Source organism: Phoenix dactylifera, chromosome 8 (assembly GCF_009389715.1).
Source record: "Phoenix dactylifera cultivar Barhee BC4 chromosome 8, palm_55x_up_171113_PBpolish2nd_filt_p, whole genome shotgun sequence".
Lineage (NCBI taxonomy): Eukaryota > Viridiplantae > Streptophyta > Magnoliopsida > Arecales > Arecaceae > Phoenix > Phoenix dactylifera.
Window position 1 is genome coordinate 28,341,266 of NC_052399.1, and position 107,193 is coordinate 28,448,458.

A 107,193-nucleotide genomic window follows, 5' to 3' on the forward strand; every position below is an offset into this window, starting at 1 on the left:
GCATGGATGTAGATTCTAGTGGACCTTTATTCCCAAGTGAAGCTTCTGTATCACTCTTGTTCTAAATTTCAAAGAACCATGCAACATCTATAACATGGTACAAATAGATGTATAAAGAAGGGGCACTCTCTTCTCTTTCTCAAACAAAAACAAATGAAACATAAATATTTGGACTTTTATTAAAAATTATCCTTTAGATTTAACTTCTGCTTGATTTTCTTGCTTCCAATCGATTCATATTTGTTTACCATGCTTATGTTTCATAACAAAAATCCTATACTATTATGTTTCTAATTAGTGTGATACTTTTGTTTAGAAGAGAATAAAAGTATTATCCTGTGCGATTAGATATGTGCAGGGTGAACCTATTTAATTTCATTTAGATATTATATAAGTATTTCAAATATTTTAGAATTATTATTGTATATGACCATCTCAAGAAACTTACCGTTGTCAATTTTTCATCATTAAGTTCAACACAATTAAAATTTTAATTATTTTTCTTTCAATATGTATATCAGAATGTATATTCATACCGATATATATAAATATCCTCCTAAATATCAAATTTGGCATGAATATCCTTTTAAAATTAATATTTGCATGTATACCTTCGTAAAATACTTGTTTTGCTATTCTACCCTTTTTTTAATCTTTATTTTTGCATATATATCCATGCCATCTAATGCTGTTAAAAAATTAACGATTTCAAGTTAAAATGACTAAAATATCTTTAATGGGTAGATGTACAAAAAGAAATATTTATAAGACGATCACGATGGAGGATAAAAAAATAATTTCAATTTTTTAATTTTTAATTAAAATAAATATAGTTTTTATTAATGATGTTAAAAAAATTGTTTATAAAAGCAGTATTTTTATGAGGTACATAAATAAATAATAATTCGAAGGGGTATTATTTAGAAAGATATTTATGCAAGAAAGACCTTAAATAACATATATTATCAGGTCATATTGGGCCGGGACTGGGTTATAAAAATGCGGCTCAGGAGTCAGATCCGGATTCATTAAAGATCTTCCCTCTCGCCTTCTCTTCTTACCAACCATTTCCTCTTCCCCAGCTCCTCTATCTATTTCAAGAAGAGCCATCGGAGAGAAAGGGAAAGAGAAGGGAAGCCATGGGAGTGCCGGCGTTCTATAGGTGGCTTGCGGACCGCTACCCTCTCGCGGTGGCGGACGTGATCGAGGAGGAGCCGGGAGTTGCCGCCGATGGCCTCCCCCTTGCGGTGGATCCCTCCAGACCTAACCCTAACGGCGTCGAATTCGACAATCTCTACCTAGACATGAACGGCATCATCCATCCCTGCTTCCACCCCGAAGGCCGGGTACGAACTTCCTCTCTTCGTGTTCCAATCGCTCTTTCTTGACCGATTTTTGCAAGATCGTGACTACGAATTTGAGGGTATCCATCAAGAAACGAATTTGAGTTGGGTATTGATGCTTTGTGTTCATTCGGCCGTTCTTTGATTGATGATAGATCAGGAAAAAATAAGAAATATGTTACAAGTGGTAAACCAGAGCGCCACATTACAACAAATTTACAACAAATTACGAAGTTTTCCTAAACCCGGTTGAAACCCAACGCCTTTACTGATTATGCTCCAAACTTGAGACGTTTTCAAGACTAACGTGGTGAGTATTAGATTTTTGGAATTTATAACTTTGTGTTCTTGGGGTTGTTCTTGTTCGACTATAGATAAAGAATCTCCTTCTTCTGTCTCCCGATCTCTTCTTGTTCGACTATAGATAAAGAATCTCCTTCTCCCGTCTCCCGTTCTCTTCTCCTTTACCGGTTTTGCTTCGGATGTGAGAACTTTTGCCAGACTAAGGCCGAGAGTAGATTTTTTTTTTTTCCTGTTTTTTTGTTTTGCTCTTTGGGTTGGTCGATAGATAGAATTCTAGCAGATGAGGGTTCTTGATTTTCATCTATTTCAATTTTCGTTTCCTGTGTCGTTGACTACCCATATATTGGTCGGCGATCAACTTCAAGCGCGCATCGAAATTGTTAAGTTTATTTTCTTGACCCAGACCCAATCGGCCGGTCTAGATAACTTGGTCAGATTGAGCCGAATTGGGTCAGGTCACGGGCTGTCTCAACCAATTTCCAGATCTACATACGGTACAGGGAACAAAGACTTATAAAATTGACCCCAAATGGCTGGGGCATGTTTGTTATTTGGGAACAATGCAGCCAAGTGCATAGATTTGGAATTCAGAAAAAAAACACAAGAAACTTGACAAATGTTTGGAAATGATTTGATATAAATCAAAAAGTATTGATATGTCTAGATATTTATTCATATAGAAACAAGAGTTGGAGTAATAAGAACAATATAAGGTAGCGATAACACTACTATTAACAACAATAGTTACTACCATTAGTTTGCAGCCTATGAGTGTTTCTTGAATACAGCATGTGTATTCGTAATTAAGTTGCAAAATTTGCGAATCAGTGAATGATTCTTGAATAATTTATAATTGTCTCATCAAACTTCAGTTAAGGAACAAAATTCATCAATAATTTAATACATTTTCATTAATTTGAAAAAGAATTGTTACCTGTAAGCTGATGATTGCAGTTATCAACTGAATCTATAGCAGAAATTCTGTAGATATGGTCAACTTTTATGGGCCAAACCCAATTTTTGGAACTAATTCAGTCAGGCTAAGTGATTCTGATCTATGCCTACATGTCACCTTGCTTTCAACTTAACATTTCATATTTAGTTCGTTCCAATTGTCAAGCTGTGTTATCGTGTCTGGCTCCAATATGTTGGATACATATCCAAAACGGATATGCATCAGATACTTGGATACTTATCTTTTTTTTCCCTTTGCTTTTATGGATAGGTGGATAATTTGAGTATTTCTGTCATGAGTTCAACACACCATAATAATGTTGGAAGTGACCTGTTTCATTTTTGGAGATTGATCAAGAATGAGGATATTAAGATAACTTTGCAAAATATCCTTTTCTTGTACCTCTGGGCAAATTAGGAAGTTTGAAAGACACATATAGTGAAAGACCTTAACCTCTAATATCTTCTAATATTTTCTTCTATACAGTATTAAAAAAAATAAATATATAGTTTATTTTTTTTTCATATCCTGTATCCCCCTTTTTTTGTGTTGTTGAATCAGACACATGTACATGTGTCCAACTATATGATTGTTGTGCTTGTCCTACTCACAATGCTATATATGCCATTTAAATATTTTCTGTTTAACTTTCTTAGTCAGTATTTTTTTATCGATTTTATTTATTAAAGTAACTATTATAGCATGCTCTAAACAAGTTATGTGGGAATTGAAAAGAGATTAGAAATTTATGAGAGCAAATACTTGTTCAAAACCAAAGAGCATCTGCTGTGCCTAAACTCCACTCTCATTATATGTGTTTTGGCATGGATACACAAGAAACTATGGTCAATATGCTTGGAATCTTGAATGTAATAAAATGTGTCAATGCTATCAGTCTTTTTCTTACCTTTTTTTCTTTTTGTGACCCTTTAGTTCATTTCATTTCATAGTTTGATATGCTATTTTGACTGGGTTTCAACTAACAACCATCCTCCACCATTTTGATTTGGGTTCTGGACTCGTAATAGTGATATGCAAACCTTTCAAAGCGAGTTATACTAAAGTTAATATCAGTGTTTGAACAATGATGGTTGTTCTTTTTGATGCAGCCTTCACCTGCCACTTATGATGATGTATTTAGGTCTATATTTGCCTACATTGACCATCTATTTGGGCTAATTCGCCCAAGAAAGCTGCTGTACATGGCAATAGGTGAGCTGTTCTGATTTTATGACATGCGAACATTTGAATTAAGTTGTTTTATATTTTGAATGAACTGGCTTAACATACTAACTTTTTTTAGGTTTGCAGATGGTGTTGCTCCCAGGGCTAAAATGAATCAACAGCGCTCTCGGCGTTTTAGAGCTGCAAAAGATGCAGCTGAGGCAGTAAGCATATGCATATCATTTTCCAGGTTATTATAATAGTAGATATTATATCATCTATTTGTTCAAGTACCTATATTTCAACATTTCTCAGGCTGCTGAAGAGGAAAGATTGAGAAAAGAGTCTGAGGCTGAACGAAGGAATTTGTCTGCCCAGGGAAAGCCTGAAACATCTGACTCAAATGTTATCACTCCAGGGACTCAGTTTATGGCTGTGCTCTCAGTTGTGCTTCAGTATTATATAAAATTAAGACTGAACCGGACTTCTGGCTGGCAATATATTAAGGTCTGCATATGATCGGTATCAAGTAGATGATGTCTGTGTTAGGATCCTATTGGTTCCTTACTCAGCTGTGTAATCATTGCTTGTTTTACTTCCTTAAAATTGCTTTGGTTTTCAGGATACTTCTCTCTCTAAATGTATTCATGGAGCATTGCATTGGATAATTATTTGAAGGTTATACTCTCTGATGCGAATGTTCCTGGTGAGGGAGAACACAAAATCATGTCCTACATCCGGTTACAGCGTAATCTGCCTGGTTATGATCCAAACACACGCCATTGTCTATATGGATTGGTGAGTTTGGAACTTTTAACTCTTATTAAATTTTTGGACTCTATTCTTTCTAAAGTTCTATATTCTGTTCTCTTGATGCCTAGTGGATCTGTTATGTGCAGGATGCAGATCTGATTATGCTGTCTTTGGCTACTCATGAGGTTCACTTCTCAATTTTAAGAGAGGTTTCTAGATTTCTTTCCCTCATGTTTATGCCTACAGTTACACTCTTTAGGTATTCATGTCTGGTTCATTTATACTAAGAGGAAAAAAAAGTTTCCACGCGTTATGACTGTAAACATCGGATACACACCAGAAACTTGATGCAGATGGGCATTTGTTTGTTCATTTGAGCATATGTGGTGCTCTGTTCATGGATCTCAGGGTCCAGCTGTATTTTATTAATGTTGCAGTATGAATTTACTTCTGGTTTGTACCTGCAACTGTTGCTTATAAGTTAAGGTTTTGTCTGAAGAACTCTTAAACTGAACATGCAGGTGATCCTGATGCCTGGACAACAGGAGAAATGCTTTCTCTGTGGTAAAATTGGGCATTTTGCAGCTGATTGTAGAGGTAATGCTGATAAACAAATTTCTGAGTTGCAGGCTATGAATGACACCCCAATTCACAAAAAGAAATATCAGGTTCAGTTCAGAATCTACAAATGGTTTTTTGATATGTTATCTTAGACACTGCATGTTCCTTCTCTTGCTCTTTTATGTAGTTTAATATCAACATTTATTGGATACGTTATATGCCTATCCTTAATCATTTGTTCTCTGCAGTTCCTTAATATCTGGGTTTTGCGAGAGTACTTGGAGAATGACTTGCAAATTCCTGATTCTCCTTTTGAGATAAACTTTGAGCGGCTTGTGGATGATTTTGTCTTTCTATGTTTCTTTGTGGGAAATGATTTTCTCCCACATATGCCTACTTTGGAAATCCGTGAGGTTTGTGGTAGGCCTAATTTCAAATTTTAGTCAATATGTTAACAACATTCAAGCATTAGAAGCCGGGTTTCATTTCAAATCATCAGCATCTTTTTTTTCGTTTTCAATTTTGGGTACTTAAAAAGGTGTTCGAATGATCTACAATTTAGACTTTTTTCAGTCGTTTTGTGTACTTGTGCTAAAAGTGCTTTTTATTTTTCAGGGTGCAATTCATCTGCTAATGTTTGTTTATAGAAGAGAGTTTAGAGCTATGGGTGGATATCTCACACATGCAGGGGAGGTAATTATATTATACTTAGATTTTGTTGAGCTAAATGCTAGAAGTTTTTAGTTGCTGTAGCAAGGGAGGATTGTATCTGGTGTGTGAAGAATGATTTTCTTAAGATGCTGCACCATTGTAGATGCATTCTTTTTCTTTTCTTGAGCATTTGTTTTCTTCTTTGTATATTTAGATTATCAGTAGATATCTTAGTTGATGTGGAACATATTCGAGTATTACATTGGAATTCTTGCAATTCTTTGACTTGATTAAATCAATACCTCCACAAGTTCAACATATTGATGATCAGGGCATAGTCTGGGTATCATAAAACCGTATCTAGAAGAACCAACCCATTGATCCAAATGGTGCCAAGTTGCCTCTTCACCTGCCAAATGTTCTAACTAATTGCTAATTGTAAAACTAGTAGTGTTCTTAACTGTTGATAACCTCTATACTGCTTGACCGTATTGGGCCTGTCTTTTGCCATCCTCCACACTGAATGAAGGGTTGCTATGAGGTTTAGACTTTGTTTTTTGACCTGGCTTAAGTTAAGGGGGCCCATGATTGCACCCGTGCTTCTTGTGTCTTGTTGGACGCTCTACTTTTTCATGTCATGCTCCAGGGAGGTTTTCTGATGTGGGTTTTTGTCTTTCTAGTTCAAGGCATGCCTTTTCTGGTGGGCTCCTCATAGAGGTAACCTACGAAAGAAAAAGAGAATGAATGAGAAACATTTTATGGGTTGGTACCTATTCTAGACTAATATAAATAATTAGATGATGATATGCACCAGGTTGGGGTTTCGGGGAAGGAAATGGGCAAAGATATCAACTCTCCTTGCTCCAAATTAAACCCCCCCCCCCCCCCCCCCCCCCTAAGGTATTTGACGACAATAATTTTCTATGCTGAAAGAAGATGAGATGGGTGCAGACTAAACAATCAAAATTAAATGAGATGAATTAAGAGGAATTGAGACGAGAGAGCAAAAGATGGAAAACTTCAATGTCGATGAAAACCACCCGAGGTCTTCTAGAAGGGATAATCAACACCAAGTTCAACTTCTTTATCATAGCGCAAAGGAATGAGAATGGTGGACGAAGGAGGATGGTAGGTGGTGAGAAGGTGTATGGATAAAAGGTGGGTGTTCATGAATGGAGCATGGACGGGAAGAGAGGTTTTGGGTGGAGAAAAATGTTAGGTGACACTAAGGTAGTTTTCCTACTTATAGATGAGAATTAATGGGCTTAAAGTGGAAGAAGAGAGCAACATAGATAAGTATGGACACGAGAAAATGGTATGTGGAGCCAGCTCAAAATGGATTTTTAATTTGTTACCATGCATTTGATGTATGAAAGGAAAAAAAATTCTAATTCTTTGTGCAACTATATGCAGTTATTCAAACAAACACACTTAAAAAATACATCAGTTCACATATTTCGAATTTTCATTTTCTTTGTAAAGAGGAAAGTTTCATACTAACACACAAAAGTGATGCATTAATACATACAGAAAATATGCACTGATTTAAAAGATTTTGTATTTTTGTATGAAAGGAAATATTTTGATCCTACATAGCAAAATGTGCGTTAATTTAAAAGATTAATTCTAAAGTTTGGGAAAGCAAGGAATTTTCCAAATGAACACACGGTGATGAGCGTTAACATGAACTGATGAATGACAGTTATGCACCTACTCAGATTTTGACTTTTTTATTAAATTTTAAAATGGAAACATCTGAATTAATGCATTATAAATGTGTGCCTATTTGAATAGAAGCATAAAAATGTTCACTGACTTGAAAATAAGGATTTTCACAAAAAATGATAATACTAGTTTAAAATGGCCATTCCAAATAATGATCATCCTTCTAGACAAGGTTGCAAAAGTAAAAAGCACCCTTAAGGTGACAAGACCCCCATATTGCCTGTGGCACTATGCACCAAAAAGGCTCTTTTTTTGAAGAAAACACGGTGCTTTGGTGAAAACTCAATAATTTTATTAAAAATAAATAATATTTGTATCTAAGACAATACAAGCGTCATAAGATTAATTTTTCAGGTCCGAACATCCTAAATCATGATCATCACAACTTTCAGAACACCAAATCAAAATACCACTCCTTGTAGCATGTTTTTAAACAAAATTCAGCAAAAACAAACCACTGGACATCCTAAATATTTTCAAAGTTCAAACATGACGGCAGAATACTGCTTCCTGAAATATATTTCATGTTTCTTTAACAACACTAACACAAAAGAGTAAAGCAGTAAACATTCTAGAATACACCTTTATTTGTAAGGGTTGCAGTAAACCAAAATCAACATCAATATGAAGCTAACAGATCTCTAAAAAAAGGACAAGAAGAATAGTGCTAGACACAGAAGAGGCGCTCATTCAAATGCCTGCCTCACCTTGTGCCTGGAGTGCCTTTGACAACACTGCTTATAGACACCCAGATATTTTTGCAGTGGCCAAAATGGGTGTCTACAGAGGTTATCATGTTAAGTTTGAGAAATGAAAGTTAAAAAAATTACATGTTTAAAGTTCTGAGGTAAAAAGGGCTAGTAATAATGAGTTTATCTGTGAATGCTAAGTAAATAACATGAAACTTGAAGGAAGTTGAGTATCCTTACATTCTTATCATTTGAAGAATGAACATGATAGCTGAGGAAACTATTTTCCTTTCTCTGTTTTTATGTTCTTTTCTTTGCTGTTTCCATATGATTTTTAAAATTCACTTTTTTTCGGTTTAGTCATATGAGCAATTCTTAGGCTGAATATATGTCCTTTTTCAGTGAGCAATAATATTTTGTTTGGAGGCCTGTATACTTGTCCTCATGCTATTCATTGTTTTTGCTGTCTATGTTACCCAGACCTTTGGACACAGTCCAACATACCAGTGCCCGACAGTTAACAAGGACATTGATATGACACTTGGATGTGGCTCCATAAGAGGAAATTGTTAGATGCTGAAAGGATCTAACTCTTAGACATGCATCCACACACCCGCAACTGACATATTAACCCAAGTCATTCTGAGTACAGTTAACTACGTCTACCGTATGATTCTATTTTTTCCAGACGTTGTGAATCACGTGGTTGATAACTGAAAGAAGCAACAGTATCTTCTCGCTACATTGGAAAAACATTTTGTTGCCCTTGTATTGAGTACTGACATGTTAATTCAATTTTGATGTGTTCCTTCTAATGTCATTTTTCTTTAATACTTCTTATTCTTAGCTTGGTATCTGCAGACAGCAAGATGATCAAAGTGACTTGGCTTCTGCTTTAATGTCCTTTTTTTTAAACACAAGATGTTTCTATGTGTTTAGGTTTCATTGGACCGAGTTGAACATTTTATCCAGTCAGTAGCAGTTTATGAAGAGCAAATTTTTAAGAAGCGCACTCGTATTCAACAGGTGATTGACCATCCCTATGCTAGTCTTGTATGGCTTTGTTCTCGTCAGGTTATACATATAATAGTGGTTACTATTTCTTAAACAAGTAGCAACAATGCATTAGAATCTATGTGTAACTGATAAAATCTCTTAAATTATTGATAATTTGATATGAATACAAGGAGCAATAGCTATAGTGGCGAAAGATGACTATGAGTAATGCAGTGGAGATATAGGTTAAAATGCCTGGCAAATTGTTTGAGTGCAACATTTAGGAGTCTGAATAAGATGTGGAATCTGATGAAAGATTGTATTAGCAATGTAGCTGGAGAATTTTTTCGAGACTCAAGACATATATAGTTCTGGTTGATTTGTGCTATAAGAGTAGCAGCAATAAGGTTAGCAGCAATCTAGGATTACCAATCGGTCTGCCTTAGCTTGTGAAATTTTACTAAAATATTTTATTAGACATGATGATTTTCATGCTGTCAAACTTATTAAGGCTGTAAAGGTCAAGAAAAAATTGTATGATATTGCTGTCTTGGTTATTTTTAGAATCATTGCATTCAGGAAAGAATGGTCAAATTTAGCAAAATAAGTCAAAGAATATGAAGATCGTGAAGGTTAAATAAGGCTTCATCAACTTTCATCCCTCAAAAGGTTGTTAGAATGAAACCAGAGATCAATTTTCAGTGTCAAAATATTGCCATTTCACTTACATGATCAATCAGTTTCTGATCACGCTTCTACTTCAGCAAGGATTCTCCATGGGCATCAAATTTTGGGTTTAATAGTTTTTTTAATAGTTTATGGATTTGTTTTTAGTAGTTATAAGGATAAAGTAGTAATTTGTTGATTTAGGAATAACTTGTGAGTTAATCGTAGATTGACTCAGCAGACTTTTTAAGGGCTTCAATTTTGTGTTTCTGTTTGACTGGTTTAGAGAATTATCGGAGCTGTCCTCCTGTCCAGTTTTATGCTTGGTAGCATGGCGCAGCAAATGACACACCTTGCCATGTTGAACGAAAATAGTCAAATGACCATTGTAAGGAGCAAAGGCAAGCTGGAAATAAATGCAAGGGTCAAAATGTAACAGATCCATTGTACCCTTCCAGTATAATGTTTACCCAACTTTTGGGTCCCTGAAAATTGAAGCACCTAAATGGCATATATATAGTACTTCATTAATTTTGTTGATTAGTGTTGATTCTCTTTCTCCTCAAGATTGGAATTTTATATTCTCTCCACATTTTGAAGTATTGAAAGCGCTACACTGTTGAGCAATTTTTCTTCAATTTTGACGCCAAAGTAGGACATCAATTGTGAGCAATCAATGATTTAAATATTGAGGTACATATTTGTTCTAGTTACGGGCCAATATTAACTGCACTGAATTCTAAAGATTCTGTTTTTCCAAGTTCTTATCACCTTCCTCCTTTTTCTTCATCATCAGTGTGGATCCATTGGATTTCAATCTCATCAAATTGGGAATAAATCTTTTCAGTTTTATTTTTGTTTTTTTTATAGTTTCTTTCAAGTATAAGAACTTGTCATTCTTACGAGCCCCTTTTGTACCAGACTACATCTACATAAACTTCACTTTCAATATCTACCATTTTAAAACAAAATTCGTTCTTTGGTTCTATGGAACTTGCCTTTCCATTACTAAAATTATTTGTAAATTTGGTACACATGCTCCCAAAACAACAATAGTTTGGGCTGCATATATGCATCATTTTAGTGGGGATTGAAGCCTATGTGATATGGGCATAGCAGTATTCTTAGGTATATAACGCATTACCAATTCTTTGGCGGCACTAGTTAATATTGGATGATTGTACTGGGCTAGCTACTCTGTTAATTTAGCATGAATCAGAATTATTACATCGATTTTCTGACCTTTTTTTGGACTTGTTTTCCTGATCTAGGGTATCATGTTGTTCAAATGCCAATACATGTTCTCTACAAAAATAGAATGCCAATATATATTCCTAGTTCTATTCAACTTGTGTATTCCTTCATTTTTAGGCTATATGAAATTATGCCCTTGCATGGTTCGCATGATTTAGTTGCTTTCAAAATCCACTCTTTAATTTCTCTTTACAAAATCCAGGAGGATAAAATTCCAATCGAAGTTGATGGAGATCAATTTAAGATTCATTTCTTTATGAATTTACTAAAAGATCCCAGTTAAATGTATAATATCTGACCTTATTTTTTTTTTTACTTTTGTGGTTCTTTTTGGTTATCTCTTGTGTAAATTCTTTTCATGTTGATATTTGGATCGGATCAAATAAAATTCCTCTGTGTATTCATGCTTTCAGAAACTTACCTCTTATCATCATATTTCGGCATAGTTATAGTATTCTAACTGACTCGTTGAAATTTATTTTCGTTACTTATTATCACATTCTGATTAATGGCTCTCAGGCAATTAAAAATAATGAAGAGCAGAAGCTTAAGTTGAAGGGAGAGAATCTTGAGGATCCTCTGTTTGCATCTCCAGACAAGGTATCTCTTTTTGTGATTTTTGTGAAGGTGGTGAGAAATATCTGTGAAAACTATAGTTGAACTGTTTGCTTCTGAAACTAGTTTAGTTTGTATGATCTGTTTTTTTTTTTTTAATGAAACTGAAGAAATGCTATATGCAATATTCAGTTTGCAGTACTGGAATTGATTAGAGATCTGCAGCATTTTCTTAGTAGTAAGGTTAATTTTTTCGAATCTTTTGCAACAAATGTTATGCATCCAAATGACCGTGGATGTTCACTGCTGTAAGCTTTGATATTCCAGACAAAAGGCACCAGAATAAACCATATTGATCAAGAAATGTGGAACCGTTCCAAACCATCCGGTTTGGAGTGTACTGAGTTGTGCCGACGGCGGACCGGGATGGTTCCGGCTTTCAAAACGGTAAACCGGTGGGTGGGGGGAGAGGGAGAAGGAAAGAGAGGAAAAGAGAGAGAGAGAAGGGGGAGGAAGGGAGAGGGAGGGAGGGCTGCCGGAGGCCTCTAGAGGGCCCCTGAAGGGCCGAAGCAGGGGCTCCGCCCTTCGGACCCCTGTTTTGTTCGAAATAGGGGTCCGTTCGGGCTCTTTTTTATTTTTGAAATTTTTAAGTAAAGTCGCTGCCAACTTTACTTAAAATTTGGGCCTCTTTTTTTATTTTTAAAATTTTAAGTGAGGTTGGCACCGGCTTCACTTAAAATTTTCAAAATAAAAAAGGGCCCCGATGGACCTTTGTTTCAAACAAAATAGGGGTCTGGAGGGCGGAGCCCCTGCTCCAGCCCTCCAGCGCCTCTCCCTTCCTCTCCCCCTCTCTCTCTTTTCCTCTCTCCTGTTCTTCCTCGCTCTCTTGCCCTCTGATGTGTTGGTATGGGCCTGGCATGGAACAACACCAAGAGCGGCCCAATGTATTTGGGGGCCTAAGGCTATTTTGTCTTTGAGGCCTTCTCTGCAGTGGGCCGGCCTAAGGCGAACTCACAGGGAGGCCTTTTTTCTTTCTATTTTTTCTTTGAGGCCTTTTCTGCGGTGGGTCTTCTTTAGGTCGGGGCCTTAGGTGACCGCCTAAGTCGCCAAAGGATTAGGCCGGCCCTGAACAGCACGGGGCAATACCGAACCGTGCCGTCGGCCGACCGGTACAGGCTGCAGTACCGGCACAACAGACCTTGATATTGATGAAATAAAATGTTAATTATAATCTAGTTACTTGGCTCTCACATACCTAAAAATTAGTTGCAGTCTTTCTAGTTTGCTAGTGGCATATGATCCATTCTATCATTTTTTTGTTCTATCATTTCCTACCCAAGTGAAGATTTGTGATGTCCTAAAATCAATCAGTTCATGGCTCTGCCGTATGAACACCTGGCTGGGCAGGTGCAGCTGAATTTCTTTTATTCAGCATGCTGTTATTTGATCCATTGTTAGAATGAAATGAGTTTAAAATGTGAATGTATGATAATTTCATTTAAGAATTGCAGTTTACATTGTTGGTTTTTAATTCATTTCTGAAGTAAAACCTGTTATTTATTATCTTCTGAAAAGCAGGTCTGAACACATCCTGCTTCTGCCTCAGATGCATTGGCATCTTGTGTCTTTGTTTCTTCAGTCTTTCTTTATTGTCTGGAAATGTATGCTACAGATTTTAACTAATTCATTGCCATGTCTGGCCTGCTTTTTCTCCCGCCTGTGTGATAATTGCCATTGGACCTGAGCAAAACCTGCTTGGCCTGCCTGGCCCGGCTCAGCATGCTTTTTTTTTTTTCAGGCTGGAGCTAAGGTTTTAGGCCTGACGGGCCTGCCCAAGTCTAAAAATTTAGGTCCAATTTGAAATCAGGCTTGGTATTTTTTAAGCTGGCCCAAACCTAATTATATATATATTGTATATAATATATTATATTTATATTATTTGCTTCTACCTTTTATCCTATTTTAGAATTCAAAATTTAGAAGAAGGAAAGGGGGATCAGGAGAACTTAAATTCCCTCAGCCTACCTTTCTTTCTCCCCATGTCTCTTCTACTTGCTGCCACTGCTTGTCAGTCCATCGGCTCCACCCAGCCTTCTCTCTCTCTCTCCCCCCTCCCTCCCTCCCCACACACACCCAACAGGCTGCTTCCCTCTTCTCCTTCTCTCTTTCTCTCTACACCTCAACTAGCTGGCCATCGCCTCCCTCCTCTCTCTCAACACCATTCTCCGCAGCTACCACCTCCACCACCTCTTCCTCCCTCTCTCTCTCTCCCTCCCTGTGCACCTCCCCTTGCTGACCTCCTCCCTCCCTCCCTACCTCTTTCTCTCTCTCGTCCGCGCCTCCCTCCAGCCATGCACCACTAGTAGACCTTCCTAGCTCGCCCTAACCTTCCCCTAGCTGATCAGATCAGGTTCGACTCTTTAATTCTTTTGGCCGGGATTGGGCCTAGGAAGATTTTACTGATATAAGACCAAGAGCCAGCTCAAATTGGGCCCGGCATATGCTCAGGTCTAATTGGCATTATCCATGTGTAGAATCACGTTAGTTATATCTTGCCCGTTGGTTAATTATATCTTGTCCATTAGCTAACCTTGTTGCTACAAATTGCTTACCCATTTCTTTGCTACGTAACTTCCCATTTTTATTTACCTTGCCAACTGAATGTTTTTCTAGCCTCCCCAACTTGATTGTCTGTGTTACGATGTAACCCTTCACTAGGTGATATGAAGCATTGCTACTTATCTCAGCTTCCTTCAAAGGCTGGATCACATTTTTCACAGCATTGGTCAAAACTGTTCTGTCATTTATGACATAATTTTCTAGCCCTTCTCATGCCAATTCAGCTTATTTGCATATGAAACTTTTCACTGTCATAGCAGTGTTGCTCTGCCCCCCCCCCCCTTCTCTCTCTCGCTTGCGCGCTTGCTTGCTTATCTTATTGGCACATCCTAGTGATCATAAGCTCCCAATGGTAATCATGCTTTCTTGAAAGGCATCTCAGCCCCTCATTGGTTTTGAGCACCTTCATCTGATTAACTATCCTACTACACTAACAGCCATAGTACTTGTCGTGGTGCATCTGCTGCTTAGTCCTTCCCCCCTCCAAAGATGCTTTGGGATATCTTTGAAATCATGATCCCACATCCACTTCCTAGGTATCTTCTTCCTAATAAATTTCTTTGAGAGCTTTGCTGATGTTCTCTGGCTCAGAAATACATTCCATGTTATGTAACAAAGCTCATTGGTTTGCTAATACACCTTTGAGATCCTTCTATCTCTTTTGTTAAATGAATGGTGTATTATCCACCATGAGTTTAGAGAGAACCAGAAGATGTTTGAATAGTGGCCTATGTTTTCTTTTTCTAAATACTTCTGATATTGCTAAATCTTTTGTCTTTTGTACTCTATTGTTTTATAGATTTGCACACACATGATTTAGGTCATGCAATTTTTTGAATGGTTCATACATCCATTCCCTTGTGAGGTTTCTTGCTTAAGTTTGGGTCCTTTGTGACCCACCTTATCACTCTAACAAGCTCCAGGACTTGCCTCTAGGTTATACAGTCTTGATGCTTCTTTGCATGAAGAGCTCTTTTGATGAAATAAATTTGGTTATATGCTTCCTGAAATCTATTAAGAACATTGAACAAGAAATGTTTTTAGATTTTCCTTGCTGTATCTTCATCTTCACACATGCATGATCTACTACAAGCTGGAAACTTTCTTTCTGAAAGCTGAACATGAAATTCTGTCATCCAATTTCAGGTAAAATTAGGAGAACCTGGATATAAAGAAAGGTACTACATGGAGAAATTTGAAGTAAAAGAGTCAAAGTCAATTGATGATATTAGGAGAAATGTTGTAAGTTGCTTCTTATTGCTTACCAATTGCACTCGAGGTTCTCCATGAAAGCTACTACTTTAAGTTGTTTGTGGACTACATTAAAAATGCACATATATCAGTTAGTCTGCGTGTTATATGAAGCCAGAGAGTTGCTCTATTTATCTAACTGCCCATTTCCTGCACTAGTGTCTAGTGACGAATTTATAACGTCTAGCTGCAAACTGAAAAGAAAATTCTTGTTGCTTATGGTTATGATTTTACTTTATTTCCCATTGTGGGTGTAACGTTCTATTAAAATCACCATGTAACTCTGGAGTAAAAAAGCTAAATTGGATCTTTTGTGCATTAGTAATATGAACTGCAACATGATATTAAAATTTAGGTTTGGGGTGACCATTGTTTAGTTCAGACATTTAGTTTTTTGTAGTTTATGTGGCTCTAGTTTGAAAGGTGTTTATACTATAATGCATTCTACTATGTAACCCAAACTCCACATTATCATATTTTTATTTTCTCAGTTTGATTCACTCTTTCAGTAAAGGTTCTTTGTATAAGACCGGTGTTGCATGGAGATAAATGTGGGCATTAGATTTCGTTATTGATATCAGCAATTCACTCTGCAAGAGGTAAAAAAGGAGGTACCATGATATATAAGAAGAGATTATATTTAAATTAATCTTTTCGGTGTAGAATTAGAAAATTGTCACATCCTTGACCCAAAGGCATGTACCAACGGACGTGGCAGCCCACCACACATGTTTAGGGCTGGGCCCCATGAGCATAAGGCGATATAACATGCCAAACATAACAAAGTAACAACAATCAATAACATTGGCAGGATAACAATTTCTAGGTCTAACTAAATTTTTCCAAACTTGAATTGGTCGCATGCCAATCCCGAACTACTACTAACTGATGTAGCACAGCGTACAACCAACAAGTACTATGACCAACAAAACCATGCCAAGCATCCGAGGAGCCAGCGGATTTGCAGGCAAAGACTGCAATAAGCAAATACTTAAGGTTTTTATTGGCGGATTCATAGGTTTTTGGCATATTTTCTTATAAATTTCTCATCAGGGACATTATCATATTTTAGCTAGGTTTCCATATTTATAATAGGATAATTCTAGTATGTTTTCTTATTGTCAAGTCCTATTTTGAGTATAATTTTGTATCAGGTTTAATGCTCCAATTGGGGTTAGGGTATCATGTCCTATAAATATGCACACTTAATACACTGTAAGGGGAGCTCTTGAGATATTAATAATTTTTTTTTTTTTGAGATGATTTCTTCTATCAAGTGAAGAATTCTTTAGTCCAATTTTCTTCTATTTGCGTGTTGATATTTGAAGCATAACCTCGTCGATCCCATCACCCCTTCTTTCTTTTCCCACTGCATTACTAACATTGCTATCACTACACATTAAGGCAGTTTACAATATGCCTATAAAATAATTTAAACCCTTAATTTTTCACAAATTTTACAAAATCACAAAGTCATGTCCAACTAAATTCAGGATCTTGGTCTGTGCTCACATCCCAATCGCAACCCATAATCTACTATGGACTTTGAAAAAGAGAAAGAAGAAGGTGAGCTAAAAAGCCCAGTAAACAATTAACAATCTTGACCAAAGGGATAGAGCAAGTATAATAAATAAATTTTAAACAATTTATGGATTCATGATAAAGAATGACTTATTTAACAATATAGGATTTTCATCATCAAATTATACATTTAATTCCAATGAACTACATATAAATCATTTTCCAAATTGGTATTCCAATTATAATTCCAAGGAGTATTTTTATAAGCCATTACCAAAACTAAATTATCTTATGCAAGGTTTTCATTAAGCAATTTATGATCACTTTCTGAAACAATACCATTATCAAAGTGAGGATTTTCATAATTGATATTTCATATACAATTATTTCTTGATGTGAACATATGAACTATTTCTTAAAAACAATATTTCACTTCCAATTCCAAAGGGCGATTTATAAGTCAGATTCCAAAACCAACATATCACTTATATAGATATTTCTGACAGTATATCACTTCTCCAAAACTAAACCATTTTCTAAATCAATATTTCACACATAAATCCAACAATCAATTTATAAATTAATTTTCAAAGATAGTATTTAATAACTCATCAGTTATTGACACTACGACGGATGGCAGGGCTCAAAGTACTGCATTTAATCAGTCTCATGAGACTACAACGACATTATCCCTATGGCAGGGCCCAAAGTATTGCATTTAACCTTTGCGAAGGAGGTCTAAAGTACCATACTTAACCCTTGCGGAGTAGGTCCAAATTATCATATTTAATCCCTGCAGAGTAGGTCTAAAATACCGTACTTAATTCCGGCAGAGTAGGTCGTAAGTACTGCATTTAGTCCCTGTGAAATAGGTTTAAAGTACGACATTTAACTTTTGTAGAGTAAGTCCAAAGAAATCAAGTTTTAGAATAATCAAATGCAAGGTATGCCGTACCAGTAGGCATGCCGGTCGCCTATCGGATCGGTACGATATCGGTTCAGCATGTTCGGTATCGTTTTGGTACCGGGCCCTTACCAAGAGAACTCAGTCGGAGCCGGGGAAGAAGAGAAGGATAGCGAGCGGGGGAGGGAGGGAAAAGGAGAGGCCTTCGCTGCTCGCGGGGGCCCGGCGGAGGCCGCAGGGGGGCGGCGTAAGCCGCGGGGGCAAAGCCGCGGCCGCGGCCGCGTTGAAATAGGGGACGCGGCCCCGGATTTTTTTTGGAGTTTTTAAGTGAAGTCGGCAAATCTCTTAATTTCTGTTACTACCTCCAAATTATGGACTTCACTTATTGTCTATGCTTGCCTATCTTTATCAAATCCAACTGGTTTAAGATTGTAGAAACCGATGCCTCCAATATCGGTTATGGTGGAATCTTAAAGCAGCTAGATCCCAATCTCAATAAAGAGATTTTAATCAGGTTTACTTCTGGAAAATGGAATTCCACCCGAAAGAAATATTCTATAATTAAAAAAGAAATGTTATCTATTGTTAAATGTATTTCTAAATTTCAAAGTGATTTGCTGAATCAGCAATTCTTGCAGAGGATAGATTGCAGTGCAACCAAGCAAATCATAGGAAAAGATGTAAAGAATCTAGTATCCAAACAAATCTTTGCTAGATGGCAGACACAACTATCTACTTTTGACTTTAAAATGAAATATATTAAAATAGAGAATAACTCTCTTCCTGGCTTTTTGACTAGAAATTTTTGCAGGGATGATTCCTCACAGAGAAAATTATACCCGAAGAAGAATATCTTCCTAAGGTGGCAGGGGACGCAACAGCAATCCGCGTCCCATGAGTACAAGCAATTTGCTATTTCATACAGAAAGAAGACCACAATTTGTGGATTTAGCAACCTATCTTAATATGAAGAAGGTTCAACAAGAATTTGCTGATAATAGAAGAAATGATACTTTTATCTCATCTTCATCGAAGCCTACGATGAAAATAGTACAAGAAAATATTGTTGATACTACTTACTCAAAAAATTTTGCTGAGCATATAATAATGTATCTGGGTCAATCAGACATTCGAAACATGAATGATCCATGGTTCATACGTCAAAAATCATAGTCAAATGCATAGACCACAGGAAGAAGGAATTCTTTCAGAATTTGATTAAGCACCAAATATCTCTATTAAAGCTGCTTCTTCCAGGTACTCATTCTCATCCACTCCAGAACATGACAACAAGTTCATTTGTCTAGCCGGAAAATCACAAGACCTCAACGAAGAAGAACAGTCTCCTAATACAGCAGACATGTGGGATCGACTCTCGTCCAATGATAGGCCCCAAAGAAAAGGAGCTGCCAAGAGCAATCCCAACAAAGGTAAAGATCCAGCACAGTACAAGGCCTGTCTGCATCAATTATTGTTGTCAGATGTCACAATCAAATTGCGGTGGAATACAGAGACGACCAAAGGAATCCACTTTCGGCGCCACCAACTTTTGCTAAAGTAACTTTATTAAAGCCGCTTTCGACTTTAAACAGAAGTTTCTTTATCTTATCCTGACAAGAGGCATCTTCTAAGAAGTCATCGTCAACCTTTTGCCAGATGCATTGAAGCTTCATCGTGAAGGAAAGCATCCTTCACTGAACAAAGGAATGTCCTTTTCATAAAGCAATCTGCTTTTGAGTCTCAAAAGCAATCTGCTTTAGTGAAGGATGCTTTCCTTCACGATGAAGCTTCAATGCATCTGGCAAAAGGTTGATGATGACTTCTTGGAAGATGCCTCTTGTCAGGATAAGATAGAGAAACTTTTGTTTAAAGTCGAAAGCGGCTTTAATAAAGTTACTTTAGCAAAAGTTGGTGGCCCCGAAAGTGGATTCCTTTGGTCGTCTCTGTATTCCACCGCAATTTGATTGCGACATCTGACAACAATAATTGATGCAGACAAGCCTTGTACTGTGCTGGATTTTTACCTTTGTTGGGATTGCTCTTGGCAGCTCCTTTTCTTTGGGGCCTATCATTGGATGAGAGTTGATCCCACATGTCTGCTGTATTAGGAGACTGTTCTTCTTCGTTGAGGTCTTGTGATTTTCCGGCTAGACAAATGAACTTGTTGTCATGTTCTGGAGTGGATGAGAATGAGTACATGGATGAAGCAGCTTTAATAGAGATATTTGGTGCTTCATCAAATTCTGAAAGAATTCCTTCTTCCTGTGGTCTATGCATTTGACTATGATTTTTGACGTATGAATCATGGGTCATTCATGTTTCGAATGTCTGATTGACCCAGGTACATTATTATATGCTCAGCAAAATTTTTTGAGTAAGTAGTATCAACAATATTTTCTTGTACTACTTTCATCGTAGGCTTCGATGAAGATGAGATAAAAGTATCATTTCTTCTATTATCAGCAAATTGTTGTTGAACTTTCTTCATATTAAGATAGGTTGCTAAATCCACAAATTGTGGTCTTCTTTCTGTATGAAATAGCAAATTGCTTGTACTCATGGGAAGCGGATTGCTGTTGCGTCCCCTACCACCTTGGGAAGATATTCTTCTTCGGGTATAATTTTCTCTGTGAGGAATCATCCCTGCAAAAATTCTCTAGTCAAAAAGCCAGGAAGAGAGTTATTCTCTGTTTTAATATATTTTATTTTAAAGTCAAAAGTAGATAGTTGTGTCTGCCATCTAGCAAAGATTTGTTTGGATACTAGATTCTTTACATCTTTTCCTATGATTTACTTGGTTTCACTGCAATCTATCCTCCGCAAGAATTGCTGATTCAACAAATCACTTTGAAATTTAGAAATACATTTAACAATAGATAACATTTCTTTTTAATTATAGAATATTTCTTTCGGGTGGAATTCCATTTTTCAGAAGTAAACATGATTAAAATCGCTTTATTGAGATTGGGATCTAGCTGCTTTAAGATTCCACCATAACCGATATTGGAGGCAGGGCCAGCCCGAGCCTTAGGCGACCGAGGCGGTCGCCTAAAGCCTCGGCCCAAAGGAAAGCCTCCGGGAGGCAAAGAGAAGATAACCACAGAAGGAAGGGAGAAGGCAAAAAGGCACCGACTTGCGATGAAATAAAGAGAGGAGAGGAGAGGGGGGAGAGGGGGAGAGAGAGAGAGAGAGCGGGGGGGGAGGGGAGGGATGTTCCTTACCCTGTTTTCTGTGTCTGACTGTGGCCAAAAGGAAGCAAAGGCCCCATATAAAACGGGAACAGGTGCTGGCTACGAGTCTTCCCCCTTGATGGAAGGGAGGTGGAGAGTTTCCTGGCCTGCAGAGGGGCAATTTGGGAAGTTGGGGACCGTAGTTTTGTTTTGGGTGAGAGAGAGGAGGGATTTGGTTGGCTTGATACACGTCTGAAGCCACTCTTATCTTTCATCCCTTCTCTTTTTTGGTTTTGGTCTTGGTTTTCCTTCCCTTACATTACTCCTGATGGACCTGATCCAGCTGGGCCACCAGGAAGAAAGATAGGGGAATTGGACATGGACTTCTTGGAGGGTGGAGATTCTTTTAATTTTCTCCTCTCTGTTTCTTCTCCCCTCTTGGGTGGTAGAGAGAGAAAAGGAGGGAGGGGGTTGGATGGCTGCTGTGCTGTGATGTTGCAGTTGCTGCTTGGGTACTCACTTGAAGGGGAGATGGTGGGATGGGACTTTTATTAATTAGATGAGTGAATTTCCCATAATGCCCCGACTTTCTCTTATAGAGAGGCCCCTTTCTGGACAAATTCTTTCCTTTACCCGTGACCATGGAATGCCATGGGATAACCTTTTCCTAGTCTGCCCTTGCTTGACATGGTAAACAGTATTGCCAAGCATTATCTTAGTTATTTAATCAGTTTCATGGCCCTTCTTTTAGAGTAATTACTTTTCCGTGCTTCCATTCAAGAATTAGATTAAACTGAAGAGGCTTCTTGTCTATCTTTAGAAATAGTGTACTTAACAGCTATATATTTTCATATCGTTTTTTTAAGTATTTTGTACTTATTAAAATTTTTTATTATTAAAAAAAAGGCCTCATTCACCGAATTCGCCTTGGGCCGCTCCTGATTGGAGGCATCAGTTTCTACAATCTTAAACCAGTTAGGATTTGATAAAGATAGGCAAGGAAGATTCTTTACCTTTGATTTTATTTTTCTTACCATGGCAGGATGCTACTGGCTCCATGGTGGAGGATTTTTTTTAAGGCGGTTATAAAGAATAGCAGTATCTTCTACTAAATCTTTGTAATAATTTGAGACATAATTTAAGCCTCTAAGAAATCTTTGAAGTTGTTTAATATCTAGAATTTCATTTGGAAACTTGGATGCAAATTCTATGCTTCTTTCTATAGGAATTATTTTTTCTTGTTTAATGTTATGTCCCAAAAACCTTATTTGGGTTTGAAATAATTTCATTTTTTGAGCTGACAATACTAGCCTATTATGTATTGTAATCATCTTAAATGTTCTAAGATGTTTTATATGTTGATCTAATGATTTAGAAAATATTAGAACATCATCAATGTAAACAATGGTGAAGTCTGTGAATGAATTAAAAATTTCATTAATCATACTCTGAAATTCAGAAGGTGCATTTTTTAATCCGAAAGGCATGACATTCCATTCGAAATGCCCAAAAGAAACTGTAAATGCAGTTTTATATCTATCAGATTAATTTATTTGAATCTACCAGAATCCTGACTTTAGGTCAAATTTTGAGAAAATTACAACCTCATTTAGTCTATCTAATAGGTCTTTTTTGTTAGGTAATGAATATCTAATCCATTTTAAAACTTTATTTAGAGGTTTATAATTAATTACTAATCTAGGAACACCTCGTTCCTTTTCGGCATTTTTGTTTACATAGAATGCAGCACAACTCCATGGAGATTGGGATTTTCAGATTAATCCTCTATTTAGAAGAGTTTCTATTTCTTTTTTTGCAAAGGTCAAGGAATTCTTGATTCATTTGTGGTGGTCTAGCCTTTGTTGGAATATTCCTTTCATTAAAGGAATCTTCATATGGAAGAGGTATTATGTGTTTTTTCCTATTCCAAAAGGCATTTGGAAGATCATTACAGATTTCGCTAATAAATTGATCTTCTATATCCTTAATTTTTTTGTTTAATATGAGGATCCTTAAGTTTTTCTTGAATGTCAAAAATATTAATTTCTTGTTGGAGGAAATTTAATTGTTTTTTCTTTTTGATAAGAATATTCCTGATCTCATTTATGACTTTTGTTTGTGGATCTGTTATAAAAGGCAATACTATTTGTTTTTCTTGTTTCATGGAATATATTCCAGTACTGTCTATCTTAATGCTAGGCATGATGTCATTTAGAAATGGGGTTTCTAAAATAATACTTTGAGTTAGATTTCTAACTAAAATCAAGGATGTTTGAATACAAATATCCTTGTTACAGATGTAAGTATCTTACAATTTAAATTTTATTGATAACTTACCGCCTCCTGCTGCAGTAAGTGTTTGAGCTTTTTTTTTCAAAATAGCTTGTAGGGATTATTCCCTCTTGAACATAGTTCAAGTCTGCACCGCTATCTACAAGTGCAACTATGTTCTCTGGAACGTAACTATTATTTATAACAATAGTAATTTTGATATACCATTTTTGGTAAGTTACCTGATTTAATATATTGAAATATTCAGGTAAACCATCTGTTTCCTGAAGAATAATAGTTTTATTCTTCTTCAGATCATCTAGGGGTGATAGCTTAGATTCAATTTGTTGATTTCTAGAATTGTTATTTTAGAATTAATTTGTTTATTTCAATTTTTAACAGAGTTATTTCTATCTTTAATTGATTAACTTCTTGTTTTAAATCTCCTATTTAAATTGGTTTCTCTTCTATTTGAGAAGCATGAAATCTGTTTAAAACTTCACTTAATTGATAGCCAGGACTAGGTAGTACTAGTCTAGATGTTTCTCCCTTATTAGGGTTCTTCTCCAATAAAAATTTTAATAACTTTTTATTTGTATTATTATCGTTAATTTGATATAATATTTTAAAGATTTCTTCTTGACTATTGGTTAAGACATTTAATCCTTTCATTTTTACTATGGATTTCCAATAGTCCTTATTGCAGAGTTTGATTCTGAGGAAGAACAGGAAGAGATGATTTTATTTAGCTCTTCTTCATCTGATACTTCATTCGATTTATTTTCTTTTTCTTCAGAAGAAAAGTTTAGCATTAATTTAGCTAGTTGGGCTTTAAGCTGATCATCAACTTGCACCTCATTGATTTTTCTTTTGATTCTGCAATTAGTTGCATAATGCCGAAACCTACCACATTTGTAGCATTTGACATCGTCTGTTTGATGTTTTCTTTTGTATTTTTTAAGAGCTAATTTCTCTTGTTGTTGTTGCTTCTTTCTTTTATATCTATGTTCCATCCATAGATGTGTCTTTTAGAATAAGAGTTCTGGAATGGTTCTTTTTCTTCAAATAAAAGGTCCTGTGGAGATGATGTTTGGTAATAATATTTTTCCAAAGGTTTTGGTTCATGTTTGGTAATAATATCTTTTATTCATGATTAATCTAGATAATTCCATCTCCCAAGTTTATATCACTAATGGTTGATCCATTTAAAAATTTTGTTTCTTCCTATAGGAAAATCCTGAATCATCACATTTTATAATTAAGGACTCATCTAGGCTTCATATTCTGTCTTGTTCTGTGGACAGCTGCATCAATCTACCAATTTCCATATTTTCGTTCTTAATTAATGCTTGATTTTTTTTGGATTCAAAGCAAAACATGGCTACTAGAATATCAGCAACAATGACACCAAAAAAATACGAGGTATAAGTAAGGTTCTAATCAAATTAAAAGTTAGTATTCTGTTCAGCCCTTCCCTGTATGTCAGACCACTTTAATGATTTAATTTGACTAAGAAAATGTCCTACAAAAATTTTCAAATTTTGCAGGTTTAATAATCCACGAGTTAACAATTTCCAGATAAAATTTGAGATTAAAATACTTATCCATGTTCAAGTTATTCAGACAGGAGGGCAGAACCTGTCCACCCTGAGATCACCATCAAAACACACAAAATCCTATCTCCTGAATAATATATGAACTATAAATGAATAATATATGAACTAACCTGTTAGTCTTTATGTTCTTGTTTGAGTCTTGTCTTTCTGTCTTATGCTCATCCTGAACTCTTGTACAGTAGCAATTTTACGAATTATTTCCATGTTCAAGTTAATTGTTCTCTATAACTGCTTTAAGAGCGTTGGGACGTAAAAGGCATCAACTACTGCATGGATCTAATCTGATTTTATTGACAAATTAAATTAATTTATTATTGCTTGTTACGTTGATATCTTGTTAGAATTAATTGCAAATTTGAGCTAATTGTTTATTATTTCTTAATTCTGTGAAGCAGCATGAATAATTAGGGATCTTTTTGTGCTCTATCGGCTGTTTTACGTTGATATCTTGTTAGAATTAATTGCAAATTTGAGCTAATTATTTATTATTTCTTATATCTGTGAAGCAGCATGAATAATTAGGGATCTTTTTGTGCTCTATCGGCTGTATGCATCTATATTCAGTATTACTCTTAAAATTAGATTTGTGATGGAGTTCGTGAATTAGCGGCGGCACAGGTCATTTAGGGACAGTCATGCCTGCTTAGGGAACAGGATAGAGAACTTCAAGAGTGTTTCAAGGAAGACATGCTAATATTTTGTTTCCCATCATTTGATAGATTGATGGTGATGTGTTCTGTTTTCAGGTCCAGTGCTATGTAGAAGGCCTTTGCTGGATCATGCGATATTACTATCAAGGTGTCTGTTCATGGCAGTGGTAAGTTGAATTGTAATATATCTAAGAACTGATTTATGCATTTTCTCCCCCTTGCACCCATCTCAATATTCTTCTCTTAGCTATGATTACCTGGGGGGTTTCACCATTGTCCATAATGAATGTGAGGGCATTGTAGTCTCAAACAAGTCGTTTGTTTACTGTCACTTGGGTGAAACTTGTCAAATATTATTGCAGTGGTTATTCTTTGTTTCTATGCAGCCAAAGCTTTAACTTATATTATAATTTTAGATTTGTGTTGTATATGTTTTCAGGTTCTACCCATACCATTATGCTCCATTTGCATCTGATCTTAGAGGTTTGGCCGATCTGGAGATCACCTTTTTCCTTGGACAGCCATTTAAACCATTTGATCAACTAATGGGAACACTCCCTGCTGCTAGGTTTGCATAGGCTTGAGTGAAAGTTTGTGTAATTACATGGATAAATTTGGGATTGCAATTCTCCATGGATGATTTATCTTCTCTTTGTGTAGTTCAAATGCATTGCCCAAGCATTATGGAGCATTGATGATGAATCCAAAATCACCTTTAAGCTCCTTTTATCCCGATGGTATAGCTATATAATTGAGCTTCTTTTTTCTATATCTACCTAATTTTATTCTCCTTTTATTTTACCCAATAAATTTGCAAGCCTAAAAGTTTTATATTTTTTTCTTTTTGACAGATTTTGAAATAGACATGAATGGTAAACGCTTTGCATGGCAGGTCAGCTGCACTTATGGATTCATTTTTCCTTTTTGCACATGGTAATTGATGTTTGAGGAAATGATTGTGCTTCAATATCTCATTGAACTCAGGGTGTTGCCAAGCTGCCGTTCATTGATGAGAGACGTCTACTTGCTGAGACGAAGAAGCTTGAGGATACGTTGACGGTGAGGAGTGTGATGACTCTATATCCTTTCTTGTTATTAACTTCGGTGTTTGGTTGCACAGTAAATGAGGGACTATCCCTCAAAAGTTGAGAGGGGGGATATCCCTCCAAATTCTTGCCAAACACCAAAGAATTGGGGCTTATACCATGGGCGGGGGGGTTATCCCCCCACATGGTGGTGGAATAGACATACCATGGAATAGGGACAAACCTATTCCCTTCAATTACCATTTTTCCCTTATCCACTCTATATACACTCAAAAAGGTGCGAGGGCAATTTCATTTTTGTAATAATATCCAAACCATCGCAAAGCCAATGCACATTAAATGCAGCCTATTCCTGCACCTATTCCCTGCAATTATTCATCAACCAAGCCTATTTCATGGCATAGGCCTTTTCCTTCAACACTGCAAGGGATATCCCTCCACTGACTCTGCAACCAAACACCACCTTAGTTTTTTAATATGTTTCCTGATGTATTCGATCTTTTGAGCTCACACAGGAGGAAGAAAAGTTTCGGAACACAATGATGTTTGATATAATTTATGTTTACATAAATCATCCTTTGGCTTCACAAATTTATACACTATATCAGATGTGCTATCAGCTTTCTTTTCAAGAAGCACCAATTACTCCGATTGATGCAGGTGTTAGGTCAGTAACCGATGTTTGTTTGTTATTTTACTGACATTCTTATATGTAAGTGTTTTTTTTTTTATCAAAAATATACAGTTTCTTTTACTTTGGTGCAGTGATGGAATGAATGGATTCCTTTGTCTATGTGAGAGGAACTTTTACAGCGTAACGATACTTGCACCGGTGAAAGGGTTGAGCAGTCTTGAAAATAACCAAGTTTTGTAAGTTTTCAGCAACGTCTACTTTGCAGCAGTAAAAGAAAAATGATACTGTCAATTCCTAAATTCTCAGTTGCTTTTGTTTCATTTTGCTTCTATGATGTAGGAACGCCACTTATCTTAATCCTACATACCACCAGCATATTCCAGAACCTCCTGAAGGTGTGATCACACCTGAAAAGGTACTTCTGAAGCAGTATATTCTTATATTTGCACAAGAAAACTTGGAAGCAAACATTGAACATGATCACTGTTGAGTTATCTGCTCTTTTCTGGAAATATGTCATTTTTTATTTTTAATATAAATATTGATTGTGAATGATAGAAGTATAGAATTGAATACTTTTGGGATTTGGAGCCATGCAACTGGACTTGCTTTTAATTGTGATAATTGCACCAAATTGTAGTATATAACAATATGTTTCTACATTCTATATCTTAGATCAATATCTTTTTGACTTTATAGAATGATTTTTTTGGTATTATTGCAATCATGCATCGAAAGTAAGAAAGCATACTTTCTTCCATCCCAAGAATAAATATCATTTATGTTGTTAAACATAAAGCACATACCGATTCACTGAGTTTGAACAAATAGCTAGTTTTCATATGAGATGGCTTTTCCCCCTTCTCTCACATGTTTGTTCTTGGAGGCTTGCAACTTTGATATCTGCATAGTCCAGAAATATAGTATGTTCATTTTTCTTTTTTCTTTTACTGAATAACATGCAGAGTACTTTTTCTTGTATTATGTACTAGAAAAAACCGACCATGTACATGTACTGTATAGCCATGGTTTAATATCATGCTTTATCAGCAAAGACATACTAATGTATCCCATATTCTGCAATGCTTTAAGTGTGATGGAATGGATTTATTTAACTACAAATTTTGGATGAAGGTCTGAAAAATTACATCGAAAACATTGTTGGTGGATTTTTTTCGATTTAAAATTTTCAAACTGAATATTAATTGAGCTAATATGCTAGGTAGATGCTACTTTCCATGGAATGCTGTACTGTCCTGAATCGCCCGGTTCGGGGCATATTGAGCTGTAGTGGGCGGACCGGCATAATTCCGCCCCTTAGTTCGAGAAATTCGGCGGGGGAAGAGGAGATGGAGAAGGAGAGAGGTGGAGAGAGGTTGAGGGAGGGCAGGAAGCGGTCTCTGTTCTCTGTTTCAAACGGAACAGGTGCAGAGGCCCCTTTTTTTATTCTGGCTTCGTGAAATAAAGTCGGCATGCCTTGCCAACCTCACTTCAAAAAAAGGGGAACCGAGGGCATCTCAAGCCCTCCCTTGGCCTCTCTCCATCTCTCTCCTCCCTCCCTCTCTCCCTCCCTCTCTCTCCCTCTCTCTCTCTCTCTCTCTCTCTCTCTCTTCTTCTCCCTCTCCCCCTCCCTCACCCGGTAGTGCTGTGTTGATACGGACCCAGAATGGAATGGCATGGTACCGTATCATATCGTACCGCCAGGCAACATGTATGGGTCCTAGTACTGGTGTAGCATATCTTGCTACTTTCTACAGTAAAACAACACTTCCAAAGATATTTACGAGTTAATGCCAACTTAATTTTGCGCTGTTACCATCTAAAACTATTAGTTGAAATTAGGTGTAGTGTTAATTGCTATTAATGTCTGATACAAGTTTATTTGGTTAGTAGATGGCTAAAAGAGCAAAATTTTGGGAAATGGGGCTTCGTTGAAGGAAATGTTTCTATCTACAAGGAGTACATGGAAATGTGGTTACGTGCTGAATTTAGAATTTGGGTATTTACAAATATTTATTCAATATCTTATTGTATGCTTTTGGAAGAGGCCCAAGCTTTTCTCCTCTTGTTCCTCTGTGTTTGTTGACCTCTACCTTGATTAGATGTCATTGCTTGATTTGATCTTCTCTTAAATATTGAATTGATCCAATGCCAACATTTCTTCATTGCCATATTGTATGCTTTTGGAAGAGGCCCAAGCTTTTCTCTTCTCTTGTTCCTCTCTGTTTATTGGCCTTTACATTGATTTGATGCCATCGATTGATTTGATCTTCTCTTAGATATTGTTTTGATCCAATGCCCTCTATCTTTTTCCCTCTTCATCAAGTTTTTGTCTCCTAGTGTCTTCCAGATTTTGTCTAATTAGTTTGAGCAATCCTTGCATCCAGATGTGATTGACTAGGCACCTTGTTTGCCGCTCATGATGAACTTGATATGGTTTAGGTTCTTTTTAAAATGGCAATGCCTATTACTTTTGTTACTAGAATCAGACTGTAGTCTAAGACTTAGTGCGCTCTCTTTCTCTCTTTCACATATCTTTATATTATCTTCCAAGACGACCAATGTCTCAATCCTGCCAATGCAAAATAAGTGATGAAATCTCTAAATTGGAAATCCACACTATTAAAATGATCTATAGCAACGTCTGCTGTGCTGGTACCGGGCCCGGAACCGGTTTTCCGGCGGCATAGGTCGGTACGGCTCCGCACCGTGCTTTGCCGGCCCTGTATCGACACAGTAGAGGCGGGGGAGAGGGAGAACATGAGGGAAGAAATGAGAGCGGGGGAGGGAGGGAGAGGGAGAGGAAGGAGGAGAGAGGCCGGCCGGCAATGGGAGAGGAAAAGAGAGAGAGAGAGAGAGATAGAGAGCGGGAGAGGGAGGGAGAGGAAGGAGGAGAGAGGCCGGCTGACCGAGGCTGGGGAGCCTCCGTGCGGAGGCCGGGGAGGCCCCCTCCGTGCGGCCTCTTTTCTCCTTCTTCTCTCTCTCCCTCCCCCGCTCTTTCTTTTCCTTTTTTTCCTCCCCTTCTTGCGACGGGGTCTCGGTTTCGTTGCCGGAACCATCCCAGTCCGCCGCCAGTACAGCTTGGGACGCGCCGAACCGGACGGTTCCGCCGAGGCTCTGCGCTGTGCTGTGCCGGCCCTGTATCGACACAGTAGAGGGGGGGAGAACATGAGGGAGGAAAAGAGAGCGGGGGGGGGGGGAGGGAGAGGAAGGAGGAGAGAGGCCGGTCGGCAATGGGAGAGGAAAAGAGAGAGCGGGAGGGAGAGGGAGAGGGAGAGGAAGGAGGAGAGAGGCCGGCTGACCGAAGCTGGGGAGCCTCCGCACGGAGGAGGCGGAGGCCCCCTCCATGCGGCCTCTTTTCTCCTTCCTCTCTCTCCCTCCCCCGCTCTTTCTTTCTTTTCCTTTTTTTTCCTCCCCTTGCGACGGGGTCTCGGTGTCGTTGCTGGAACCGTCTCGGGATGCCCCGAACCAGGCGGTTCCGGACGATTCCGCCGACCATGATATATAGTCATCTTGCTGCTTCGGCTTTCCAAGAGCATTCGAGGCTGAGCTATAATGGATTTATAGTCCATTTGAGTTTTGTAATTACTATAAGCTATAGCAGCATGCTCGCATCTAACTTAGTGGTTGTCTTGTGCGTGCCCTTTGGTTTCCTTTACCACTGCACTCATTATTCAAATCCAAATATATTCTGTCAATGATAATGATGTATAGGTACATGTGGGGGACCATTATGATCCTTATGTTATTACTTTATTTATTGGTCCAATCTTCTCATTTCAAGCAGTTACCTTGCTATTTGTGTAATACAAAAGTGTGAATATAAGTTGTACATATATATGAGCATACTTGCTGATATTTGATTTTTTTTTTCCTTTTGGGATTTGAGAGTTATTTGGAGTTGAACTGTGGAATGACTTCTTTCTGTGTATTAATTGCTATTTTGATGTTGTTTTTTTATTTGTTGAAAATTGTTGAACACTTGATCTGATCTTGCTGTTTCACAGGTTTTGAAACCTCAAGACATTAAACCATTCCCTGTGTTATGGCATGAAGACAATAGTCGACATCAGCCTGGCAGAGAGAGGTATCCCGATTATTTTGCTTCTATGATCACATATTGTTGGTTTAGATCTTATATGGATTTTGCTAGGGCATTAGTTTGTAGGCTCATCACACAACATTTTAGGAGATTCTTGTGATGTAGGACAACCATTAAAGGGCACAAAGGTTCACTTAAAGGTATGAAAATGAGGGCTTAGTTTCTGGTTAGCAGGAAACAAATCATAATCATGATTATGCAGCCTTTTCTCAACTATTTGGGGTTGTCCTCATAGATCCTCATTATTCCTATCCAAGGTCAACGGAATGTTTTTCCAAGTTTCTCGGTATCCTTCCACACAATCTCTATTGATGTTAGTTTTGATCTTTTCTTGCAATTCTCAACACAAACTAAAGTATCTCTCATTACAGGAGCTTGCTTAGATCTTTGTTGTATATATCCATATCATTTTAATCAATTTTTTGTTGTTTTGTCCATTTGTGCAACTCTTATAGCTCCTTAAATATATTTATTTCTTAATCTAGCTCCTTAAATATATTTATTTCTTAATCTATCATTTTTGGTTTTACCACAAATCCATCTTAACATTCTCATATCTGCCATACGGTTTGTTTTTGTATACTTTATTTTCCAGTATTCTGGGTCGTACAACATTGCACGCGTTACTGTTGTTCTATAAAAAATTTCCTTATATCTCCAAAGTATGCATCCATCACATAATATTCCAAATGCACCTCTCCACTTCATCCAATCAGCTCTTAATTTTATTACATATCTTCATCCATCTCTCCATGTTTTGTATAATGGATCCTAAGTAATGAAATTGGTCGCTCTGTGGGCTCCAAGGTTTGTTGAATTGTGCTGAACTGGCCGGTTTGTTGCGTACTGAACTAGACTAGTCAGTAACCGGCACAATTCATTCCTTTGGTTCGAAATGTAAGCCCTAAGCATGTTTCATGCTCCCATGGGGGGAGAGGGAGGAGAGGAAAAGAGGGGGAGGGAGGGAGAGGGAGCGAGAGAGGGAGGGAGGGCTTGAAAGCCTTTATTGATGGGGTTTCCCATGTTTTGTTTCAAAACAGGAAATCTCTATTTTTGTTTTTGCCAATTTGAAATTGGCTTCTCTCACTCCATAATTTTTTTGCTTACATTTTGAACCAATGGAATGAATCGTGGTGGTAACCGACCGGTCCGGCTTAGTGCACCCCGAACCGGCTGGTTTGTCACAATTCAATAGACCTTGGAGTCCACAGAGTGACCAATTTTGTTATTTAGGATCCATTATGCATAAGGTGAGATGGATGAGGGCTCGAAAGCTCTCATCGATTGGGTTGCCCCTATTTCATTTCGAAATAGGAGATCCCTTTTATTTTGCCAATTCGAAAGCCTTCATTGATGAGGGCTTTCGAGCCCTCTCTCACAGCCTCTCTCTATACCCCTCCCATTCCCTCTCCCTCTCTTTCTCTCCCTTCCCTCTCTTCCCTTCTTTCTTTGGCTCTCCTTGTGTTGGTACACCCCTAAGTGGAATGATAAGGTACAGATCTGTACTATGTTGAATCGATCATCGGTCGGTACCTTTGGTACCGGTTCGGCGAACCTTGGTGGGTTCTCTTATCCATCGATCTTCGTCAATACTATGTCTTTATTTCCATTCTCATTAATATACCTGTCTTTTTTCTATTAATTTTTAAGCACTTATCCTTCATTTTTTTTATAAGTCTAATTTAGTATTTAATCTAGTTTTCTTTTCATCAATTAACACTATATTATTGGCAAATAACATACACCATGGTACATCTTCTTGAACATTAGCTGAGTTCATCCATAATTAATACAAAATGGTGTGGACTTCGTGCTGATCCTTGATGTAAGCCTATTGTAACTGGAAAAACGTCTGTTCTGCAGCAATTTCTAGCACTTGTTAACTGCTCTAACAAACTTGACCTCAATTACTTCAATATATCATTTACACAATTTCTTTTTAAAGCCTATCAAATCATTTTTCTTGATACCTTATCATAACCTTTTTCTAAATCAATAAAGATTATATGGAGATTTTTTTAAAATATTTTTATACCAATTATTTAAGAAATAGATGGTCTTCATTGTTGATTTTTATGCATAAATCCAAATTGATTATCTGATATAGTGGTTATTTTTCTTAATTTTTTTTCAACTACCCTTTTCCATAATCTCACTGTGACTCATAAGTTTAATTCCTTGATAATTAGATTAGTTTTGTGTTTCGTCTTTATTCTTATAGACAGCTACTACAAGACTTCTCCTTCAATCATCTGATATTTTCATAGTTTTAATAATTTTTATTACATAAGTTAGCAAGTCAATTTAACCTAATATATCCCATGATCTTCCAAACCTCAGTTATCTCTCTTAAAACATCTTCAGCTACCTTCTTAATACAGTTTCGCCATTTGATCCCACATTTTGGCTGGTTCAGTCCTTAAATTCTAATTTCCCTCCTATAATCGTATATCTCTAAAAGCTATCATATTTTTTCCTTTTAAATTCCACCATCTTATCTTTTTGGACATTTATTAATTTCTTTTGCTTTCTTCTTGTACTTAGTATGCGTAACTAAGAATAGTAATCTAGGTTATGTGGTTAAGCTCCCTCCTGATATCACTTTACAGTCCTTATGGGACTGTTTGGTTGATAGGTTCTTCTAAAATAAGTTTATACAAAGTTTGAAATAGATGAGTTTTCTAGAAATGATTGTTTAGTTGTTTTCTATAAATCCCATTTTGCCAAAATTGGCAAGTCATAAAACCTAAAAAATGAATTTTATGAAACAAGGCCCATAAAACACGTTTTACAAAATTCATGTTTTATCATTTTCTGTTTTAGTAAACTCACATACAACTAAACAACCCCTACATATTGATCTTTCTCTTCTCTTAATGAAGAAGGTAATCTTTTTTGTTAGAAACAAACAAATGATAGGATTTAAATGGGATTTTAGGGGCAAATGATTAGGTCCATATCATTTGCAAAGCAGTAAACAAGTTTATTAAATGGTTAATATCTATCACCTAAATCAGGAGCAGCTGTGGGAGTGGATTCGGTTAAAGGTGCTAGTGTGGATGTGGAGAATCTTCTCTCTCTCTCTCTCTCTCACAGACACACGCGCGCGCGCGCACACGCACACAAAAAGAGACAGAAAAAGGAAAAAGAAAAGAGGATGTGGGTGCAAGTTTCCTAAAAGTTTCTGAAGTGGGTGTGGCACTATAGGTAGGAGTATCTTGCTATAAAGCTTAAATCAGAACTATTACCATGAAACCGAAGAGGGAAAATAGCTGATTTACTGCAATCTGCCATGCTGCACCTATGGATCTTGCTCTGCATCTAGCCCACTTGAGGTGCTAGCAATCCTTGGCCTTCTACCAAGTATCCAAATAAACAAGGAAAGCTAAAGATGACTGATATTGCATGGGGACCTGAAAGAAAGACTCGAAAGGAAAGTTAAAAGAATCAAATTAAAATCTGGTTATGACCTCATCAATCTAAAGTCATTAGAAGATTCTTCTGTCAGCAATCTGCACTAAATTGCTCTTTAGATTCTTATTCTGCTGTGTTACATAATCAAGGAAAAGGCTTCCAGATCTTCATCATGTAATATTTTACTGCATATTAAAACTGGAGCACTGAATTCTCTATGTTGGTATGGGAGAATTCTAACAGAATCTTGCCCCTTTTCCAGCAGCACATAGCAGGTGTGACACACTAGTTCTTTATGTTCCCTTGGTCTGTCATCTGCTTTTTACTGATGGCGTGGACTCCACGTACTGAATGCAGTAAGTGCTACACCTATGAACGCTAGGAAAATTATTAGACTTGGACTCATAGGGTAGCATATTGCATCAACCTTGTGGAACATGTTAGAATCTAGGATAGTTGTTTTGTCTGTACCTATGTTGCAGGTTTCTCTTTATTTTTGGCAGCGATACGTCTTTGTAGTCAGATTGCTGCCTTTTGTTCTCTCATATAAATTTGAATTTCTCCAGATCTAATTTACCTCTTTATGACTTGGACTGTGATTCCAGGTCACAGCTGTCTGTAGCTAGATCGGGTCCGCACCTAGGTGCAGCAGCCCATCGTCTCCTGAAAAATACACTGCAGCTGAAGACCAACGTCTCAGGATTGCTTGACAGACCCTACAAGAATGCCCTGCAGGCAGTTTACAAGCCAAGGCCAACCGGACCTCTAGGGCACAAGAGAAGCTTTGTCCGAGACCTGAGCTATTACCGTTCCTCAAATCACAAGCCCAGAGATTTTCCAAATTCTCAGTCAGTTCAGAACTCCAATGAAGCCGAATGCAGCAGGCAGAACCTCAGAATACAGGAAAAGTTGATTTCTCAAAATCAGCAGCAGAATATATATATAGGGATGTCAAATATGAGAATTGATGAGCAGGAAAATTGCCAACAACATCCAAAGATGCCAGATGATGAGTTCTGTTCAAATCGGCGGCAGCCTATCCTAAATGGACCTCCATTGCCTTTGCCTCCCACAAACTGGATCCGTAGGCAATCTGTAAGAGACCCCTCAGGTCGAACATGAAAAGCAGCAGGAGGTGAAGGATGTGTACCGAATTAGATTAGGAGCACCTCAACACGAATTAAATTCTAGAGGCCGCAGGAGGTGCAGGATGTGTACCCAATTAGGTTAGGAACTCGACCAATTAAACTCTAGAATTCAGCAGTGATGATGGTGTCCGCTAACAAATTTTTCAATCTTTTAGACATTGTTCAGAAATGTAATGTCTTCCAGAAGTATCATGTTGGTATTTGGCCAGTTGTTTTTATATGACATTTTTTATAGTATCTTGATGTAAGACCAGTGTACAAGGGGTCAAGGAACTTGTTACCCGTGGAATGCTTTGTAGCTTATGTTTTCCCCCTTCCCCTTGCTGTTATGAATGTAACAATTGCTCTATTTAAGGAAGCTGCGTCACCGGCTGTCAATGTAGAGATAGGTGTATGAATGACCAAATACAGGGATCCCTGTGAATTTCCTATGCTTTTCATGGAGATGCCTACAAGATCTTACTGAGATTGTCAGTCCTAAAATTGCTACAGGTTTGGCTCCCGAGCATAATACAAGGATAATTTATAAAATGGCAAAGAAGAACTAGGAAATGTATAATTGGAAAAGTTAAAAGTCAATATGTTTAAGTTATTCATACACCATTAGAATTACAAGCACAAAAGTGGTTTTTCCCTTTTGTGCTTCCCCAGGGGGAAGATCTTGTGAAAGGTCTGTGAGTTTGTAAGTATTTAATAATTCCTACATAATTCGTACTTGTTAGAATGACTTGGTTGGTCTAGATGTTGTCAACCACGAGATCTTGTCCAACAAAGTAGATTGAGAGCGAAGGATCTAAGATTATGGTTGAACACAAATGATAAGATATTTCATATACAGCTAAATATGCGCAAGCATGCTATATGTCTTTTAGCGTCCGGGCCAAGTATGGAGAAGGCCTCCTGATGGAAGAATAAACTGCTATAATGGAAAATGCTTAAGTGACTCAGAAAAATCACTGAAAAATCCAATATTTACTGTTCTCATTTACTTTCGGGACAATACAACCGTTCCAAGGTAGGCTATTGGGTAAACAAAGCAGCTTCTGGAAACATCTGAGTCGCGCATGTGAAGCTGGACTTCTTTATAACAAGTCCCACGAATGCATTTTATATCATGGTGCACAGGCGGAAGAATTTGAATGGAACAACCCATAGATTCTGGTGGAGGGAGAAAGTGGGCTAGGGCTTTTGATTTTCTACTGTCAATGTCTCGTGCATTGCTGGTAAGAAAAACTATTGAATATCCCTCTAATGTTTCTGTCTGTTATACTTATATTCAATAATTTGTAAAATCTTATACTCAGTTAAATTAACAATATTAGTAAAACTATTTCTGATATAAAAGATTGAAATTATCTTTAAACAGGGTAGAGGATATACACGCCTTTTTTTTGTTCTTTAATTGGCTGTTATGTCGCTTCAGATTTTTTTTTTTGTCTTTTCTGAAATTTTTGTCCTAGATCAACAGTTTGACTAACATTTTATTAAGTTATGAATTAAAATATTGGATAAATATAAATCTCAAAAAGATAACTGTAGATTTTCTAACTATTGATCGGAAGTATAATTGATCATGAGGTTTTTGTAATTTATTCAAAACTATATTCATAGAATCTTCATACAAAAATGCTTTAGTAACTCAAAGATACCACTCAAAATTCACTCAACTGGTGTGGTATAGTCTCATTGAACTGGCACCATGAAGTGTTGCATTTAATAAAGCAAAGCGGTTAAAATATATAGATGAGAGATTACATTTAATATATTTGATGAGAAAAATATTCAAGAGGGTAAATGGGATGGCTGTGAATTTCATCTTGGAGAGAAATATAGATTGAAATAGTTTGATGGTTTGTAGATTTCCAGTTCTTCGATTTACTAGTACTGAAAATGGGATATACGCCGGGACATACATTTATCTCTTCATCTGTTTCTCTCTTAATTTCATTAAGAATTTAAGATTCTACTAAAAGTATCTTTAGCTGGAATTCCACTTTCCAATTTCTGAGTCTCGCACAATGGGGCAATTTTGTTTCTCTTTTCCCTCTTAAATAAGATTTAATCATTCCAATTCAATTAAGAAAGCTCGGCAATTCTTCGGTAATTAGAAAAAATAACGCCCTTCTTGTCCACATAATAATTATGATAATAAAAGCATATATGTTTTAGTATAGCTCTTCTTTATGCTTTTTATTTTTATTTTTTTGTTGTATTTACGTGTATTCATTAAAATTCTATAATCATGCCTTGGTGTTGAGCTATCATCATCGTGGCAATACGGTATATTTCGCCGTATATATGATCTCGGGAGGAGACTTGGTGGCTTCCGGTATCCCTCTTCGACTCGAATAGAGGAACCTTCATTCCCTTCCATTTTTTTAAAAAATAGTTTGGGGTCTCACGGTAAGTTGAGTTCTATGATCATTAATTTATATTGCATGGTGTAATAATTACTTCTATTCTAATTAATTTTTGGATTATAGCATCGCTTATGCAAACTACTATTTTCTGATTCTTCCTTTCATTTCCTAGACAACGATATAAGATTGGTGGAATGAAGCAGGCAACAAACTACAAATCCTGCCTCAGCGCGAAGCATGCATGAACCAAGGATATATAGGAGCAACCATTTACTACCAAGTAAGTCATCACTGACTACGTTACATCGGCGGCTTTTGTGATGTCTGCCCCAGCTCCGACCGCTTCGAGCTCCGGCGAGAACTATATGGAGTTGATCAGGAAGCACTCGAACACACCATCTATTTTGGTTCCGCCAATCTCACCGTCAACCGCGTCCGCGGACTCTCCATCCGAGTCTCGGCCCGTGCTCGCGCGGCGGCCGGACCCGACGCTGCTCTGCTGCTTGACTGCGCGGATGCGCTGGTGGATGCTGTCGACCAAGCAAGGAAATCGGCGGCGGAGGTGACGGGTCTCAACGCAAACGGGTCGAATGTGGCAGCTTGGGCGGGGAACGTGCAGTTGTGCATGCATGCAGTGGTGGTCGACGAGGACCGGTGCTCTGACGATTTCGATGGGGTCCGCCCTGGCCCTGTGAAGGACGACATCAGCCGTCGGTTTCGCCAGGTCAAACGATTCGCTATGAACGCCTTCTTCCTTGTCAACCATGCCGTCCCCGCCATCCCATAATCAGATTATGCATACATACATACGTACATACATACATACAAACGAATTTTTCAAAAAAAGAATTTTAGATGCTTGATCCAATATGCATAAATATAAAGAGTATGTGGATGACAACATATATAAATAATGCAGATAATTAAAAAAATACAGTTTAGTATACACTAATTATAAATTGAGATTATTTGTAAATATTTCATAATAATAAATTGAAGAATTGAGTTCACAAAATTGAAAAATTTCAGGGGAACATTTCCTTCCTCCATTTTCGTCATAGGAAAAGACATTCTGCTTTACCAAAAAAAATCTTGTTCGTGTAATCTGCACCAGAATATTCTTTCACATAAGTAAAAATTACAGAGTGCTTTTAGCTTCATTAAATTTTTTTTGTAAAACAAATGCGCTTTTAGCTTTAGGTTTATGAAACTGTTGCAACTTCTACATCTAGACAAATAGAATTTGGAAAGGTTCAATCGCCTGTAGATATTACTCTCATAGGACCCCTAATATTTGCAGTTGCAAATGTAACTAAAACGACAGCATCACCATTCTGAAGATGTGTTTTAAAGTTCATCATATATTTCAGGTTGAAATAAAGTTCAAGCTATGCAGTGCTAGAAATGTGAACTTTCGCACAGACGCTAGACATGCAATGATCAAAACAATACATCAAAAAGATCAAAAAGATGCAAGCTCAATGGTACCTAGTGTCAAAAACTTCACTGGCTTAGCAATAAGCTTGATAGAGTAACATAAACCATCAATTTCCAACTAGACTCATTGAAGGTAGAGAGGAGCAGTATTATAGGATACCAAAAAGACTTTGTGTCAGAGACAGAGAAGATGATGACAAACTCATCCTAGATCAAGGAGATGCACAGTGATCCGAAGTGCGATTTAGTCCTCACTGCTTCTCTTGTAGGTAAAGATCTCAGAATGGAGTGAAAGTATATCATCTGGCAATCCACTGATTCTATCGTTCGAACAACTGTTAATTGTCTCCATTTGAAGCCCTTTATGAAATCATCAAAGATTAGCTATATCTCTACAAAGATCATCAAGAGAAAGAGTTAAGAGAATAAAGAATTGTAGAACCTACCTACTTCATTAATATAATCTCTTTCACGTCCCCTTTTTTCTTGTCTTCCATTTTGTTTTTAAAAAAGTTTCTCTTCACCAGTTGCCACCAATTCAAACACTACTTAGGACTACTACTTAGCTATATCTCAATGGCATTATCAAACGAACCGGGTAGAAGATGGTAGTGATAATACCAGGATCATCACCCATCCTCCGGGATTTGATTAAATGCGAAGCCAAATATATGGGATCTGATAGGGATACAAGTGAACAGGGAGGAATTACATGGTTGCTAATTTTTACTAATGGTATGATTGGATTCAACAAACCATGGTAAAGAAATTACAAAGTAATATAAGTAATTTTTTCTGCACACAGTTGAGATGGTTGTCAGCTAATCATAGACTTCAAAGTAGGAAATGACCTAAACGGTGATATGATAAATATACTTAGGATTTTTCAAGTTGCATTTCAGGATGGAGTTGGAAACAAGGTGAGAAGATATGACATACTTAGGAATTCATCAATAAATCTTAATCAGATATTGTCTATCTATCATATTGGATCAGAATATCACACCCTATTGCAAGCTGATTCAAACTAGCATCATTAAACATCATTTCCTCAGAAGGCGTACCTATTCACAATGCTAGAATAACCTAAGAAATTGACTTGATGCTATGGGCATGTTTAGCAAACAAATTTCAGAATATCCCCTCAAATCCAAGACTGGAATGTTTCTTGCAACTTGGTGCATGCGTTGGACCTGCTAATTTGTCACCTATTGCTCAGAGAATGCATTAAAGAGGTTTCATAACAAAATTCATGGTAAAATTTCGCACCTAACGTAACTGCTCAAAGAAGCCCTTTTTCTTTCATTTTTCCGATATCCCCAATATGGAACTACTCAATGGGATTTCCTTTATCTTTGAGTCGTACCAATATTTCCTTACATAGCTACAGTAAATTTTCTTCAAAAACAAGCCGAACCAGAACCATTCAGTTATTCTTAAATTATACGCAAGCTTTATACCCTGTTCACAATTTATGACTGATCCAAAAAAACTTTTACTAATTTTTTACTATTATTTGTTATATTGCTAATAGTGATTTTTTTTAACTACTATTTGTTGTTATTATGTCTCATATTTATTTTAAAGTAAACAAATTTATAAATATTTTAAATAGTCCTTTTTTATAAGCTTTACTATTTTTTCCCAATTCCTGGTTCCCACATGCAGAAAGGCAAAGAAGACCGAACAACAACAAACCCAGCAGAAGAAGAAAGAACAAACCCAATAGACCAAATGAGACATTCTTTGCCCATCGAGAGCTAGCCGAGCACCAAAAGTCTGTACAACCGATGACCGGCGGTGCACGGCGATCTGGAACCTCCATTCCATGTCCCCATTAAAAATTATTCACTTGTCCAAAAACAATACTGGATAGAGTTGATATGGTTTATTGCAAGGGCCAAAAGGTGAGGGAAAGGATGAGTTATCATACCCCTGGAATGAGGTAACACCACCCCACTTTCTAAATAAACAATACAATTTCTCATTCATCACATCATCTGGCAACCAACAATGCTATTATTCAACAGAAAAAAAAATGAAAAAGAAAAACTATGCTTTTCATCAGATCATAATATCCAACAATCTTCAGTCAATGTATACAACCAAAAAAAAAATAAAAAATGTTGGCTATTTTCTGTTGTCTGCTTTACACATGCATTGCAAGTTGAATAAGAGTGGACTCGTTCTCCTTGAGCACATCCCCAACATTCTGGTATTCCTTGTCCAAAGAAATGAAGCCACCACCACTACAAATGACCCTGAAGCATATGACAGAGTTCAATCTATTATATACATAAAGATTATTCTAATGAAATTATGAAACAAGGGACAAAGCTAAAATAGATCGACATTAAGACCAACACTGCTAAGAAACAACTTATCAATTCAGAAGAGGTATGAAAGCACAGGTAATTAAAGGTCAAAATGCCACCAGAAAACTGCCTATGAAAAATTGTCAACCAAGAAGACAAGAACAATGGCACAAAAGTAAACATAAAAAATGTGAACGTCCCTGACAAGGACTACCACAGGTCACTCCAAAACACTGCCAATCCATCAAGATGACCAAAAACTGAAAGAAATATAAATTTTCATACATACTCCACAGGAAGGGACTTAGTTTGGTCTTTATTGGGTTTCCCTCATCTCCGACCAAATAAACAGCACTACTAGCTGCTTAAGCTTTCCCAAAATCAAAATCTGGAATAGATACATGCTAACACTTCCAATGTATGACATCATTTGAGAAGAGCTAAGACAGCTGGACCAACTGGAAAAAGGTGATGATTTAAAGTTGTGTTACAGTGCATTAATAAAGATCTGCCACCTGCCTCCTCAACAATTTTAGCACTCAAGATGTCAAAAATCCAATTCCAACAATCATGAGCATGCTATGCTAATATGAAGAATACCAGAACTTGCTTTTTCCTTGCTTTTATTGGCAAGCTGCCTACAGAAGGCTAGTGTCTCTGTGTGTGTTTCCATGTCACGAATATGAATCCGTGTATATGTTTCCGTATATGTGCAGATTGATAGATAGAAAACAGATAACAGACAGAAATAAATACCATACTTCTACAAGACTCAGAAGTTTTGGGTAGAAGAGTGCTGCACTGATCAACTTTACCATTCTCTATAATTCGCCTCAATATGAAGAAACCTCAGTAATCTACTTCGCTTATGGAAACAAACACTCAGTAACTTAATAAAAAACTTATGTAGAAAATATTAAATGATAAGCAAGTCACCATGAAAGATATAGGTCAAATACACCCGTCAGAAACTCAAATGGAAGTGATATTTCATGCCGGTCACTCCACAAACAGTTAAAACATAGCTAAGAGTCTAGGCATGTACATCTCAACCATAAATTACAAGGATTAGGCATAGGTATATGCAGGTTATAAGCCACCTTTGATCCTTGCCTCAGCTGAAGAAAATCATATAGGTATCGTGTATGAAGGATGAGCCATGGTCTATGTCCCTTAAAAAGCACCGCATAAGCTTCTACAATGGAATCAAAATAAATAATATACACCCAAATTACTAAAAGGATGACCAGCAGAGCTGTTACTCCAACATGCATAGAGAAAGAATAATCTTCCTAGTCCTAATAGAGCTTATCTGAAACGAACAAAATTATAAAAGGGGCTTCAGAAAACAATGTATCCGACAAATTAATTCATGAAGTAAAGAAAAGGTCACATTTCTAACTAGTTTCTGGCCTAAACAGTGAGTGTTCTGAGTCAAGAACAAATCAAAGATACTAGCGTAATTATAATCATCTAGCATTTTCCCAACTAACCAGGGGAGGTTTTATGAATCCTCATTCTCCAAGAAATTCCTATCTAGGGCCATCTCTGATGTTATTCTAAGTTTCTCCATATCCTTCATCACAACCTCTAGCCATGTTAATTTAGGTCTTCCTCTTCTTTTCTTCCAGCCTTCAATACAAACTGAAATATCTCTCCTTAAAGAAGCATCCTTAGATTTTCATTTTACATGTTTACAATATCTCAATTGATTTTCCATCACTTATCCTTTATTTGTGTAACTCTTGCAGCTCCTGTAAAATACACTTCTTAATCTATCCTTCCTAATTTTATCACACATCTACCTTAACATTCTATTTCTGCTGCACGCAATTTGCTTTCATGTACTTCCTTTACTGCCAAAAGACGCACTGCACATAACATTGTGTGGTTGCATACGCAGCCCACTTTATGAGACTGCATACAGCCCACTTAGCATTGTGCAGCACTCTTATGCAGCCGAAGCAGATTCAGTCAGATGGTTGCATTGGGTATGATTTTCCAAGCAGGCCAGATACAAGTATTAACTATGTTCATATGTTAGTTACGATATAACTATTTCTCTTAGGCATTAAATACTAAGCATTACCTGTTAGTTGTTTCGATTATTAATATTACTACTGTTTATCAAAAATAATAATTATTGTTGTTATTGTTTTGTTGTATTTAATCCATTCTATTTTTTTCAAATATTTTTAAAAAATAACTACATATGTGGTTCACATGCCGCGCATGCACTATACAGTCCCTTGACCGCCAGCATATTGTAGCACCTTTTGAAACATTAGTTCATTATATGATTCTCCAACGAAACAAGATCTATTTGTCTAAATAAATGAAGTCCCCATAAGTAAAAAATGAACTTTAAGCCATATGCATAAATCATTGAATGGTTTAAAATGAACTTAAAAGGCAAAGTTTAAGATCATGCCCGTAAAGTCTAGTTTCATACAATAAACAGTAAATGCTCTTCACATATAACCATCAGAAAAAAACATCACAGAGATTATATCAAACATCTAGATGTATCCATTCATAAAAATCTATGAGATCATTATTTGCACAATAAGAATCATTAGATTCGTCCCCAGTTGCATATTTGGAGTAGAACTAGTGAACAGCACCAAACAATTGACAAATGAAACAAAGGGTCTCTATAAGTGCCAATAAATTGGTATCCATTCAGGGTATTTGAATTTTTAATCAACCATGCAACAAAAAAAAAACTGACTATTCAAATAATAATTGGTCTTCATATAGAAAAAACATAAAGTTATTGTAGATAGTAATCTTACATAAGCATTTGGCTTGCTGGGACTTCATGATGGTGCAATAAACTCAACCACCTCAAGGAGCTCCGCTGAAGATATTTAAAAGACTTGGGTAGCAAATAGCAAAAGTTTATGACACAAATTTCAGTCGAACCAGGTAAGAGTGCATATGATGTGTCCATGCACAATGAATCTGACAACTGCAGAGTCATACTTCAAGTTCACAGAGAACAAGGAACAAAATTACAGATTGTCACTATCCACAACTTTAATCAGCAGAATCAAGGGTCAAGGCTCAGAACAAGACATTTGGCCTGGTCAGACCCACTAACCACAATATGTCCCCCCAAAATGCCCACTCCACCAGCAGATAGAGGAGCTACACCAAAAGTAGTAAGGGGAACTATATATAAACTTAGAACTAATGCTGTACATTGCTCATGTTAGGAGATTTAAAAGTAGATCTAAGACCATTATCTAAAGGCTTCGAGACCAACTGTGAAGCAGCACAAAGAGGCTGTTCTTGAGATGACCCAGTAATGGAATGTTGACCAGGTACAACTTGAGCATTGTCAACTATCATGCTGCAAGTGTCAAGCTGACTGCTCTCTGCGAAAGCAGAGGAACCATTAATACTAGGAACAATCAGAGCAGAATCCCTTGCTACCATTTGCAGATTGTTATGAGCCACATCAGAAGTTAGATCATTAGGCACATTGGAAGAATCAGGTAAGTTACTAGCTAGTAGCTACCTTCTTAGAACTTTTTATCCCACCCAAAGATAAGTCTGATTCGCTTGCAGTATTCAGAGATGTGAACTTCTCGATAGTATGATTAGCAGAACCTTCACTAAAAGCACGAGGACTTTGTTCTGCATGACCTGCATCATCATTTGCCTTGTGAGAAATGCTTAGCATAACCCCACCATCAGAATGAACATCAGGCTCTGGAAGAGAAGTCATATGTGATGGGCTTATGGCATCTAATGGTTCAGCAACCATTTCAGAATTACTGTATGTCGAGTCCTCATCAAAATCCTGACAGTTAGGTTGAAGATTAACAATCTGATCTTTTGGATTGTGGTTTCCATCATTAGCAGGAAAGTTAACTGCATCTTTCATACAAGAATCTTGTAAATTAGAAGCAATAACAATGGGGGATGTTTCTATGCTATTAATGATATACTTCCCTGAAGTTTCATTAATAGCCAGCAAGTCCCTTGAAATCCCAGCTTCCACAGTTTTCGCATTATTGTTATCATGCTTGGTACCCAGGCAAAGCAAACTAGTTTCATTTTCAACAGAAGAATCCAGTTGAAATTTACTTCTCACCATAGATTCCTCATTATAAACTGCCTCGGGATGCAACATTAAGTCCTCCTCAGCAGCAGTCTCCAAAGGTTTGTAATCTGAAGCTTCAAATTTAGATCCACAAGGAGCATCTGAAGATGCAACTGACATATCGAAAGTGGAGAGAGTGCAATCATTCCTAGATTCTCTTTGTTTGATTTCATGTTCACACTGGACAGTAGTCATAATAGCAGCCTGGGGCACAGACTCGACCAAAGAGCAGAAAGAAGATTCATTTGCTACTTCTAGTGTATGATGATGCTTGCTTTCAGGTACAACCTTGTCAACTACAGAAACAGAAGCATAAGAACAAACCAAATTTCATAACAAAAATAATGTAAACGTGACTCACATTTCATTGTACTTACCTCCTTCTGCAGTCTTACTCCGATGAGTGGAATCCTCCTTCAGCAACAGTTTTTGTAATAGACAAGTGTCAGGAAAAACCACAATATTTAGAGACCTAATTTCTTGTTTCTGTGAAACCTCAAGAGGCTGGAAGCCAAAGACATTAGTCCAGGTCTCTTTTAGTTCAGATATAGCAGGGATTACCAACTTTTCAATATTGAGAGAGCAGAGAGCCTGAAAATAAGAATTGCAACAGTAAGCAAATAAATAAATAAATAAGATGAAGAGAAATTTAAGGGAAGGGACTGCAAGGTATATCTTACTAGCAACATAAAACTTAATAATGCTGGAAATAATTAGATCAAAAGTTGAGTCTACTACATATATTTTCTCTTCCATGAATCTGAAACAGCACGCAATCAAATAGATTGCCAGACAAAGTGATTGTAATATGCAAGTGATCCAAATTAAGTTTTAAATTACCAGAATTAATAAACAAGAAGAGGTGGAATAAATGATTGTCTTAACATCTTCTAAATTAGCATGATACATAAAAAAGTTGCTCAAAAATATCTACTCTCTCTATCTGAGAAACATGAAGTGGTGGAACAATCAATAATGGGAAGCATATTATGAATATCCTTATGAATACATTCTAATAAAAACTTATGGGCCCACTTTACAACATTCCATCTGCTAGTGGCATGGACAAATAATCCCTTCTTTCTTTGCCTCACATGTGGAATCTTGATCCTCAGCTGTTGTCAAATTCCACTTGATTGAAACTAGAGTAACATTACAAAATCGCTCATGTGCATTACACACGCACAAAAGTAAGTGTAAATTTTGGGGAAGGGGGGGAGCAGGGGTGAGAAGCAGTTGCCCATATATTTACTAGACCATTGCTCTAATAAGGGAAATATTTGGTATTTAAGATTTACACTTCAAGTAGTCACTCATGATGAAAGTTCCTAACTTGGCTTGTTTTTGTTAAGTGGAGTTCAAAATGGCTGCTTAAAGCAAAAACCCTGCACTACAATTTGCAAAACCCACCGACAAGTCCAATAGAATGGAAACTAGTAAAATAAGTATACGTTCCAACTTTGAAGCATCTATGTGTCTAAAAGTACACACAGTAGCAAACTGCAAGTTGAGTTTGAATTTCACAGGCAAAGATGAGAGGATTTGCTGCATTAAAAAATAGTCGTGCATAACATATTCATGGGATTTTAGATAAAAAAATAGGAGTCAGATTCCATGAATTTAGAGGGAAGATGGATTACAAATAGATGATAATAGAGACTACAAATCAAAGTGCATGTGGCATGATTTCGTGATGGCATAGCAAGTTTGTAAAAAGTTCAGAGGACATGTAGAATTTTTAAATTATAAATGAGTGTTGACAAAGGGTAACAAAATCAAGATAGCATACTGATTCAATTCCAGCCAGAAGTCGGCGGCACATCCCTTGGCGCCTATACATATTCCGGGTCCCAATAAAAGGCATCTCTGCCAATCTCGTTCCATGAATTCTGCTTAAGCCAAGATAATGATAATTAGAACTTGAAACTAGGAAACATTTTTACTTGATATTTCACCAAAAAAACACATAAATATAGTGGCACATATCTGAAGCAGCATTTAGCACAATGTGCAACGAGTTCAGTCAGAGTACTAATGAATCTCAAATGATAACTTCAAGACAGTTAAATTGTTCTTTCACATCTGACATAAGGAAATAGGTGCTGCAAAGTTCTAACTTACAAAACAATTCTCTAAGGTAATAAGACCTTATATTAATGAACATAAGTTCATCAACATATATGGTAAGTTCATCATAAAAAAAGAAACTCAAAAATACATAGAAAAATTCATCATTCATTGCTTATAGTCAGATATAGATAGAAACCATTTGTCATTTCAATCCAAAATGCAGTATTTGCCTAAGTCCCCTCATAACTGTGACATTCATATGCACTCCACTGATGTGTCAACATGTAAACATAACCCACACGTAGAAGCACACAGAACACATGCACAGAGGCATGTAAGCACACATTTATGTACATGCATGCATGCAAGCAGTGGCAGATCCCCACGCGGGGGGGGGGGGGGGGGGGGGGGGGGGGGGGGGGGGGGGGATACGGGGTTGGCCACAGCCCCCCAAGATCTGAAAAATCTCGTTTTATAACTTAGCTATTTCCATATGTCCCCTCCAAGTTTTCTATGGGAACCCCCCTCAATCTCATGAGTAATTATCCTAATTTTAAAAGTTCTGTTATTTGTTTCCTATTCTACCATGATGAGTATCCTAATGCTATTAGTAGTCTACTCTGTCATAAGTATACTAATTTCACAAGGAGATTGTTATCTGTTTCATATTCTGCTTTTATTTCCAATTTTAACTTTTAAGCACTTTTCTTATCCAAACAACCTGAAACTCCTAAGTCCTAACCATCCGGTTTACTATCTTTTTTCCGGTAGGTGGTTTATTCTAATAAGTGTTATTTATTAATCACTATTTGATAAGAGACGAGTATGTGCACAGCTCATCTGGAAAGTTAATAGTATGCATAGAAACATGTATGAAAATATAGATTCCACTAGGAAGTGTTTCTTTTTTTTTCTTTTTTAGGCTAGAAAATTAATTTTTGGGAGGTTTGGGAAACAAGATTCAGTTACATTTTATGTAATACCACATAAAAAAATGCATTTTATATCATGAAAACATTAAAATGAAGAAGGGAGTCAGAGAGATTTATAGTTCAACAGTGAATGGGTATGTTTGTTTGGCTTGATGTATTCTCGTAGTATGACTTGGTATAAGATTTTGCAAAGAGAGGCAGAGAAGGAGGGTGCTTTCTTTTCTTCATCTAAGTGTTCCAATTGCTGAATTATTTTCAAAATCTTTTTTCTAAAAAGCTATGTATATTGCCCGTTTGTTCTTTTTCACATGCTACATATCATTTTTCATGATTTATATTTTTTTTTATGTGTATATCTATTAATAAACAATATAATCATTGATTTTATTAAAAAAAATTCTTGAGAGAAATATTGATGTTATAAAGTTGAAACATCCCAACAGATATTTTTAGATTTTGATTAAAATCATTCCTTTTGAATAAAGTTTTATTATTTATAAGAACATATTGCTGGCCCACTTGGAGAATAATCCTGGATCCACACCTGCATGCAAGCATGTGCACTATCTCGCACATGCACGTGCATACACACCGTGGACACAAGCACAAAAAAAATCAACCTATACAAGCACAAAGACAAGGGAGGGAAACTTACCTCAAGGATGCTGCAGAGATAATTTCATCATCACGCTCCAAAATAAATGTATAAAAGCCACGAAAGTTAAGCCGATTGAAATTGGATCTGCAAAAGTATAGGTAATTTAATCTCTCTATCAAACACTCAATAAAGTCAAATTGCAAACACCAATGATAAATTATAGACTATAGAGATTATTATTTTATAGCCATGATAACAACAGACTGCATATATTAAATTCTCGGCTTGAAAAAGGTGAAACTGCTGATGATGTCTCATAAATACATGATGAATCCTAAAACGTTTAACCGGGCCAAAATAGAGGTGACACTGCTTAATCATTTAATCCGTTTAACTTGATTCAACCGGTTATAGGCCGACTTAGGCTATTTGTTTAATAAAATGGTCAGATTCAAGTCTGCATTTTTGACCTATTTTAAATAGGTTGGGTTCAGGTTGACAGATTTTTATCTATCTTGTAGATGATCCGACCTGTATCCGGTCCGACCCAACCCAATTGTCACCCCTAGGCCAAACTCATTACCTTGAATTTTGAAGAGGAAAGATGGCATGTAATTACAAACCATATCAATCAAATATCCATCTATAATTACAAGATATTGAATTAAATAGCATGTATTGTTTAATGCTGTGTTACATCAAGAAAGGGGAGAGTTTTGAAGTTTATTTTCTTACTATTTATATTCTTTGTATTTTAACGATCTTGGTCATTAGCAACAAATCAAACAAAAAACTGCTTTGGAAATATTTATCTATCTTGTCCTTTAATATTTAGCAATTTCACTAGACTTTTCTCCAAACGGATAGAAATCTTGTATGATCCAACCAATGAACAATGGCTCAGAATGGATGGAGCTACTCGAGGCTAGCAATCTACGGAAAACTTCTAGGTTAACGTCTTTTAAGGCTTGTTATGGACCCAACAAAGAGAGAGAGAGAGAGAGAGCAATTTGCCCACTATATATAGTAAGGTTTGCCATCATGATATCGGATTCGTACTGGTAACATCTTTGTACAATATCAATCTGCCCGATGGGGGTCGATTTGAAATATCGACACTTGGCACGTTCCCTATCAAGGTATGCCATCTCGATACCAAGCCCTGTACTAGTGCCACCCTGTCACTGCGTCAGGATGCCCGATACGGGGTCCAGTTTGGCGTACCGAGTGTTGGTACGCCCTCCATGTCATGTACCGGTACCGAATCGATACGATATAATATACCCCATACCGCTCGGTTTGGTACAGTATGGCATATCATGCTCCCTAGTCCTTATATTGCGTGCTAGTTCAGTACCAGTACAGTATGATATTATCTAAAATCGGTATGCAGTACGGTACGATATACCTGGTAGGCACAAATACTGACCAATATGACATACCATGATAAATAGTGTCTTGCATGTCCACTGCATGCAAAGTAAAGAGCAGATTGTTGGGTTCTCGCTTTTCTAGAGGCTTTGCAAATTTGCATGAAGGCTTCCTCAAACTTTTAATTCTCTCTCCAGCGCAAAGCCACTAAATAAAAAATTCACCACATGAACCCCACCTCAGGCCTAGCATGCTGGACTCCACCCTTTCGCATTAAATATAGAGATGGTGTTATGGTTGGATCTCAGAAATCCTGGTCCCTCTAAAGGCAAGGATGCTGAGATGAAGCATAGTTCGCTATTCTCAGACCTAAGTTCGGGATTGAGCAAGGTTTAGAAGGGTCAATTGTGAGTAGAATGATTAGAAAATAATAGAACATTTTGTGGCTACATAAATATGGAGTATATACATAATTTAGATGACGGTATTCCGATAAAATTTGATCAAAAACATGGAAGGCCGAATAAGTAATAGATCGAAGGAGAAAAAGATGTCGTAAGAAAGAGTCTAGAAGATGACAAGGAGTTTGCCTCAACATCAAAAAAGAAGGCAAGGAATGCAATATGAAAAACAAGACAGCAAATTAGTGAAGCCTTGGCTGGTTCAGAAGTAAGACACCTCACCTTACACTTAATGTTGCAGCTAAATATGTCATTTTGCATAACTTATTTAGTATCTTCAAAAAACAATCTTAGACATTTTAATGTAGTACAAATATGGCCGAAATTGACTTATAAATAGGAAATCCATCTAGAATATAAATATCATGAGACGGGGTCGTCTTGATTTTCCATGGAATGAGATGCCCCATGTCCTGACGTGCAGGATGGTGATGCGCCATCCATCTCCATCTATTTCCTGATTCATCCCATCCCAACACTTAGGAAAGTTTGCCGCCGCATCGTCCCTCCAATATTTAAAACTTTGATATATTTTAAACTTCCTTTACAACAAAAAAACACTTTGACCAAAGAGAAGCTACAATCATGAGAACTTGGTCAAGTGGGCTGTCATACAACCCAACGCCAATTGCATCTAGATCCGACTCAGCATCTGACAACAATTTTAGTCAAAGTTTGCCGTTTCGGAACCGAACCCTGTACCAGTGCCACATTAGCACAGTGTCGGTATGGTATGGTACAGAGTTTTTTTGGCGTACCGACACTCGGTACGCCATCCGTACTGGGTACCAGTACCGAACTGGTATGGTACGCTCCGGACCGTCCGATTCGGGCCAGTACGGCATACCATGATTTTCGTTATTCAACAACAATGGCAAAAGAGCATTCACCAACAACAACCACAACAGTTATGGTAAGTTGGATTTTTTTCATAAAATCTTTGCTTTTACTTTACTAATTTATGAACACAAAGTGTCCTTAATCAGCCTAAATAAGTTGAATTAATGTATGCCACCAAACCCCATACCATTACCATCTTATTACAATGTCGGTATATGCGATACGAAGGCTAGTTCAGCATAATGAGTATCGGTACACCCTCCATAGCGCGTACAGGTTCAATACCAGTACGATACGATACAGTTAGTATGCATTGGTACCAACTAGTATGGCAAACTCTGGGTTGAATAATTTCTATAATAAAAGAAGAAGAGAACTCTAGCTCCATTCAAGGATGGAAATTTCTATAGATGAAAGCTATTAAAAGGTTAATTTGGTTAGTAGCCACTGAATAAATATCAACAGGGCAAAAAAATCTCTCATGTCATTAAGCTTCTCTAGAATAGATATATTTATGGTATGTCGTACCATACCGTACTGGATGGTACCGGGCATACCGTACCATACCGGTTTGGTACCAGTACCGGTACACCGTACCATACCGGTTTGGTACCTGTACCAGTACCGGTACCGGTACCGTTACGGGTAGTGTACCGACCCTCGGTATGCCAAAAAATCTCTATATCGTACTGTACCGACACTATGCTAGTGTGGCAGTCCGGTACCGGTACGGCGAACCTTGGATACATTACTGTCAAATTACTCTACTCATCAAAATAGTTGGCAATGTTGCATAGCAAACATGTACACAAATAATGCATGAATGAATAATTTGGCTTGACTTAACATGATAAAACCTTGTTCAAATTCAAAACTTGCTGCTATCTAAAACTTACACTAGGCATAATTAATCAGCAAAATGAACTAGACCCACCACAAGCTCTACAGTTATTCTTTATTACCTCAGATTTTTCTCTCTTTGTACTTTTATTCCTTTAAAACATATAATTGTTGTATTGAAACAAAAATAAAAAGAGAAGCAAGAAACTGAATTACTTCTAAAGGATATATGTTCTGATTTCTTCCTGTATATATAGTTAAAGAAGCAGCCAGTACAGCAAGAATTCTCAAAGACAGACACTACATATGATGAAATCAAAGAGAAGGTATTTAGCATGGTTAGTTCACTCTAGCTCAGCTAGATGATGTCGCACAGCTCATCTGCCGCATGTATAGCTTTTTCATATATCAAATGCAGACTTTATCTCAGTGAGTATGGACGCTAAATAGTACATCAGCTTATACATGCCATTCTGAGGTACCAAGACCTTCCAATCACAACCCTATATTATCATTATGTTAAGAAGCATTATTAGAAGCTCTGCTAGTTGACTTTTATGCAGTCCTAAACATGTTATATGTTTGCCTAGTAGCACTAAGGCTGTTGAGCTTTCATCTTTTGCTTCTATTGGATTTGCTACTCTCTTTTATTACTCATTTGCTTCTATTTGGACCAGATGCTAATAGATCACAGACCGGATAAATATAGATATGATATGATCTTGCCAGTTCACCATCCAAACTATAAGGGTCAAGCTTATTGACATAATAATACTATTGCAAGTCAGAAGGTTCATTAACAGTTTGAAAGCACAGGTATGGGAAACATGCATTTATTATTGCATTATCAACAAATTGAGATGTAATAGAACTACTTTTCTTTTCAACATAGGGAAGAATTTTCCTGAATCAGGTGCTCATCCAGTGCATACCCACAGTTATATACGACATTACGAATCAGGTTGATGCCACTTCTCTGATCAATAAGAGGCGAAAAACATTCATGCATAACTGCAAGTGCAACTGCAAGCTTGGAATTGCACTCAGCTCTTTGATCTAGTCCACAGGCTGGTTCTGGTGAGTCCTCATCAAAACGCTGAACAAGAGTCCATGAAAATCCTGCTTCCAAGTCATTCTTGACCCCAAGAAGTCTCTGCAATTGCTCAAAAATCTACAATAATAAAGGAATACTTTACTCTGTATGGACCAAATATGCTCAAACTTGTTTTAGCTGAAAATGTTTTTAATACTCCTAAACTTGATCTATGGCACAATTATGACCATCAAAGATTAAATCCCTGAGGATCCACAAGGAGCACATGTGGTCAACAATAACAAGATCCAACTGTTGAAGATACAAAATCAAAGATCATGATATTAATCGACATTCATGATGTTTTTATTGCAGACTAATACACCATATTTAACTCATCTGGCATCTAGAAGACCACATATAAGCAACCAATCAGAATTAATTTAAGTCAAGATACAACAATCTGATAGCTCAGAAGTCAAGATACAACAACTGGATAGCTCAATGACATCAGAGAAATATCCCTCATCAAATTTAAAGATCCAGATGGTGGAATAGGAAGTTTGCAAGTTTAGGATTATCTCGAGACAGGATCCAGGAAGAGATGTATAGATACAAGTCAAGGTTTGAAAGATCAATAACAAATGAGTTTCAGTTTTTTACAAAACAACAAAAGTATAACAAAAATAAAATTAAAGATATAAATTAGGTATCCTTTTAGAATATGTTCTATTGTCTGAAACATTTTGCATGCAATATGAGGATATCATATAACACAAGTCAGAAGTATCGGTTAGACAATAGTCTGGAATGACAATGTAGTCTTTGATGAGAATATCATATACCAAATATATGAATTCAAGGAAAAATGAGAACAGAATTTTTTACCATTAAAAAAATGTATATCTTGATTTCTGAATTACTGATTACATTATGATGCTTCATTAATCATAAGTAAGGTCAACAAGTTCTTGCTTAATTTGTATTTACTCAAACCCTTTGTTTGTTAGTTCTACCCAAGGTTTGCAAAAAGTTGAGCCTTAGCTTGTGAAAATGTTTCCTAGAGCTCAAATTTGTTGCCCCTTGGCAATCTGACAATCAGATTAAGGCTTATAAGCCTTAAATTCATCTTTGAAGGAGAAAATTTTGATCAATTTTGGCTGAGAACAGTGGGATTGATCCATTTCAGCTGAATTGCTCTAGTCATCGTCGAAACATCAAATCTTGGACAAAAATGGTTCAAAAAGGGGCTTGATTTTAGTGATCTTGTTAAATAGGATTATTTAGGCTTTACTTGTTGATTTGATTTATTTTATTCATTAGTTTGAAAATCACTTGATGGGAATAGAAATAACAAAGTTTCGACAGTTATAAGAGCTTAAGGAGGGCTTAGTTAATGCCCTATAAGACCATCCTGCTTACGAAGGATATTGGAAAGGGGGGATAGTTGTCAGAAATAGAGTTGGTCTAATTTCAATTCAATTTAGCAATACTTAAGTGCTCAAAAAATCATATTTAATCAATTTATATATGTAAGACTAATCTTAGGAAAGAAAGGATTAGACCATGTCAAGTACCTTTTTTTCCGAAATGGCAGATAACTCTCAGATGTTACTTAATTTAAATTTAATCATCAAGCTTGGATGGCTTTTTTTCATGGAAAACCTTCAGGAAGTCATAGAATCGAGATTCTAGAAAGATAACAAATACCATCATAGAATCTCAGATTTTGAGCATCAGTTGCACAGTTTGCATTAGCATAATACACTTATAATGTTAACAGGACTGAAAGCCTAAGGAATCTAAACATTATATCAACAGTCACACCTTTTTGCAACTGCGTCCGCAGAATGGAACCCATGAAAGACTGGAACTAACAGAAACACCATCTAACTTTGCAGCGCATGTTTGGTGATCTACAAAATCGGAGTACAGCAAAATAATCAACCAGCTTTCCCATAAAATTTAACAAGCCAGAAAAAAATCTAGAAATTATAATAAGAAAAATTTTACAGTGGCTAATATGAGAGAATCTTACATTTCTCCTCACATAGGGAACATGTGAGTAACGGAGGAACAGTACCGCCATTTTCTTGGGCATGATACCCAGAAAATACCCCACAAAATCTACATGAACAGTTCATACAGTGCCAGTCACCAGGAGGAAGCATCTGCACAGGAAAAACTTTCATGGGCCTGAATAAAAGCAGATATTTGAACCTAGGAAGATTACAAAAATGGATAGTTTTGTAAACTGTTTAAGCATAAGAATTCCTTTTTCCCTCTTTTTTCCGGAAACAAATTAGCCCTCCCTCTCTTGCCACTCTCTTGTTTAAGACATTTTCAGTAGGGCCACAACCAATTTCCTCACTCCGTCTCGCCAAATCGCACAAAGCAACCAATCAAAAGTAGAAGTAAAAGGAATCAAAAGAGAAATGCATATAAGACCACAGTTGTTATGGGATTGACATAGGATGAAATGAAAATACTAGACCTTCATCCCATGGAATCAAAAATAAAAGCAGGTTACATGTAATACAGAGATTCTTTTTGGGTTTTTCATACCTGAAAATCTAAGCAGTTCAAATGAAATGTCGAAGGACAACTATCGCAACAGATCAAGTCCCCACCATCTCCACAGATGCCACAAGTATCATCATTTGGGTCATCACCATCAATGTCTACAGTGTAGAAACCTTGATGTTCAGATTCATCCTGCTTCTTCCAGGCATCTAGCAAGCACTGAGAAAGGGAAACCCCTTTCTCCTCTACAAATATGTTTTGGTATGGGTAAGAAAGGATGCTACCAGCATGAATCTCAAACTTTGAGACTGCGAGGATCTTATTACAGCAGCTGCACTTAATGCCATCCCTTGTGATCCAGCCCTCCAGCATTGCCTCTGTGTGCTTCTGGTTCATATACTTTACCCTACAATTGGCAGGGACAATTCCCAAATCAATCATCCAGGAGAGAATGGTACGTTTCCAAACATATGGAACATAATCACCACTTCCAGTTTCTCTCTCTTGCCTAGATCCACGAACCAACAGAGCACATCCTCCATGCCTTCTTTTATGCCTTCCAGAATGTAGTTTTTTAGGTGCATGACCATCAATACCCTTTGAACTTGAACCAGCAGTGTCATTCTCCTTCACTTTTCCCTTGGCCTCCCCCCCATTATCTTTGTACTTTAGAAACTTTGTGCTGCCAGCTTTCTTCGACTTTTTACTTCTGCTGCCATCTCCAAGCTTCTTTTTACTTTTCTTAAGTTCCTCCTTACTTCTCTTCCCAAGTTTTTTCTTCAGCATGCTAAGATCCTCGATTGGTATGGCAGAAAAAGGAAAACCCAAACCTTCACGACTTTTAGATGACTTGGAAGAACTTCTAGATACATCCTTGCCTTTTTCATTATGTATGTGAATAAATTCCCTTTGAAACACTTCATAGGCTTTTGTGATGGACCAATAACCTGATCCTCGAGGAGATATGTAAACTGAATCTTCATAGTTTTTGCCCTTCCTGGGCCTTAAATCTATTCTCCAGCCAGCACTTAGAAGTATATTTTTTATCTGTTCCCTGACTTTCTCTTTAGCCTCCTTCCGTCCTTCACCTGTTGTACCTTTGTACTTCTTGCTTAGACGGACCGAGCTACTCTCTTGTTTGACCATTACCTTGCTCTTGCCATTTGAAGATTTCAAATTAAGAGGTGCTCCTTGTCGAGATAAAGATTTAGGCTCCATTTTAACCCTGCGGGATTTTCTTGACTCTTCTCTTTTTACGGAAAGGATTCGGCGCTTTGATATACTTTGACTGCCTGTAGGAGATCCTCTGTTCTTTTTTTCCCCACCATCTTTGCTTAGAATGTGGGCTTTCTCAAACCCATCCACCTTTTTGTTCCTAGCCCCTCTGCCTTGACTCCTAATGCTCCTCAGTATGGTCTTCTCATCCGGGTCATCCTTCCGTCCAGTAGCAGAGACTGCTGTTTTGGGTCCCAAACCAGGGCTGTTTGAAGAATCAGAGTTCAATTTTCTTCCACTGCATTCCTCAGTTCCGTCACATCCACATTTTAAAGACTCTGATTTGATTTTCTTCCTGGTGTTTTCAGAATCAGATGTCTCTCTGCCTCTCTTTTTGTCCAACCTGGATTTCATGACTTTCTTCTTAATTGTGTTAATCTCTTTTTTCTGTTTCTCATTGCTCGATTTGATATAAGTCTTATTCCTAATTTTGATATCCTCAAAACCTATTTGTTCTCGGTCCTTGCTTTTGCTGATGGTGAAACCCTTTTCGTTCTGAGTGAATCCAGAAACAGAGTCCTTCATAACTTTCTTCTCATGAGTGACAGTTTCTCTCCTTTTCTTGGCAACATTTAACCCCATAATTCGCTTGTTGTCAAGTTTAGTTTCCATGGGTCTTATCTGTTCCATGTCTTCAGCATCAATTCTAGAACCAGACTCCCTTTTAAGTTTTTTCCTACCGGTTCTAGCCTCTTTACTGTGCTTGGCAGCATCCATTCCCACAATCTGCTTCTTCTCAATATTAATCTCTTCCTCACATGCTATTAGCTCCATGCCAGTCCTTCTACGAATGGTGGAGAAGTTCCCATTTCGATCAGCTCCAGGAACAAATTCTTCTGTAGCTACATTATTAACTGCATCAGCCTCTTCTTTAACCTTTTTCTTTTCAGTGTCAGTCTCTTTCCTTTGCTTGGCCGCAGCAGACCTAGTAATTCTCTTCTCAACTTCATTTTCATGATTCACATTATTATTTTTACTGGCGATGGGTTTCCTGTTATGTTGAACTCCAGAAGCAGCCTCTTCTGAAACTTCTTTTTGAACGATATCCACCTCTCCCCTCTGGTTTGCAGCATCCAGCTTCATAATCCTCTTCTTCTCAACTTCAAACTCATTGTTGCATTTCATCTGCTCTGTGCAACTCCTCCTGATGATGGTGGCACTCTTTCCAAGCTGGTCAGCTCCAGGAGTAGTCTCTTCTGTAGCTTCAGCCTTATCTGTGTCATTCTCCTCTGTAACCTTGTTCAAGTTAGTGTCAGTCTCTTCTCCAACTTCCTTGCTATCAGGTTTACCCTCTTCCTTTCCCTTGGTAATGTCCATCCATGTAACTCTCTTGTTGTCGACTTTGGTCTCCTCGCACTTCATCCACTTTATTCCGTTACTTTTGTTGATGGAGTTGTTTGTGTTCTCATCAGCTTCAAGGGCCCTGTAGTCCATAACTTCCTTACCGTCAGTATCTTCCTCTTCCCTTTTCTTGGCAGCGTCCAATCCCATTGTTGCACTCATCTCAGCTTCTTTCATGTCTCCACATTCTATCTGCTCCCTTCCATTCCTTTCGATAATGGCACAGCTGCTCTCCTTTTGGTAAGCTCCGTAAGGAACCTCCCCTGTGGCTTGCTTCAAGCTAGTATCAGACACTTCTGTAAGCTCCCTCTTATGACTTCCAGCTTCTTCCGTAGCTTCCTTCATATCAGAGTCAAACTCTTCTGAAATTTTCTTCTTATCAGCTTCAGCAACTTTGATAGCTTTCCTCTCACTGATGTCAGACTCTTCAGCAGTTTTCTCCACGTCAGCATTAGGATCTTCCATCTTCTCAAGAACACATGACTTCACAAGCTTCTCCTTCTCAGCCTCCATCTCCTCTCCTTCTCCTCTTTTGCTGGTGGAAGAGTTGTTCCTGAGCTGATCATCATTAAGCAGAGCCTCTTCAGTGCCATCCTCCATATGGGTGTCAGACTCTTCTGTTTTCCTGTCAACATCCGACTTCAAATTTTCCTTTTTCTCAGCTTTGACATCTTCTCGAACTTTTATCCAATCCGAGCCATTCTGAAAACTAATTTCGAAGCAATCATCATCCTGCTCAACTCCATGATCACCCTCTTCCTCGGATCTCTTCCTAGCAGCTTCAGCCTCTGCCCTCAGCCTGGCCACATCCGATCTCAAAATCCTCCTTTTCCCAGCTCGTATCTCCTCGAAACAAGTTTTCCACTCCCTGCCACCCCTTTTGTTCAAGGCAGAGCTGCTCCCATTCTGAACAGCTACACGTCCAGCCGTCCGCCGAGAAGAATCCAGACGCTCACCAGACTCCAAAAGCTTATCCTCTCTCACCGAGCCACCGCCTGCAACATCCCCAGGCCCTCCACCACTCCGCCCTTCTCCTTTCTTCAACGGAGACATCTAAAAGCTCGATTCAAAACAAAGACCTAATCAGAATCCATCTTTCCTACCTATTCCAAATAAAATAAAACAGGATTCAACAACAAAATCCCAAAAGAACACTTCCAATCAATCGAACAGAGAAGCCGAAAGCCCCTAACAAGGATCCATACAGCTTCGATCAAGCAACCGAAATGCTCCAATCCACAAAAAACAAGACAAATCCTAGAACCAAAAAAGCACCGAATTCAAAGAAATTCCAAGGATTGGAAGGAGCTCCGCCCACCTGGTCGAAGAAATCCGGCGGGTTCCAGTCCTTTTAGCAGCACATTCACCGGATTCCAGCGACGGAGAAGGATTTCAAGGAGAGAAATAAAGCGAAAGGAGCCAGAGAGAAAGGCAGAAAAAAGAGAGATTTCCGAAGCATAAAAAAAAAAAAAAAATCTCGAGAGGGGGAGACGAATGAGAAGGGGTAAAGGGAGAGGAACGAGAGAGAAAGGGGGTTGGGTTTTTGGGAGCTTTAAATTACGCGACGCTTCCCTTGCATCTCTAACAATAAAATATTATGACATTGCAAATATTATTTAGAGGGAAACGACAAGAGAAAACGGAAGTGAGATGACCGCCCTGTTACTTTGTTACCGTTTATCATGTACGGAATGAACGGGAAACGAGTTACTCGGGCCGGAAACGGATTTATAGATTTGGATATTTTGAATGATAATTTAATTTATAACCCCCTTGTTTCCCTCCATGTTGCTGCTCTCAATCAAGTTGAGCTGGATTGTGATCTCTCCAGTCCTTAATGAGACACAAGAGGGCTGATTTTCAATCACAGCCGTCCATGATTGGTGCAGTGATCGTGATTAGATATAGATTCATCGAAGCACACCGAGTATTGATGGGTCTTGTTTGAATACTATTAGGCCACCAACTATGAACGACCATCATGGAAAGACAGATACTTTCTAGGGCTAAAGAGGATCCTAAATTTGAAAGTTGCCCAACCCAATTTTTATAAGGCTAGATGGTTATTAGATAACAAATTAAAAAAAATATTATATATTTTTTAATATTTATACTATAAATGAAAGAATATAAAAGGAAAAAAATATTTAGGGAACGTTCGGTGAACCAAATGGGATAACTATGGTGATCTTAAAGATAATTTGATCATGATGGTTTAAGATCATTGTATTTGGTATAGCGATTAAAGATTTTTAGATATTCACAAACAATGTATTTGTTATACTATAAAAATTCAAGATCACTAAACATTTAATACCAAATCTACTTCTGATATAGCCTACATATTTTGTAACTACTTAACAAAACTCTCAAATATATAATAGGAAAACAAACATGAACAAAATATAAATTATCAAAAACTGTCATTCCAAGCCAATTCAACAAGAACAAAAGTTAATCAAAACTTGTAAAAGTAACTTCAGAGGATTATCATACTATCCCAACTTGAAAAAAAAAAAAGGATTATTAAGCCTTTTCCAACTAGAAGAACATTTTCTAAAGAACAAACCACCACCCATAAAAATGCCAGAACCAATATGAATCCAATATGATATCGCTCAAGACTCGAGCAGCTATATTTCTCACAAGAGGGTGCATGTAACAAAACTGCTAGCATTTAGATTATTCCCAACTTGAAGAAGTTACATTGCCTTCACCAATCTAAAGGGTTTAAATAGCACAAATTCTTTTAGATGGAGATTGCGACGATAATTCATACTAAAATCCATGTGCAGGTTGATGGAGATTGTGACGATAAACAAACGATAATGAATTCGAAACATACAAAAATTCCTCAAACATAAGAAACCTTGAAGCTATTGAATCCGAACAATAATAATCCAAATTTTTGTTGTAAGAACTCCTATAGAAACATTTTGTACTCTCAAAAATCCAAAATAACTGCAACTACGAAGAAAAGAGCAGACTTTTCTCAAAGCATGGATGAAAAAAATCACTCCTTTAAGGGATTCTCTACCCTCGTATACCTAAAAGAGAGAAAAAATCGATTTTTTTTTGATTCCACATGCTCCGAAGGCATAAATAACATATTTCACCACAACCAAATTGAAAAAACCATCCAATAGTCAAAAATCATATTTTTCATTCATCAACCGATCTTAAACTAAAAGAGACAACGAGGCAGCAAGGAACTTGGTTCTTAAAATATTTTTTTTCAAAAATACTCATAAAAATTATATTTACCTCGTTCTTGAGATAGCAAAGAACTCAAGGATGGCGATCGAAATTGTAGATGATAGTAAGAAGAAGGTGTCGCAGAGGCAGTCAAAGCAGCAGTGCACACAAGGGGAAGAGAGGAGAGATAAATAAGAGAAGAGAGATAAATGAGTTACGTTACAAATGGGGTTAAAAGTAATTTGGGAGAGGAGTTGGGTCAATATTTTTCGTTGGACTTAGGGGTAGTTTTGTCCAAAGTTCAGCCTAACATTATTGCCTTGTGATGGTCTTGGACACTCATCCTTGAGGATGGCACTAGATTGGGCGGTGATTTAAGAATAAGGATGATTTGGGATTATTGCTATATAGGATCACTAAGGTGCAACCAAATACAGTGATCTCGTTACCTCTACCCACATCAATATTGACCATGGGGTCGTTACCTCATACCAAATGCCATCTTAAGTTATTGGATATGTTAACATAAATGGATGGCCTATTCTAATGTACATTAAGTGAAAATTAAAGCATTTGAAACTTGGGAATAATATATGCTTTTAAAAAACTTGGGAAGGATGAGTATATTTTTTGGGGTATAAGGCTGCCCCTCGAGTCTAATTGTTTGTTTCAATGCTTACTTGTAATTACAAATTTTTTGTAAATTATAATATAGGGCATATCCACATAACCAAAAAATAAAAAACTCCAAGCCATATGGTAGAAATTTGGTCTAATTCAAAACATTGCTAAGAATAAACCATAAGGTTGTTATTCAAAGCACCAATCCTCGTATGACATGTGGTAATGTATCAAATATAATATGTTAAACTAGCATATATTCCATGTGATGGACAGAGTAAATTTTTTTCTCCTTTTCCAACTGTTCTTAGATTGCAAAATAGAAATGCAATAAATTATAATTAATAAAAGGCCAAATTTCATTGCATATCAAACAATAAACTTTAACGATGGTCCAATAGAAATTATGGTCGTTAATAAAACAGGATATGTTTTCGGAAACTTGGGAAGGATGAGTACATATTTTGGGGTATAAGGCTACCCCTTGAGTCTAATTGTTTGTTTCAATGCTTATTTGTAATTACAGATTTTTTTGTAAGTTATAATATAGAGCATATCCAAATAACCAACAAATAAAAAACTCCATGCCATATGGCAAAAATTTGGTCTACTTCAAAACCTTGCTAAGAATAAAGTATAAGGTTGTCATGCAAAGCACCAATCCTTGCATGACATGTGGTGATGTATCCAATATAATATGTTAAACTAGCATATATTCCATGTGATGGGCAGAGTAAATTTTTTTCTCCTTTTTCAACTACTCTTAGAATACAAAATAGAAATGCAATAAATTATAATTAATAGAAGGCCAAATTCTGTTGCATATCAAACAATAAACTTTAACGATGGTCCAACAGAGCACACAAGGGGAAGAGAAGAGAGATAAATGAGTTACTTTACAAATGGGGTTAAAAGAAATTTGGGAGGGGAGGAGTTGGATCAATATTTTCCGTTGGACTTAGGGATATTTTTGTCCAAAGTTCAGCTCAACATTATTGCCCTGTGATGGTCTTGGACACTTATCTTCAAGGATGGCACTAGATTAAGCGGTAATTTAAGAATAAGGATGATTGGGATTATTGCTATATAGGATCACTAAGGTGCAACCAAATACAGTGATCCCATTACCTCTACCCACATCAATATTGATCTTGGGGGTCATTATCTCATACCAAATGCCATCTTAAGTTATTGGATATGTTAAAATAAATGGGTGGCCTATTCTAATGTACATTAAACAAAAACTAAAACATTTGAAACTTGGGAATAGGATATGTTTTTTGAAAACTTGGAAGGGATTAGTACATTTTTTGGGCTATAAGGCTACCCCTCGAGTCTAATTGTTTGTTTCAATGCTTACTTGTAATTACAGATTTTTTGTAAGTTATAATATAGGGCATATCTACGTAACCAAAAAATAAAAAACTCCATGCCATATGGCAAAAATTTGGTCTAATTCAAAACCATCTAAGAATAAACCATAAGATTGTCGTCAAAGCACCAATCCTTGCATTTGCATGACATGTGGTAATGTATCAAATATAATATGTTAAACTAGCATATATTTCATGTGATGGGCAGAGTAAATTTTTTTCTCCTTTTCCAACTACTCTTAGAATAAATAGAAATACAATAAATTATAATTAATAGAAGGCCAAATTGAGTTACATATCAAATAATAAACTTTAATGATGGTCCAACAGAGCACATAAGGGGAAGAGAAGAGAGATAAATGAGTTACGTTACAAATGGGGTTAAAAGAAATTTGGGAGGGGAGGAGCTGGGTCAATATTTTTCGTTGGACTTAGGGGTATTTTTGTCAAAAGTTCAGCCCAACATTATTGCCCTGTGATTGTCTTGGACACTTATCCTCAAGGATGGCACTAGATTGGGCGGTATTTAAGAATAAGGATGATTTGGGATTATTGCTATATAGGATCACTAAGGTGTAACCAAATACAATGATCCCGTTACCTCTACCCCCATCAATATTGATCTTGGGGTCATTACCTCATACCAAATGCCGTCTTAAGTTATTGGATATGTTAAAATAAACGGGTGGCCTATTCTAATGCATATTAAGCAAAAACTAAAGCATTTGAAACTTGGGAATAGGATATGTTTTTTGAATACTTGGAAAGGATGAGTACATTTTTTGGAGTATAAAGCTGCCCCTCAAGTCTAATTGTTTGTTTCAATGCTTACTTATAATTACAGATTTTTTGTAAGTTATAATATAAGGCATATCCATATAACCAAAAAATAAAAAACTGAAAGAGTAGATGCCCTATAAGCCAATCATTTGATAGGTTTCTCTTTGTAATCCTCCAAATCATGTACTTTGACACTTGATATATATCAATAAAGGCATTGTGTTTTATCATTTGCTGCTTATCTATTTTATTATTGGATGATGAACCCCATAAATTAGGACATTGGTTTTAGGGTTATGATGAGATCACACCAGTGAGACCTAAAATCCTAAAATTCTAATTTAGAATATTCCCAGTCAAATTGGTATATTGAGTCGGGGATCAATATTACTGGAAAGACTGGCACATCTTATGTATGCTCAATGTAGAGGGTGATTGATCTCACAATCACTTGTGTGAGACACTAATACAAAGATGTGGGTGCTCATTAGAGGAATGAGTTCACTGAAATGACCAGCCATGAGAACATCTTATGGATTCTTACTTAATTGTCAAAAGATGGTTCTCATAGTGGGAGTTGTGCAAGTGATCCTTAGACCTGAGATCACCATGGTACCTTGTGCACTTGAACCTATGTTTTGGTTTACCCTTATTCACGACATTACGTTGTGTACGGGGTATTCTGGATATGGTGGATTTTGTACGAAGGTTGTGAGTAGGTCAACAAGGAATCAGTCACTTCTAGTAAGAGAAGGTAACATCCTACTTACTCTAATCTTATGATGATTCAAGAAGCCTTTGATCAAAGCAAAATGAATATTAGAAAGAGTTTCTAATGTTTCATTGTTTGAATTATCATATAAAAGATTGAGAGAGACATGAATAAGTGATTGAGTTTGATATTGATCCATACTCATGCACTTATTCAGGATGTAGTATGACTGAGGGATTGAATTGCACGGTAACTTGCCACTGAAGGGTATGTTTGGATTTGTCCAATACATTCCTCATCTTCCGGGTAGACATGATACGTTGCTAGACGTCAATCTTGTCTTGTGGGTTGATCGGATCAAAGAGTTTGATTAGATCAAAGCATCAGAAAGGTTATGATTGCTAAGTCAGGTTTAGCACTAAATTGAACCTAAATTGGATTAGAGGTATTCTAATCAGGTTAGGTCAACTTGCACCTGTACCTACTGCTGGCTAAGATAAGGAACCCAATGGGTCACACACAAGGGAATTGATCAAGGGTCTAATTGGATTAGATCATGTTTGCAAGATGAACATGCTAGCACGTGTTGCAAACCCTAGCTCCTGATTCAAATTAAATTTGAATCTGATTCTTAGATTAGGTTGATCTAATATGATTAGATCATGACCTAATATGGGTTAGCCAAGAATTGGAACCCATTTGGCTTTAATTAGACCTGATTTGATTAGGTTTAATGTTTCCTTTAAGTTGGTTAAACCCAATTGGATTGGGTTTGAAAGGGCCTTCACTTCTGGACCATTGGATCGCTCCCTGGATGAAGGATCTGGTCCACTGGTTGGCGCCTTCATCTGGACCATTAGATGGCTTCCTGGATGAAGGATCTGGTCCACTGGTTGGTGCCTTATTCTGGACCACTGGATGGCTCTCTAGATGAAAGATCTGGACCGTTGCTTAGCGCCTTATTCTGGACCACTGGATGGCTCTCTGGATGAAAGATCTGGACCGTTGCTCAGCGCCTGAATCTGGACCATTGGTGATGGCATCTTGCTTCTGGACCATTGGATGGCACCCTGGATGATGATGCCTTGATCTGGACCATTAGATGGCGCCTAGATCTGGACCATTGGCTTTGGTTCACTGCATTTGGGCCCTTGGATCGTCAGGATTTAAGAGGGAGATGTGAGAAAGAAGTTGATACACCCTTCTTCTAAGCACCCCATCATGATGGGATGCCTCTCTTGGCACACACCTCATCATGTTGAGATGTGTGGATGGGATGCATCCCTTTGTGATGCATCCCTCCATCTCTTATAAATAAGGAGGTGCCTTGGGGTTCTAGAGATCATCCAAGAAAAAGCCTCTCCTTCTCTCTCCCTTATCCCTTCTTTCTTACAAGTCTCTCTTTTGTCCTAACCCAAGACAAGAGGGTCTTCTTTAGGACAAAAAGGCTAGTGAATGTTTTAGAGGTAGAAAGGAAGAAGGAAGTGAAGAAAAATCAACCAATTAAATCCTTTGGAAGGATTGAACAACTAGAATCAAGTTTTGGTGGAGCTAGAGTCTTGAACCCATTCCTGTGTGGATCAACATCGGAGGGTGAACATTTGGGCACCTTAGGACATCTTCAGACATATTGGATATAGCGTGACAGGTATTCTTCTATACCAAGATTATATTTTCTACATTATTTGGTTATACTATTAAGGTAATCTTGGCTTATTAGGGTTTCATATAATGGGTTTTTTATAAGAAAATTTTATAATCCCATATCTTCCGCTGCGCCCTAGGGCACTGGGAAACCCAACAGTGGTATCAGAGCCACCCTTAATCAGTTTAACCAAATGATAATACATGCTATTATCTTGATGCTATGAGATAGCTAGGTTGTTTGTATGCATGATTAGTTTATGCTATGAGATAGTATTATATTCATATTGTAGCACAGTATAAATACTAGTACTAAATTATAGAATGTGCAATGAGACCAATATAGTAGTATGAAAACTTTGGGCTAACCCATTCTGGAACAATCGACTCAGTTGGTGTCTAGGAAGGAAGCCACAGGTGGTTACTTAATTAGGACCTCACTCTCTGAGTGAGGGGTGCCTCCCACCTGCTTTCCTGGCCAATTATTTGATTGTCCTTTATGGTTGAGCTTAATGTTAGTAAGATACTACTATTTGAAAGCCCTCACTAAATTCATAATTAAGTCGTAGTGTTAATTGCTTTAAGCTGAGCCATTCTGAATCAATTGACTAAGTTGGTGTCTAGGAAAGAGGCTACAGGTGGTTATTTAATTAGGACCTTACTAAGTAAGGAGAGCCTCCCATCTGCTTACCTGGCCAACTATTTGATTGACCTCCATGGAAAAGCTAATTGCTGATATAACACTATAAAGGTCCTTCCTTCATGCTTAGATATTATTATGTCAATATCTACGCTAGCTTGTTGTGATTCCCACAAGGCTAGTATTAGGGATTGATATTGTAATATCTTGGTGCATATGATGCATATGGCATATTTTAATATGTTGCCTTGTTGTGATTCCCACAAGGGCAGCATTATTCAAATATGACTGTATAAAAATGAAGGGTTTGACTTAACTAGACACAATAGTTTGTTGTGATTCCCACAAGACTATATGTGTGCTAGAGGACAGAATAAAGTTGGGAATTGCATGGGATGCAATTGGAAAGAGTTTCCTACCTTTGAACTTATAAGGGCTTGTTGTGATTCCCACAAGGTCTTTTATAAGGAATTTGGATCTCAACCCCACTAAAAAAATTAGTATTTTCTCGTTCATCATACTTGAGGGTTATGATATTCGATAAAAATAGTGGGAGTAACAATTAGATAAAAGTCCTTGTCTGATTGAATAGATGTCATTATGATTGGTCTGCTTATATTAGTGCTCTTTGTAATTATAGATTAATTCTGCATAAATGGCATCTTCACTCTCACTTAGAGGTATCTTAGATACAAACAAATTGACTGGTCCCAACTATGTGGACTGGTTGAGGAATTTAAAGATTGTTCTCACACAAGAAAAGCTTTCCTACATTCTTGAAACCCCTGACCTAGGGTCAGCAGGGGAAGATGCAACTGAGGAGGAATTGGCCACATATCGTATGTGAAAAAATGACAGTTTGACTGTCAAATATATCATGCTTGCTTCTATGAATAATGAATTGCAGAGGTAGCATGATAGCATGGATACTCACTCCATACTCCTTAACTTGAAGGAGTTATATGGTGAGCAGAGTAGAACTATTAGATATGAGATATCTAAGCAGTTGTTCCGTGCTAGAATGATCGAGGGATCGTCTGTGCAAGACTACTGTTTAAAGGTTATAGATTTGATCACTCGATTGAGTCAACTTGGCTTTGCTATGGACAGTGAGCTCAGTCAGGATTTGATCCTGCAATCACTACCCGACTCATTCTCGCAGTTTGTCGTGAATTATCATATGAACAAACTGAATTCCTCCCTGCCTGAGCTTCTAAATATGCTGAAAACAGCAGAATCTCACATCAAGAAGGACAAAGGTCCGATCCTTCTTGTTGGTGAGAGCTCAAAAGAAGAAGTCAGGCAACAAGGGTTCAAAGAAAAAACTAAACCCTAAGAGTCGCATCAAAAAGAAGAAGGGAAAGAAAATCTCTGGACCTGGTACCTGTTTTCACTGCGGCAAGACAGGGCATTGGAAAAGGAACTGCAAGAGCTTTCTTGCAAGTGTGAAGCCTGATGCAAGTGTTGCATCAAAAGGTATGTTTTTATTACATGCCAATATGACATTAAGTTCTTCTGATTCTAATTCATGGGTATTGGATACCGGTTGTGGTTCTCACATATGCAAATCTTTGCATGTACTGCAGAAAATTAGAAGTCTGAAGAAAGGTGACTTCGAGCTATATGGCGCTGGAGGAGAATCCATCCAGGCTGAAGCTGTTGGCACCTACATACTGGAGCTACTCTCCGGGAAGTTCTTGAAGCTAGAAGACTGTTATTTTATGCCAAAAATCATTAGAAATGTAATTTCAATTCCTTTGTTGCTTAAGAAAGGATTCGAAATAAATGGAAAGAGCAATGGTTGCTCTATTTCGTTATCTAATGAGTATTATTGTCATGGCACTATGGAAAATGGTCTTTTAGTATTATGTCTTAATAATGTAATGTTTCATATTGGCAAAGATAATAAAAGAAAAAGAGAGAATATTAATAATACCCTCCTCTAGCATTACCGATTAGGTCATATTAGTGAGACAAGGTTACACAAGTTGTATAAAGATAAATTCTTTGACCCTTATGATTTTGAATCATTAGGAACTTGTGAATCTTGTCTTATGGGTAAAATGACCAAGTCTCCATTCTCGGGACATGGAGAAAGGGCAAGTGAGTTGTTAGAACTCGTACACACTGATGTGTGCGGTCCTATGTCAACTTCAGCTAGAGGTGGATACTCTTACTTCATCACATTTACTGATGACTTATCAAGGTTCGGTTTTGTGTATCTAATGAAACATAAATCCGAAGCCTTTGATAAATTTAAAGAGTATCAAAGTATGGTCGAAAAACAAACCGGAAAGTGTATTAAAATCCTTTGATCTGATCGAGGAGGAGAATACCTTTCTAGTGAATTTTTATACTATCTTAAATTAAAGGGTATACTCTCTGAATGGACACCTCCATATACGCCACAATTAAATGGTGTAGCTGAAAGGAGAAATCGTACCTTATTAGATATGGTACGGTCCATGATGTGCTTCACAAATCTTCCAATTTCCTTCTGGGGACATGCCCTAGAAACTGCTGCATTAGTATTAAATAGAGTACCATCTAAGTCTGTATCTAGCACTCCATATGAGATATGGAAAGGTAAGAAACCTAATCTTAAGTATCTTAAGATATGGAATTGTCATGCTTATGTCAAAAGAAATTTTGGACATAAGCTAAGTGCTAGATCGGACAAATGTATATTTGTAGGTTATCCTAAAGACAGTTTAGGATATATCTTCTATGGTCCTACCGAACAAAAGGTATTTGTTGCTAAGCATGCCACTTTTTGGAAAAAGAGTTTTTCTTAGAAAAAGGCAAGGATAGAAGAATTGAACTTGATGAAGTTCAAGACCTACAAGGTGAGACACATAATAATCCTCAACCAGATGTACCCATGGAAGAGGTACAACCACTACATACTACTCCTCTCCGAAGGTCAGAAAGAGTGCGAAATGCACCTGAGAGGTATGGATTTATCATTGAGAATGATGAAGCCCACATCGTTGATAACAATGACCCTCTGACCTATTCGGAAGCTGTCAAGAGTAGGGACTCTGACAGATGGTTGGACGCCATGAAATCCGAGATAGATTCTATGTATACAAACCAAGTGTGGACTTTGGTTGATGCACCTGAGGGAGTGATTCCAATAGGGTGCAAATGGGTATACAAGAAGAAGATAGGAGCTGATGGCCAAGTAGAAACCTACAAGGCCAGGCTAGTGGCAAAAGGTTTCAGGCAAAAACAAGGCATTGATTATGATGAAACTTTTTCGCCAGTAGCTATGCTCAAATCTATTTGGATTATGCTTGCTATAGCTGCATACTATGATTATGAGATCTGGCAGATGGATGTCAAAACCGCCTTCCTTAATGGTCACCTTGAGGAAGAGGTCTATATGACACAGCCAGAGGGATTTGTTTCAAGAGGGAGAGCAAATCAAGTATGTAGGCTTAAGAAATCCATTTATGGATTAAAGCAGGCATCTAGAAGTTGGAACATCCATTTTGACATGATAGTCAAAGAGTTTGGCTTCATTAAAAATATAGATGAACCTTGTGTGTACAAGAAGACTGGTGGGAGTGCTATTGTCTTCTTGATATTATATGTGGACGATATATTGGTCATTGGAAATGATGTTCCAATGATGCAATCGGTCAAGACTTGGCTATCAAAGAAATTTTCCATGAAAGACTTGGGTGAAGCATCCTATATACTTGGTATAAGGATCTATAGAGATAGATCTAAAAGGATGCTAGGTTTGTCCCAGTCTAGATACATAGATAATGTGCTGAAGAGGTTCAGCATGGATGGAAGTAAGAAAGGTTTCTTACCCATAGGACATGGCATACAACTCTCTAGGAAGATGTCTCCTAAGACATCTGAAGAGAGGAATAGAATGAGTTCTATTCCCTATGCTTCGGCAGTAGGGTCGATCATGTATGCTATGTTATGTACCAGGCCTGATGTAGCTTATGCCTTGGGTATGGTAAGTAGATTTCAGGCAGATCCCGGGGAGGATCATTGGAAAATTGTGAAAAACATTCTCAAATACTTGAGAAGGACTAGAGATGTTTTTCTGATTTACGGAGGATCAGAATTGAAACTAGAAGGCTATTCAGATTCTAGCTTTCAATCTGATCCAGATGATAGAAAGTCAATCTCTGGATATATCTTCACTTTGAATGGTGGAGCTGTGAGTTAGAAGAGTTCCAAACAGCAAACTGTAGCTGACTCAACTACTGAGGCAGAATACATAGCTGTTAGTGAAGCTGCTAAGGAAGCAGTCTGGATGAAGAAGTTCATCACAGAGCTGGGTGTAGTTCCTGAGATTGCCGGACCAGTTCTAGTTTATTGCGATAACACTGGAGCTGTTGCACAGGCTAAGGAACCAAGGTCTCATCATAGATCCAAGCACATTTTGAGACGCTTCCACCTTGTTCGAGAGATAATCGAAAGACAAGACGTCAAGATTGAACGAGTAGACACAAAGAACAATATAGCAGACCCATTTACTAAAGCTCTACCACAGCAGCAATTCAATCGTTACCTCGATTGTATGGGGTTAAAATATAAGGGCGATTGGCTTTAGTGCAAGTGGGAGATTGAAAGAGTAGATGCCCTATAAGCCAATCATTTGATAGGTTTCTCTTTGTAATCCTCCAAATCATGTACTTTGACACTTGATATATATCAATAAAGGCATTGTGTTTTATCATTTGCTGCTTATCTATTTTATTATTGGATGATGAACCCCATAAATTAGGACATTGGTTTTAGGGTTATGATGAGATCACACCAGTGAGACCTAAAATCCTAAAATTCTAATTTAGAATATTCCCAGTCAAATTGGTATATTGAGTCGGGGATCAATATTACTGGAAAGACTGGCACATCTTATGTATGCTCAATGTAGAGGGTGATTGATCTCACAATCACTTGTGTGAGACACTAATACAAAGATGTGGGTGCTCATTAGAGGAATGAGTTCACTGAAATGACCAGCCATGAGAACATCTTATGGATTCTTACTTAATTGTCAAAAGATGGTTCTCATAGTGGGAGTTGTGCAAGTGATCCTTAGACCTGAGATCACCATGGTACCTTGTGCACTTGAACCTATGTTTTGGTTTACCCTTATTCACGACATTACGTTGTGTACGGGGTATTCTGGATATGGTGGATTTTGTACGAAGGTTGTGAGTAGGTCAACAAGGAATCAGTCACTTCTAGTAAGAGAAGGTAACATCCTACTTACTCTAATCTTATGATGATTCAAGAAGCCTTTGATCAAAGCAAAATGAATATTAGAAAGAGTTTCTAATGTTTCATTGTTTGAATTATCATATAAAAGATTGAGAGAGACATGAATAAGTGATTGAGTTTGATATTGATCCATACTCATGCACTTATTCAGGATGTAGTATGACTGAGGGATTGAATTGCACGGTAACTTGCCACTGAAGGGTATGTTTGGATTTGTCCAATACATTCCTCATCTTCCGGGTAGACATGATACGTTGCTAGACGTCAATCTTGTCTTGTGGGTTGATCGGATCAAAGAGTTTGATTAGATCAAAGCATCAGAAAGGTTATGATTGCTAAGTCAGGTTTAGCACTAAATTGAACCTAAATTGGATTAGAGGTATTCTAATCAGGTTAGGTCAACTTGCACCTGTACCTACTGCTGGCTAAGATAAGGAACCCAATGGGTCACACACAAGGGAATTGATCAAGGGTCTAATTGGATTAGATCATGTTTGCAAGATGAACATGCTAGCACGTGTTGCAAACCCTAGCTCCTGATTCAAATTAAATTTGAATCTGATTCTTAGATTAGGTTGATCTAATATGATTAGATCATGACCTAATATGGGTTAGCCAAGAATTGGAACCCATTTGGCTTTAATTAGACCTGATTTGATTAGGTTTAATGTTTCCTTTAAGTTGGTTAAACCCAATTGGATTGGGTTTGAAAGGGCCTTCACTTCTGGACCATTGGATCGCTCCCTGGATGAAGGATCTGGTCCACTGGTTGGCGCCTTCATCTGGACCATTAGATGGCTTCCTGGATGAAGGATCTGGTCCACTGGTTGGTGCCTTATTCTGGACCACTGGATGGCTCTCTAGATGAAAGATCTGGACCGTTGCTTAGCGCCTTATTCTGGACCACTGGATGGCTCTCTGGATGAAAGATCTGGACCGTTGCTCAGCGCCTGAATCTGGACCATTGGTGATGGCATCTTGCTTCTGGACCATTGGATGGCACCCTGGATGATGATGCCTTGATCTGGACCATTAGATGGCGCCTAGATCTGGACCATTGGCTTTGGTTCACTGCATTTGGGCCCTTGGATCGTCAGGATTTAAGAGGGAGATGTGAGAAAGAAGTTGATACACCCTTCTTCTAAGCACCCCATCATGATGGGATGCCTCTCTTGGCACACACCTCATCATGTTGAGATGTGTGGATGGGATGCATCCCTTTGTGATGCATCCCTCCATCTCTTATAAATAAGGAGGTGCCTTGGGGTTCTAGAGATCATCCAAGAAAAAGCCTCTCCTTCTCTCTCCCTTATCCCTTCTTTCTTACAAGTCTCTCTTTTGTCCTAACCCAAGACAAGAGGGTCTTCTTTAGGACAAAAAGGCTAGTGAATGTTTTAGAGGTAGAAAGGAAGAAGGAAGTGAAGAAAAATCAACCAATTAAATCCTTTGGAAGGATTGAACAACTAGAATCAAGTTTTGGTGGAGCTAGAGTCTTGAACCCATTCCTGTGTGGATCAACATCGGAGGGTGAACATTTGGGCACCTTAGGACATCTTCAGACATATTGGATATAGCGTGACAGGTATTCTTCTATACCAAGATTATATTTTCTACATTATTTGGTTATACTATTAAGGTAATCTTGGCTTATTAGGGTTTCATATAATGGGTTTTTTATAAGAAAATTTTATAATCCCATATCTTCCGCTGCGCCCTAGGGCACTGGGAAACCCAACAAAAACACCATACCATATGGCAAAAATTTGGTCTAATTCAAAACCTTGTTAAGAATAAACCATAAGGTTGTCATGCAAAGCACCAATCCTTGCATGACATTTGGTAATGTATCAAATATAATCTGTTAAACTGGCATATATTTCATGTGATGGGTAGAGTAAATTTTTTTCTTCTTTTCCAATTGCTCTTAGAATGCAAAATAGAAATGCAATAAATTATAATTAATAGAAGGCCAAATTCTGTTGCATATCAAATAATAAACTTTAACGATGGTCCAACATAGCACTTAAGGGGAAGAGACGAGAGATAAATGAGTTACGTTACAAATGGGGTTAAAAGAAATTTGGGAGGGGAGGAGTTGGGTCAATATTTTTCGTTGGACTTAGGGGTATTTTTGTCAAAAGTTCAGCCCAACATTATTGCCCTGTGATTGTCTTGGACACTTATCCTCAAGGATGGCACTAGACTGGGCGGTATTTAAGAATAAGGATGATTTGGGATTATTGCTATATAGGATCACTAAGGTGCAACCAAATACAGTGATCCCGTTACCTCTACCCACATCAGTATTGATCTTGGGGTCATTACCTCGTATCAAATGCCATCTTAAGTTATTGAATATGTTAAAATAAATGGGTGGCCGATCCTAATGCATATTAAGCGAAAACTAAAGCATTTGAAACTTGGGAATGGTATATGTTTTTTGAAAACTTGGGAAGGATGAGTACATTTTTTGGGGTATAAGGCTGCCCTTCGAGTCTAATTATTTGTTTCAATGCTTACTTGTAATTATAGATTTTTTGTAAGTTATAATATAAGTCATATTCACATAACCAAAAAATAAAAAACTCTATGCCATATGGCAAAAATTTGGTCTAATTCAAAACCTTGCCAAGAATAAACCATAAGGTTGTCATGCAAAGCATCAATCCTTGCATGACATGTGGTAATGTATCAAATATAATATGTTAAACTAGCATATATTTCATGTGATGGGTAGAGTAAATTTTTTTCTCCTTTTCCAACTGCTCTTAGAATGCAAAATAGAAATACAATAAATTATAATTAATAGAAGGCCAAATTGAGTTACATATCAAATAATAAACTTTAACGATGGTCCAACAGAGCACATAAGGGGAAGAGAAGAGAGATAAATAAGTTACGTTACAAATGGGGTTAAAAGAAATTTGGGAGGGGAGGAGTTGGGTCAATATTTTCCGTTGGACTTAGGGGTATTTTTGTCAAAAGTTCAGCCCAACATTATTGTCCTGTGATTGTCTTGGACACTTATCCTCAAGGATGGTGCTAGATTGGGCGGTATTTAAGAATAAGGATGATTTGGGATTATTGCTATATAGGATCACTAAGGTGTAACCAAATACAGTGATCCCGTTACCTCTACCCCCATCAATATTGATCTTCGGGTCATTACCTCGTACCAAATGCTGTCTTAAATTATTGGATATGTTAAAATAAACAGGTGGCCTATTCTAATGCATATTAAGCAAAAACTAAAGCATTTGAAACTTGGGAATAGGATATGTTTTTTGAATACTTGGAAAGGATGAGTACATTTTTTGGGGTATAAAGCTGCCCCTCAAGTCTAATTGTTTGTTTCAATGCTTACTTATAGTTACAGATTTTTTGTAAGTTATAATATAAGGCATATCCACATAACCAAAAAATAAAAAACACCATACCATATGGCAAAAATTTGGTTTAATTCAAAACCTTGTTAAGAATAAACCATAAGGTTGTCATGCAAAGCACCAATCCTTGCATGACATGTGGTAATGTATCAAATATAATCTGTTAAACTGGCATATATTCTATGTGATGGGCAGAGTAAATTTTTTTCTTCTCTTAAAATGCAAAATAGAAATGCAATAAATTATAGTTAATAGAAGGCCAAATTCTGTTGCATATCAAATAATAAACTTTAACGATGGTCCAACAAAAATTACGATCGTTAATAAAATAGGACATGTTTTTTTAAAACTTGGGAAGGTTGAGTACATTTTTTGGGGTATAAGACTATCCCTTGGTGCAAGGCTACTCGGCTCCAGGCTATTGAGGCTAAGAAGGAGCAACAAGCGATTGAGCAGCAAGTATGTCCTAATGGTTTATATAAATACTGAATATGTCAATTCTATTTATCTAACATTACATACTTTGTCTTTGATTACTTTAGTGCATCCAACTTTACAGCTGACAAGTATCACTCTCCCTCTTTTTTCTTGAATAAAAAGTGTAACAAATATCACTCTTTTTGTAGTTCTAGCAATCTCTTCTTGTTTGAGACTGTGAAGAGTCACGGACTGTTAAATGAACAGTGAAGGAACTATATTGCGATGTTCTTCCCCTTTTCTTTGCATAGTTTGTAGGCTGGAAACGAGGAAGGCCGGGTTGGGCCACCCTTTTGCTTGAGGTGGACCTGAAAATGTTTTTTGGGCTTTTAGTTGGGCTTAGCCCAGAGGCTTTGGCCAAGCCCGATCAAAACTCGTTCCAAAGTCTAAATAGATCTGACCCGAATAAGCCCGACCAGATAAGGTCGGAATGAGCTCGACCTCAGTCAGGCCCAACATAGGACATCAGGTTTTAGAAGCCAGGATCTGCCAACTCGGGCAAAGAGTGCTTTCTTACGCCAAAAAAAAAGCTGTAAAGAAGAAAAGGATGATTAATTTTGACATGACATGCATTTGCTTCGCTCGCCATACGTGATTACAGAACTAAGGAAACCAGAGCAATCTGTACAGGAAATCTTATCTCCTTGTCTTAATTGCATACAAGGATATTGCCACCAAAGATACACTTGTGGTTTGTTTTGGCCCGACTGTACCTTTTCATCCAGAATTTCCATAATTTTTCCTAGTATGATCAGAAAAAAAATAGCATTTTTAGTTGGGGATACCTACTGTAAGAGAATGCGTTGCATTAAAGGATTAAAGTAGCAGACATGCTCTATTGCAAGTGACTCTACTTGTACCGAGAAAATAAAAAGGACCCTCCTATGTCGTTTTCAGATAAGGATGACTCCTATCGGAGGTGGCTACCCAGTCTGTACGATCTTCAGACAGAAGTCACAGAATGCTGCAAAAGTCGGTGATACAAGCTTCTGCTTTAGAGATAAATATTATGGAACTAATGCTGCATACTCCATCTAAAAGTGAAAAGTAAGCTCTCCTATGTCAGACCAAAGTATCCTTTCACTTTGGTAAAAGGGACAAGTAATTGGACGAGCTTTCTTGTTCGGAATCACCTGAACCAGATATTCTCTATATTGAGCAAAGTTGTAATGTAGCAGTTATTTTAATTGCAGGGAGGACTCTTTTCATTCAATAACAACAGTGATTAGTGATGCCCCTGGTGACGTGGTTGTTCTTATTGGGCACTAAATTCACGGAACAATCTCATGTTACATAATATTTGCTAATCTCTCCATGTTCTCTTTATTTGTTTACAGAACTAGGTTTTGGTGGTGGAAAAACAAAGTCACAATGGTGAAATTTGCCAATGCTGAAACTGGCTTGAAGGAGGCTGAGAACCTGGTGGAGTACTTTGAGAGGAACAACCATGGACGCAGAGGCTTGGGACATGCAAATTCTTCTCGGTCTGGTGAAGATGACAATATTCCAGCATCGGTCGATGGGTATGAGAAAGCTGGTGAGAGGAAGAGGATCTTTTACGGGTACCTGGCAACTGCTTCAGATCTTTGAGAAACTTGATTTCCATTCAAGGAGAAGGGTTGTCATCAAGAACAGAAAGGGAGCTTGACCCATCTGACTAATGCTCATGACTAGTGCTCATGAAGGTACTTAAGGAGCTTTGCAGAACCAGATGATGAACATGAACACATGGTTTATGCTAGTCACTTTTCCATGATGCAAGACTGAAGAATGCTAGTATATATGATTGTCTGAATTTAGTCATTTTGCTTGCAGAGTGTGGGGTGATCGAAAGGTGATTTGGGAGCAAAAAAGCTTCCTTTGAACCTATATGCAATGAAGAAAATTTTCCTTTCCATTTCTTCCCTTTATTTTGACTGAAATTGGTCAGATGGTTCTCTTACTGTGCCACTCCAATCCTGCATCTTGTAGTCACCAGATATTAGATTCTACAGCATTGCGAAGGTACAAGTCACTTAAGAAGTTCATGTGGGGTTTTTATACAGTACAATGGTCCACCTTTTCCAGTTTGCTATTCGGTGGAACTTCCATTATTAGTTGCTTCTATCAGATAGTCTGCAGCCTTGCTGACTTTAGAGGCTCCATCAGTATGAGAACATGAGGGTACCAACAGATGCTGATTGATGTGAAATGCCTAGTTCTTGGGTAGTTCTATATACACCCCCCCTATTGCTCGGGACACCCCCCAAAAACCAAAAAAAAAATACCCAAACTAACCTTTAGTGTAATTACCATATTGCCCTTGAAATTTTCTCATACACCCCCCTTCCTCCTCCTCCGTTTCGTTTTGAAAAGAAAAAAAAAAAAACACCCCTCAAACCCCCCTTAAACCCCTCGATCCATTTACATCGTTTAGGCGATCTTTGAAGGAGATTTAAGCCCCATTCGAAGCATGGACAAGCAACTAGTAATTTGGGACGAAGAATCGGCCGCAAAGGTACGTGTTCCACCTTGTTTCGAAATTTTTTTTTTTCACGGTTCGTGCTCCGTTCGGCACTGGATCGCCGAACAAAAGGCTTCTGTTCGGCTGAACAGTGCCGAACAGAAGCCTTCTGTTCGGCAACCCTCAACCGAACAGATCTGTTCGGCTGCACAGTGCCGAACAGAAGGCTTCTGTCCGGCACTGTTCAGCCGAACAGAAGCCTTTTGTTCGGCGATCCAGTGCCGAACGGAGCACGAACCGTGAAAAAAAAAAATTTCGGAAGAAGCCGGCGAGGTGGTTCCGGGAGAAGCCGGCGAGGTGGTCGGAGATCGGGAGAATGCCGGCGACGAGAGGGAGAAGAGGGAACGGGGGGGTTTTGGGCGTTGGCGAGGTGTTTTGGAGGGGAAGAGCGGGGTGGGGGGGTTTGGGGGTGTAGAGAGCAATTTAGGTGAGGGGGTGGGGAGGGTGGGGGGTAATTTAGGAATTTTTAATTTTTTAGGGGTGTCCTTAGCAAATGGGGGGGGTGTAGAGAGTATTTAATTTTTTTTTAATTTTTGGGGGGTGTCCTGAGCAATAGGGGGGGTGTATATAGAACCACCCCTAGTTCTTTATTCTGGTGCGATTCTCATGGCAAAAAGGGTAGTGTACTGGCTCAAAAGAGCTCTCCATCATCTTCCAATTACAGGATACATCCATCCTCTATTCTGTGGGAAGCTAATTTTTCATCAACTTTCTCTTTTGCTAGTTGATTATTCCTGCCAATCAAAACTGGAAGAGCGTATTTCTTGGAGACATGAGTCGGCTCTAGGTGTATGAGTACCTTATTTACCGTGATTATAGCATGTATGGTATGGTTTTCTGTTAGCAAATCATTGTGCTGCTTTGTTCTTAGTTTGGAGGCATCAGAACATCCAGTTGCCTTGTCAATGCCGGAGTCTAGCATCTGTGCTAATACGTAACGCCGACTCCTGTGCCCCAACCCATGGGGCGCGTCTGTCTGCTCCCTGGCTTGGGTTCTCCCACTCCATGGTCACTCCATGCACCCTGTACCATTTTTGAGTGTGTGGCTGTCACTGCAAAAAGATTCAAATCATTGTGAGAGGGGAGGGGGCTACCCTCGGCTTCAGAACATATGGAATATGTTGAGTGGTGGTGTGGTCTTTCAAACTAAGCATATTTTTAGAGAGGCGAATGGGGCCGTGGACTGAATAGCATCGTATGTGGGTAGTCATTCCGGAGGCACCTTGTAGGTTGGAGAAGCGGAGCTACCTAGGGCACTCCATAATTTGTTGTTTTCTGACCTTATTACATGTATCCGTGCTACAACTATATGAATTATCCATTATAGCAAAAAAAAATTCAAATCATTTCTCTAGTATTTATTATTTTTTAAATAAAAAAATCATATTAATCGCATATGCCACACTTAGAATAGAAACTAGCAATAATGAGAATTATTATATTTGCTTTCATGCCAGAGGATTTTACCCTTCTATGTGAATTGATGAGGGTAATCTCGGGCTGATATCTATTAGAACCTGTTATATCAACTGGTCCAAGTATAGCTGTTCAATATATTAGATATCCTCATGCTGATTATGGATAAGATGAGTATTTCATTCGTAACCATTTTCCATTTAATGATTTATAAGTAGAAAAATTTTCACAATCTATAAATGAAAAATATTAGAAGAGATATTTAGAGGGATAATATCTGATAGTAGATGAAGCAAGCAAAGTGAAATTATATTATAAATATTTTCGGCCGTAAGGCAATCACAGGGTGGAAGTCAGCCTACTAATGCAATAAAAGTAGAACAATAAAGAAAGGAGGGGGAGTGACACAAAAGAAAACTAGAAAGGGACCCTAGAAGCTTTTGGTTGTATTCTTGATTCGCTCCCATTGGTCTTGCAACCATGATATTATCTCATCAAATTTGTTCACTCTGGTAAGTAGTTTGGGAAGCTTGGAAGCACAGTTATTTAGTTGCTTGTGAGCTTCATACAAAGAGCTTTGAACTTCTCTTTGATGTTTTTCTCCAGCCTAATTTGACTCTCCTCCGAAGCCATTAACTCGTTGCGAGCCTCAGCTAACTGAGCTTTTAAGGATGTGATCAGCTGTTCCTTGGACTGTATTTTATTCTGGCGCTCCTCATTACCAGCTACGTCGAATTTGGGCTCTTCCTTCTATGAAGTCACTCGACCAACCTCCTTGATCAAAGAAGCCAAGATATAGTGGGTTCTGTAAAAAGACGAATAACCTGAGTCAAGTTTGCCACCTGGCCAACTAGAAGTTCGACGACTTAAGAGCAAAATTTCTATTGCACTTTGAACCCCGTTCATCTTTTGAGGACTGGTGAGATCATTGAGATCAATCTCCACGATACCTTTTATATCTTCTTAACCCTTTACACCTTGGCCGAGACTCCAGGTGAGGGCATAGCACTGGCTAAGGGCGACTTGGCCGAATAAGCTGCTAGCTTGGCCTTCATACTGGTCAGTGAACTAAGGGCAAAGCAACTACGACCATCAATGACCTGCAAATGTGAATTTGGTCAACTAACAAGAAAAATGAAAGTCTTTAACTTACCTTAGTGTTATGGCTAGTGGCCGAAGAGCTCAAGAAAAAAAAGGCTTGGAGGTTCGTTCTATAGTGACATTGTTTACATCACATCCTAACTTTAAAGGCTAATTAGATTGCCGCCATGTGAGAGTGCTAACAATGAGTAAAAATGAGAGGCTCTAACCTCAATAATGAAAAGTTGGCGGAGCATTCAGGTTTCATTGATCACTTCATTATTTTGTAGGAAACAATGGGGAATCGACATTTTTGAACACCATAGGGGACGACAAAGAGGTGGTATTTGAGGAAGTTTTGTGGCCATCATAGGATGGAAGGATGGATAGAGGGGCATAGCCAATTTTCTTCCGTAATTTACAAGGAATTGATTACTTGCATAAACTACTTTATTTGAAAATATTTTAAATATCAAAAATAAACAAATTATTAGCAACAGAGATTTTTTATGTATATCCTGGTAAATATAGTTTATGATATACTTACTCTTCAAAAATTGCTACACACACACATCAAGTTACCATGTTTTTTCAAGGATACCCTTTTCATTAGATTTTTGACCAATGATGCTGATAAGTAGCTTTTAAGTATAAAATGATTACATTTCTGCATCAATATTCGTTAAAATTTTTGAACAATAGATTTGAAGAGCTATATTCTTTGCAAATACTGATTTATCAGGGTTTAATATACAATATTTTATTCATTCAATATTTTCCTTTTATCTTCTTTTCTTATTTTTTCTTTCTTTTTTATTTTCTTTATATCTATCTCATATCTAATAATGAAATGTACGGTATGCTGGTATCTTCCCCCATTTTGTTAATGGAAAGCGGGTCCGCTGTGTCAAGTAGCTGCCAAGCTAAGAAAAATACAAAGAAGGTGCAAAAGAAGAAACTTCTTTGATCTCTCAGTCAACGAGGTAGAAAATTTTCGTAAGGTTAGAGTTGAACAATTTTTTTTTAAGACCTAATTGTTGATTATAATAACCTCTATTTTATAAGTAGGAGTTTTCGAGACCTAGCAATTTTAATGACAGTAACACCACATGAAGCATTGCTTCCGACATAACTCTGTAATGGTCAGTGAATGCCAATGTCTGCATTCCTGCTAATATTCCATTATTTAACTCTGCCTCACAACTAAGTTGCCACGTGAAGACTGCACCAAATAATAATGCTCTTCAATTATACCAACCTTGTTTCCCTCTCGCCGCAAGGACTGATGCATCTCGCTTTTGTTAAAATATTTCTACTATTAAATCCAATACAAAATGGTATCGCAGGGTGAATTGTCTTCTTTGTAGCGTACTATTTTAAAAATTTTATTTTGAACAAGTTATTGCCTGAGCGTTTATATAGTATTTTATTCGCCATTGTTTAAAAAAAAAAAATCTAATTGTGAAACAAAGCTTTACACGTGCGAAGAATTAGTGCGTCATAATGGCACGTTTGAAACTGGGCTACTTCCAAGTCGCTAGCGTTTCGGACACCAACACGTAAGCAACCAAAAGAAGCGCTGACCGTAGGGTGTGACAGATCTTAACAAATGGACGGCAGAGAAGATTCTGCACTAGATCTCATATTTGATAACGGTGAACTAAGAAAAACCATTTCCTCCTCACAAATAAAAACTGTATTAAGATTTGTTCGCGTATAAGATTAGTACAAAAGAAAGCCAAGCGAGCACATCCACACCGTCGGTTTTTTTTTTTTTTGTGGTCTAAAAGAAAAGGAAAAACCAAGTAAAAGCGCCCGTTATCGGCGAACGCGCATGATTACAACCAGGGCTCTACCTCCGGCGGCAGCGGCGGCGGAGGAGAAGGAAGATGGGAGATCAGGCGTCGGATCGGTGGTTCTCGGCGGCGGCGAGGCCGACGATAAGGTCGGCGAAGGCGCCAACGATGTACTTGTGGGCGTGCTTCCGGTTGAGGGCGAGGTAGCAGAGAAGGAGCTCGTGGAGGTGGACGGCGTGGACCCGGAGGTCCAGCCCCAGCGCCGCCACCATCTCCTCCATCGACCGCCGGAAGTCCCAGTACGGGTCCGGCGAGTACGTCGGCACGGCGACCCCGGCACCTACCACGCCGACGGCCACCGCCGCCGAGTCCACGATCGAGTTCGACGGCCCGGGAGCGGCCGGGAAGAAGCGGCGGGAGGCGATGGCGGTGGAGAGGTCGCGGTCAGAGGGGCAGGGTCCGTCGGGGGCGGCGGCGGTGCCGGGGGCGGTGGAGGATGAGGAGTTGGAGGAGAAGGAGGAGCCCTCGGCAGCGGTGGCCGCAGCGGCGGCGGAGGACGTGGAGAGGGTTTGGGTTAGGGTTTCCGAATCGGAGGCGGCGGGGTCATACAGGGAATTGAAACTTTTAAAGACCACGGAGGAAGGCGCAGAAGCGGAGGTGGAGGGGGCATTCAGGGAATGGGGGATTGGTGGATGGGCAGAATGGGAAGGCCGCTTGAGGCGAGAGAAGCAGTGATTCAAGCCTTTGCCTAACATTTCTCCCTCCTCCCTTCTCTCTCTCTCTCTCTCTCTCTCTCTCTCTCCCCTCCGAAGCAAAAAAAAGGAGGGAGAGAAGAGAACAGAGGTGGGAAACCATTTATAGCTGCAATAAATTATTAAATTAATTAATCGAAACAGAAATAAAGTAATTAATTAATGAATTAAGGGAATAATTAATAAGCGGATGTTGGAGGTTGGATCGCCGTCCGCATTGATTGTTGATTTGACGGACAGCCGTCCGATGTCAGTGACAGCAGGCAACGTTCGCATGCGACGGTACAAAGTTGCGGACCGGGTTTTATTACGGTGACGATGCGCGGTAGATCTGGCACGCGCATAGGAATTTTATATGATAAAAGATTTTTTAAGCTGGATTTTTTTTTAAGCCGCATACCGGTTTTTTATCGGACCGGCCGGTCCGGTGACCGAGCCAAGGGCAAGGGGTAGAATTGGATGCATGATTGTCCTCATATTGAAGTAGTTTCATGATTGTCCTAATGTCCTCAAAATGAAGGTTTTGCAGGCAAAATTTTGCTGCAAGTAAGTATGTGGGGCATTTCTGATTTAGAATTGATTGTCCTGCAAATTTTGGCTCCACATTTCTCACTACATTACCAACAAGATGAAGGTTAAAATTGTTCACTGGTTAGCTCTAGTTTGGTTAGGTCTATTTGCATGAGCTAGAATTCTCTTTTTTCTTTGAGAGCCTAGGCTTATGAATATTGGGTATGTGGATTAATGTTAGGTTAATGTTCGAAATATGAGATTTGATGCTTAGGTCTCCATTGTTAAAATCACCACTTGTTCCAAAAGCTTAAGCTAATAGGATGAGATAAATTTATTTATATATTTCATATTTTTTTATACTCTCTTACATATGGGTCAGACTTTTTCTTAATGAATGAGTCCAATATATGAAATTTTTAGTAATAGAATTAAAGAGTGCGAAAACAGGATTCGAACTCAGGACCTCTATTTTAATATCATGTTAAAATCACCACTTATCTCAAAAACTTAAGTTAATAGAATGAGATAGATTTATTTATATGTTTTATATTTTCTTATGCTTGTTGGTTCACATTGGTTGAAAATTGGTTGGGTTTGGTTTTGCGATTACTATTTGTAACTTCATGGAAGCTCTGAAAGTTTTTTGCCATGCAAAACCAAATTGCATGCACATGCATGTGAGGGACCATATGTCATAGTCGGAACGCTATGTACATGTCTATTTACTCATTTGTTGAGTAATGAGGGCTACATGTCACATGAGTTGCTAGTTTGAAGCTTCAGTAGGTGTACTTGTTGCTTGGACAAACAGTGAAGCTGTCCATTACTACAACTACAAGAAAGGAGTTCTTGAGCTTTTAAGCTTTTGATGTAATGGTTCATGAGGAGAGGCTACTAGGAGTACACTAGAACGGAGTTTCGGGGTTAGCATAAACAGGAGAAAGCTAAAAAAGGCGTCAAACTAACCATCAAGAAAGGGACTGCGCTAGGTGCCTTTCCATTGTTAAAAATTGGATCTATGCTAAAATTTTGTTTTTTTTTCTAATTTGTGAAAATATAAATATGTCCGATATTGTACACGTGTTTGATATAATTATTTTTTATTAAAAAATAAATATAATAATAGTGATGGGTATGATAGTTGATAGAGGGATTAGGCAGGTACGAAAGTGATGGCCCGAGGCAATAGTGGTGATGGTGGCGACAGTGGTGTCGATATCAATGATATGGTAGAAGCGACAAATATAGCAGTGGTGTTGTGCTAAAAATGATAGTAGTAGTGGTGGAGGTACTAGCAATATAATGGAGATGGTGATGATAGTAGCAATAGTACTGATAGTAACAGTGGTAGAGGTGGTAGCGATGGTAATATCTAAGGTGATAACAATGGTAGTGAGGCAACGATGATTGTGGTTGTAAAAATCATGAGTTTCTTAGTTTGAAAAATATTGAAAGTAACGATTTCTTACTTTTATTATATTAAAAAAATAACAAAAATGACTTTTAAAAAATAAAAAAATAAAAATAGCAGTACCAAATATAATTTTTTTGATTGTTGTTATTTTATTTTAAAAATATAAAATAAGAAATAAAAGTGATGTTAAATAGGTTCTAAGTAAATTAGGTTTTTCTTGTAAATTCTTAATTACCATAAATACATCTAGACATGAAAAAGGAATTAAATGTTTTTCTATTTTCTTATATTTTTTCTTATTGAGAAAACTTCTCTCACAAATTTTTTGAGAACTTATTTATCAATTTTATTTCATGCATTAGTTGCAAATTCACATACCTCAATATTTTTGTGAGATTCATTTTGATGTAAGCTTATGTTGCTGCTGTGACGTAGATTCTCAATCATTATTATTTTTTAAACAACATGTTTTTGGTGATATTAATTGAAAAGCAATATATTGCATATAACTTTAATTACTCGAACTAGTTCGATCTTAGTTAAAAGATAGAGAACTTCAAGGTTTCCGGTCAATGCAATTACCTAAAAAAAAGGGTTCCAATTATTGTAGTTGGTAAAGTCATTAAGGGTTGATATAATTATATAAATTCGATTCCTTCCATCACAAGAATTTTGGCTAAATGTCCTCCTAAAATATACAGATAAAATTATATTTGATGGATAAATTAGGTCTTTGTCCTAGTGGTCATTGATCATACCTCTCTACTTAGCAACAAGAGGTTTTGGCTAAATTTTGAATTTGAGTTACTAAAGTATAAATTGGTCTCCCTCCATCTCTCTCTTTCTCAAAAAAAAAAAAACATGAAGAGGATATTACTTTCCACCTAAAGGGAAAAGGGCAATGAAGTTCTAAACTCTTCAAGCCCCGAGGTACCTTCTTACACTTTTTCAATAACCAGACAACTCCTACTAAGAGTCTTAAAATCATGAATTGCCAAAGAGAAAAGCTAAAATATTGCAAGCATAGAGAGGCCAGAAGAACATAACTTTGAAAAGAAGATGCTTGATTCACGCGGCCTCATATTATATGTTTGCAATAAACCTAGCTACAGAAGGTAATCAGAGTCAGATGAGTCATTTGCCATCTCGTTTCAAAATATTTTAAGCGTTTAAAAAGCTTGATCACGTTTACTTTAGGTTGCTTGGTATAAGCCAATTGCAAACGTGTCTGATACAACTGACTTGCAAATATAAAAGTATTTCAGGCTATACAACTAATCTGATATTGTCTTAGAACAACAATTGGCAACTTTTTTATAGACAACAATTATTGTGGATACCTCACCATTAATAAAGGACAACTTGTAGATTTCATGTGAATCATAACTAATGCATGGCTCTCCACAATCTTACAATTAGCTGCTTCCACTTGCATATCCCCACATGAATTGTACGAAATGAAGGTATACGCCATTATATTAGTTCTATATGATGGCATTAGCTCATCTCAAATGCACTACTAGCAAGCTATCAAAGTTGAAAGTTCGATGACCACTGACTACCGACACATCTCATCATAGTGCAATTAGAACTTTGATCCATTGCATGCTATATGCTGACAATACGAATGTGCACAGGCTGGCCAACTATATATAATAATGCATGTCCAAAGTCTAAATACAAAATGTCCTAACAAATCTTTAGAAATCTTATCTCTATGAGCCATGTGGGACAAGATATTCTTTCATTATTTTTCTCATAAACAGCCCTTAACTCTTACAATTACTTGAGAACCAACATACCCGCCCATCAAAAGTTATGATTAAAATAAGAAATAATCATGTAAAAATTTCTAAACCATTTTGGGGTTTTTAATTTTCTCTTGAACTTTAATTTAGTGCAATTAGGTCAAAGAATACTGGCTATAAATTTTATCTGGTTGTTGTGACAAAATTATCATGTAATATCACATGAGGTATCATACTCTTCTGCCCTATATATATAAACTGGTCATGTGATATTACGTGTCGATTTCGTCACGGTGGCTGGATGAGATTCATAGCTAGGGCTTAAATTGAGCGAATTTAAAAATTCGATGACCTACTTGTATCAAATTAAAATTCAGAGAAAACTGAAAGCTCCGAAATAATTCAAAAAATTTTATGTGATTATTCCTTAAAGTAACAATGCTGAAATATCCATGCTGATGAATGGAACTATAACTAGATTAACTCACTGATGCACCAGCTACATTGGTACTATGACATGCAAGAGTGCATACTCCAATCAATAATGCCATCAATGACACTAAATAAACTCTTCCTAACACATATTGCTACGTACGAAGTCACATGAAAATTACCAAAGCCTGTAGATTCGGATAACGGGCGTGGCAGTGGCTGTGTGGGATTTCACGCAGGAAATCTAGCGAGCAAGATCCGTGATCCCCGGTTGGAGCTATCCCAAATCCACCATTCCTCCTTGTATTGTTTCGTTGAAGGAGAGATTCGCCTAGTTTGGCTTCACGTGCCCCCCGCTTGTCCACAGGAGAGGGCGCGTCCATTATAGAAGCTTTCACCAAGGGCCAAACGCCAAAACTCACCTATTGCCCAGGTCTCGAAGGAAGCGAAGTACTTTGCACTGGAGTTGGTGGAGAAAACCAGCACTTACGTTTATTAAAGCTCTAAGGTGGTACAATATGTAATGACTCGGTTATCATAGTTTTGTGGCCACCAGGTGGGGGGCTCCATGAAGTGCATGCATGCCCTCACAAGATTCCAGGGGGAGTTGGGTGTCTCGCAATCCACAAATGGGTATTAAGATTAGACCTTGGTAGAAGCTTGGCTTATCAAGAAGGATGGTCCCCTTGGTTTGTCTGATAATTGTCCACAGGGTGTCTCTAAAAATCTTAAGATTATGTTCCTATAGTGGCGTGCTGTCCTACTAGATGATAAATCCTAGTAGATAGGCTTGCTTGGAGGCTGTAGTGGATCAGCTTAGGATAACATCCTTTATATGGACACTATGGTATAATTGTTTGATGATAACAGATGATTTGGAATGATGAGGAAGATCATTATTTCTTTTTTTTTTTTTTTTGAGATATGGATATCCCACCGGCCGATAGGAATTAAACAGGAGATCAATGGGTCAATTTCTTGATGGATAACTTGGCTTAAGCCCCGAGACCTCGGTTCTTAATTTGCTTACGAGTGGTAAAGAAGATGTGTGACCATTGAGCCGAAGCTCGGGTCATGGAAGATCATCATCCTCACAGATTTTTTCCGTCAAATTAGTATGAGACCGGCTGTAAAGAACTACTCTCGATTGAGAAGGTCTAATACAGAAAGATCAAATTGTATTAACACTTTATCAACCCTCTAGAAATTGATGTCAAATTTAAAAAAAAAAACAAATTAATTTGTAAACAATATAAAAAAGAAACTTAAATGCAAATGTAATCTTATTTCTCTTTTGTATTTTTATAGTAATTATGAATTGAGTTATAATATCAAATATTTAAAAATAGGAGATTAACAAACAACTCTTACTAATGTTGAACAAAAAGCAACCTGGAAGGTCTAGGATTAGTGCTCTCAAAACTTTTACTATGGGAAGACTCAATAACTAGGCTTATGGATCCCAAGTGAAATTTCTTAAGCATATTCCTTTATTAATTTAGCATACACACACACACACACACACACACACACATATATATATATATATATTAAGAGAAAGAAGGGAGACCTACCTATACTATAATTATACAACTCAAGATCCACGGGGAGGCACCATCTAAGAATCAAAATCAAAATCTATGATTGCTAAATAAAGGGGTATGATAACTAGTTACTTCCTTTCTGAAAAAATAAATAAAATTTATCTAAAATCTTGACATGGTCGACTTCGAATATTATGGCTCTAGATATTACTGGGCTATGGTGCTGCTAGTAATATTGCTCTATGGAAGATTTTTGGAAGAGAATTCTTTGTGTGAGGTTTTCTCTGCAACAATTAGGAGGGGATCTATGTAACATCCTAGAACCTCACTCAAAAAAACTAGTCGGAAGGTATTATTTAGATTTCTCGACTTTTACATACTCCATTTAAGTTCTAGCTTCCTCACCATACTAAGAGTCCAAATTCAATCAATTTCAATCACAAACATTATTATTAGTATGTGTTTAGATCCAAATGGATTCGTGTTGTAGTATTCCTCACTCTCCATAGATCATGTACCAAGTTGCTATGATATTATTTAAAACAACTCAGAAGTTTATTCAAAAAAGCTCTAGTTAAAAGGTATTATTTGGGTTCATTAGCTTTGTATGATTATCTAAAATTTCTCTAATGCATAACTGATATATAATTAAATACACGCACACATGGGTTTCCACAGTGTTTGACCTAGATGATCTCCGAAGCAGTAAAACAGTTCAGCGTGCTCTATTTCTTTTCCGTTTTACTTTGGAAGTATGGACTTTATTTGCAACAAATGCAGGTTGGCAGCTAAGATATCTAAGCTGGGATTTTGTTCAGTCACCTTGCTAAGCCTTCTTCAACGAATGAAGAAGGCTTCTTGAGATTTCAAATCGCACGATTGCATACATCTTGTGGCAGATATGGATGGATTGAAATATGAGTCTATTCCAAGGAATTTATCGACGTGCTCAGCTTGTTTTTTTTTCATTTTGCTATGTATCATCTAAATGTTGAGAGGATTTGGATCGAAAGAGATTCCTTTACCGGATCAAGTCCAAAGTTTAGAATTGGTGTCATCCTCTCATTTCTGACATCCATCATTGGTCATCCTTGGTAATTGACTGGAAAGCCTTGCACATTTATTATCTTGTAGAGAACCAGACTGGTATTGCTGCTAATATGGGATGCATTCTTCAAATTGAGATCGATATAGCTAGACCATTTTTTTTCCTTCTGCTTCTTTTAATAAAATTTGCTACTCTTTTATTCAACTCCCAAAAAAGCAGTACTGCTTTGAACAGGAGACAAATTGAACATCATTTAAGATAAGCTAAAGTAATTCAATAGTGTTACTCTTGATTTGTTAAAGCTAGTATGATACCTATATTTTGTTAAAGTTTTAGCTATTAGCATCATGGGAAAACTATATTTTCTTTATTGGGAGTTCATGAAATCTCATGGTGCAATATTTTAAAGAAATGGAAAGGACCAGTGGGAAGACAAATGTTATCAGAAACATGTGGTGCTACAATTGGCTTCCATACACCTACCAATAGGCCAAAAAAGAAACAATTGTCAAGATTTGTAGAGATGACATAACAGGAGCCAGTGGACATTATATAGTGAAGGGATCAACTTTTTTGATAGTCTAGATCTGCATCTACGTTTCATAGACCAAACAGATAAGTGGGAATGGGCCAAAGAGTCGCTTATTCCAGGACAGAAGCCAATGGAAGGGCGGAAGGACAGATTCTACTATGTGGAGGATCTTGGAAGGACGGATTCTACTGAACGTGGAGCCTACTATATCATCTGTGATTACTGAATCACTGGCAAGCTCGTTTACCGAATTTGAGAGGATTTGGGATCCATCTTTGAACGTCTATACCAATGACTATTAGGTCACGCGCGCTTTGAACATCTGCATCCATCTATAAATAAAATAAGAAATAAAAATTATCCCATATTATATTTCTTTCAGCTAAAAACTTTTAGATGCCAAAATTTATCATTTATCCTGGATTTTGAAAACAAAACCTTAGCGGCCCTCGATCCACTTATAGTAATGAAAGTCTTGTGCCAGTAGCCATAAGTAAATCAAGTTTAGTATGTGTTTTTATTTCAAAACATTAGATGAATTTAGGCCTACAATGTGAGGACTCGACCGGGTGTATGTTTAGTCTCATATTGGTTCTTCGCCGAGGAGATGTTGGGTACTTATATAGGACTAAGGAGTCCAAAAAATACCTTCGGAATAGCCTTTTGGGTGAGGTCCTGGGTTATATATGGATTAAGAAACACTGCAGCATAGGTTCATAGAGGCCGACCACAGGCCGATTGTGGTGCTTGTAATTAGATTTGAATGAATTTAAATCCTTAGAGTGATGAGGACATCAGAGCTTGAACAGGGGGAGTATGTGAGGATTTGTCCGAGCGTATGTTTAATCCTACATCGGTTATCCGCAAAAAAGATCTTAGATATTTATATAAGACTAAAAAGCCTAGAAAATACTTTTAGGTTAGCCCATTTGGATAAAATCCTAAGCTGTTAGATGCAAATCAATCCAACTTGAATGTACTGCTTCCAATCATAGGTTTTATACTATCATTGAATCAATGGGCTTGTAGCCATAAGTAAACTCCTAATATCATCTTCCTCGCTCAAGTGTGTATCTTTGTCCGTCTTCAAATTAATTAAGATTACACAATGGCCAAATTTTGAAAATACCAGTTTTCCTGAATAAAAAACCTCCTGCAAAAATTTTCTCGCTTTCATGTAATTAATTTACAACTATTAATGGTGAAACTCTTGCAGAGGTTTCATGTATTAAGAACATAATAAATACTATAGCCATTAAAATCAATCATCATCATGGATAATTACAGATGACGATGATCATGGAAAATACTGAAGCATTTCTTTGCTCGAGTCACTTCATCAGATAAATAACATATGTTCATAGGTTGCACAAAATTTTAAATCTAAAATTCTAATCAAATTGCTTCTATTATATGATAATTGTTATTTACCACTTATCCCAAAAATTTAAGCTGACATGAGAGGGTCAATGTATATCAGGTGGAGTAGTAGTAGCTAGAACAGGATAATGGTCAACAAGGGCTGTTGTCTTAATTCTTATCATGCATATATAACATGAAAAAAATAAAATCTTTGTAATTTTCATAATGGTCATTATGCTGAATCTTGAATAAAGCTGACTTGTTAACAAAATTTTCTTACATGCAAATGCTAATAATAATTATTCTTTCTGAAAAATAGTAATCTAGGACATCAAGAGGAGGCATCAAATAAGAGGATAGAAAAATGCTCAAACAGCAGCTTGGTGAATCCCCACTCCGAGTGTTTACACAAACAACGCAACAGAAGCATCTCCATTGCCAGAGCGATGGACCACACCACCAACCTCCGACGATCACAATGATGAGCAGAACGCCAAAGACCGCATGATCTACTTCCGGTTCTGATTGCAGCGAGCCGCCTCCACGATCGACGCCGCCACTCCTCCCGGCCGCGTTGCCATCTCTGGATCGTTCCGCATCTCTGCCCCCGTCACCCTCTCCGCGTCCGCCCTCGTCACCGCCTTGTCCGCCGGCAGCTTCGCCGTCGCGTTCTGCACAAAGAGCACTCTGGTCAGAGATCTCTTAATCTCTCTAGGTGTGACCCTAAACACGAGAGGGCTGCTTCCCGTTTTCACGGATCCGATCCGAAACAGGTTCGCGGGTCGGGTTCGGATCCGTATCGCGTATATTACGACCTTATCCTCATCAAGGACTCTGATTTACGATTTTGCCATCGGCCTGGGTAATGATAGCATGAGTAAATTACCGACAGGACGTCGGCGAGCTTGGTCTTGTTCTCATCCCGTGTAATTCGGGCGTTGGCGTCGGCCGCCGCCTGGGGCTGCAGCGGCGACGCCTCCTGAAGCCACCATGTTGGTCCCCGTGGCCCTCGCCTCCGCCGCCTGGATCGCCGCCGCGTCGCTCCGGTCCACCGGCTTGTTCCCCGCCGTCCTTGCCGTCGCCTCCAGCGCCTGTCCGATTGTCATCGCCGAATCCCTTCCCCTCGCCCCTCCTCCGCCGCCACTCGCCGCCGCCGACCCCGGTATTAATATCTCGTATTCCTCCACCACCTAGCAAAAATAAGCGGCTTCCTTGTAAAAGCACGGTTTCGCAAAGAGCTTCGAAATTCGTGCAGCTTCTGGGGCGCCTATCTCGGATGAACCCAGTGCGACTATTAAAGTCCCCACGTGAGGATATTTTGGTCATTACGAAGGAAACGCCTGTAGATACTCTCGTACCTGGCCGGCGATGGACTCGGTGAGGACGCGGCAGCCGGGGAGGTGGATCTCGGCGACGGAGACACCCTGACTGGCGGGGCCGTCGCCAACATCTTGGTGGCCCACAAAGCTGGCCTGCTCGTTACGGGTGGCGGAGGACATCATGACGGCGGCGGGGCCGCCCTTCCGGGTGTGGCCCAGCACCAGGTTCTCGGCCGACTGCATCATGGCTGCAGCCTTAGGTGCGATGGGCTGGTCTTCTAGGCCCCCCTGGACGTTAAACACGTCCCCATACTTGACAGGTTGGGTCTGGGTCTGACCTTCTTGACGCCTGGTTGGTTGCTCTTGGCTCATCGATGGATGCTTGGGAATTCTTATGGGGGTAAAACGTAAAAGAAGAGGATGAAGGGAAAGGGTTAATGTCCTGAGGAGTTGTATATATACGAGGGAGCGCAGGAAGGAGGTTTGGACGTGTGGAGGGATGGCGAGACGTTGAGAGATAAGAGGGAATGGGTTGCTTGTTTACGGACACGTTGTGGGCCAGTTGTGGGGTTGTTGACCAGTCTGACATTTATGGGCAGACCATGGAGGATATCAGTAACGCGATCAAGCAACTATGTGGGTCAAGATCTCGGTTTGCAAAGATGTCAGCTTGTCTTGGACATGAGACACGGTGACAATTATCTTTGCTTGTTATAGACTATTATCTTGGCTTCACGTACAGAAGGGATAGGGGAGGTGGTGATAATCTACTTATCACCCAAACTCATTTAAGCCAAACCCAAAGCTGTTTATTTGAGGTTTGATTTTGTGCCGGTTGGCAGATCAGATCATGAATTTTCCAACCCTTATAGATAAGATCGAACCCTTTGAAACACGAAAGAAGCTAGGATTCATCTTAATTCCTTTCCGACCACAAATCCGCTGTTGGTTCGTATTGAGAGTACAATCCAATCATCAACATCACAAAAGAAGATCGATCATTTTTTTGAACTTTTGATGCAACCCGCACTACAAAACTTCAACGCTTCATTGATTGCCACATGGCCCACATCCTATAGACAGCAACTAGTATTTAATTAGTATATATACTACCAAAGATAGGCTACCCTATGTATTGGATATTAGTTCTCCGTATTGTTAAGTACATCTTACATTTGAAACTCCAAGGACAAAAAGAACCTTTTCTTGAAGCGTAAAACCACAAACCGATATATTTACTGAATATTTATTCTATTTGAGCTGCACGAATAGTTAACCACAAATTGAACTGATTATTGTAGAACACCAGCTTGAATCCAAATCAACTAGTATTTAATCAGCTTATATATTTTTGTAACCGTAAAAAAAACAAGATAGAATATTTTAAAGATTGAATGTATTGAAAACCATGATTTTTCTTTTGGAAGAAAAATTCTTGAGATCCTCTTATGACAGATATGCCAGAAGAGAGCCATTAAGATTTGGTCCCAATCCCCTCCTCAACCCCAATTGAATTTTTTCAATCTCTAAGAAGTTAAGAACACAAGGAGATCAGGTGGCCAGCCATTCAACTTGAGATATGAATTCAGAGATGATCAACGAAGTCTTGTAAAAGGATACTTGAGGAAGAGTTAGGAGGTAGTTTCCACAGCTGTTCCACCCAAAGGACATCCAAAGCCAACCGCTTAACTTTTCTGTGCAAGCATCTCTCTGTATGCAATCTGTTCTTCAAAGCAAGTCAAAGAACCACTTTGATCTTTTATGGTACCTTATATTTCCAAATTACTTTGTAGTAGGGATACTAGATTCCATTGGTATTAATGAATCTGTAGTAAATAATCAATATTGAACTTGTATCTTGGTTAGCTTTCAAATAGCTCTAACATGCGGAAGATCTAATTACTGTGATGATTCCAGCAGAGTGAGTGACCCAAAAAGTTCTTCGAAAAATTTTTATTCCCATTTTGCGAGTAATGAGAGGTTCATACTTCTTATGTTCTTTAGGCCTAAACCACCTTCTTCTTTATCTTGACAAACATAATCCCAATTTACAAGACAATGTAAGCCATTAGCATTTTCTCTCCCAATCTAGGAAAAGGCATGCTTCATTTGGTGTATCCTATTGGAAACCTATTTTGGTTGCTTAAAGACAAACATATAGTAGGAAAAGTCTTCCCCAACTGGATAGTAATCTCCCTTTCCAAGAGACAAGTCTAGCAGCAATCTTCTTCAAAAGAGACATCCAATTCTGTTTTGCAATTGTATTATCACTTATAGGCAGAATAGTGAAGGCAGTTCATTATGATGGCAAAGATGGAAGCTTCTCTATCATCCATGTTAATACACAGAATAGAGCTTCTGTATAATTAAATTTTGATCCTCAAAGCACCTTCAAAGGCAAGTAGTCAATGATACTCTCCTTCCTAGCACAAAACAATAGGCTATAAAGTATCAATTTCTGATGTTGTTAAATAAAGGTTGTTCCCAATACCTTTAATGAACCCAGCTATCCTTGCCTACTTGAGGAGTCTCAGTACGTAAGGCATTGCCTTAAACCTTGCTTGCACTATCTTCCAGGGGAGCCATTCATAAGGAGGGCAATTGATGCCTTCATTTTTCTGAGACCTGGCTCTCAACACAAAAAGGAGGAATACCCAATGAGCTTTATTAAAGGCCTTTTTTTTTGCTGAAAATTATTAAAGGCCTTTTCGAAGTCAAGTTTGCAGAGTACTTCTTCTTTCAGTTCAACTGCAATAAACAAAAATCTCATGAGCACTCAAGAAGTTCTCAATGATCGAGCGCCAGTTAATATAAACGACCGACTGTAAACGAGAGGGGAAGAAATTTTGCCAGATAGGTTGCTAGGACCTTTCTGATAACTTTGTAAAACTATTCAAAAAAATAATCGGGCAAAGATCATGAATGGTGAGAAGGCCATCTTTTTTGGGAAATGAGAGTGATACAAGTAAAATTAATCCTCAAAAGGTCAAGGGTACCTTTGTTGAAATCATCAATAAATACATAAGATGTAATTATTGTTCATTGCATGATCATCTGTATGAATATATATGTTTTTTTAATGTATGCCGATAATTATAATCATATGATACTCGATTTGCATTTAGTTTTGCAAAAAATATAGTATTAAATTAATTGAATCTTATTTAGCAATATAAGATTGGAATCTGTACAACTAGGCAGTTGAGTAAGAAGATTAAACTAGACACGGCAGTTGAGTAAGAAGATTTAGACTTGCCACGTTCATATGGCCTGCCAATCATGGATGTAACATTATAGTTTACCTCCATAGCCTGAATAATAATATTATAGATTGCCAATCACTGAAGCATGACCGTAGAAAATCCAACACCAAAAAGATATCTATCATCAGATCCAAATCTTACCAATAAGAAAATGACAGATATGTTATTATATCACAATTAAATAAAATAAAACATGATCAACATATTACAATTAGTTTATGATATATGACATATATGTATATATCAATTTATTCAAGCCGTGCCGCATAATTGATATAAAATTTCCTGGTCTTTCATTTCAATATTATTTATTTGCCAAATTTTACTTTTAAATTATTTATATTAGTGTGTGCACGAAGGAAAAGAAGACGGGGTTCAAAGCAAGAGAATGCTCAGTTTGAAGATAATAGCTGAGCCAAAAATAGTTAGCGCATCTTGGATGGCCAGATGAGTAGTCAAACTATATAGTTGAACCTCTTTTTTTAATTTATCGATGGAACTATTTATTGATTTGATATGATAATTAGTGGTACTCTTTATGGATTGATTTGATAATTAGTTTTTTCGAATTTTGTTTTCTCTGTATACGTTGCATGCTTTCCAAGACTATGCCTAAGCGGTTATGTGCCTATGTCACATATCCGATTTGAGCAAAGGTTTTATGGTGGGACACAATAATGTTAGATTTCGTGGAGAACTGGATGGGGTTGGCCGAAGGCGGAGAAGTGAGGGTTGGCCGAGAGTCCCTTATAAAATTCTTGATAAATGTAGTGCTTGGGATCCAAGAAATGTGGTACGAGACAGACCTCGGTATCCTTCCAAGATGATGGCCCACTTTTACCTCGACATTATACACATCCGGGAGCTCGTATGAAGCATTATTTTTCCAGTTAGATATGCTTTCGGATAAGCAAAATTTATTGGCTAAGACGATCGGTTACACCAAATCCACACGATAACCATAGTAGGCAAAACGCGAGACTGCAAAACATCACCTTCACTCGCTCTAACTCTACATATACATGAAACTGACTCGCACACATAACTAAGACTATCAAGCAACTCCTATTTTTTTCACCACGAACACCAACGCCATCATAAGAAGCCTAAACCTGCGGGTTCTGATTGAGCCTTGCCGCCGATGCTACGTTCTCCGCCACGCCACGCGGGTGCGTCGACACGTCCAGTCTATTCCGCATCTCCGCTCCCGCCACCCGATCCGCGTCCTCCCGCGTCACCACCTTGTCCTCAGGAAGCTTAGTAGTCACATCCTGCCATCGTATTCGTAGTATTCTAAGATGTAAGTAATCTCTTTAATCTCCCTAGAAGTGTCTATAAGAGCACAAGTTTGGATATGGCTTGGAACCCAGCGGATCCCGGCATAGAGAGATTTTGCCATCGGCAGGGCAGAAATACTTACAGTTAGCACGTCTCTGAGCTTGATCTTGTCCTCCTCACGCGTCAACCGAGTGTTGGCGTTTGCTGCGGACTGCGCCTCGTCGCCGACACCCCCTGGCAGAACCTCATTCAGTCCTGTCGCCCTCGCTTCCGCTGCCTGGATCGCCGCCGCGTCGCTCTGGTCCACCGGCTTTTCCCCCGCCGTCATCGCCGTCGCTTCGAGGGCTTCTCCAATAGTAAATGCATCGCCATACGCCACCCCAGTCGGTGTTGTCGTGCTCACCGGAGCCGCCGTCTCATACCTCCCCACCACCTTGGCAAAAGCCAAAATATAATTTAAAGAAATTGTAATTCCGTACTCGGATCTTATCCCCCTACTTGTTATATTATACCTGTCCGCCGACCGACTCGGCGACGATGCGATGGCCGGCGAGGTCGGTCTCGGTGACGGTGACGCCCTGGTCAGCCGGAACGTCGCTGACGTCGCGGCGGCCAACTAGCCCGGCTCTCTCATTCCTGGCGGCGGCCGACTGCATGACGGAGGCAGGCCCGCCCTTCTGTGTCTGGCCTATGATCTGGTTCTCGGCGGACTGCATCATGGCCGCGTCCCCGGGAGCAACCGGCTCGCGAGCCAGCTCCCCCTGGACGTTAAACACGTCCCCATACTTGATGGGCTCTCCTTGGGCGCGGGCGCCGGTCTCGGCCTGTTTCAGTTGAGTCCTCCTTGGCTGTTCCTGGCTCATCCTTGAAGAAGACTGGGTTAATTTGGTTCTTGCAATAAAGTTGCAGTCCTTTTTACTACCGAATGGGACTTGAGAACCGTATCTAGCGAGTGTTTTGAAGGTTGTCTTTGGGGTGTGGGCATATATATATAGGCGAGCGGTGGAACGAGGGGAGGACGTGTGGAATCTTTTGGTGACACGTTGAGTGCCAGGTGGAATCTTTTGGTGACACGTTGAGTGCCAGGTGGGTGTTTGTGGAGCAGCAGCCGATTAATTATCAGAAAAAGGCGTTTCTTTTGAGCGGTGGAACGATAGCGGCGGTCGTCGCCGACCTGACATGGGGATACGGGAATGGATAGCCTTGCGGAGGGAGGTGACCGCCTAAGCGTCAAAAAGAAAATCTTGGAATGAGAATACTTTAATTTTGTCTCGAATTGTTGGTGTAACTATTACGTCCACAGAAAAGTTGCACACAACTATATATCATGTGATCGAAGCTATCAAACAATCGAATTGTTCATGAGCAATCTGGGTTTGACTTGGAAGTTGCATGATGTAAGTTTACAGTTTACTCGATTAGTACTTCTTATTAAACTTCAATAAGGGGTATTGGCTAATTTATGGTAGGGACGTTTGTTCAGCAGTAAAGCATTTTTTAATGCACAATTCAATGCCTGAAAGTTGGAAAGCAGCTTATAGCACCTTTGATTCTTACAAGAATCAGATCATGTGCTCTTGAACTGTCCCATTAGCATCCGATCAGTCTTCGTACAGCTTTGTACAAGATAATAGCAAAAATTCTAACCAACAATATACAGCCTATTTTGGAAGAATTATTATTCCGATGTAGGGGACTTTTTGTGATGGGCCAAAATATCTCTGATAGCCACCAAAGTGGTAGCCCAGTTGGAACGGGGCGTTTGCTTCCAACCAAATGGTTCCAGGTTCGAAACGCGCGGGCGTCGATTAAATTCAGGGACCGGATGCCCCACGCCTGGACACGGGGTCTGGAAGCGCTATTGGTCGGCTGGTAGCCTGGGTGGTGCCAGGTGTGACGTACTCACACGGAGGGTCGGATCGGGTAACCGAGCCGGCCCACGGGTGGGGAGGGTATGAGTAAAATAGGTCGGGGTGCCCAACACACAACTCGTCTACCCGCATCGAACATTCTCCTGGCGGGGTAGGGGCCCAGTGGTCGGGGCTGCTACGCGGGGGTGGGCTTCTCCCTTCGTCCCCCCTTCCCCTTTTTTTTAGCAAAAAAAAAAATCTCTGATAATATTTTGATTGCTCAGAAGATTATTTACAATCTGATGAGAGCTCCCAAAATAAGGAGTCTTATGGCCTTAAAGATGGACATGGAGAACCTCTATAACTATGTTTGGATGGGAATTTCTTTGATACTCTTTAATGCAAATGGGATTCCAAAATGTTTGGATTAGGTGGATGAGATGTTGTATGGAAGAACCGTCATTTGGCTTACTTATTAATGGCAATCTTATGGAGTTCTTCTAATAGAATATTGGTCTGTGCTAGGATTGCCCATTGTCCCCATATTTATTTATTCTCTGTGCGGATACTTTGTCTAGGTTGCTGAATTTGAAAGTCAGCCAACAGCTTCTCCATGTATGTCAGCTTGTATCGTCTGCATACCCAATATCTCATTTATTTTTTGTTGATAAGTATCTTCTAATTGCTAGAGCAATTTTGACGAATGCAGTTGGGCTAAGAAGGCTAGTTGCGGATTATTGCTTGATGTCAGGGCAATATGTTAATGTTTAGATATCCACTACAAAATTAAGATTGATAACCGTATTAAGCATCGAATTAAAGTTACTTGGGAGTGGAAGAATGTGAGAAGGTCTGGAAACACTTGGGGGTTCCCAGTACTGGAGATATTTTACAGACTAATGCTTATGGATGTATTTATTGGAGATATTTTACAGATTGATGCTTATGGATGTATTTATCCGAAGGCTTTGTAAAGCAGTCAATCGAACAACAACAACAACAACAACAATACCAAAAAAAAAGGTTTATTGGGCATGCTCTACATCATTACGACTCTCTTACTCTCTTTGAACGTGGTCAGACCGGTACAAACTGGGATTAACACCCATCATGCATGTTGAAATATTTAGGGAAGAAAAAAAAAGAAAATTATATTTCTGCCCATCAATTATAATATACGGGAGCAACCTTTATATAGAACTAGAAGGCCTACGAAGTTTGGTAAAACCAACTAAGTTTCGCACAATCAATCAAGATGAAGTTTGGTAAGGCCGACTAAGTTTGACACAATCAGCCTTTATGAAGACCGACTATGTTTGGCTCAATCAATAGTCTTGCAATAATTCTAACATCCTCCTCAAACTCAAGGTGGTAAAGTGGACATCAACTTAAGTTTGAAAATAAGAGATCGAAAAATGCCATGAGAATGAGCTTTGGTGAGGACGTCTGCAGCGAGGACAGATCTCAGAAAAAATGTAATCAAAGCTCAATGATGCTCGTAAACGAAAGTACCATAGAAAAAGAGAAAGAGACCTCGAACTGAATGATAAAGGAACCGAAGACAGCAAATAAAACTGATGATTGAGAATTTAGGTGGCACCATGCAGAGCTGGAGCAGCCTTTATATAAAACTAAAAGGCTGACGAAGTTTAGTAAGATCGACTAAGTTTGGTACAATTAATTATAAATCAATTAAGGTGAAGTTCGATAAGACCGACTAAGTTTGACATAATCAGCTTTCATAGAGGCCGACTATGTTTCGCATAATCAATGGTCGTACAACAATTCTAACAAGGCAGGAGCCTATCTCAGTACTACTTGGAATTCATCTATGGAGCCGGTAAAATTTATGCACATTCAAAAATACAAGTCACAGCTTGAGGTAATTAAAATTTTTTTGAGAGATTAAAAGCAGTTACTGATATGTGATCTAACATGATTGCGAATATAAATGTTCTTTATCCGTGAATAAGCTTTGTTTAAAGAAAATCAGAAGGACAGTAGATGACAGACTTGCCAAATAGAAAAGGGGAAGTGGAGGTAATAATGGCAGACAAAAGATGGAATTCTTTTTTAATTGATCATCACGTTCTGTCCTTTATACAATTATTTGTCCTTGCAAATTGTCTTTTGACAGAGGAAAAAGACAAGATGACAAATACCTGTTAATTTAAAATTTGATCCTCGTAGCTTTATCCTGACAACTTTGTTATCTTATTCTGTGAACTTAGCTGCGCATGTACCTAAAGTTCTCTTCAAACAAGCAACGATTTGTCAATAGATTTCCAGCTACTTTTCACATGGGTCATTTTTTAATATGAGAACATTTATGTTTTTATTTACCTAAGTTCTGCTGTTATTCTCACACTGTTTCTTGCTGTGTGTAATCCGAGCATTGAATGATTGCATTTGTGAGAGCCCATTTTATTTGGGCCTAGGCCAGCCTGAGTTGGGCGACTTAGCATGTGCCCGGCACAGGAGAAAAGTCATTTTTCTCTCCAAGTTTGTAGAAGAAAAGAGATCCAAGGCTCGCCGAACTCCGATGAAAACCCTAGGGCTCGATTTATAAAAAGCTCTCTCCTCTTCTCTTTGTGCATCAACGAACTCCAATCAACCGCCACTAGATTCCATCAAGGTCCTTTTGATGTCCGTCGAGAAGTCTTCACGAGCAACCATAAGTACCTTGTCGGTAACGGTCCCTTCTCCAGTCCCAAGGCCGTTGTTTTAGCTGAACTAGCACCAGATAGTCACCGAAATTCATGAATTCAAGCCACCCCTATTTTGGTTTTTTCCCTCCCCTATTCTGACTTGGTTCTACTTGATTTGTCGTTATTCCGGGCCTAGGCTCATGCTAGAGCTCTAATTAGGTTCTCGGCGACCTCTATGACTGGAGGCGGAGCCATAGTCGGCTGGTGAGCCGGGCAACTCCATTTTTCTCCCTCTTTTTTGGCCGATCTAGTGTCGGTCCTCCTGTTCCTTTCTCTGTCATTAGAGTTCATGTGGTCATGCCATGTAGCCGACCTGATAATGATGGATCTAGGGTATAACAGCTTTCAAGTCAAGTTAAAATGATTTATAATTAATTATTTCTCAATCAAAATATTTCAATAATTTAAGCGTTCCTCATTTGAATCTTGTATATATATATTCCTTTAGAAAACGTTTATATTGGAAACCCTTGATGGGCTCCATGAACAGCTCCAATCTTCCCTTATGAAATCGTGATACTCATCATCCATACATTTACTAAGGAACATAGCTCTAGAGTGCAAGCAGCAAGAGAGACCTACGTCTATTAATTCATGTGTGTGATGGGGCCTCTCAAACTGGTGACGTTAGCAGGTTTCGTCCAATCCATCAGAAGCAAACTAGGCCTCACGGGTCGATCTCATGAAGGAGAGAAATCCAAAATTCTGTTTTGGATGATCTAAGTGTATTACCTCAAAGAAAGCCCTTGACAATTTGAATTCTCTTAGTCGGCCACCTTATAGATAGATATCTCTGAGAACAGGATTTAGCGAGGTTATTATGACACGTAACAGATGACAGGTGAGCCTTACATGAGCATCTTGTCTTACATGAAGCAAGGCTTCATTATTTGTCATTTATTGGTGGAGGTCTAGCCTGTTGCGTTTATATCTATTCGGTGAAAGTTTGTTGATGTGACTTTCAGTAAGGTTGTGATCATTAAATTAGATATTTGGCTTCATTATTTGGTAGAACAATTCAGACCAAACTTGTTTATTCTATTCCTAATTAACGTTCCACCTTCCAAAAGACGTAGTAGCCAGGCTTTAGTTCAACACGTTTGAACAAGTGTTACCCTTCCAAAAGATCACCAACAGTACAACTCAGCCATGCTTACATCTTGGCATGCATCATGCATGATAATTAAGCACCTGTCATGAATATGTCATGAATGAATGTGACCCATATACAAATATTTTTATAGTAATACTTAAAAAATATATATTATTATAGTAAATATTCTCTGTAATATTTACTATATAAATCCTATATTATCATGGTGCAGAAGGTTAAAAGAGCTTACACGTTGCGCTTGATGCGTGTGCATGTGTGTATGTATATATATAACATGTTTCTTTTGGCTTTTACGCACGGCAGTTGCATCATGGGAGGAAGACGAGATGAATTTAATATCCAGCAACACGAGACTGGATCATAAAGAGGGAATTTTGTATTCTATGTTATCATATGTTTCTATACACTTTTACGCTTGGCAGTTCGTATCGTATCTTAGCAGCAAATTTTAATTCATCCAAGGAGGAAGAAGACATATGAATTTAATATATTACACTGGGAGACCAGACCATCTATTTCACAATATTGTTGCTGTTGAATTTTCCTCCGAATCTTTCAGCAATTGATTAGTGAAATGTCACTGTTGTGTAATTATATAAATACGAGCAAGCTGATCAAAAAAAAGTACAGGGAAAGTTACCAATCTCCTTATCATTATCAATGGAGATTTCTATGTGGCTTGTTGTCTCAATCTGAACAATTCAGAGGGCGATGCTTTTACTCGGAATCCATATATATACCTTGTTATTTTTGTGGGGTAGTTATTAACTTCTGTTGACTGGTTTTGTAATATCCGGTCCACAGGCAAAAGATGGTTTTAAGTTTCAATCCTGAAGATCCTGACATTCTCGTTAGACTAAAGGTTCAAATTTATTGAAATCTAATCATAAGCACCACGATCGGCTCGTGGTCAGCCGCAATAGATTCGTGCTGCAGTGTCCTCTAGTTTATATAGATTATGGATCGGATCTGCTCTGATGTCATTTTGTAACAACTTAGGATCTCACCCAAAAAAACTAGCCGGAAGGTATTATTTAGATTTTTGATTCTGTATAAATATTCAAAATCGATTCAGTGAATAATTGATGCGAGAATAAATACATGCTTATATCTCAATGGAATAAGATTTAGGGATATGATTAGGATTTGAAAATTCGATACGTGGCTTAGGGACCGCGTGGGCCAGGAATTGAAGTCCCGGTCAACGGCGTTGTTTGCTTATAGCGCGGTCCACCGGGGGACCGCTCAATTCATATTTATTTAGTAACGCATCTTTCCTAGTGTTCTGAAGTGGTCCGGACACCGCCAGCTGGGGTTTCTTGGCATTGCCTCTGCCTACCGCACCAATATAATTGTTCCATGTGGATGAGGTATAAGAGCAAATGCAATTAACCTAGTGAAATTAGGCAACTTTGTGTTTATCTTTAGTACTTTCTTGACCACTTGACTTTCACCATTAGGCCTCATTTCTGTGGTACATGGCTTTTCCAAGAAAATGTCAATTGTGACAGATGAATGAAAGCCATCAAGAAGTACCTATCTTTTTGCTCCACAAAATTTAGCATCCATCACCAACCATACCTTGGTTTTCCCACCCCCTTGTGTCCTTTTTATTATTATTATTATTATTTATTTATACAACGGTTGCTCACACAGAGAGGGTGTGGTGCAAGGGTAATGGAGCAACTATATAACATGTCTAGAGAACCTCTCCTGAGTGTTGAACAGTGAAGAAGACTGTCACGCCCCCACCTCTGCGAGGCACGTGAGGCACCTAGTGCCCACGTGGGGGCCACATGAGGGGAGAACACGGGGCTCCCCTGCCAGATATTATCCGGTTACGGGGCTTCACGCAAGCGTCCTTCATCCCTCCACGGTTTTGTTTTCCATCCAAAACGCGTCTGCAGGATTAGGAGACACCCACCTCATATGTGCATCAGTGCATGCTCTGGAACGAGTCTTTCCGATGTGG

At 38.1% G+C, this 107,193-nt stretch overlaps 5 protein-coding genes and 1 pseudogene across 11 annotated transcripts; 2 read left to right on the forward strand and 4 right to left on the reverse strand.

Moving 5' to 3' along the window:
• Positions 1-1,039: 1,039 nt before the first annotated feature.
• LOC103712565 (5'-3' exoribonuclease 4-like) lies at positions 1,040-36,329 on the forward strand. 4 transcript variants are annotated; one of them, XR_005513126.1, is made up of 23 exons: positions 1,040-1,346; positions 3,711-3,813; positions 3,913-3,989; positions 4,081-4,272; positions 4,444-4,563; positions 4,665-4,727; positions 5,040-5,186; positions 5,328-5,492; positions 5,695-5,772; positions 9,084-9,170; positions 11,580-11,660; positions 15,381-15,476; positions 25,714-25,784; positions 26,057-26,185; positions 26,278-26,354; positions 26,469-26,509; positions 26,602-26,676; positions 27,179-27,330; positions 27,429-27,533; positions 27,637-27,712; positions 31,305-31,384; positions 35,076-35,169; positions 35,419-35,469. XR_005513126.1 is itself a non-coding variant. In XM_039129444.1 (22 exons), the coding sequence occupies exons 1-22, from the start codon at positions 1,140-1,142 to the stop codon at positions 35,083-35,085; spliced, it is 2,232 nt and encodes a 743-aa protein (XP_038985372.1). In that variant the 5' UTR covers positions 1,040-1,139; the 3' UTR covers positions 35,086-35,173. The 4 variants fall into 4 exon arrangements, 2 of the variants coding, with proteins under 2 accessions (XP_038985372.1, XP_038985371.1); XR_005513127.1 differs by having other exon boundaries at positions 35,079-35,169; XM_039129444.1 differs by lacking the exon at positions 35,419-35,469 and having other exon boundaries at positions 35,076-35,173.
• A 1,650-nt stretch (positions 36,330-37,979) lies between these two features.
• Positions 37,980-39,108, forward strand: LOC103699431 (pectinesterase inhibitor 4-like). The gene is made up of 2 exons (XM_039129642.1): positions 37,980-37,984; positions 38,655-39,108. Exons 1-2 carry the CDS (start codon positions 37,980-37,982, stop codon positions 39,106-39,108), a joined length of 459 nt encoding a protein of 152 aa, XP_038985570.1.
• A 2,689-nt stretch (positions 39,109-41,797) lies between these two features.
• Positions 41,798-61,016, reverse strand: LOC103712566. Of its 4 annotated transcripts, XM_008799120.3 has the most exons (12): positions 60,787-61,015; positions 57,137-60,521; positions 56,895-57,010; positions 56,368-56,500; positions 56,157-56,245; positions 54,229-54,467; positions 49,842-49,928; positions 47,974-48,073; positions 46,562-46,775; positions 45,597-46,480; positions 44,869-45,453; positions 41,798-42,019 (listed from the first exon to the last, which is right to left on the reverse strand). In XM_008799120.3, exons 2-11 carry the CDS (start codon positions 60,519-60,521, stop codon positions 45,424-45,426), a joined length of 5,277 nt encoding a protein of 1,758 aa, XP_008797342.2. In that variant the 5' UTR covers positions 60,787-61,015; the 3' UTR covers positions 41,798-42,019; positions 44,869-45,423. The 4 variants fall into 4 exon arrangements, with proteins under 4 accessions (XP_008797342.2, XP_026662523.2, XP_008797340.2 ...); XM_026806722.2 differs by having other exon boundaries at positions 54,229-54,449; positions 56,895-60,521; positions 60,787-61,016; XM_008799118.3 differs by having other exon boundaries at positions 56,895-60,521.
• Positions 61,017-84,150: 23,134 nt separating this feature from the next.
• LOC103712603 (transcription repressor OFP12) lies at positions 84,151-85,151 on the reverse strand. Its single transcript, XM_008799169.4, has one exon. It carries the CDS (start codon positions 85,097-85,099, stop codon positions 84,446-84,448), a length of 654 nt encoding a protein of 217 aa, XP_008797391.1. The 5' UTR covers positions 85,100-85,151; the 3' UTR covers positions 84,151-84,445.
• An 8,776-nt stretch (positions 85,152-93,927) lies between these two features.
• Positions 93,928-95,467, reverse strand: LOC103712604 (annotated as a pseudogene).
• A 3,685-nt stretch (positions 95,468-99,152) lies between these two features.
• Positions 99,153-100,502, reverse strand: LOC103712568 (late embryogenesis abundant protein D-34-like). Its single transcript, XM_008799121.3, has 3 exons — positions 100,062-100,502; positions 99,692-99,982; positions 99,153-99,542 (listed from the first exon to the last, which is right to left on the reverse strand). Exons 1-3 carry the CDS (start codon positions 100,410-100,412, stop codon positions 99,378-99,380), a joined length of 807 nt encoding a protein of 268 aa, XP_008797343.2. The 5' UTR covers positions 100,413-100,502; the 3' UTR covers positions 99,153-99,377.
• Positions 100,503-107,193: the final 6,691 nt, after the last annotated feature.

Bases quoted from the DNA above. Each gene is read 5' to 3' on its own strand.
- LOC103712565 (XM_039129443.1), top strand. From the start codon at position 1,140: ATGGGAGTGCCGGCGTTCTATAGGTGGCTTGCGGACCGCTACCCTCTC. The intron at 3,990-4,080 runs GTAAGCATATGC...AACATTTCTCAG, and splicing joins CAAAAGATGCAGCTGAGGCA to GCTGCTGAAGAGGAAAGATT. The intron at 11,661-15,380 runs GTATCTCTTTTT...ATCCAATTTCAG, and splicing joins TGTTTGCATCTCCAGACAAG to GTAAAATTAGGAGAACCTGG.
- LOC103712566 (XM_008799118.3), bottom strand. From the start codon at position 60,521: ATGTCTCCGTTGAAGAAAGGAGAAGGGCGGAGTGGTGGAGGGCCTGGG. The intron at 48,074-49,841 runs GTAAGTTTCCCT...TGGCTTAAGCAG, and splicing joins ATCTCTGCAGCATCCTTGAG to AATTCATGGAACGAGATTGG. The intron at 46,481-46,561 runs GTAAGTACAATG...CTGTTTCTGTAG, and splicing joins GAGTAAGACTGCAGAAGGAG to TTGACAAGGTTGTACCTGAA.
- LOC103712603 (XM_008799169.4), bottom strand. From the start codon at position 85,099: ATGTTAGGCAAAGGCTTGAATCACTGCTTCTCTCGCCTCAAGCGGCCT.
- LOC103712568 (XM_008799121.3), bottom strand. From the start codon at position 100,412: ATGAGCCAGGAACAGCCAAGGAGGACTCAACTGAAACAGGCCGAGACC. The intron at 99,983-100,061 runs GTATAATATAAC...GCTTTTGCCAAG, and splicing joins CCGAGTCGGTCGGCGGACAG to GTGGTGGGGAGGTATGAGAC. The intron at 99,543-99,691 runs GTAAGTATTTCT...ATACGATGGCAG, and splicing joins AGCTCAGAGACGTGCTAACT to GATGTGACTACTAAGCTTCC.